This window comes from Melopsittacus undulatus, chromosome 15 (assembly GCF_012275295.1).
Source record: "Melopsittacus undulatus isolate bMelUnd1 chromosome 15, bMelUnd1.mat.Z, whole genome shotgun sequence".
NCBI lineage: Eukaryota > Metazoa > Chordata > Aves > Psittaciformes > Psittaculidae > Melopsittacus > Melopsittacus undulatus.
In genome coordinates, this window is record NC_047541.1 from 2935879 (window position 1) to 3044586 (window position 108708).

Here is a 108708-nt window from a genome sequence, read left to right on the forward strand (position 1 = left end):
AGGACACTTCATGTCTGATTTCCCTCCCCTATCTTCTGCCCTCCCCATTTTTGTTGCTGTTTCAGAGCAAGCAGAACGTTGGGCAAACTCTAAAAGGCTTAGAGGACCTGGATATCCTGGTGGAGGTACTGCAGGAAGACTTGAACAAAAGCCAGTTGAAGGAGGAGTCTCTGCATTCTGTGCCAGATGGCTTTTGGCAGGGCTTCTCCGTGGATCTGCAAGCCTCCCGGTGGGAAACTGGAGGAAGCAAACAGGCAGTTGGTGGCGGGCAGGAAAGACGCCACAGTTTAACCATGCTGCGTTCATACTGCTGTTTTAACTCAGTATTGCGGGGAGAGGTAGAGACTTCTTTTCACCATGATCTGGAAAACATGCAAGAGTCCAATTCACCTGCATTATCCTCAAGGACAAGTGAGAAAGAGAGCAACTGGTGGATACAGGATGCATGCACAAGTACCCAGAAAGATTTCCTGAGGCATTCTTCACAGAACACATCTCCACACTTGAACCCATCAAGAGGCTGTTCAGAGATGCTTCTGGAAGCTCACTCAGGCTCTCCAGACACTGAAGGATACTCAAAGTCAATCCCAGTTTCTTTCACACAGCAGGATCTCTCTGCCATCTCCTTCTTCCAGTTCCAGCTACACAGGGAAGAAAGTTTACTGAGGAATATCCCAGCAGACAAACTGCTTGCACCTGATGAAAATGGCAACAGGTCTCCAATGTTTCTGTTGAAATATATTGATTCCTATTTCCTGGGGCACCTCTTGTCCTGAGGCTTCAACTGGTAGCTTTGGACATACCTGTAGCAAAGGCCTCCTTGCTCAATAGGAAGCTCAAACTTGCCTCAGTACACGCAGTTGTAGGCAGATAGTAAAAATAGAAAGGGTCCATATTCACAGTAGTATTGCCAAACTACAGCTGATATCAGGACAAATTCAAAGTGCTAACAATACTAAATGCTGAGTTCTATATGCAGGCGTGCACAAGAAAATGAAAATCAAGCAAAACAAGTAACTGCTACTGAAAAAAAAGAGCAATATGCACAAGAGATCTTTTCCATGATGCAGACACACTCAGGATAATTACTTGTGTTATTAGTTGGTAATAAAAGTGGGTGGGAGGATTACACCAAAACATACATGTGCTGGTAGTCTAGAGCATAGACTTCCAAAGAACTAGGAGTGGCTGTTTTGCTAGAAATGAAATGAAAGCAAAGGTTTTACTGATTCCATTCTCCCTAGAATGGCTTACAGAGAAAATAGCTGTAAATATATATATATATATATGCGTATATATATATATCTATATATGTGTATACACACTTAAAATTTTTTATTAGGTTCCATGCAGTTCAGCTAGTTTGGGGAAGCTGGTACCAAATCAGATTGACAGAAAACATGATATAAACTGTACTAGTCTTGGTAGGAAAAAGATTAATTCCTGATCCCATAGACAATCCTGTTTTCCCAATTTAATGTATTTACAACCAACCTAGGGAAGCTAAACACCGCATTGTCCTCTTCCATGAAGTATCACATTTAATTCAGAGTAATTATTTTCAGTGCAATAGTAAGATTAGAGACTCACTTTTCAGCAGTAATGTAATGAAGTTACAATAAGCCACTCACTGTCATATTTCCTGCATATTTTTAAGCAATACAGAAAAACAGATTCTCACACATGAACAAATTTAATCACAATTAAGTTCAGACATTACTATTACCATGTTTATGTAATACATAAAATTTCCAGCAGCCCACTTGCCTTTATGAAATATTTAAGCATCAGATTACATGCTCAAAAGAACATACAAAGGGAGGACAACACACCAGATAAGCTAATTTCATTTCTACTGGATGGTGAATGCTATTAGTTATGTGTCAACATCCCCTCTCTTTTAGCCCCTTCACCCCAAAAAAGTAGCAAACAGCAATAAGCTGAGTTATTCAGATTTATCCAAGGATATGCTACAAGACAAGGGAGAAACAAATAAAATCAATGCCTGCATTATGTTTTCTTCCAGGAGGAAAAGAAGACATGCCCAAATTTACAAGGAAGGGGGAAAATTAATCTTTTTCAGGGTTAAATTCAGGAGAAACCCTTGTAATATTTTGACTAGTTCAGCGAGTCTGAATACATAGAAGATGTTGAGCTGCCCTCCTCCTTTCTCTTCATTTTTCAGTATCTTATGCTCTTTTCCCTGTACTGAAGGATGCATTAGAAAAGGAGGAGTAAATAGAGGTTGTTAGCAATAACTAATAATAGAATTTCTCCTGGAGAGGAGAGGAATGGCATAATAGTAAGAAGGGAAGACCAAGAAATCCTGACAGATAAAATCAGCAACTCCATTATTTATATAGAGACTAAACAACTTAAGCACTTAAATATCCCAAGATTTTGGCATTTGTGAACCTTAACATTTCATGCTTTAAAATATATTCTCACTCTTTTTTAAGTATTTTAACCACTGCTTTGTCTCTAATTTGTTTAAACTCTGTTCTATCCCAGGCTGCTGCACAAGGCTGTTGCTCAAGGTAAAAGAGCTCTGACTTACGCACTTGCACAGAGATTTGCAACTCTAAATAAGATCAACGAGAAGGATGCAGAGAAACGGGTAGGATGCTAACTTGCCAAGACAGCGGCATTTTCTATCCCATACAAACATCTTTCAAACCTCAGTCAAGCACCAAGCATCCTTTTGGACAGGGTGTGTCTACTGTCCTTGCAAAGACAGGAAAATAGGAATAAGGAGAAAGAGTTCTGCAAATGTTTGCCTTTAACAGTGATTTTCTCCCATTCTTCTTTTCTTAGACTGCATTACATCTTGCTGCAGAAAAGAACCAACACCTGATGGTGAGTGATCTGATATCCCTAGGAGCTAATGTCAATGAACAGGACAGTTTAGGAAAAACTCCACTCCACCTGTGTGCAGAGAATGGATATTTGAGAGTTTTAGAGGTAAGTTGGTCATTTATGTTGTACAAATACCTGTGAAAAGCCAGAGCAAAGACAGCAAATGCATGTTCTTTGAAAAATAAATGAGGGTTTTCTGTGCCTGAAAATGAGCTTTGGGCTGATGTAGTTAATGTAAGATGGAGTTGGAGGAGGGGGTATTCTGGCATTGTCAAAGATGAGCACTTACAACAATCTTCTTTGTTTCAGGTTTTGAAAAACTGCAAAAACAATGGGGTGTGTGTGGAAGTGAATCTGACTGACCATTACGGTAAGAGGAAAAGCTTAACTGCATAGATGATTACTGTAGACTCCAAAAGTCTCAGACTACAGATTCTATGTAGGCCGAGGAATATTCAATGTCATGTTTAAAACTGAAAGGTCCAGGAGGAGAGTCAATTAATTTGAATAGAGCACTCTCTTACGATTAACCCAGTGTGGAATAGTTTACCCTGGTAAGGTGCTCAAGCACTGGATGTTTTGACTTCTCTGTGGTCTGTTCTGTTCAGGTTTAACACCACTGCACTGTGCTGCTCTCGCCCACACTGTCTTAGTGACCGAATCTCAAAAGACTGATACCGATACTGACATGGGAAGGTTTATCAGACTACGAAAAGATCAAATTCTGGAAGGAATTAACTGCTTATTACAAATGGGAGGAGAGCTTGAGTTACAGGTGAGGACCAGCAGCAGGATGTTTGCTGTGGCCTTAAGTTTTCTTTTTTCTTTAGTAATCATAGAATCACAGAATAGTTAGGGTTGGAAAGGACCTTAAGATCATCCAGTTCCAACCCCCCTGCCATGGGCAGGGACACCTCACACTAAACCATATCACCCAAGGCTTCGTCCAACCTGGCCTTGAACACTGCCAGGGATGGAGCATTCACTACTTCCCTGGGCAACCCATTCCAGTACCTCACCACCCTAACAGTAAAGTATTTCTTCCTTCTATCCAATCTAAACCTCCCCTGGTTAATCATGGGTTTTGCTGTCATTTGCAGGTACTAAATTCATGTCAAATTACCACTTCCTATTTAAAAATTGAGGAGAATACAGAACTTATGTGTTTGCTTCAGAGTCATAAATCTAATGGGCAGAACATTCTTCAAAAGGTAACTACAGCTACTTTTACCCAGGCTCTAGCTTTCATACCAAAGAAACTAAATGCAGTAATGTAAGCTGTACCATCTTGTAAACACATTAGATGATGCTTCCACCTTTGCCTTATCTTGCATAGGGCAGGAAATCCCCTGGGAATTTCTCCTGGGGAAAAAGCACTGTAGGAGCTCTTACTACACTTGGTCCCATCTCAGCTCTAGGGACTGCTATATTTGCTATTATTTAGAGCAATCTACTTGCATGCAAGTGTTGCCAGCATACTGCTCACGCCTGTCCCCAGTCCAAACTCCTCCTAGCAACAATGCCTTCATTTCCAACATCTTACAGCACACCAAGCCAGACAGAGGTCTCTCTGAAGCAACACCAGGGAAATTCTTCTCATGGTAATAAAGGAAAGCTACAGGCCCAAGTATTGCCACTATATTCAGTTACCTTCAGAAGCTTCTTAAAAGAGAAAGAGCTCATTTTCTCTGTCCCTTGGCACACACATTCAACACCAAAACTACCCAAAACCTGCATTACAGGGCCTAAAGTTAACCAGATTATCCAATGAGTATCAGCATTTCTTGCTAAAGTTTTGGTGGGGGAAGCAAAATACCAACACTGAAAAGCAGAAGCTTGAGTGCTTAGCAAAGGACTACATTTCAAGGGTGAAATTTTGCTCTACAGAAACAATGTACTATCTGCCATAGATTCTGGTATTCTTGTCTGTAGGAGATAAAACACAGTATAAGCAAACAATTTCAATCCAGCTCATTACTGACTGGACTGTTAAGCTGCCACACTCTCCAACCTTATTTATGGTAAGGGGAAGAATCTAGGCTTCGCATGTCAAACCCAGTGCAAGCTCTTGACACAAAGCCTACATTAGTGTTAATGCTGGAAGTTTATTATTCTGGTTTCCTTATCTGTATAGAGTTACAGTTTGCTGGATGCTCCAAGAAGAATGCCTAATCCCTCATCAACAGATAACTTTACTGAGCTTTTTTCCACACCATCTTTGGACCTCTGACATCATTCTTACAGGTATTTCACAGTAGGAAACTGATTTATCTAGTTAGCATCTTTGCAACTCAACCATTGTAATACAGTAGTTAGCTCCACAACCTTCACTGAATTGCTATATAACAATCATATGGAACTGATGGGAAAGATGCCCAGTGATTTATAATACACTTCAGATTAACTCCAGTGTTCTGGTCAGAATCTCTTTTGCTTGCAAAACTCCTTACTCATCCAAAACCAAGTAGATAATAGGGCAATAAATATGTGTCATTAAAGAAACAGTATATAGATTGAGATGAATATTTGTTGGTTTATTGCCTTCCAGGGAAAAGCTGCTAAAGTTCATTATCTGCACCTCATGGTCCGTGTGCTCCAACTGTTGCTGAAGTACAGAGAACAGACATCAAAATCCTTCAAATGTATTATAGCTTGAACTGGCTGTTGTCTCTTCAGTGCCGAGAATTAGAGTGAACCAATAAATGGGGAAAACCCTCGAGCCAGGTTTCAACAGTATTAGGCATTCAGTGTTAGATGCTCCAGTAAATGAATAGGTTGTAATTTTCTCACAAGGATGATCACTTGCACTTCTCTTCTGAAGTTCATTTGGGTCACAGGTGTTCTACATTCTGAAGCTCTAACAAATTGTTAATCAGGTGCCTAGCTCAGAAAAAATCCAATCAACTTGGATGGATTGATCCTAGTCTTAAAAGTACCAGTGTAAGATTATTCTTTACAGTCCAGATGTGCTGGAAATCACAGGCACTATGTAATTCTAAACATGAGCTATGGGAACACAGAATCTGATGGGCTAGCTTCAATACTTCTGGCAGACTGGCTCAATTTGTCCAAGGCTGATGTTACACTTTCAGGCAATCCTATTGGGAAAAAAAAATCCCTCTAAAATAAAGCATACCCACACAATGTAACTGAGCATGTTCTCTCCACAAAAATCAAGCTCTTTAGTTATACAATCAGAATTTGCCACCAATAATGGACTGTAGGTGAAGTCTGGGACAGAAAGTATTTTGAATCAATTCCTTTCACTCTGGGTGATCTAACAAATGAATATACTTGTATAAAATTTGAGTATATAACAACAGGTTAAAAGGCCATTGTTTATACCAAGCAATATTGCAAGTTAAAAGGATAACAAGGAGCTAAAACTATTCCGTGCTTCCAGATAAATTTCAGTAAAATTCCTATAAATTAGATAATAATTGTCAAAAAAAAATCTTCCCAGACTTAGTATCATTTTGTTTTAACTTCTGATTGTGAATTAACTGGTTTCTATGAAACTTCCCTGTTTGCTACATATGGAGCAATCTACATTTACATAACCTACGAAGTCACTGATCCAGCAATCAGCTCACATGTGTACCTTCTGTTGAAGCAAATGGGAGATTTTTCATGTGTGGCCAATGCAGGATCCAGTATTGAGTACTCAGCATGTTTGGGGAATATTCTTTTTAATGAACCCTTTGCATTTTCTTCTTGTAAAAAAGGTTCCTTTCCTATTATTGGATATCCTTAAGTGTTAAGCTCCACGAGCTATGTTGCACAGCAGAAATTAACTTTTACTGGTAAATGACAGTGTTTTAGTTAATTCCACTGGGATTTAGGTCATGTCCTATGATTCTTCTGCCCTGAACACCTACATACCACTGTCCTCTCTAGTATGTTCTCTGGTCAGAATGAGACATGATACTTCAAAACTTCTGAAGTATTTCATAAAATAAATATGAACTTGTTATTCACACAATGAATAGAACACTCAACCACCTCCTTCCATAGCTGCCTCCATGGTTTCATTATGGGATTTTTTTCTTTTCTTCACTTTTTGTCCCAGGTTTTACTTGGAAATAAAAACCTTTTCTTCTCCTCTCATGATTTCTTTCTGGTCCCCCCCACTCCCTTCCTCACTCAATCTCCCTTCATTTTAACTCACATCTGTGCTTACAGAACTCCTTATGCTTTTGAAGAGAATTAATGACAATCTTCCAGGTTACTCAGCTTCCATTCACGTGGTTTAAGGATCAGATCAAATACCCACTGAAATTAAAGACTCCTTATTTACAATGAAAGCTGACCAAGGAATTCCGCATCAATTACAGAACCAAGAATGAAGCAGTATGGTGAACAAATAGAGAAGTGTATCAATAAGCATTCTTAGCAAGGAAATGAATTTGCTTACAGGATATCTCAAAGTATAGAAAGCTATCATATAAGAATGAATTATTAATCAATTTCTTTAAGTCACATGGAAACCATTCAGGTAAAAGAATAGGAATCTTCAGCTATTAGTATGTATCATTTATTCAATATACTCAAAGCTGAACTAGCTTGTAAAATATGTTCTACAGCAGTTATACATTTATTGCATTGACATTAGTAGGTACGCTTTACATTGTTTCATTGTTCCTTCCTGTCAATAAATGTATTATTTCATGCAGTATGTAACTTATTGATTTTTATGTACTAGTAATAGCCATGCTACACTCACAACAGAAGTAACTATAATGGAAAAGTGCAAATTAAGCAGGCTTTAAAAGCTGACAAGTAGAAAAGGTATTTTGTTGTTGTCCAGAGGTGCCTGTGTAGAAGCACCAGCTTTACCAAAGAAAACTGGGGAAAAAGATGATTTCTTCAATAAATGATTAAAAACTCTCCATGTTTTCAAGGCCAGTACGGAAATTAGCTCTGATCTTTATGTACAGTACTAGATAGGCCTAGTGATCTTGATGGTTCAGATGAAAGGCTGTTGCTTCACTTACCATCATGACAGGAAAACCTTCTCTGGCAAAGCAGCTCCTTAACCTGGGCCTGTTACTAATTCAGGACTGTCTCAAAGCAATTGATAGCATTTACCAAAGCATCAGCTTTACTTCCTTCAGGCCCACACACACTGTGCAAGTCTGCCCACAGATCTCTACACAGTCCCAGCTCAACACTCCTCAGCTAACAGGATCTTAGCAGAAGATTTTACAATGTTCAGAATTAACTCCATAGCTTCACCCACAACTGACTTTAAACTGAGGCTTTGAATATGTACATGGGAACACCAGCCCATTGTTCTGGTAATACCCTTCTGCTCCCATGAAATCCATTTTCCCATTAATTCATGGAAACTGGCTTCCATGGTCCTGGTGCCAAAAAGATTTCAAGTCACTGAACTCAGGAAAGACTTCTTGACCTCAAGATATGTCCTATGGTCTATTCACACAGGCCACCATATTTATAGCAAAGGGAAAAGAGTTACCACGCTGCACATGCAGCTGGACATGGCAGGAGCATCTCCAGGACTAAATCTGTCCGGCACACAGCAGAGAGCAGATGTCTTCTAAGTTGCATTTACATTATCAACCTGGCTCAAAACTACCCAGCCCTGGGCCCTGCTGTAAATCAGCAACCACAGCAGCATAAGGTAATGGGTGCACATCTAGACAGCGGCATGCCTAGGACCCAAGTGCTGTGCTTCTGACACTTCAGTACCAGTTACGGTGGCCAGGCTGGTAACTGTGGTGTAACTCTTACAGCTAATTCATTCAAAATCAGATCACATGTGCTCCCCACAAGCTATAGTCATGCCTTTGAACTGTGGCACAAGCCATACTTAGAGAAGCTGCTTTCCTTCTTCACCTCGTTTCTCACCCCATATTACAAGGTGAGTGTCATTCACTGGTTTATGTGGTTACTCAGGTTCCCTGCTCCTTTGAAGATACATGAGTATTGGCATACATGATTGTTTTTAAAAGCAGTGTGAAAGCGTTGCCACTGAATTACTAGCAATTCAGCAAAGAAAGATAAAAATAAACAGTTAGATCAGATTCAGCACTTCCAGCCATTCTGAGGGATGCTCGAGGCCCTGACAAGGATAAAGGCTTTATTTTCCTGGCAGGACTCTGATGGACACTGCACATATTTAACATCAGTGACAGTCACAAGGTCACAGACCCTGTACATTAAGTGAATGACCAAGCAGCCATGGACTTCAAATGGATGTACAGAATCCTGTGGTATTCATGCCAGTTTCCTAGGTTTTACTCACTGGGAATTGAGTTAAAAGAAGTACACGAACCAGAGCCCTAAAAGCTGAAATTTACTAGGACTTTGGCTGAATATTAGATCTTTCTCCTGCAAAATCAACATCTTAAGGCTCCAGAAGGAAACACAAGCACAGATGCTTGGATGCTGCTACTACACAGACAACAAGTAGAGCAACCCTGAGAAAAAAGGCCTGCAATGCTAATTCATTGAGCTCTACTGGACATCTTTTCTAGTGCACACAGATTTATTTCCACTAGCTTTCAGAAGGTATCGGTAACACAATTACTTAGTATAGGCTACTATAATATGCTGTGACAAAAAAAGCACAAGCCTTGTGACCAAGCAGCTCATCTGTATCTATGAAATGTACACAGAATAAATTGTAAGGATGGCAAATAGCATTGTAAGGAATGAAAAGTTTAGGGAAGACATGTTATGGATAAGCAAGAACTTGCACAGCAAACGCACAGAAGCTCTTCTAGGTGTTACACAAACTGAAAGAATAGAAATAACAAAGGAATCAAAGCAGAGGGGCTCTGGCCCAGATATTCAGCAGCACACAATTCTGCAAGCAGCGAGAAAACCTGTTACAGACCATTAATTATGGAAGGTGTCTTAAGCAAACAGCTCCTCTGAGAGCTGCTTTCAGTAGCTAATGATGGCAGAAATGCTCCAGCGTTCTTCTTTACTGCTTGTGCCAAATGGAACAACAGGGCCAAAATAACAGCTTTCTGACTCTGTCACCTCAGCTTGGTACCAACCAAGTCTGAGCACAGCAGAAAATTCACCTCCTGGCTTTTTTTATCCCCTAAAATGTGTTCTTGAACTCATGCTTTGTTGCATATCCACAATTATTGCATCAAAGACTGCCTAAGGCTGCTGGATTTTGCTTAAACAAGCCATCATCTCCCAGATCCAAGCAAACTTAGCTGAGAAGTGTATGAACTGTTTGCTCACTTAAACAGAGAACAATGCCATGATTAGAAGTAAAACACAGAGAAGAAAATAAATTACATTAAGAGAAAAAATGGTTATAGCACACAAACAAAAAGAGTTAAATGACTTAGAAAATGAACCAAGAGAGGAATCAGTGGGATGCTGGACACCAGATTCTCTCCACAGCCCATCTGAGGGTATGGATCAACAGCTGCCATTCACCAAAATACGTTGACATTTCCTGCACACCACTCTGCATCCTGTTTCCCATAACTCCACATCTCTCTCCATGGGATGGCAAGCAGGCTGACTTGCAAGTAGAGCTGGAGGAGCCAAGTTTCGGAGCCAAACAAGAGGGAGAGGCTGAGCTCTTGGCTGATTCAGATTCTTTTAGAACCATCTCACCCATCAAGTTTTATTTTTCCTACTTTCTTTGTGGCTAGAGAAACTTGGAAACCAAACGGTTTAATTTAACACAAGACATGTTTCTGCAGCTGTGCTGAACAGGACAGATGGAATTAAATGTAGAGAAAGGAGTCCCACTAACTGAAAAACTGTGTGTCACAAGCACTTTGAAGAAGGATCACAGAGAAGGAGGCAAGGAAAGAGGAAACCATGCTGGCTTCCACTCAGCCTGGAGAGGAGATCTATGACCCCGGTTGTCCCAGCCACATATGAACCAAAGCTAGGACCTGCAGTTCAATGTTGCTGCACACTACATCAGTCTGTTTACTCAGAAGTTTCACTTGTCCTGAGGATAAGCATGCTATGCTCCTGAGGATCTGGAGATCGCAGGATAAGCCCTAAAGAACTCCTTTCTGTCCTGAGACAGTCTAAGTGGGCTGGAGTTTCGAGCACCCCTAATTGCTCTAGTTACTTAAATCCATGAACATGGCCACATGGCACCTGTGCCCAAAGTACCACACCATCATTTTCCTGACTTTCTTTCCTCCATCCCCCATTCCATGTGGTTTCTAAGAGGAGAAAGGATTTTAAACTGAGGTTACCAGGAAGTGCTTTTCCTGAAGAAAGACATTGAGGAGAAGGGGGTTCTTGGGCTTCTTGCAATCCCCAGGAAATGATGCTCATTCCTTCTTCCCTGGGTTTTCATATTACAATTATTTTATTTGGCATCTACTTTGAAGCCACTTTACATTTAATTGAGTCACACAGTTTTGGGGTTTGCTTAGATTAGCAGCAAGAGTTAGGCTCCAGTGGATAAAACCTCACTTTTCAGGTATAAAAACCCAAGAAGGTGTTAACCAGTTGATATCAGGAAGGCTCCAGGCACTGCTCTGCTCCATGCTTAGACATACTTCACTGCTACACCCATGAGAAGCCAGTCTGGGTAGGTCCCAGCTCTTGATTATCTCTATTTGTTATCTCTACCCATCAGCACTAGCCAAATAAGTTTACAGAAGTCTCTTTTCTTGAGATATAACAAGATCTCTGAACACAAATACTGAACTGTGTGTGGTGTGATAAGTACATGTACAAATCATAACACTGAGTAACCAGAGGGTTGCTGTGTAACCCAGAATAAATACTTCAGATGGAAAGGAAAGGATGCAGCAGGAATTAATACAACAGAAATCTAGTGGCTGATTTTAAATACTAAGACTGCCTTGGTTTTGTTTTGTTTTAAATAAACCCCTCTGGATCCCTCTGCTGCTGATGAGTAACTGGTTTTTGAATACTTCACAATTACTTCTAGAAAGGTATTCACAGCTAATTGTTCGCTAGCGGCACAAAACACACAAGAACCTGCCTTCAAAGGTATACACAAAGGCCAAAAAATGTTTCCATCCTCACAAACCCTGACACTTAAAGCACTTTAGAGTCCACAACGTACAGCCCCTTAAAACTTCAGCTTTCATTTTCTTCACTCTTGAGCATCTTGCTGATCCTTTTCTTTAGGAAGCTCAATAAAAGGTATGTTTACACCTCCACTCAAGATGTGATGAAATCACCTCTCAGTTAATCAAGGAATATCTTCCTGCTAGAACAACTCTAGGATATATCAGTGAACTGAAATTAAATCACCAGGATTTTAAGTCCTTGGACATTTTCTGGTTTCATTTTCTAATGCTTCCAGGTGTGTGCTTTGAGTCCTGCTTAGCACGACCTTTCCATTTCACTGGAATTATTACTCACACACAAAGGCAATCCCTTTCCTGATATTAAAAAAAGATAAGGTTCTGCAGAACCCAGCAGATTTTCAAGTTCACAGCCAAGTGGAACGCTTGTGAAGTACGTACGCTATTGAAGTCCATCTTGATGACATTTATGTACATAACAGACATCATTTCAATAGTGGATTTTTATTCCGTATGGTCATTATCTCCAATGAAATACTTGTCTATTTGTTTAGGAAGAAACTTAAAGCTCTATCCAGCTGAAACAAGGGCAATATAAAACAAAACCTCACATCTTGTGTTACAGATTGAAGTTTGTATTTTAATTCCCTGAGGAAGCAGAAGCCATGTGACACTATAGTCCCCACATTACCTCCTCTCCCAGAATCAGAGCTCAGCTGCAGAGATGCTAATTTATGTCTGCCAAGGTTTTAATCTACCTAGCTATAACACATTGCTATTGCCAAAATAGACAGTAAGGCAAAAAAAACCCTAGCAACTTCCAGTCTCTGCATTGTCCCTGCAATGAAAATGTCTGGGCTCCCTTTGGCCTGTCTTTTCATTTGTTTAAGTTATGATTCATCTGGTTTTTCAGGGTTATCTCAGAATAACTTGTCTTCAGTTTGTTTTCCAGCACTGCAGCTGAGTCCCAAGTGCCCCAAGCTTTCTGCTCATTTGACTACCCAAAAAGAATCAACTAGATGAGCACTAAACAGGGAAGAATAAAGAGAAATACACCAAAGAAGGCACGGAAAGAGGAACGAAAATCAAATGAGAGTCTTCCACATGTTGGATCACTTTCACCACTTCAATTTAATGGGTGGTGTTTGTTTTCTGAAGATGACAAATACCCCTAACAAAGCTCCGGGTTGTGCTGTCACATGCTTGTATTTTATGTGGAGAAAGATGCCTTCCTCTTTTGCAGGGATTAAGTACAATGCAAACAAACCAAAACCAGCCCAACAAATCACCTCATCTAACAAGAAACCCCAAAACACACCCAGCAACACACACACAAAATTAAAGACAACCGTAAACCAAAGAAAACCCAAGCACAATAAAATAAATACACGTTGTATGTTACAACTGCAGGTCTGCAGGAACCAGTTGTAAGTCTTCTGACTTTTTCACATTGGGGTCACATAATACCCTCACCCTCCCCTCCCAGTTCAGCTTGCTGTAAAACTGAAAGGGAGCACCATGAATACTTCAAGGTTGTCATTATGTCCTAACCCTGGAGCAAGGTACAAAGGCTCAAGCTGTAGTTCTTAGAGTAATAAGTCCTCTGAGAATTAGTTGTGGGTAATGCCATCAAAAACTGTCAGTACCTTGTGTGCCAACTGTCACAGCCCAGCCTTTCACTGGAATTCTTTAAAGCTAATTCAGCATTTGCGTAAGTTTCTCTTCCAAGAACCCATCAGATTGTAGAGCAACCATTATCTAAGGTAACTGGGCTCCCTTAGCAGAGTCCTAGTCTACTGTAAACATTATCTGGAGAAGAAACTTTATGTGGAAAAGAAATAATCTGTGTAACTCTGGAGTATGTTGGTCAAACATTTGCAGAGGAATGAACACCACCCATGGCTGTGTGACCACAGCCTTCCCTTTGCTTACAGACCTTTATTCAACTGCACAGAGAAATAAGCCCAAAAGTTTTCTTGATTGCCTTACTATGATTCTTACAATCACACTATCACCTACCTATTCTGATAGCATGTCATTAAAATGCCAAATGATTCTCAAACACTGATGCTGCTCAGGAAGAAAAATAGCTAGCAATAACATACAGCTTGAAAGGTGAATCTGGGGTTTCATAGGTCAAAACCACCGATGATTAAGTTCACAGTATGTGCATCAGGGATGGTTTGACAAGTCCCATACCAGAAAAGTACAGTAAGAGACTGCTTTCCTCTCTTCAGAAGGTGTGAATCCTCTGATCTCCATCTTCAATATGATGCTTTTAAAGGCTATTTACCCAGTAGGGCTTATTTTTCCATCTTATCTAAAAACTGAATAGAAAAAAATGGAGTTTCCTTTATTTGGCCTCCCTTTTTCTGTCTTTTTGCTGGACTGAAGAGTTAAGCTAGGTAATGACTGAAGGTCATCATGTCATCCAGGGCTTTGGAAATGACTCAGGCACTAATTCTGAGTCTTTACTGCAGTCATGAAATGTTTTATGGGGCTATTAAACTCCAATCCCCACCAGGAAAATGGCAGCTTGACACACACACAGCAACACTGTGTATCAGTTCTGTGGAAAAAGGAAGTTGTGCATCTGCTCATGACAGAGAGCAGCCACTAACCTAAGATTCAACAGGGACAATGATATGACAACCTATTTCCTTATTCCAGACCCATTACCATGGGATGCTGGTTTTGTAGCATATTGGTCAGATACATGACTATAAAATACTTCCTATGAAGGAAAGCTACTAAACTTCCTCATATTCTTTACCTATGAAACCTAATGCCTAAGGGAATTCCTGTGGTCATTTTCACAATGCTGTGAAAGCTGCATTCCCTGAATCTGAACTCTGTATCAGACCCAGGAATGGGATGCTTGCCCAATCTCATCTTCCTTAGAATTAAAAACCAAAATGGAATATTCCAGACTTCCAGTGGATTCCAGAGCTTTAGAGCAGCTGGCTGAAATACAGATGCACTGCTGGAAAGAAGGAGCTCAACATGAACAACTCACTGCTTTCCCTAGACAACAACATTAGCAGACACAGAGCAACTAGATTAGGCAGTCATTCCTCTATTATCTCCCTTTTGCTTTCCACCCACTGTTCACAGATACTGATTGGCAGCAATGCACTAGTTTATGAGGTAAGAGATGTGGATTGAAACCTCTTTGGGAAAGAAAGGAACTGAAAGTACATTTCTGATTTCTGTGAGTGTTCCAGCTCTGTGGATGCTGGCTGGCAGATGGCTCTGGCTTTATCTGTGATTTAAAGAGAGAGGTAGACAGACTACAAAGAAGAAGAAGAAATGGCTACCCTTAATTTGGCAATTACCAGAATTTACTAGGTGTGCTCCGAGACGAGGCACCAAAGCAAAGCCCTGCAGGGACAAGGGAATAGGCAGAATCACAGCTAGTTCCTGCATTCCAATCTGGTTTAGGCAGACCTATGCACAGGATTTCTCCAATGGAGGCAATTCCAGGCATGCTCAGAGACAGAGATCTCTATGTCTGGGGAATGCAAACTCAAACAAGGAGGGAAGTTTAGGCACTTCCAGCGTTAGGCAGCCACTGAATGGGAATGTTTTGGATTGTAATTTAAAGTGCAGGCAATTCATATCTAAATAAATCCCGCTTTAAGAACCCAGCCATTTTAGCAGATATTGTATTGTACATCCCTTATAAAGCACAACCTTTGGCTGGGGAATCCAGCCATTACTACCCATATAAAACAAAACTGTATACCAAGTAACCCTTCACTGCAAAATCAGGTATTTGCCAAAGGGACAGCAACAATTTCTGGCAACCCTCACACTGGCAATTAAGACACAGTCCTAACTTCTGCAAAACCAGAAACAAACATCTCCTCTCTCTGAATGACCTTCTCTTCACATTTATTGTTTAGGCTGAACAGTGGCTGCCATGCAAAATACACCTGGAAATCACTCATTTATTGTATCCCTAGAAAGCCCAGCCCAAATACAGCTCTTTGAATTAGTAGCTGCGTGAAAGATCTTTAAGGAACGTGTGTGCTTTTGCTGTTGCCACGGAAGGCACAAACAGAGGAGAGCAGTGGGAAGCATCATCCAGACATGCTCTTGAATATTTGATCACACATTTCACAACAGAAGCCTCTGCTAGACAGATGACACAGCCCTCATGACACATGGGGAGCTGCATTTTAAGAGGGCAAAGGTTTCACAAGTGTCTCCAATGCCCGTTAATCCAACATCCGATATTACCTCCCCTCGCCGCTCACCGCACCGCGGCAGGAGGAGCCCGACCGCCCCCTGCTGTGGGACCAGGGAGCCTGCGGCAGGACAGACCCGGCTCTCCCGATAGCGGATTCCCCGCTGCTTGCGGGTTTCCCACTTTTAACCCCCCCCCACGAGAAATGCAAAGAAGAGAAGCGCACTCAAAGCGGGTCCCTCAGCTGCATGCTAAGAGCTGCCACATATCCTGAGAAACAGAGCCATGCATTATCACATATTCTGTTATAAACACCCAAAAGACATCAATTGCATAACGGTTTGTTGGTTTACGCTCATCATAAACCATGCAGCCTATCCCAAGAAGCTGATGGTCCTTTCTGGTAAACACGGATTCACAGACTTTGAAAGATCACAGCTGCTGTAGGGACCCTGAACACTTGATATTACAAAGTACAGTAGCAAATGTTCTATAGCCATAAATAAACCCTTATCTGTGCTGCAACAGTCCTATTCCATATGTAAATTCTTTAGACTGGACAGAGTACAGCTTCTGTTATATGACCTGTAGGGGAGTACAATAAGCTCAAATAACTGCCATGAATATTTTACACCACTACATTAGCATGTTTTAACTTTCACTTACCATTAAATATTCAGTGGCTGAAAGGAAAACTCTCCTTATGCATGTTTGTTACTTACCTGCATTTGGCAAACCAAGCTAGTCGGCGTGATAGAGAAATGGCCTTCTGCCTCTTCATTGTCTCTATTTTTTCAAGCTTGCCTTGTGGCAATGGGAAACTACAACTTCAAAATGATGATGACTGTCAAAGTGGACTTTATTGCAATGGAAGAGAAGAGAATATGCCAATTTGTCCAGCAGGTATTTGTAGATAACTTAGCAGAGATTATTACCTTCTTTAGAATGCTTCTCAGTCATATACTGCTCAGTAAAAATGCAGTCAGAGTTTTATTTTGTTGAATGCTATGGGAGAGCTTAGATAATAATTTGGCTTGCTGAAATTCCTATTATAAAAGGTAAGTAAGCTTAAACAACAAGAACAGAGCATGCAGTGTAATGAGATTTACACATCAGACTTCCTTTCTGTGCTGCATAATAAAACAATAATGAAATGGACAAAAGTCTTTGTCGAAGCAGGATTCATTTAACTGGTTTAAGTGGTTTATGATTACATAAAGAAGCTACAATATTTAAACTAGAAAGATGCAAACTCGTCCATCTATATAATACAGCTGCATTATAGAAGAAAATTTGACAAGCATTTCTGTTGTTGTTCAAAGGCTTTTTCTGCCCCGAAGGAAGCGTCACACCAGTTCCATGTCCACCCGGAACTTTCCGTTCAGAAAGAGCAGCACTGATATCGCACAGCTGCTTGGCATGCCCAGTGAACTTCTTCAATCCCATGCCCGGCCAAAATGCATGTCTTCCATGTGGCTCAGAGGCAATGCAGCCTGCAGAAGGGCAAGAGACATGCATCTGTCTTGGAAAAGGGCAGGTGTTTCAGGTACAGGAGCAGTCCTGCAAAAGCTTTTCAGCCTTCACATATATCAGTATTTCTTTACACTTTGCTCTTCATTTTCTTTAGTTCAGCTGCACTGCTCTCTTCAGTCTCTTTCTCTCTTTAGTACTGACAATCTTTAATCCTACATCTCATTTACAATTACATAGGGAGGGGGAAGGGGACACCAGATCTCCATACATTCTGACTTTATTCAGGGCTACATCAAACCTCCCCGCTTGCTGGAAGATAGAGTGTATGTGTATGAACATCGAAGTTTCATCTGACCCTGGTCAGATAATGTGTAGTGCTTAATGCAGCAAGGTACAGAATAGTATCTGCATGAGACTGCAGGTTCCTAAGCAAATGCCTGTTTTTTCTTCCAGCCCCGTGATGCTCACTGCACATGCCCTCCAGGTTACTGGAGGTCCTTAAATGATGGAAGACACTGTGTCAGACAAGCTTATGATATTTGTCGAGATTCAGCTTCCCGAAATCAGGAAGGACAGTGTTTAACCAAGGAAGGATGGGTTCATTATTGCTCAGAGAAGGTATTTCAGTTTTTACATCAGTTAAATCCAAACACCATTCAGAAGCTATGCTAAAGGCTCAAACTCTTCCTTCAGAAGGCACAGAGAGCAAGTGCTACTGGCATTTTCACAGGAGGCTTTGCCTCTTCTTCAACCTGAAACAGAAAGCCCAGATTCCCTTCCTCACTTAAGCAACACCTGGACATTATTTGCACTGCTATTTTATCCCTTGTTTTCCTTCTGCAGGTTTGCACTGTCCCCAGAGATTATCAAGGATATGACAAGGTTCTTGGCCTCTGCATTTGTCAAACTGATAGTCTGGAGAGTGTGTGTAATTCTCATTGCAGAAGACAACAAAGAGATACTCTGCAGGTCACCTGTACAGACAAAAATGCTCAGCTTCTTGTCACTTACAGAAATGGGAGCAAGGTAAAAGCTGCAGTCATTTTCACAATCTACCTGTTTGCTAGGCTCTCTAGACTTCTAGTAATCCTTTAACCAAAGAGCACCCTCATTCCTTTTTTCTTGGGAAATTATAGAAAGCAAGCAAAAAACCCCCAGACACTATTCTGTGCATAGCATATTGTGATCTTATATTGTAACTGTGTGCAAAATTAATGTAAAAAAAGAAATCTTTGAACTCTTTTTCTATTAGACTGCTGTTTTCTTAGAAGAATTAAGAAGAGTTCTACTAAGACCATATTTCTCTTTAAAAGACATCTGCGCTTCAGAACAAAGCAAACATACCTATTCAACTTTCATCGTGCAAATGAGTGGTAAGGGATAGAATAAGAACAGCTATAGTATTATCTCTATATTAAATGGCTTTATACACACAAGCCTTTCCATGATATTTATTACACAAACAACAAGAAATCTCGATGCATATAACCTGATAGCATGAAGCAATACAAACCAATTACTCCATGCAAAAATCGTCCTTCTCAAGCCCAGAACAGTCCCCTGAAATCTGTATATTTGGAGGAGTACAGGAAAGGACAGGTATTCAGAAACTTCCTCCCATTCCCAAAATCATCATAAACAGATCTGTCTGAACTCCTTTCTCAGGTCCTTTGTCCATAAAGATTTTCCCTTGGGCTTCAGATACCAATGGGTGTTTACCAAGTAGAATTAGAAGTAGCTAAACATATTTTTCTCCCAAACAAAGCCATAATCCAAATGCACTATTTGCACAACCATGTGAAAGTTTAGTAATAACAATAAGATATAATAATTTGCCCAGTTTCATTGACTTCAGCCAAGGTAAACCAGCTGCTATTTAAAGAACAGGTCTTGCAACACCAAACAAAACCTCAAGGCTTGGAGTGAGGCCCAATCAAAGCACTGCTCAAAAATAAGAGGAAAGAACTAAAAAGTATACCATTTTGGTTTAGATATTTAAGTGTTACTTGGGGTCTTTGCTGAGCAGGTGCTCTATAAACTAGCAGGAAAAGCACTGCCCAGCATACTGAAAACAAGAAGTGACCGATGCTTTTCATACCACTTCAGGAAAAGGATTTTTAGGGGTGTATGATCCTGACCCAGAACTATTTCACAACTTCATGCTAAATGAGGCTTCATCACATGACAAGAATAGGCCTTCTTCAACAACAGATTCAGGTAAGCTCTCCCATAAAGCTCCAAAGCACATATTTAATACAGCTTCTCTAAGATTTAATTGTGCTGTGTCCCATCAGCCATCTGCAGCACTGGCTTAACTACAAAATAACATGGTTAAATCAAACAGACCTCATCATCTTCAGGTTCCTGGAGAAACTGTTCACACTGAGCAAAGTCAAACATAAAGCTTTACCTTTCTCTGCACTGCAAGTCAGACCCTCTGCAGTCACAGTCCAAACCCACTGGTCAACAAACTGCTTCTCTTTAGCTCCCTGCCTTTATCCCAAGTGCAATGAGAAACAACTGTGTGGGCAAGAGGTGCCTCCACCTGTGTGTGTTACCACCACCACCACCTGGACAGTTAAGCAGGGAGGGCAGAGCTCAGGAGTAACTAGTACATACAGTTAAGCTTCCCTCATTTCCTCTCACATCTCTCCTTTGGTTTAGTAGTCCTAATCCATCGTTTAACTCTATTCTCCAGTTCTATACATCCTCTTTTTAGCTTTGGGCATGTGAGATCACTTCCTTATTATCACTCCTTCCACTTGTATTCCTCTTGGAAAGCAGGACTCGAGTCCCTCTTTAGCAGTTGCAGATATATAAAGCTTAGTCATATAAAGTAAAAGCAAATGCTATATCCTGCAGTTGTTCTGTAGACATAATATGATCAGTAATGATCCTAACTTTAACAAGGTCTGTTCTTTTACAGTTAAGTCCGGCCATGAAGAACATTCCTGGGTACAAAGCCTGAAACCTTCAAACTCCACATCAAAAAACATATTTACTGGCATCTTAAATCCTATCACATGCATTAATGTTAATGCTACTATCATGTTCATTGTCTCCAAGGAGCATTACCCTGTTTATGATGTGTAAGTACAAATGATGAATGTAGAACATTTCTAACACACTTAAGATACAGAGAGCAAGGCTGAAGTTTTCCTGTTTTTCAACATAGAATTAAGAGACACATGATTAGAAAGAGTGTAAATCTCATCAGTAAAGATACTTTAATGTCTTTTTGACAGAGAAGACATTGTGGCACAGTAGGAAACAGCATGCAAGTTGTTAAGAAAACAACTTTCACTTATTAAAATGAGAGCAATTAAATACATACATACTGTTCCTGTTGTCTTGCTGACCTCTGTTCACACTCTTTACAACTTGACTTTTCACTGACTTATGCTGTATAATCCCTCTAGCTGACCTTAAGTTCTCTTCCCTTTCTTGTAGTTACTGAGTTTTGTGATCTAACTAGAGATATGGTTTAGGTTTTGGTAAATTAACCCAAATGGAAACCAGTAAATCCTACTGCAATGAAAGCTTTCATTGTTCCTTTATGGCTTTTGTTTGGTTGGGTGGTTTTGTGGGTTTCGTCCCCTATAGGTTATTTTGATTTACTTTCTGCCATTCATCCAGTTTCAAAGGATACAAATAGCACTAGGGACATGTAATCAATAACAAAATCTACACCTGGTTTCCTTGTTCTCCATGTTGACATTGCAGTGATTAAACACATATAAGGGGTTGCAATAACTATCTCTTCACTATTAAATAAATATCCATGCTGCTATGGGCTAACTTCTTTTATTGCATGTTTTTGGGGGAGAACCAGTTGGAGCAACCTAAAACAAAGCAGGGGGTGGATAAACAGTAGACCTGTGTGGACAATTGTAGGTACAGTACCCAAACTCACACTGATCCTCAGTTTTCTGATGGTATGGATGAACCTTAAGTGCCAACATACCTTAGTGAATCTCTGCTGTAATTATGAGCCTACCCAAAAAAGGTGGGTAGAGACAAAACTGACTTTTTTCCTTCTGCTCTTAGACACAACCTGTACAACACGAATGCTGAATTTGACTGGGGAGACCTTCGAAGCCTCAGAGAGGAAGTCAGAGAGGCCCAACAATTCCTCTTCTTCCTTTTCCAGTTCCAGCACCCTGGTACCTACGTGCTACAGCTGAGTAGCAATCGGCACAAAAGAATGGTCCGTATCATGGAATCCTGGGTTTGCATTTACAGTGTCCCTCTTAGCAAAGAGGTTTATATATTCCATACAAATGATTGGAAACATTGGAAGTTAATAATAGTGAGCATCTTTTAGTTTTTGTACATCATACAGTACAGGTGAGTTTACATGTGTGCTGCATATATGAATGCGTGCTGCATATATGAGTGCAAAATGGTGCAACTGCTGCTAAGCTTTGATTCAGTGTAACAGGCAAAGTAACATTTAATGTTTAAATCATCATGCATATTTAAATCAGAGGCAGTGACATGTGACCAGCCTTTCTTATGCTTATTTTATTAAGTACATTAGGGTCATGCCACTTGGAGGACAGTGTTATGAAGAGGGGCCATTCTTCCCTACGACACCCAGATATGCTGTACAGGTGGGCATGGCAAAAAACCAAGACCTCCTACTGAAACCTGACTGGACAGCAGTTACTGCAGTGATCACAGGACTTCTCATACTGCTTATTGCCTCTGTGGTATTGATAGTAAGTAGTAGTTACACAGAATTCCAAACATTTGTATGGAATATGAAATTCTTTGCTAAGAGGAACATTGTAAATGCAAAGACAGGATTCCTTGATAAAATTTTGCACAACTAATCTGCAAGCTATCTGTTTCCTTAGGCATAATCTACAGGGCTGAACATTAGGATAGACTGTAATTCAACCACAGGTTTTATATAGGAGGCAAATTTCATCCCTGTGAATCTATACAGCACCACCAAAGCCCCAGTATATTTCCCTGCTACACAGGTCACATAAAGACATTCAAGATATAGGTGAATTTCAGTCCTGTTTTCTGCCTCATTAGATCAAACCATAATAAAATTCCTCATGGAAACTCATAACCCACTCTCTTTGAGAAGGAATGAGATCAATAAGATGATAATTATATTTTCTTTAATGTCTGACCAAGCCTGCCTCAAAATAAAAGGATACAGATAAGTCCTGGAATGCCATTATAAAGAACTGTCAGTCGTGAATAAGTTCTTCCAATCACCATTCATGTGACACTCAGTTTTGCACTTCTTATTCAGAAAAACATCCCATTGATACCAATATACCTGAAATCAGATATTCTGTTTCACAATTAAAAACCAGCTGGTCCTTCAGACTGTTAAGCCCACAGCCAGCCATCCTTTTATGTTCCTAGCATGTTCTGAAATGAACAGGCTTTTTCTGCAACCAGACCACTGAGGTAATGGCAGAAAATGTGATTTATTCATCAAACAACAGATAACTACACTTCCTTCCCCTTGGTTTCAGCCTTATCTGCTGGGATTAGTAATTGTTCTGATTTAGAACAGATGACTTTAATGATGTACTTAGAAAACAAGCTCTCATCAGGATCCTTGCCTTACAGGTGATGATGCATCTTGCTTGTTAAGTGAATAACACGTGAATCACATTAATAGAACGTGTCAAGATAAGAAAAGGAACTTCTTTGTTTTGCAGCTTCTTTGTCAGGGACTTAGCTGGTCACAGAAAGGCACTGCCTGCCCTCTGTATCGCAGGCAGCAGCTGAAGTATAATCTGGACAGCTATTCCTCCAATGTATCAACAGTCCTTGCCATTAAAAAATGTCACCCCTTGCTGCAGAACAAAGATAGCATGGATGATGACTCTCGCAGCACTGATGGAACAGGTCAGATAGCAAAAAGGCTAAACGATAGTGTGTCTACATGGCTATTTGCATATAATGGAGCCAGAATCCCATGTTTAGCAATGTACAATGGCTGTTAAATTGTTTTACATGCCCAAAGAAGCTGTAAATGCTCCATCCTTGGCAGTGTTCAAGGCCAGACTGGACAGAGCCTAGGCAACATGGCAGGGGGGGTGGAACTAGATGATCTTAAGGTCCCTTCCACCGCTAACTCTTCTACAATTCTATGACTCTTTGTTCAAAAAAGCATTAAATGAAAAGAAAAGCTGATTAATGAATATCCATGTTTCAGCCGGCTTCCTGAAGAGGAGCGAGTCTGAAGAACAGATAGACCTCGAGTCATTTAATACTGATGTTTTCTTTGAACTCTTACTGAGACAGTCACTATCTGTCACAACCAAACTGGGTCATTTCAAAGAAGAGGTAAATTGTGTTCTGGAGCTACTTATTTTTATGTAGAAAGAGCCTAAAACTGGCAACTCTGTTACCATTGTTTCATTAAGCTTTGGCTATTAGGAACATGCTTTGTTTCAACTTTCATCTTTTTAGAACACAAAATACAAATATATACCTATATCCTTATGTTGTTTGTACCATGTGACATAGTGCAAAGAGTAGTGACCTTAAGGGAGATCATTTTGGTTTCCTTATGGCTCTGCACTGAACTGATACCATTTGTGGTTCAAAGGACAGTAGAGGGAGCTGGCATTACAGCATGCAGTTAACAGATGAGTACTCTGGCAGAATCATCATACCCTAATCTGAGACAAGCTAACAGTAATGTGTTTTGTACTGAAAATTCAGGCAGCAGCATGTATTCTAATTACACAGAGATATCTATTTTGAAGAGAGGCTTTACCACCTCTAAATCATCTCTTACAGTCCTAATGCTATCTTTCTTTTCCCACCAAAGGTAAAAACAATCTATCGCAAGCTTACAAGTGAAATATCTTCATTGAAAAACCTTTGGCTAAAGACACTGAGTACCCCAGAGGAGATGGAGGTTTATGAGAGCACAATGACAGAAGCTTATTTAAAAGCAAAGCAGCAGGTAGAGCTCAGCTCAGCGACACACATGGTATAACAAATGAAATTCTCAATACTGTCATAATTTTAGGCATGGCCACATGAAACTTCACTTTTGGAATTGTAGACAATTAATGTTTTATAGGCTGCAAAACAATGCAATGTCTGTGAGACACAGGCTCTTCTGGGCCTTTAAAACATGTAAAGGTATTGCTGCTCCTGCTTTGTGCTAACACAGAGATGAGTCTCTGAGAGATTACGTTCTTTCTTTGTTCAATCTGTCTGATACATCTACACATCTCATCTCTTGTCTCTGCTTTGGTAGCAGGGGTTTCAGCTTTGAAAACAGCATAAATTCTTCTGCTTGAGTGTGCATTGCAGCTTCTTTTTCAACATTGGAAGTGAAATTGTTTACACTGTTACAAGATTCCAAGTGTGAAACAAAAATTATGTTAAATTTCTAATCTTTGCCACTTTATGAAAGGGCAAAAAAGTTTTATCCAAATGTAAGCAAGCAAAGAACAGATACCTGTATCTTATATTTCACCTAGGCAGAAGAAGAGATGCAGCAAAGGAAACGGTTGGCTGCTGAATATGAGGAACATGTAAACCAACAAATAAACTTATTACAGCATGATCTGAAATGTCAGGAAGAGCACTGTATCATGTTCAATTCTGCCTTGCGAGAGGTGGTGAGATTGGCAGAGATGCTGACAGATAAGGTGGCTTGTAAAGGAAACCAAACAACACGGTCTCAGCCAGACTATTCAAGGTAATAATCATGATACAAAATTCTACTGCAGCTTTATTTTTGCTAGCTAGAAAGCATTTGTGACAAGCAAGTGGGTTGGCTTGTGGTTGGCAGGACATACATCTGGATTCTTGATCCAAAAGATCACATCATAATTCTCATGTTTGTGTAAAGCAAGCCTGGAAAATCTCAGAGATATAAACTGAAGAGATTCCCATCTTATTCTTGGGACAACAACATTTTGGAAGGCCTTTCTTGTGCTACCAACTAATCTGGCTCTGGGATATCAACCCAGTTCTAGACAATATGCCACCCATGTTCTGACAGGTCCTATCACTGGCAGAATCAGAGTGGTGTAATTAACATGAAAAGAGAGAAAGAGGAAAGTGGTCTTTTCTATTGCATTAGCCAAAGCAAATACTCATCAAGCTCTCTGTCAAAGTGCAGATATTATTTGCACATCCATCAAAATTCATCCTTTACTGCGCCCTTTAAATTGTTTTACCTTATCTTCAAATGCCAAAGTAACCATCTTAATATCTTGAATTTCAGCCTATTAGCTCAGATAGAGGCTGCAAGCAGAAAGATGTCAAGCATAATAACAAAGGAGAGTCACCGCCTCAAAGCATGGGGAGTGCTGGGTGAAGGAATGGGCGCTCATCTTCTTAACAAAGCTAAAACTAGGATCCTTACCAAGCAGGAGCTAGTGGGTAACTACAGCCTCAATAAATGCAATCAGCATTGGAGTAATCCAATGTGTTCATCTGCTTTCTAATAGTATTGCATGTAAAATATTCTGTAAAAGGTGGTAGAAAAATCAGTTTCTTTATTCACATGTCTGCCACTCTGCTCTTCTATTGTAAACTGCTTCTAGGCTCAAATGGTACTGCTGGAGCACCTGATGTTGTCTGCATGGATCCCATCACTGGACTGTTAAATCCCTACCCACACTGCACCATGCTGCTGACCGGTCAGTGCCCTGGGCCAGTACCTAGTGATTGTTTTCTGCATCCTGAGACCGGAAAGGTACTTCATGTAGCTGGTAACATTGGTTATGACCCCATCATATGCAGGCTGGTCTGTGTTGTTGATTCTACTTCAGGTAAGTGCCACAAAGCAATAATAATTGTTCAAACTGCCTGTTTGTGGAGTTTTAGTGGGGCACTGGTTAAAATAAAACAAAAACCACACAGCAAACAGAAAACCACAATGTGCTATACTTGCATATACTTTTCCCATAACAAAACCTAAAGAAAATCTGCAAAAGCTTCCGATTAGCATGGCATTAGAAGTATTGTTCAGCTAGTATAGAAGACTTACTGTGGGTAAGACATATTAGATGGTTTGTATAGAAGGAAATGATAGGTATTCCTTGTTTCTGACACTTTTTAGCCCCTCTGTTCATTAAACTGTACAAACCATTATAAGATGAGAAACTTTCAACTTTAAAGGAGTAGCCAAAGAAGAAATGAAATGAAAAAAACCCATTTAGAAATTCACTGATTTCATTCTGGACCTAAAGACAACAGACCTCTACTCTCCACATCCTCTGAAAGCTCCACAGTCTCCATTCTGAGCTCTAGAGCTCCCTTGTCATTAGCATTACTTTGCATAACCATATTCAATTTCTTCTGGTTCTACACACAGGTAAGCGTCAGAAGCCTGAAGTGCCCATATTCCCGTACATTCCTTACCCAGTTTGTCCCAGCACTGGCCTACCTGTGAAGACAAAACTTCCAGTCCTGTGTTCTGAAAATCTGTTTGCTATGGGAGGACTGATGCTAGATCCAGTGACGGAAATAGAAGTCCCGGTGCTTGGGGTTACGATTCATCCCCACACTGGGCAAAAGCTGGCTGTTGGTGGGACGTACCTTAACCCCCTTACTGGCATGTTGACACCTCTGGAGATTGGGGGTCCTATGGCTGAGCCAAAGGGAGGCAAGATTGTTCCAATACTCGGAGTCGGTTTGGATAGTAACACTGGTAGGTGAATGCCCTTCACAAGTCAGTGAGTGAGGTATGCGCTGTTCATAAGTCCTATTTTAACTTCAATTGAAGTGAATTATCACTGTGCCTATTTCTGAATGGAAAGGACCAGACCGTAATGACGAGTTGCCAGGTGATGCTCTGACTCTCATATCCTGTTCCTTGACTGCAGGAGAAGTTATACCTCTAGGTGGGCTGGTGAGTCCTTCTGGAAGCATAATGCTGCTTGGAGATGCCTTCACCGAACCTCTGAGTGGGAAAATCACCCGGGTACACGGAGCTCACCTCCGGCAAGACGAGGTGCTGCCCCACAGTGGAAGTTACCAAGCAGTGCTGGAAGCTGACTGGCTGGTGTCACAAACCCGTGTGGTCAATGCGGTAAAACAGTTTGAGGCATCAGTTTTGGAAGATACCTGTCTGGTAGCAGACAGATTAGCAGCACTAAAGGCTTCAGTAGAAGATATGAAGAAGTCTTTCACTACTAAGTTGTATCATGCAATACATTGCTTGCGAAGCCTGGAGGAAAAACAGCAAATAGCTTCAAGTCTGAAGAGTAACGGTGGTAAACTGGGTAGGTATAAAACAACCAGCCTGTTCTAATGAGAAGGCTACAGCAATGTACCCATTTACATCACAGGATTTGTCCAAGATGTCAGCATTGTAAACCTTTGAAAACAGTTCTCTTTATCACAAGACTATTTAATGGTTTATGTTTCTCATCTTTTTTAACAAACTAGGTATGATCAAATATCCTTGCACAGAGATGTGGATCCCTGCGGTGTTCGGAATGAAAATCCCAGATCCTGGTGGGTCTGGTTTGATGGTGCCTATTCTGGGAATAGATTGTGACTGGAATACTAGGCAGCCTTTTCCACTTGCAGGAACCATGGAAGATAGAAATGGAAAAGGTAAGAGTATGAAATTGATTTCACACTGTAAGCAATAGAGAGACAAGGACATGCTGTTTTCAGAGTGAGGAAAACACCCTACCAAAATAGATGAATTTCTACTTCAGTACTAAATGGAAAATACCAGTTTTCATGGTGTATATATTCAGAACAAGCAACACCAGAGTAACAGTGAAGGAGAGCTAGAACTGAGACCAAATCACAAGGTGGCTTCCAGACCTTCAAAAATCTATCGTACTCTTTAGGAGAACTATTCTGATGTTATTCTCAGTGATGGAGCCATAAATTGATGCTATCTGAAGATGAAGGTCTGCAGTGCAGTGGTCCAACACCTGGTACACATAGCATTTCCAGCTCAGGAAAATTCAGTTTGTTAGGTGATCTGAAATCATTCTCCGTTCCCTTTGAACTTAAAAGCTGACAGCTAGGGCTGCAGCTAGAATTCATTATCTAAATTCGAAGTATTATACTTAGTCTTTCTTTATTCACAGGCCTTGTCCCTATCACTGTTGGTGCCAGAACTATAAATCCAGTTACAGGTGAAACTGGGCCTGTTATAGGTGCCCAAACCAACCCCTGGACACACAATGTAATTCCTACTGTTCAGTCTCTTGGAGCTTTACCAAGAAGAGCTACAGATACAGATCTGGTAATCATAGCTCTAGCAAACTATCTTTATTTACAGGTTTGAGATCTGTGGGAAATTCCTTGCTGATGCTTTTCCACTACAGAGAGGAAATTTTAGTTCTTTCTATGCCCCATAAGGAGTATTTCCTCATAGTGCAAGATGAACTGAAATACATGTATGCCATTTTACTTACATCACCTCTTTTCATTATCAGCTTTTTCTTGCCCTATCTGTATCTTCTTCTGCTGATCCTTGTACTCTCTGGTTCATATCCTTACCCTACCCCAAAATGACACACAGAGACTTAACACTGCAAAGCATTCATCCTCTGGGGCAACATAGTAGTATATATGCTGCCAAAAGCATTGAATGCAGATTACATCATTAGCTTAAGAAGTTTATAGTCTATCAGCTTCCTGCAAATCTGAACTGTTATGTCTGTCTCTGCTTTACAGATGGACTTTCTAGAAAAGGAAATCAATTCAAGGCATACATACTGGCATTGCAGAAGAAAAAAGGAAGAAGGGCTTCTTAAGAGGCTGAACTCACTGTTCTTTCACCTCCCTGATGCTGCAAAAGAGGGGAAAGCACAGAAGGTATGGTGCATGTATTTTGCAGATGGCTTCAGGAAAGTTCTTTAAGACTTTGTTAAGGCAGTCTTGTTCACACATATCAAATCAAGTATCAGTGATGCTGTGCCCAGGGTGGTGGTGCTCTGAATCCAAGTCACTCTGTCCTCCAGTACGATGCAAACCAAAAAATGTAAGCAGAGGTGTTGCTGCTTCAGTGCAACCATTCCCAGCTGCACAAAGACAACACAATTCATAGTGGTTTATATCAGATACAAGAGGATATGAAGTCAGTTTCTACACAATCAGGATAGGAAAAAGCAATAGCCAAATTCAACAACCCTTTGCTCTCATCTGTCAGCAGAAAGAGTATCACATCAGGTCATTATCACACAAGTTTGCGACATTATCTAAAATTCCCACTCCTCTTCCATTTCTTGCAGGTAAAATACAAGGAAAAAGTGAAAGACATTCAGGAAATGTGCCATTTTCTTGAGGAATCCTCTCTGCAGGAAGCTGAGAGACGAACTTCAAAATACTTTAGTAGCCAGCTGGCTACTGAGCTATCCTTGCTATTCAAAGGTACAAAAGGGTAACTGCAACCAGAGGAGAGGGAGACAGGGTTGTACATAGCTTTCTGTGACGTTTGCTCCTTCTAACAGGTTAGCTTAAGCCTTACAAACTATTTATGCCTTCCTGAAGCAAGACAACAACAGAGGCAGTATCTGAAAATGGTGATTTTCTAACAAAGAATGTGGGTGCATTGAGAAGGCATATTCGGATTTGCTCTGTGAATTTCCAGATTATCAGATGGGTGCTATTGCTAATATTTGCTGTTTGTAGCTGACAGAGACGAAAAAGAACAGGAAATAGAGGTTCTGCTGGAGATCAGAAAGGCACTGGAAAAGCTGATGGAGTTTGCTGAAAAGATGCAACTAGAAGAAGAACGAATATATATGCAGCTGACAGAGAGAGAAAAGCAAAGGAGCCACATCTCAAGTACTGAGGCAGTTACAAATCTGAAACTCAGAAAGGTGAGGTCACTGCTGGGTTGGACTGAAGATCCCCAGTCTCAATCCACAGAACACTCTGCTCAGCCTTTGAGAGGCACTGTTAGGAGCCGAGCAATCACTGACAGAGAATAGATGCAACCAACTGTACAAAATCACAAATAAAATCTTTAAAGGCTCTAGAATTGTTACATATGAAAGAAAATGAAAGCCAGAATTTGCAATTCACTTGAAGCAGGCTTATATTTTGTGTCATTTCTTCCAGGCTATACTTGCTCTAGCCTCTGAATCTCAGCAACATATACTGAAACAACAAGCTAGTGTGGAGACTGCATATGCCAAACTGGAATACTTGAGGGACTTGTCAGATATCCAAATGCAGCAGACAAAGGTACTGATTTCACCTTGAATAAAAACCAATCATGTTAGTTACTTTCTAACAAAAGCATGAGCAGTTGCCATGTTCTGTGAATATCCATCCAAGATGCTGCAGCAAGAAATCAAAGCCTTGTAACATAACAACAAACTTCAATGAGAATTCCAAAATGTGATTTATAAAGTAAATATCACAGAACTTGACACCTGAAAATTCAATAAAATTTCACTTCAAAAGGCAGTTTTTCAACAGCAGAGTTAGAAACAAGAATAGAATAACATAGCACAATTCACTTGGAAGGGACCTACAATGACAATCTAGTCCAACTCCAAGTTGTCAGTTACACTATTTGCTGAGGGATTTTAAACAGCTGGACACCTGAAGTTCTGTACTTCCTAGGGAAGAAGCACAGCTTGAAGGACATGGAAAAATCTGGGAGCTATGGGACCATAACTGTTACAAAAGGCTTTTAACCTGCTGAGGCAAAGTGCTGTAGCATCTTTTTGAGTCACTGCACCACCTGCACAGGCCTGGCTATGAAATGAAAATATAAGGTTTTTATAAGAACAGAAGGAATGCCAAGATGCTTTTTTCAATTGTACTTTTGCCAGGCATGAAATGGGGTTTTTCTGCTTTATGTTGTTTCAGGTGCTTTTCTCTGGGTCACAACAGTGTTTTGAAAACTATCAGACAACCAGGTTTTATGGCATTTGGGGGAGCTCACACAGTACACGTGAGGTCATCCAACAAAACCTCATCCCACTACTCAAGTCTACTGTTCAGATGCTGGAGGAAAACAGCAAGAGCAGTGTATCACCTGAGACATCAGGTAGGCTGCTTTAATCTTTGGATATTAAAAAATGCATTGTTTTTATGCACCTGAACTAACTCTATGTTTTTAGTTCTGCAGCTCCTGCAAAATGGAAAATGTAACCTTAGTTTGACAAGAGAAAATGCAGGACAAACCTAACAATAAACAGCAAAGCTTTTACTTCCTCTGCTGAGAATATTAACATTGGAAATTACATTGTACAAGTCTGCCTGACATATATGAGCAAATAGAAATGAAGAATACAAACTGTTCACCTGCTTTTCCTTCTAGCCCAAGAGCACTACTACTTTAACTACTGAATACTGTACACTTAAGGGGAAAAAAAATCCTAAGTGTGTAATAGGGTTTGACTGTACCCAAATGGTTCAGCAGTAAATATATTTGTTGTGTTTCTTCTACAGGCTGCTCATCAACCACTTTAAAAGCATCTGGTGCTCATTCGGAGGCATTAAGGGCTGAAACAAGTCAGGAAACTGCTTCAGTTCCCATAGCCTCACCTGTTCTGCCCACTTCACTTTCAGAAAGGACCAGCCATGTACAACAAGAAATCCAGACGAGGTAGGAAATCCTTGTTTAATTGCTTCTGCACTTTCAGTTACTATATATATATATATATATATATATACATACATATTCTTTGCAAGTTTGAAAGCTTTTATCCCTAGCAGGCTTATATTTGGATTTCGTGTGTGGCTCCACAGAACATACCTGTTACAGTCTATTCCTTGTTCTCCAGGCAATGTACATAAGAATCTTAGAGGTGCCTCATAGTAATGACTATTTAAAATGAGTGATGTCTCTTCAGTCCTGTCTCATGCATATCTGGTCGTAGGTTTTTCTTTGAGAAGCATGCTTGTGAACTGGCACACGTGGAACTGTCCTTATTGACAGAAGAAATAAACACTATCTTTGCCTTTTATGAATTATCCAAGGCTGAGGAAAAGGAATACCATAAAGGAACATGGGTAAGGTTGGCATTGCATTAGAGTTCTCAGCTGATACACAGGAAAAGAAAGTTTTCCATTACCTTGTGAATTCCTTTCAATTTTCCCACATGACTTTCAAAAAGGAAATTGATGCAAAAGGGGATTTGTTAAAGAAGAAGGAAATCTTCTGTTATGACAAGGCAAAACAAACTAAACTAGGGGTTTTTTCCTCACTGTGAAGGCAAAAGAAACAGTGGCCTTATTTTCAGTAACACTTGGGTACTTAATTCCACAGTAACTCAGGCTACTTACGTTACTTAAACAAACATTGATGTCTCATTTTTGGCTATGATTTTTAGCGCTCAGGTTCAATATGACTCAATTCTCATTCCTTTGCTGCTCCTGATCATGAAGATGTTTCAGGTGGTATGTCTATAATTTCAGGGGATGAAGACCAGTAAAGGAACAGAAGCAACCAGCACCAAGGACTCACTTCTGAAAGAGCTGTCAGAACATCACTACCACACTGAACAAAGCCTCCGTCAGAAACAACTGCAAGAAATCAAGCATTCAGGTCTCAGCCCAAGCTTAATAGTGCCCAAACAGACCCTACATTTCCTGGAAGAAATTCCACATCAGTTCTCATTTTGTCTTCTTGGTTTACAAATCCCAGGTTTTAACTTCACTGAGCAGCAAGTGAGTTTAAAGCATTTGCTTATTTTTCCTTATGCTAGTCCTGTTATTGTCACCTCACTGCTTTGCAAGAATGAATGTAGTCTTCACTGGCTGATACAAACACACATACTAAGTTTAGGCATTACATGAGTGGCTGTACTATCAGAGCAGCTACAGGCATAACTTAAATGCTACAGATCTCCCTGTACTGGACTAAATATATTTCACTGCCTCAGTACAGGTGGCAAAGTACTTTATCAAAGGAAAACAAGTCTAAGTTTTAAACTATTGTTACACTAGAAATTCCACCTTTGAGATAACTTTGTTTATACAGGCAACTTTTGCTAATGCAGAGAGTCATCCTATAGTCTATAAATCTGTTCTGGGAGCAGATGTCTGCTTATCTCTTATTAAGCTAATGCCAAACTTTTTAATCCATTTCCTGATTTCATTTAACTTTGCAGAGGAATAGAGGACTTGGCAACTAAAGCACAAATTTTATGCAAATAAACAGGCAGGTAGAGGAGGCATGCAGACTTTAACAACCCCTATGAGGAAAACCTGCAGTGACTCCATGCCTTTGGAAGTAGGAAAAGCTTCCACTTTAGCCTCTAACAACCTTAAAGACTAGTCCAAACTGACTCACACTTCCCATCACAATTGTGTAGAAAATAGGATTTCACTAATCCTGGTGACCACAGGGCTACTTCGTGTAGAAAATCCCTGCCCTTAATTCTCTTTTGCTTGATAGAAACTACATTCCTGGGAAGTCAAGCATTCACCAGACTCTCTAACTCAAATACTACAAGTTTCAGCAGCAAAGATGGTAAAGCTGGAAGCTCTGAAGCAAGCATGTCTGTACAGAGTCCTGGATGTCTACAGCAGCCTTCAGGTAGAGGCATTTCATGATTTTCATGTTTCACCCCTCCCTGCATGAGCCTCCCAAAGGTAACTCACAAAGCCTGTGAATGCACAGATGTGCATCCTGCCCGACAACCTACAGGATGTTTAGGGCACACAGGCTGGAGCATATGTGCAGGCACATGGCAAAACCCCGCTGTCAAAAGCCCTGCCAATTGCACCCACTACAAACCCAATGCTGGAAACAAGTTCATGTCTATAAAACACAACTTATTTGCTCATATAACTGTGCTTACCTGCTCCAGATTCTGACTTGCCCAGAGAGTGTGACGAGGATCCTGGACAGTTTTAACTACAAAAATAATGGTGAAGAAGTAGCCCGAGAGGTTGCTCAGAATATAGAGAAACAGCAAGTAGCGAGAGCAGTGGCTTTTCTCCAGAAGCATCATCAGGAAGGGGATTTGCTTAGAGGTCTAAACGAAGAGTCAGAAGCTGAACTGAGAAACATGCAGGCACAGTTTAGACTGGAACTTCAAGCACAAACAGAAGAAAAGGTACATCAGCTAAAGCATTGTATTGTCATTTGCCAACAGCTATACAGAGAGATGAGACTTTAGTAAAATCTCTGGCCATGTTATCTTAAGTTCATCAATGTTTTATGCAGTTCACAACTGTTTGACTCATGCCATCAAAGGAAACTTTTTGAAGTCCTATTTTAAATTGATAGACTTCATTGTTCTTCATGGCACTTCATTTTTCCCCCCTCTGGATTCCTCTTTTCACACTTAAGACACAAGCCTGCAAGTAATCTCTAAGACTTTGCAATGTTTTCTTTCCAGATGCAAGCCAAAGAAATGCAAGTGATCCAGAAGACAGAAGGAGAGAAGTTAGGGAACTTCATGGCATATTTCATCCTATCTCAGAGACACCTGCGGCAAACAGTCATTATGCTACAAGATTGCTACAAGCTCAAGCAAATTGCCATGAGGTCCCAAAAGGAGGGCACAGGCCTGGAACAGCTTGTTGTAGAAGTAAAGCTCTCTTGATAGCTTGGTTTAGAATTGGAACTCCTCCAGTATGTTGTCACTACTCTTAGGAGTTTACAAACTTCTCAGGAATTGTGTCTATTTATAGAGAAGGGACAGCTAACTTCAGATTGCACTCTATTATACTCTTTATGCCAAAAAGAGCTGGAAAAGCCTTGGACATGGCTACTAAAGATCAGATACTTCAGATCCACTTCTTAACATAGATTTACTTGGAACTCCTTTGAGAAACTTAAGTTAATTTTTTATAAAGAGTGCACAGGACTGTAAAACCTGGTTACCTGGCTTCCTTTATAGCATCTGCAAAAACTCTGACTCTTAAATCTGCTCTCACTGTACTGCAGGGAAAGTAAGATAACCAAAGAGGGTTCCCAGATTTCATGTTCTGTTTCACATGACCGTTTTATCTTTCAGGAGTTATTGATAAGTGATGACACCAGGGACATTTCACATCTCCTGAAGGACAACACAGAGTATATACTTTTAGTGCTGGAGTTTATACAAACTGCAAGGTTGTTACAACTGAGAGAGACACAATTTAAGGAAATAGTCAGAAATCTAAAAAGCCGCATCCAGGACAAGGTAAAACTAAAGATATATTTATTACCTTGGAATTTTATTCAGAAAATGCCAAATAATTTGCATTGCTGCTGTTATTGCACAAAAGACTTTGTTCTCCAAGTATCACTCTTTCCAAGACCTTATGGTTTGTTTTGTGACTTGTAGATTCTGAATGAAGCTAACATCATAGCCAGTGAACTGAAAGAATTCAGAGAGCAGAAAATGAGAAGGCTGGAAGAACAGCTGAAACTCTTCCTGGAAAGTAAAAGAACAAAGATGACTATTTTAAGTCATTTGGATCCATTGCAGGTTAGAAAATAGCAAATCCCAAATTTTCTCTAATCCAACAGGCTGCATCATATGCACATTAGCTTAATGGCATAATGGTAATGAGACATGATTGCAGCTACGTTGCATGGATTATGTCCTGAATTAATGACACATACATACAGAAAATGGTTAAATGTAGAGATTAGGAATGCAAGACTAAGTAGCTAGAAAGGGATAGGAGAAGCACAGCTTTCAAAAGTAGGCTGTGCCCCAAGTGAAGGTACAAGGGAACAAAGAAGTAGATCTTAAGAGAGTTTTCTTCATTTCAGAACAAAAACGTCACCTTGAAGCCCACACAGTTTGGTTCCACAGCATATGCTGAATAGCACGACAGGGTACAGTGTGACTACCTCCTTTCACGCAGCTTCCCTTTTTCTACTGAAGGATTACAAAGACTGCTACTCCAGCAATGGCATATCTCATACAGAGTGCTAATCATTATAGAGTTTGGAAAAGTTAACTGTAGGAAGCACACTTAGCACTAGTGTCTGCCCTACACAAAGTGTGCACTGCCAGGAAACTTCCACTCCGTAAGGTGACAGTCTGCTGCAGGTCTCTGTATTTGCTGCTTAATATGTTTTCAGGCAACAGAATAATGCAAAGGAGTAGAAGTTTCTAAAATGCAGACCCCAGGTTTATGCAAGGGGAGAAGTAAAGAAAAGCTCTCATAGAACCAAATATGACATTTCAGTTGTGCTTTTTATAGGTACTTACTTTTGTATCTCCTTTCTTTTCACTATAGAACCTGATGAAAGAATGCACTGAAATGAAAGCTTTCTTTGGAAAGGATTTTCACCCACATTTACACAGGTTGAGAATGAGACCAAAAAAAGAAAAAGAGACTCAGCAAAGCAACAGCCCTCTCTCATCCATCACCAACTCTTACTGGGTCCCAGGGATACATCACAAGGCAGATGACCAGCTCCTATTGTTCTTGACTAAGAGTAAGTCAGGTTTGGCATAGGATTTTCAGCTCAGATGATATCAGGGTTTTACCCTTTCAAGTAAAGAATGTTAAGAAAATTCAGATGTAAAACTGGATACTTATATAGGCACTTGCTTTTTCTAGGATGTGAATAAAAGTAAAACCCTTACCTAGATGATGTTTATGCATCTGCAGATCTGAGCTTATTCCAGGCTTAGGGTTAGCAGTTCCATAATGGTTTTCTTGAAACATCAGCAGCAGTAAGCAGGAGAACTTCCTCTTCTTTGAATTGAAAAGGTTCCACAGGGATCAGGTGCACTATCACATGTGATCAACTGCTTAATACTTCAGAGTCTTTTCCAACAACTTTGCTATGAAGTAAACAGGCGGTTATTTACTCATTAGCTTGATGGAGTGGCATAGCGCAGTCCTGGAATTCCATTCCTGATTTTTAAACTGATGCCTTAAGCCCAAATACTACGTAGAAAAGTCGAGGTTAGCTTATGGAACAATGACAGAAATGGATAGAAACCCATCTGGAATTGTTTGCAGTAATTAACTAGTAAATACTGTTCTCACAGATGTCAAGGTGCTGAAGCAGGCAGAACACCTGATGGCATCCAGAATCGTTCTTCTGAATCCACAGTTCACAACACCCTCTCTGTATGGTAAAAAACTTAAGATACTTTATTGGCTACCACATACAGCTGCACAAAATGATCTCACAAGAGGCTTCTTTTCATGCCAACTACCTCCTTTTTAGTTGCTTAACAATATGTGAGCCACATCTGATATCTGCATAAGTAACTAACCTATAACTGAATTAGCAATGATGAACCCCTTATAATAAGCCAAACACCAGGCATAGAGAATTTAGGCAAATGTTGCATTTATTAGCTGGGGGGAAAAGTCCTATCAATTCTGATGAGATACAGAATTTGAGGCTTTGGTAGAAAGTCACTATTTATAGAGTTTAAGGCAGATAGATTTTTTTTCCTCATTTGCATTGATGACAAAGAACATTTTTAGTAACTATTGTGAGGGGATATTCTGTCAGCAGTCCAACAAGTGCTATGGGAACGAGAAGTGGTTGGAGCTAGGGTTTTGTTTGGTGTGGGTTTTTTTACTTTTAATGCAACATATCATTCTTCCTTTTTAAGCAGACAGATTTGAGACAGATGAAAAGAGATAAAACTAGTGCATGGGGTAATGTAAAGAGTTTTGGTTAGAAAGATACAACATCAATATCTTTGCCCAGAGTTCAATGTCACATTCTAAGCAGCAAAACTACCTGTTTTGCCTTACTTGTCTATGTAATTCCAGCGTGTGAAACATTCTTTAATGAAAAAATACACTAAGAGATGGATTGCTTAGTAAAGCAGTATTTCCATTTTTGTTTATACAGGTGCTGATAAAACCAAGTGTATAAAAACCTCTTTTCTTCTTGGTCTTCTGAAAGACGTGAAAGATGAGCTCCAAAGCCATGCAGTGGCAGCTGGGCTATTAGAAAGCCAAAAGCTGGACAAAAGTGAATTTCAACTCTGTTCTTTTATATCAGAAAGTAAGAACTTCAGTGTAATGTGAAGATTTCAGTTTCATCATTCAAGTAGCTGTTGGTTGTGTTCATTATGATACGATTTTGCTGAACAAACATCCTAAAGTTGCTCCCTTTTGAAAAAGGGTTCTACTATTGAATGGGGAAAAGTCAGAATGCAGAATGACCTTGACTTTGCTGCTGATCAGCTCTGAGGCACAGAGCTTAATATCACCATTCTAGGCCTTAATTATGAAAAATTTCACTAGGAAAAGTGAAATTTGGGGATTTATATTCAACAATGATGAGAAATACAACACACTTGTACTGCAGTTACCTCTTGGACAAAGGAAATAAAAATATAAAACCAATTAATGAAATACTACTGTTCTTGTAGAAAAAGCAAGTACTTCTCAAGGTATACAGGATGCCTTAATGACTCAAGAAGAACTAACAGTAGTTGATCCTGCAACCCTTTCTCCAAGAGAGTTTGTCATCTATCAGTATGGCATCTCCATCCTACGGTTTCTCAGATCTCACATTGATGTAAGTTTTTAATATACTCATATATATATATATATATTAAACTATCATGCTTCCACATGACGGTTAGAATAAAAATTCTTCAGCCAAGAGGCTTCAAAGGATCTTATAAGGCAAGAGGAAATAGGAAATCCCTAGTGTGCCAGCATCAGGGATTGACTTCCATTTGTTTTGTCCACAATGTGTAGGACTGTTTTGAAGTCAACCCTTTCTCCCACACAATCCATGATCAGTTCTTATATTTACTGTGCTATCTTTCTTGAGCACATTGATTAATTCTTGCATTACCAAATCCCTGCATACTACATAATATTGGGATAACATGTTTTCCTTTAAAACTTGGAGTAAAGATTCTTTCATTTTCTTCATACAGTTTGCACACTATAGCCTGGGTTAATTCTCCAGGGTTTTTCATAAGAGTATCAAGCAATAGTAAAAAAGTCATGGTGACTACAGCCAAAGCTCCAGTACTCGAGTAGATTTTCATTTACTTAAATGGAAAACTGGCAAGATGAACTACTATGATTTGCTGATTTTTTTTAAACAGTCTCCATTTTTAGGGATAGCTGTTGGCTCTGTGAACCTGCTGCAAATCAAAGCTGGCATTTAAATCAACTTTTATCCCATTAATCCCATCTTACTTTGCAGATTTGATGTGCATACACACTTCTTACAGAAGCATTTTTCCTTCTCTTCACAGGCTCCAGAAATTAACCTGTGTCTTGCCTCCAGCATACCTCTCAGTAATGCCACGGGCAATGCTTTCAGAAACTCTTTCTTTTATCAGGTCAGTCAGCTTTACACCCAGCCATTTCTCTCATCATATCCATTAAGATAGGAGAATAAGAAGTAAAATGCAAAAATGTTTCATACTTTTCAATTTGTAATGTTTGATGCTTTCTAGGAAAAAAATAATTGATCTAAGAAATTCTCACATGTTAATGGTAAACTCCAGATATATCTGAACAGAAACATAACAGAGGACTCCAGGATACTGGGTTTGAATAGATGTTTAGCAGGAAGGTCATACCCAAAGCACATTTATTAAGTCAGGTCTGCTTACCCTGTTCCTCATGTCAAAATTCTACCATTTCCATTGGTACCAAATTCTCTAGAGTCAGATTTATAGAGAGCAGCAATGTATTGGCACTTTACTTGCTATAGTTAACTTACAGAATCTGACTGCCTAGTGTTACTTCTTTCTATTACTCTGGGACGGTGAGAGAGAAGTTCTCTGAAGTTCAGAATATGTAAATATGAAACAGTCTAGTGTCTCAAACCATGACATCTAGAAACAAAATGCAAGAATGCTTTAGATTTGCATCATGAAGTATTAAATGATGCTTTATGACAATGGTGCCTTCTTGGCTATATGGCTATTCCCAGGACTCTAATCTGAATCTTTTAACTTCACTAAAGTTGAGACAAACCATTGTAAGATGTTCATCAGCTGAGCTGATTACTGCTGTGCTCATCTCAGCTCTGGGTATTTGTTATTTCTCAGAATTCAAAGCACAAGCTATTCATTTTAAAGGATTGCCTGAGTTCTGTAGGAAGTTTCCTTCTCCTCCTTGTGCACTGCTTAGCTCATATCACTGCTGCTGACTTCAACCATGACACCAACCCACTCTTTCTGAGGCTGTTTCATGAGGTACGTCAACATGTTCCGAAAGTAATTACATTATAGCAGTGTTTGTAAAAAAAAGCAGCTTTAAAAGGGAGCATTTAACATCTTTGTACAGCTTCTAATAATAAAAATTAAAAGGAGATACAATAAAAATAGCTAAGTGTTAACCTGAACTATTACTGTTACACAATGGCTGTACACCAGAAAGAATCACATTCAATAGCTAAAGAATACCGCTTCAGTTTAGGTGTAGGCAGCAATCCAGTAGAAAAGTCCACCATATAATGTATTAACATCCTGCCTGAGTACAGGTTTGGGGCTTTTGGTTTTTTGGGGTTTTTTGTGTGTGTGTTTTTTATTTCCTAGGCACTAAAGGCTTGTCTTACTGAAACGTTCTCTCTGAGGCTCCAGCTGTCAGCAGTTCACCAGGGTGATCAATGTTATGGAATAAATGAGCTGTTGCTAAAGGAAGAACCACTCTCCAAGGAGGAAGTAAGTCTCATCTCCCAACTCTTTGAGGTGAAAGTGAAAAGCCTCACGGACATGGAAGCCTTTGAGAAGGTAATAGGAAAGACCATGAGACCTGGTCTTGTTGAAAGTCAACCTTGTCTAAGAAAATAGATAAAGGCTTGTAAAAGTGAAACTGATCTGCTTTCTTCTGTGCTTATTGCATATCACAAAGAACAACATCTCACTCCAGACAGAAGTTGAGGAACCACTAAATGACAAGTTGCTTGTGAAGAAAAAAGAGCATTTCCTTCATACCTCAAGCAGCTATGAAAAGGGCAGGTCTGGATGGAGGACACGGTAAGAGTAGTGTTAGTAATGGTTGTAGAAAGACAACTTCTGAACCATCTGGAGGGGTTGATACAAAAAAATTATGACACCTCCTCATCATTACCTCACTTTCTACTATAAAGGAGAACTTAGATTTGATGCCAGCCTGCATCACAGAAAAAGTGATTACTTCCAAGGTTCCATCATTTTCACTGTAATAGAAAGCTTTGCAGTGAAACCTATCTTTCTGGTTGGCTCTTGTGAAGGGTCTAGAGATGCCATTTTAAACAGTGGCATTTCTACTGTATGGTTTTTAGCATTCCCTTTATATATATTTATATACACTTCATTTTTTTAGCTTTGAAGAGGAAACACATTCTTACTTGTCCACATCAGAACTTGAAGATAAAGTGGATGTGTTAACTGAAGAGCTGGTGCGTATCATAGAGGATGAACACCAGTTTTTAAACAGTAAAGGCAATGAAGACTTGCTTCTTTACTACCTTGAAATAACTGGTTTGGAAAAAGACTGTTTGATAAAACAAATAAACGCATTAGAACAGAAAATAGACCTAGGCAGGAAGTTGTAATGGTACACAAGAGAACACTCAGTGGCTTGGTTCTAACTTGGTCCTCTGAATCTGTCCTAAGGCTTTAAGGCAAAATAAAACTTGCATTTTTGTTTTACCTGTATTGTCCTCATTCATACTAAAGGCCCATTAAATCAGAAGTGAAAACAATGCAATCATTCATGTGACAAGCCTGTAACTTAAGTGATATTTTTGTCTATATCCAAGTGGTAAAGAGTCAAATGCTATTGGAAAAGCTCAGACTGAGATTTTACAGAAACTGAAGAAAAATCCACAATTGTTCTCAAGACTTGATGTTAAAAAAAACTATTTTCCTCGACTAATGTATCACTTCACTACATGTTCTGAAGCCTCTGCAGACATCAGCTGACAGTTATACTTTTCTTCTGACTTAATGAGACAGTGAAAGCTGTAATCATAATATGGTTTGGGTTGGAAAGGACCTCAAGATCATCTAGTTCCAATCCCCCTGCCATGGACAGGGATGCCTCACACTTATCAACTCAAGTAATTATATCTACACAGTTACACACCAAGAGCAAGAGATATGGTCACCACAACTTAAAGGAACTTTCTCGCCTGAACAACTTTTACTTGCTCTGAGAACACCATATTTCAGTTGCTATATAGTACCACCTGTACTGGAATTAAGGTCCTACACTGGCAAAGACTAGCCTGGCTCTTAAACTTGGAGAAACAGTCTTTCCTCCTCCCACATTCAATACCCAAACCCTGAAACAAAAGAAGCATTCAGTATTTGCTGATAAATGAAACATCACCTCTTTGCCCACCGCAGCCTCTGGTTTAGGTGAAAAGCAACTGGCAAAAGAGCAGTCACTCAAGATCCTTCCTTCCATACCAAGAATTCATACAGGCACAAGAGAAGATTTAAAGTAATTTTATGACTCACTGAAGACCATCAATGTTTATGCTTTTATCTCATTATACATCAATGTAGTCAACATGGTAAACAGGTTATTATAACTTCACGAGTACTGACTTACTCCACACTCTCAGAATCACTGAATCAATGTTCACACCCTCACTCCATACACGGATACTTATCTTGATTTTGTTTGAAAAGAACCAAAGAAACACTAGTAATTACAGTGAAAGGATTAAGGAATTGGAGTGCAAGTTCTATTACAGTCATCAAGACATCTCTCCTCACATCTTTACTCAGTTTAATGAGCACCCCAGATAGCAATACCCACACACAAAAAAAAACCAACAAAGAACAAAACACAAAAGCTAAGCAGACTTTTAAAAGGGCAGGCTCCATACATCTGCAGTTATGGACCGGGTAGAAGACAGTTTGACTCGAGCTGTCCGAAGCTACGAGAACATCATATGTAGCACAATATTGCAAGCTGGTAGGCTAAATATCCTTAGAGATAACAGCTCCATCGTTCTACAAGGCGATGTGTAGCTTTGGAAAGCTCTAACATGTATTCACCCCTTTCCTGCTCACAAGGCTGTGTTCTTCTGACAAGCTATAGTCTAGAAGCAAAAGCCCACCTGCATATACCAAAGCTTCACTGAAGGGGGAGCAGAGAAGCGATCCTGCTTGTGACATGTAGAGGTTTTACTCACAAGGTAGCTGACTTTGTTACCTTCTCCAGAAGGAAGCAGACTATCATTCAAAGCAACTTGGAGGGTGTATCTATGATCCATAGTTTGCTTTTATTTCCACCAAAAAGCATTTTGACTCCCGTCTGGACACTGATAGCAGATCAGACAGCTTTTATAAAAAACATGAGCAGATTTATTGATATATGCATTTCCTTTTTAACTTACAAATAGAGTCTCACATTAATTTTAAATCTTGTTAACACTATAAAACATTTAAAAGGTACTATAATAAAACAGCAAAGTTTCAAATGCACAAAGTCAGAGATAGGGATTAGACAGCAAGTGCTTTCTGTTTTTATCAAACTCCTTATTGCCAGCCCTCATCCCATACCATAGCCCAATGTTTCAACAGTCTATAATAGGGGCAACCATGAAACTACCGATTGGGGTTGACCCAGTGGTATCTATCAACATATGGTCCCGAGAACGCAGCTGTTGATCTGTAGAACCTGTGACCCCTGTGTTGGATATAATTTGAGCCATCAGTCATATAGGTCTTCCTATGAAGATACTGGGACCAGGGCTGTATGGGTGCCCTGTAGTAGTCACTGAACTAAACAGCAAGAAATGAGATAATGTCAGCATGTGTTTGCAAAAGACAGGGGATTAGTCTGGTCATCAAGTGTTAAGTCTATTGCATTTCTTTATGAGAGAACCTAGAGGGCAAATGCTAGATCTTACTTGAAAACTACATACCATTACTGTATGCTTACCTGGTAAACACTGTTAGGATTACTGACAGTAGGGATAGCTTTCGGCTTCCTGTTGAGACTCTCCTCATCTGAAGAGATGCCAGAATGATAGTCTTGTGCTGCTCTCTCAACAGCACGGCTGATCTGCTGAGGAAGTTCTGGGTTCTCCTCTCCCTCAAAGTGCGCAATTGTGAAGGGCTGATTCTTCTCTCCATATCTGAAAGTGATGTATTGGTATAACACAGCTCTGCACTAGCAGTAAGCACATCTATTACTAGTCAGCTGACATTAGTAAGTATATATACCCTCAGATATAGACTGCACCAATAAACTTGGAGTTGATCATGTTTGTACAGGACATCTGGCATTCATTAGCCACAGCTTTTAACTCACCTGCAACACACCTCAAAAGGATCAACCCATAGTGTCATCTCTTTTGGCAAACCAAGCTTATTGAAGTCCACATTACTCTGCACACAAGCTTGCTCCAGCAGTGGATCTCTTGTCTGGTGCTTGTTTATTCTTATACACCTTGTAAGAACAAAATGCAGGGGGATATAAGACTTAACAACTTTGCAAGTTCTGCACAACACATTCAAGCTGTTGATGCAAGTTCTCACTTATAGCACCAACCAGCAACCCAGTGTAATAAGCTGATTGATACATCCAATGTTTTGCTTGTTTTAAATACTTAATACAGCAACTCACTTCATAGGTAATTTCCAGGAGAAGTAAAAGCAGTTGCAATAATTCCACAAATCAGTTTTAGGTGACATGAATTTCTCATTTGAGAAGTCAAGAAGCCTAAGGACTATGTAAAACATTTTGTGCTTGTTGTCTTAAGATTTCCACCTTGGCTCTCTAGTCATACCTACACAGACACACACTGAAGTGACATTCAGATAAGTGCATCTTAACCAGTTTGATTCATTTCCTCAAGCTTAAGGGATAGCTATATGATTCTCTTTCATTTTCATATCACTGATTCCAATTTAAGAGCTCCAGCCACTGAAAGAGTACTCACTACACCTTAATTATCATGCAAAGGCTCCATTCCCCCTCCCTTTCTACTAAGGGTCCTCTTACCTGAAAGCTTGCCCTCTGGATGGATTGTCCAAGTACCAGTGATTCTTATACTTTTCAAAGAGTACTGCTGTCAGCTTAGCTGCAAACTTCTCCACTTTATGCTTGCTCAACTTATCTTCCTTTTTCACTAGCCTTGTGATGAAGAAGACTGTGACAGCAATTTCATCTTTCATTTTAAATCTAAGCATACAAGGTGCTTCAGCTGTTGGATAGTCATCAGCAGAGATGAGACACTACACTAAAAAGATTTAACAACATTAAAGTGCTATCAGTTTCCAGAGACATACATGGCATAACCTGCATTAAGTCCTGCCAGACAGAGACTAGAAAGCCCAATTGCCAAACTACTGACAGTAGATACTAGAAAGTACCAAAACAATTTAACAGAGTACTACAAAAAGAGTTTGAAAGATGCACTCACATGACAACAACCAGCATTTCTTACAGCTATATAGCTCTTTTGTAAACAATAAAGAACACAAGCCTTACCTCTATCAGACCAGAGCTACTGGAAACCTGAAATATACTTTATAAACACCTTCAAATAGTTATCAATAATACACATCTAACACTACAAAACCCTATAGCACTTATACAGGAGCAAAAACACAAACACTACCCACTCACTTCTCCTCTATTACAGCCTGCTTATGGTTTATATAGAACAGGAAATTATGTGGCTCTGGGGAATGTAACTACCTTCAGGTGTGCACCATTAGGTTAACTAGCATGCTGCTTTCAAACCTATTTCCAGTTTACATGGTTTTATTCAAATAAGAGCTCCTTCTTTCAGGGTATATTTAACTGATTGAGCACTGTCTTCTGTTGTGTCCATCAGTCTACCCCATAAGTATCTGTGAAATATACTCAGATTTGGTATTCTTAAAAATTGCAAGACACTCTATTTATCATAACATTAACCTTTCTTGTTCCACCAGAACAGATTGTAACTCCTCTAGGGATGATGCTTTCTTGCCAAAGCTTAGGAAGTTGTTATTTAGTCTGATTTCTTTGCCTTCATGTAATTTTTTCACAGTATCATATTATAATCTAATAAAAGATATGACTTCTTCCTATAAACCTTGTTTTTCTTTTATTCTTGAAATATCAAGGCTAAAATAACATTTCCACTGCAAATCAGCATGAGGCTTCAAAGGGAGTCCATCTTCTTCTGCCCTGGAGTCCATAACTTGATCATAGTTTCCATGCGGGATCTGACCCTGACATGGTTCAGTCTCAGAAATCATTCAGTTACTGTCTTTTCCTCATTAAATGCCAAGCAGGTTTGGATCTATGGGATCAGTTCAAGGGACTTTGAACTGTCTCCTGCCTTCTTACTTTCTCCAACTTGTCCAGGCCTGCCCTGAGAATTCTCTGACAAAGAGTGAAGTGACTATGTTCCACAAAGGCCAGGCAAGCAGATGTCTGAATCCCTACAACACCTCCTTTTGTTAGGCTAACTTGTTCCCATAGTTAACACATAAAGAGCAAGTCAGCAGTAAACAAACTCTTCACCTGAGAAACCAGATCGCAGCATTGCAATCAGTCAGGTAATAAGGTGCTAGTTCTTGAATGCTGGGAGGCAAAACCCAGGACAAAATGTACACATTTATACCAGCAAACATAGGAAAATGTAAGGAAAGTTCTTAGCAGTTTATTCAGTTGGCTCTAATTACTGGGGTTGTCACTGGTACAGAAGTAAGGTTCTGAGAACTTTATACCTTGACATTTTTACTACCATGCAGGAGTTCAAAAGTGCTTCTGTTAATGGCACTAAAGCCATAAGAGCCGAGAGGATATTTCTGGCTTCCCATTCCAATGACAAGAAAAACTGTCGCTTTTAATTAGGTAGATTCATTGAACTCACGTTTTTCATAATGCTGTCACTGACTTGAAGAAAATGGAGCCCTGGGTACTCTGGTTCGATAATAATCAGCTAAGAATCAAAATGCCAAAAGCAAACTTTGAACAGTCCATCCCAATGTGAGACCTGTTAAAGGACAGTCAACAAATTATGCTCCTACCCCAGCAGGTTTCCAAAATGAAAAGTAAACCCCAAGGCACTAAAAACCACTGCATTTACAGCATCAGGACATTTATGAGACTGATCCAGAGCTCACTGAAATCAATGAACATCTGTCCAAAGACTTCAGTGGGATTCAGATCAGGCCCCTAACTCCACGCAAGCATTCTTAGCCAGATTAAATTATGGGTCTCCTGGGTCACCAGGCAAGCCTAGGCATGAACTACAAAGGGAAAGAATCAGAGACAGTTTCTCTAGTAACTGCAGGCCAAACCAAGAGCAAACACTGTTTCCCTAAACACTACTGGCAAGGTCACTCCTGCAGAGGCTTTTGCAGTTTTCTTGCTTTAAAGGATTGAGTACGTGGAACTAACAAAGTGCAGCTTGCTAGTAGCAATCTTCCTTCTGCAAGCCATAAGATTCTTGTGGATGATGGATAACAGACAATTTCTCCAGGTAAGCAGCTGAAAGTCTTAACTACTGGTATGTTATTTCCCTATGGCAAAGCAACTTAGATGACAATCCTCTTAGAGAAAAGCACTTTGTATTTGCTTTGTCATGTTACCTACTGTCCTGATCGGATTCAAAAGTATCAGTAAGTGCAATATACAAACAATAGTAGTGCTGCATGAACACAGCACCAATTCAGTTTACTATGCCATTAAGATGGAGGGAGAGGAAACCTCGTATCTGTGTATTAAAAACTTGCACCTTTATTTAAGCCATGCAGTCTCTGTGCAAAGAATTATTTTGGACTGAAGCAAGACAGAAACTGATTCCAAGCAAAGCCACAAACTAAAATGTTAACATCTTGATTGCTCACAGTATTTTTCCCTTTCAGCTTTTATAAGTAGACACTTTTTGGGCCTGAGGTGAAGGCTTCAGAGTAGGCATTTCAGAAATGAAGCATGTTCTGACTAAGGTTTTCATCTTTAGTTGATTACTTAGGTACTCAGTGGCTGTCCCATAAAAACCTAAGGAACAGGTACTTACAAATATTTTTCTGGCTAATGATTTTACCATGAGTACTGTATTTTATTAATGCAAAGCACATATGACAGTATGACCATGCTAATGACACTGATCAGGAGGAGCCTCCTGCCCAAGGGAATACACTCACTTGGGTAAAAGTTAAATAAGGTCTGTGAGAACACCCATATTGTGTAGGTAAGGCAGCAAACCACAGTAGTGTGAAAACAGTGTCTTGTAGGGCAGAAGCGATGTAACTGCTAAGGTGGCATATTCCACAACTATAGAAGATGCTCAAGCTCCTACTCCATCTGTAGCAGGATCTGCTTTTATCCTCATTCTGTAAGCTGTCATCTTCCTTTGCAGAAGAGAAAAACTGGGGTTTATGGGGCTATGTAGCAATGTTTGGCACCTAATACTTTCAACTCATATTACAATATGAATACAATATTGAATATGAACAGAAACTGGGAAAAGTTCACATGGGCTTGAAGAGAATCTTAAGTGCTTGAGAACCTCATGTTGCTGGAATTTAAGATCATCAGTCTTCAGCAACTTAAGCAATAAAGTAAACTTAAAAACTGCTGCTGGTCACTGCTGATCTATCATATTCTAAGATTAGGTAGCAAAGGACTGCAAAGCTACCTGAGCTAATTTTATGCAGTCTAAGAGCTGTTGCAGTTGCCTTGTAAATATTTCTGCTAATGTAATCAAGGGTTGATTACTTTTGTCAGTTCGTTCTTCCTCGCTATTTTGCATGGCATGATTTTCAGAAACGACAAGGTATTTGAGCCATCAAAAGACTAGTCTCCTGGTATGAATAAAACCAGGCTAATGCCTGAGTACCCGTATGTCAGTCTGCCCAGCCACGTGTGATACTAAAGCCTGGATCACCTTCAGCACCTGTGGCACAACTGTAGCCGGTTGCCCACAGGAGCAGGGTGGAAACTCTGCCTGTGCTCCCTATTGATTCAGCCCATAGAAACTTCTTTTGCAACAAAGCTTCCTATGGCAAGAGCCATCTGGACGTTTCAAAGCAACGGTCCAGTCTCCATGCACCAGCCCCAGCTGAGCGACCATGACGACAGAGTGTACACAAAGGTTACAGGCATGGGGCTGATCTACAGCCGGGACTGGGGACACTTCAAGCCAGGAGTGCCAGGGGAAGAGATGGGGCACACAGGGGTCACCTAGGGAGCCATGTGTACCAGGGAAAGACTGCTGGGTGATGAGCACATAGGTTGTTGTGCTAGCCATGGAAAAGGGAAGGAAATGAAGAGTGAAGGAGCTCACCATTTACCCCTTTTCATTAAATCTTTAATTTAAACATTTCATTATAAATGCAGTCATTGTCAGGAGTATTCCAAGGTAAGCTTCTTGAGAGTAAGTTCTGGATCTTTTTATGCATTTTAACAATAAGGTATTTACAGGTAAAAGTTAGCAAAACTGTTTAATTTGCAGACAAACTTATCCTCCTAATCTCACAGACTCTGTCACATTTCTAATTAAGGAATAGCCTGATAAATCCATACAAAGTGAGTTTATCACATTATTAAATGCATACACATGTATTAGACACAAGGTGTATTTGATTATAACTACTTATACACAGTTTTGTTCTGCAGAACAAATTTGCTAGTGTCTTTAGCTACCACAGATTACTGTAAAAGGTTTGAGCAGTGTGACATCTGACTACCAGCACTACCTGCGTGCCTGTATTTTTCTGGGAAGTAAGTACAATTGTGCCATTCTTGATACAATTACATGCACTTTCTTCTGAAATGGAAATTGCGCATAACCTGTGCATTAGAACATTAACTCAAATGTCCCAGCTAGAGAACAAGGATGAGTAGGACCACTGTAACATAAGCACTAACAGCTGACATGCTGCAAACCAGGTAGAATGTTATTCGTGCTGAACATTTTCTCCTGGCTGAAATTTGCAGCTGTATTTCTACTTACATCTCTGAATGCAGCTACCACTTAGTCTACATTCATGCAGCAAGGACTGCATGCCAAAGCTTTACTTATTTCCCATTTCCATTGTGGTGTGTTATAATAATTTATATTTTAATCTTTCAGTGCTTTGTCTTTGTACTCCTGACATTACCTTAGTGATGCAGCCACTGCAGTTTTAATTATTAAGAGCAATTAATTTGTGATAAAAAGACTTTGGATTTAGTAGAAAAACACTAAGGATGTTATGACCAATACCCTCCATTATTGTCAGTTGCTTGTTATTATAAGAGCATTTGAGGGGATAGAGTATGTTAATGTAATTACTTGAAGTGCTTTCTTTTTCTCCTAGGTCTGAATGCCACGACCCCATCCTAAGAGTAGTGCTTGGTTTGTAGGCAGTGTAGTTAGCTGATTGTATCCATTACAATCACTAACTTCACTGCCATCAAAACAAGGCACAGGATTCCGCACTTTCCTGAGCCAAGAATGCTGTCTGTTGTGTTTAAATTGTTTAGCCACATGAAGACTTTATTGCTTATGCACCAACATTGGACTAAGAAGTTTTTTGGTTGCACCCTTCAGTATATCTTCTAGGTATTAGGAAAATCATTTTCACTTAGCTCTCATGTCTTTTAACAAGCTACTAAGTGAAGGGGCTTTTGAGCAATGATTTTCAATATTAAACTCACTGCATGCTAGAAATGGTTTTACCCTGACCACTTTGTTTACTGTTCAAGAATTTACTTAACAGTGCAAGAACCTGCTCTAGGAGGCTTTTGGCAAAACCCCAGACTTTATCAAAGTAAGAGTTGAAAAGGAACTGTCTCTTCTATCAGCCTAGTTACTAGGCAGTGTAGTTAGCTGATTGCCAAAAGTAACAATCACTAGCCACACAGCCAGGTAAAAAGGTTTGGAAGATACCTCAGTGGAAACCAGACACATGGGAATGTTGACAACAGAAGGCAGACAGACTGCCCTCTTTGTACAAGCATCTAATAGATACTGCTGATCTTGACTCTTTTGCCATAAATATTTCCATTCACTGTGTGTCATCTGGTGGAATACTGGAACTTTGAAATGAAGTGATGATCAGCAATGTCACCTGAACCTGGTCCCCTGTGTGGTTTGAATGATGAAGCTCACTTTTTGATGGTCAGCTTAAACTTATTCCCAGTCAGGGCACGCTGGCTTGGGGCAGGGCTGAAAGCAGTAGGCTGAGTACTTAATTTCTTCATAGTAAGCACATGTCTGCTCTGATTTAATATCTAAAAGCAGCCAAGTGAGAGTGCCCAAATTCAAAAGTGGATAATTGGGGGGGGAAAAAACCCCACCAGTGCTGCATACATTTCGACACACAAAACCTGGCACAGAGATATTGAATCACATCTCAAAGCCTAAGTTTCTTTATTAGTTGTTTTAGTTATTAATAGATCTTCTCCATTAGCCTGTGCCCAGCAGCAGCTAGTGCCAAGAACTGATTGAGTGAGAGATGCGGGAAATTTGGGAGTGAGTGATTATTAAATCAGCTTCCATAGAAATGCTTCTGCCTTCGCCTGTCCCCAGGAACAGGTTGAGATGTTATTTTTAGAGAGGTATAATTCAAGCACTGCTAGACCCAAGCCATTTCAGATCTTGAAGAAACTACTTAGCTGCAGAATACACTGTAGATTTTAGCAGACAACATCAAAACTGAGTTTATAGATGATGCTGTCATGCCAAAGGAAGGCTTCACTGAGTATTGGAGTGCCTTCTGGACTGCACAGAGCTTTCTGATTTAGTGGAGTTTTACAAAAGCTAACAGCAATCTGACATGCACCTGCCCCCTCAGCACTTTAGTTAACAGTTCCCGTAGTCTGTAATTGATGGATAGGATCAATAAGGTTTAGCATGCTATAAGGCATATATATGCATGTTTATGCAGTGACTCAAGCATTACATTGGTCATGAAAAGAAGTAAAATAAGTGACATGGGAGATTAATGAGGTTCACCTCCTGCAAAATGGCAGGACTGGACCAAGTATATAAAGCTTGGAGTGTTTCCTACTACTTTGCCAAGAAAAAGAATATGCAGACAACAGTTGTGCTTGCTGTTGAGACACTGACATAAACTTCTACTAAAGCCCCTACTGATCTAACTGGTAAATTAGTGGTCCATGTATATATCACAGACAAAATTACTATAAGTAATGGAACCTAAGACAACTAGTATTAAATATAGTAATAGCATTGATTCTATAATTATTTTTTCCTCATTTTAGTAAGAACCACATTTTCACTGGGAAACCTCTGGCCTGTATTTGGAAAGCAGGCCAGACAAAAGCAATTTGCAAGAAGTACAGAAAGGTGCTGAGATCTGCAAGTCTCTCCTGCAAGTCAGCAACCCTCCTTTTCCAATTAATAACTCCAAAATGCATCTCATCCATTACCATCCATTAGCCTTCTTTCTGAGTTCTGACTGAAGCTAGCAACAGTGCCCCAAATCTTCCCTTCCCTTTTCTTAAGTTCAGTAACAATAGATGCAATAGATGCAAGGTTTTGCAGCTTTGGGCATCTGGCAGCCATAAAGATGACTGATTAATTTCAATGAGTAAATTACTTTATACAACTACAGGTCATGCTATAAGCCTCACATTAGTCTAAGAGAATTAAAATTAATGCACTGAATGAAATAAGAATAATGTTCAAATTATTATCAGTCATAGGAGTCATTCGAGAGTCATTCAGGAGTTATAAGAGTTCAAATCCAGCTTTCAGATTTGATTCAGGCATTCTGTTCCTGCAGCATATCCCATAGGAGAGCAAAACCTGGAAGCTCTGTGTGCAGATCTGGGAAGTGAATGTTGTCTCCACAGTGGTGGGATAAGGCTTTTTAGAAAGAAAGCTTATCTGCATTAACACTGTTATTTCACAAACTGACAGGGAATTCATATATTAGAAATGCCTGTTTTAATCAGTTAGCTCATTTTATATGAGATAGTCATGAGGCACATGGCAACAAAGCTGTTGTCTTCTGGATGTTTATTTCACTGGACTATTCTGTGATTCATTGATTCCCACAAGCTTTCCAGTATAGTTTGTCAAGATTATAAATGCTGCAAATCTGAGCTAATTGACATGCAGAAAAGTTTGCTTTATTCAACAAATTCCCTAAGCTAAGAGAATCCTGTGGTCTGTTCTGAGAGTCTCAGGCCAAACATTAGGAAGCAATAAACATAAAAGCTTAAGCAAGGAAGTTTAAGTGAGATAAATACAGCTATTGGACAATATCTAATCTGAAAACCACAAGACTACAAGAATTTGGGATGGAGAAGGAACTCCAGCAGAAGCAGTGACTATATTGCTGTCTGAATGACAGTGAGGACTGTGGCAGCACTTTACTGAAGCCCCTGTGTTTTATAGAGAGATATATAACGAACGGATCTCAGTTACTTGAATTAAGCCTGTTTTAATACAACTGCCTATTTCTCAGTTTAACATGCCAAATGAATCTTCATAGCCTGCCCATTGTTAATTGCTTTGATTATTTTTTTCATTGTTGTGTCTATTTTTCTTCCACTGAAACACTAAAACTCAGTTCGTAACAAAGTTATTAAACTGGATGCTGGTTTCACATCCTCTGCTCCCTAAAAAGCCATCATAAACTAAATCTCATCAATAAAAGGAAGAACTGCATTTAGGGATTTTGATTAGTAGTAGTAGCGAACTTTAGACTTACTGATTTATAATGGTTTTACTTGGGCTGGCCGGATTCAAGAATAAGAGGTCTGTATTATATTAAGGCACTTCTTTCCTTCAGTTGTAATTTACTAGACATAAAGCAGAGATGGATGAGTTTTTACCCCATATAAGGTTAAGCATCTGGCCTTTTGAAGAACTACATGTCCTAATTAATACAATTTCATTACTCAATAGTAGAGACTGGAACAGAAATTTCAAAGCTGATAAGTGCAGTGGTTTGAGAAGCAACTTGGAAAACAAGATTTCAAACAATACTCAGACATAAAAGCCTCCTTTTTTCCCTCCTCTTCTAAGCTTTTAGGTTGGTTCATATGAACTACTTCCTCTTCTCAGAGGTTATTAAAATGCTGAATCAAGTATATCAGCTTTGTCCAAACTCTATACATTAAAGCTAGGCCTGAAAGAAAACATGAGTCTCCTTTTCATTGACACAGCTGTGAGTTTCGTACTCAGGTGCTATATTAGCACATTTAAAAAACCAAACTCTTTACTAATGTTTTTTATAACCTTCTTGTTTTCCTCTTTTCTTGGCTCAAAATCAATCCAAATTCTGTTCTTTACTGACATCTTACACTAACGTCCTGTGAAACAAAGGGGGGGCTTAGTTTAGTGCCTTTTCAGTGTGCAGAAAATGAAAATCCTTGTTTCATTTATGTGTTTTTTAAGTTGTCAGCATAAAAGGAAAGGGCAACAAAGTGCAAGTCAGTTAAGGATTTGGGATGCAAGGAATTCTAGAACAGAAAAGACATGCTTACATACTTCTACAGGAAGACAAACTGTATTTTCTTCAAGTTTGTGCCAGGTATAGTCTATTCATATAATTTGCATCAGGAAAGCACATTTTCTATTCTAGTGCTCTCCTGCACATGCGCACTCCTCTATCTCAACTAAAGTACCAGGTTTTCCTGCCTAACCTCGGCATAAATATTTATCAACCAAGTTGATAAAGTGTTTAAGTACTAAATTTACCAAAATCATAAATGGAGAGCAACAGCTTTGTCAGTGTTGAGAAATGTCCTTGCAGAAGTAGAAACCATGTCAAAGGGAAGAGCCTGTTCCTAGTAATATTAAGATTGCACAATAAAGACGCTAGGTTTTATAGTCAAGTGTTATATGTGGTGTCTGAATGCTTGCAGCTGATCTCTTAAAAACAGATCAACAAAGACTTCTGTCAGCCACTGCCATTTTCATGTTGAAAGGAGCCAGATCTTTGGTCATCACTTTGCTGCTGCCACATGACAGTGCATTCCTCAGTTGTGATTTTGGTATGGGAGAGGCTGCAAAACGCAAGTGGCAGAATGTTTATTTGCATCTTGACAACACTGCTGCTATTGGACATACTGAAATGCTTTCCAGTGGATTTAGGATACAAATTATTTTGTGTACTTTTAATTATTTTGGTTACTTTGGTCTATAAAATGACAGAAAAACTTCCACGAATAAATGTAATTCACAAACAGGATTTCCTTTGTCAAAAGTTCTCCAGAGTGAATGTACTAACGGAGCTTCAGGATAATGAAGATTGGCTTGATAAAGGTTTGACTTCCGTCCTACAACTCAGGCTAGCCAGGTCAGATGCTTGGTTCTTGCATCCTTTCCTGTATTTGAAGCATTTCCAATTATACGACCTAACGGTTTGGAAATAGACACATGTCACTTACATTGACATACCTCATCTCAAATTGTTTTGTTTTCTAAAATACATGAAACATAAAATTGTCTCACCAAAATATTAGTCCTCATTCAAGTTTATGAAACCAGTTTTAATTGCTCATGGCTGTTAAGTTGCTCCAGCATCTTGTTATTTACTATACCCAGACTCTGTTCATCAAGGACTTCGAATATAAAGGTTCAGTTCTAAAATACCACTGATGTCTGCATTTCACAGGTGTGACACATGCTGCAAAGCCATAGCCTTAGTTCAGCTCCAGCTGAATCCTCTCACTACGTGTGTAATAAGCATGTTTAATGCTCAGATTACTTTCTCATTTGAGGCTTTCATCAAATCACCAATCTCCTCTTAAAATACCAACCCTAACTAGTATCTGCCCGAGAAAAGCTTTAGCCGTTAAAGCTCCTGTATTCACTCTGGTGCTCTACCCCTTTCTGCAACCTGCCAAAAGCTCGTAGAGACTGAGCCATTAAAGTCTTAACTGGAGAGCTATCAATCCCAGAAACAGATGCACACCACCTCCCTCATCACCGGGCATGAGGCTCAGCATTTATTTGTGTTTGGAAGTTCCGCTGTTCTGTCTGAAGCAGTTTATTAAAGACAGCTGCCTATCAGCGTGGGGAAGGTCTGCAGGTTTGCTTTCCATGACTCACACGTGGTGGAGAGTGGAGGTGTATCCTGTGCTCACGCCCTATCATTTATGTGATGGGAGAGGGAAATTATAAAGCTGGGGCGGGGGAAAACACGCAGAAGTAATGGGGTGCCTGAAGTGCTGCTAGGAACGGGGCAGCTTAAAGAGGTGATGGTTTAGCATATGCCCTACAGCTGGAGGGGCGGATGCCTTCGGAGGAGAGATGCGCAGCGAAGGAGGCGGCTCCCGTCGCTGGGCTTTGGCCAGGAGCCCGGTGTGGGAGGGATGAGGCGGCGGCTTCTTCCCCGCCCTCCATTCCCTCTCCCGGTGGCCGGGCCGTGGGCCACTCGCATGGGGTCTCGCAGCGCAGCGAGCCGGGTACCCAGCGCTCAGAGCCGGAGCCGGGGACGATGCTGGCGGCCGCAGCCCTGTGCGCCGCCGCGCTAGGCTGGGCTGCGGGAGCGCGGCTGCTCAGCGGTACGTACGGGATGGAGGGGCCTCCGCCTGCCCGGCTCCGCTGAGCCGAGACGGCGCCGAGGGTCCGGGCAAGTGGGTATGGCAGCCCCGTCGAGGCTCGTCCCCTGGCCCGAGGTGGGCAAGGCAGCTCCCGGGGTGAGGGTGTCGGCTGCCTGGGGCAGCCACCGCGACATAGGCAACGCTACTTATAGCAGGGGGTTTTTTCTCTCCTAACTCCCAGCGGCAGCTAGCCCTGCCCAAGAGAGATCTCCACATCCTCTGCTCTGGGTGGGAGCAGCCCTTCGTTCCTGGCTGTAAAACGGGCACGCCGATAGTCCCGTTTCATTTTCCTTTTCCGATAAGAAACCCTTCTCTGCTCTATTTTTGCCTCGGCTCTAGGAATTTCCAATGACGCCCTGGCTAACGGAACTACTTTTGTCAGTGGTAACTACCAGCCTGGCTGAGTTTCCAGACAACACCAGATTGTCTTACTCTTCCTCTACAAAGTGTACTTTGAGCCTCATCTCCTGATTTTGTGCAAAGGAATGTTGATTATTTATATGCCTTTCATGCGAACAGATGACATACAGCAGCTCAAATTTGAACCATCAGTACTTTATGGATGCAGTACCCAAGCTAGGTAGTCAAGTCTGGTTTTAGGGTACAGAACAGACAGTCTGGGGGAAGTTTCTGCCTGACGTGAAAGGCTGGGACATATTCAGCAGAAATCCTGAACACTGTCATCCATGAGATGTTTATATTAATCCAACATAAGGCAAATAGCTTTATTATATCTATAAATCCGGTTTTAATTCTGCGAAGCTCTTGGCTGCAGTAGGACTTTTGTGGGAGTGATTTAGAGCACTCTGCTGCCAGCTGTGGGGTTCAGGATGTATTTCTATTAGTGAAATTTGTACTTCTCAGTATAATTGACTTATCTGTAGTCTTGAATTATCAAGGCTCAACAGGTTTTGAGGCAGATCCCATCTAGGCAATGAGGAGATAGTGGGGAAAGATGAGGAACCCTTCCAGCATTGGTTAGAGCTACACATCCATTTGACCTCTTACATAAATTATTCTTGGGAACCTAACTAGCATTAAGTCTAGACAGTAATCAAGTACAATAAATATTCCCCTAGTGAAAGCAGTGGCAAGTTTATCTGAGAAGACAGATTTTCTGGCAGTTAATGCAGAAAAAATATGTTTGTGTGTCAGAAAAGAAACCAAGTGCAGTTTGTGATGCTATTTCTAGATAGTTACTGCAGTTTTTTACTAACAATGTGATGTCTCTGTAACTTTCTTATGTCTCTCACAATAGCAGTGGACATATCCCTCAGAAGAGGTAAGCTCTTTTGCCTTTCTCAACAAGCTTGTGTGTTACCAACAGGTTATACCTAAAGATGTGTTTTTAAATACTGCTTTTGCAGTACAGCAGTTTTCTGTGTAAGATGGTAGCAGATTCTGTGCTTCTTAGCACTTAACTGCTCAAAAAATCCAGTAAGAAGGTGTTTAAATTCTCACTTTTAGAATGGCCGTAGAAGAGTAAAGAAAAGGCAGCATATGGAGGGTTCATAATGACCTGTCCTCGCATCCCATTTGTTCAGAGTGTGTTGCAAATGTTGCTGAATGTTTCTCTGCTATGAAAACATTTAGGTTAGCAGATTGTGTCTGCCCTGTGCTTGAATAGAAATATTTACTAAGTAAAACAAACTGTTTGTTTGTACAGTCTAAATATTGGGACTCTTCTGCTGGGAAACATAAAAGTGCATAATTTTAGATTATGTATCTTTTCACTTTGATCTTTCCTTTTTTTGTCATCAAAATCAGCCGTGCTGCTTCACACATGAGAAAGTCCTTGGCTTATGACAGTCTGAAAACAGACATTGCTTACTTCCTGGGCAGTCAGTAACTTACAGTGCACAGCAATGCTTAACAACTGTACTGTGTGAACACATCTAATACACTAAGTGTACGCTCCACAAAAGTAGCACATAAACCCCAGAAGATAAATTATCTCTGCTTATGTAAGAGGATCTCTACTTTTAGCCAAGTCCTTAAAAATAATATTAATTTTAAAAAGCCTTCTTGAACCTTTATATAATATATAAACTGTTATACAGTGCAAACCTCAACCAAATGGAAGTATTAGCATTCAGTTTTGCTACCAACAGCCATAGTTTCTGTAACAGGTCTTTCCATTTCTGCAGGACAGACAATTTGTCGTCGTGGAACAGAGCCACCATGCTACAAAGTGGTTTATTTTCATGATGCTTCACGCAGGATCAGCTATGAAGAAGCACAGCTTGCCTGCAGAACTGACGGGGGACATCTAGTCAGTATTGAAACAGAAGCAGAGCAAAGACTGATTGAAAGATTCATTGACAGTCTCTTAGCTTCTGATGGAGACTTTTGGATAGGGCTTCGGAGGAAAAAGGAGGAGGTAGACAATAGTACAGACTGCCAGAACCTCTACTTCTGGTCAGATGGCAGCTCATCCAACTTCCGGTAGGTACCTATGGGCAATCCTGGGAAGCAAACTGGTCAGGGACCATCAACTGCCTCTAGCAGTCAGAAAGGATTCTTTTAAGAGTCAACCAGTGTTGTCCTAGCTGTCCTCTGTGTTCCTTCTGCAGTCAGTGACAAGTGGTAGTATCTCCAAAGAGTAATTCATCCCAGCCAGATGTAAGGAGTAGACAAATTACCCTCTATAGCCCCTGCTCTCTCTCTGCTCTGTATAAAGCACCTAGAGTGTCCAGCTTGGGCTAGATTGGTAGCTTCTGACTGTTAAAAGGAGGTGGATGAACAAGTGATCCAGTCTTAAAAATCTCTGATTAGGCATGAAGAAAATGTCTTTTGACCTGAAGGTTCCTGTGCTTCAGATTCCGTGAAGTTTTGTCCCTGGTGTCCTAAGCAATGGGCCTGTCTCTTTTTCCTTGCTGAGGGAATAGCATTTTTTCCTGTTAGCAGTAAGATTGGAGAGCTTCAGTATTTATTGTAGACCTGAGTCTTAAGGCAAGTGGAACTACAACATTTGCTGTAGTTCAACTATAAATGCAACATTTAAAACCAATACAAGTTTACTGGAGTTGTTTTCACTACTTTCACATTTCCATTCAGCACAAAACCAAAATGTGTTTAGTGTTTAGAAAACGTGTTTAGAACAAAAAGTTCTGCTTAATTTGACATGTGTGGGGTTTATTTCCACACTGAATACCTTGGTATATCTGGAATTACTTCTGTTGTCTTGATCAGCTTTCATGAAGTGCTCAGCACTTTTACACAGTGGCAGTGGGGTTGAGGGTGGGGTGTGCTGAGCTGTCATCCTCTTAGATTCTGCACTTTGTGGAGCCCTGTATGCTATATTTCTATGTGAGCTTCTGTAGTATCATGGAAAGTGATGTCAAGTCTTACTTGACATGTTTGCTGTATTTTCTCAGGAACTGGTATGTAGATGAGCCATCCTGTGGGAGCGAAATCTGTGTTGTGATGTACTACCAGCCATCTGCCCCACCAGGTGTCGGAGGTCCTTATATGTTTCAATGGAACGATGACAGATGCAACATGAAAAATAACTTCATTTGCAAATATTCTCTTGGTAATGAGTCATTCTGTAGCTTTAAAAACCCAACCTGCTCACAGTCCCCAAGAGGAAGTATGAGAAAATTGCTGTAGCTGATAGGGAAACCCTTGCTTAGATTTACTGGAAATATCTGGTGAGAGACAGATGTCTTTAAATTCATGCAAGTCACAGGGAAAACAATCTCTGTAGCTACTTGCTTTGTGACTTAATGAATTCTCAGGGGATTTTTACAAAGTATTTGGTAGCTCAAATGTGGCCTGAGGGGGAGAGAATGCTGAAGAAGGGTGCTCTTGTTATTAGACTGTATTCAGTACTCTTGGTCTCCCTGGTCAAGCTTATGAGGAAACTGCATATATTTTTCTCTTTTAGAGAAGACAACGAGAGCTCCAGTAGAGAATTCCCAGAAAAGTAAGTTACAGATATTTTAGGCTTTTTTTAATGACATGCTAACATTCAGTAAAAAATGCTCTGGGATATTCATTAAGAACAATCACACACTGAAAATTGCTATGCTAGAAGTATCCCTGCCGTTTCCTTGTGCTGTTCTATAACCCATTCTGCAGGAACACAGCATTGCTGTTTGTTGATGCAGTATCTGGGACCACTGGTCATGCTTGCAGAAATTTAAGCAGAACAGTACCAATATACCTTGCACTTCTTTGCAGCTGACAGTCTCTTCAGTCACCTCTCACCCTCACTTCTTGATTCTTAACCTCTTTCAAATAACATCTGAAATACTGCTTCTTTACAGGTGTTGCAACAGAACCCTTAAGCCCACTATTCCCAGAAGAGCATCATAGAAAAGATGCTAATGTAACAGTTGTGGAAGCCAAAGGTATGTTGTGTTTGTTGGCTTTCATAGTCTTGAGGATTTGAGCTTACTTTACTTTAACCTGCTTAAGTAGATGATTGGTCCTAGACTTGTTGCCTTTAAGAAGTGCATACTGCTAGACTATGAGCAAAACTAGAAGCCCATTGAGCTGTGATGATGCTGCCTCTTGCAACTGTTTTCTCTGAAGTTCTCGGCATGTCAAATGCAACTGGAAGTGAATAAAAGCTGGAATCTTATTTTCACCCCTAGAACCTGTTCAGAGTCTTGCCTACATCCTTTTCCCCAGCATTCCTGTACTGCTGCTCCTGATAGTTGTTACAGGCATCTTCTGGTTTTGGCTTGTTGTGAAGAGGTAAGTGACATTTATTGTGTATACAATATCTTGTTCTGGCAATTATTTTACAACTAGCTTCAGAATCCTCTAAGATGCTCTGGAGAAGACTGATTTCAGTCAAATAAATGTTTAAACCATGTCATATTTCAGACAAATAAATGTTTAAAAGGTGTTAGCTCCAGGCTAAGTTACTTGCGAAGTAAAAATTCAAGTAAATCACATTAGGCCATTTACTATTTTCACAGACATATAGTAGTTAGGGAATAGTGTAAAGCAAGATGATGATTTTTGAATTGTTAGCACTGAAGTTTCCTCATTAAAGAAAATACTTAAATTATCAAATCCCCTTAAAGTGAAAAACATAATAGAAATAAAAGGACATACATTTGGAGCAAGTAATATCTCCCAGTTTCCTCACCTTGCTCTCCTTGTGTGTATAGTACCTCTGATGGTGATGCTGGCTGTAGTTCTGGGAGTGTCAGTGTCGAGTTTTGATGCCTCAGCAGCTCAGCTGGCACCAGAATGCAAGGGCTATCTCAGCAGGTCCTGCCATAGGACATACCTGGAAGCAAGCAATAATAAATGTCATCCAGAGTCCAGGCTCTAAGTGTCAGCTTTCCCCAAGGGCCACCATTACATTAGTGAGAGGTGTGGTATTGTTTTGTATTTGCCTCTGTAGAACATCATATGACTTGTCCCCTTTCCGCTGTCCCTAAGGAGACAGGAGCAAACTGATGCAAGCCCAAAGGAGGAAGATGCATGGCTGTCTAACCACAGCAGGAACAGTCCAAATCTGGATATCTACAAAGTTATCAAGAAGCAATCAGAAGCAGATCTGGCTGGAACCAGGCCTGACACTAAGAATTCTTCCTTTCGTAAACAGGAAGAGAAGGTGCTTGACAGTTTCACCAGTGATTATGATGCAGCAATGAATACATCGAGTGGCTTTGTGACATTGACCAGTACTGAAAGTGGCTTTGTGACCAATGATATCTATGAGATGTGTGGACATCATGTGGGAAGGAGCAAGGAATCGACCTGGGTGGAAAATGAGATTTATGGATATTAAGGAAATGGACCAAAACAAATCCTGGGATATGGATGACAAAGTGAATGTTGATACAAGCTAATGTGCCTGCCCCATGCACTTGTTTTAATAATAGTATACGTGATGTTTATTCTGGTTTCGCATTGTCCCTATATTCTTCTCTTTCTGAAAGAATATGGGTTTTTAAAGATCCAGACTGAAAGGATGTGTATCTTCTGCTCTGCATCAAGTCTCCTTTCACCTGGGAATGGCTTGTTATTTCTCTTTATTCCTTTTTTTGTACTCCAAAGATATGCCTTTGAAACTGAAGTGCAATCAAAAATCTGTATTTATTTAACTGACTTTCAAAGGTATTAAAAGTCACTAGTGACTATGGATATATATATATATATATATATATAAAAACCTATGGGTTCTCATAGGTACTGATTGCAGCACTGTGGCCTCTGGAGTCTTTTTTTTCAGTACAGAGCCAGTTTGAGTTTGTGAATGGAGTCCAGCAGTTAATAAAGAAGTCATTAATATAGGGTTGCATTCAGAGCTGTACAGCTTTTTGCTAGGGATCTTGGCATGTTTGTAGCTACATATGTGTAGAAAACACTGCAAAGTCAGGCCATTAAGACTTATTTGTCCTGCCTGATCTGGTATCTCAACTGTTTCATTCATTGATTTATAGATTCTCAAAGCAAATATGTTCAGCTTTGGGTAAACCAGCACTTCTTGCTTTGCCTGTACCTGCTCTGTTTTCAGTTATTCAGCAATGGAGTTGTTTTTTAAATAAGGAGTTTTGTTTGTATCCCATTGAACTAATAAGTGGGAGTGCAACATAAAGAACCAAGTATGTTGAATGTTGGGAAGCTGGACACTTGCACTGAAGAAAAGAAAGCATTTTGGACATCATCATGTATCTTGGGCCATTTGGTTTCAGCTCTGTACTCTGTCTCAGTCTTTTCTTAACTATGAGTGCCTCAGGCCCATGTGAAAAGCAGAAATAACAGCTTACAGGGAAGCCTAAAATCTAGTACTTGACTTTGAAATGATTTTGGGACTACAATAAATGAGGCCTTGTAATTGATAAAATTGGTGTTATTGACCAGCAGATCTATGCAGCAATTTTGAAGCATGTCTAGAAGCTGTATAAAAACTTGATTAAAATATATGGTTTGGTTAAGCAGTTCTGGCACCTAACCCTGTATGTAACAAGTAATGTTTTTTACTTATTCTGTTAGATCACATTTGATCTTTTCACAAGCTAAATAAAAATAGTAGATACTTGTTTATCTCTCTGCCTGCAATTAGCAGCTTAAATTTTGACACTCTTGGTTGGTTAGAGCTAAAACAAAGGCTCAGGATAAAGGCAATCTTGAGACTGTAAAGTGCTTCCTGAAGCCATAACTCCTCAGTATGAATTTTTCAAAGGATGAGTAATTACATCTTTGTTGTCTGGTTTTACACTAGTGATGTGCTAAGCTCCAGGTTTTGGATCCAACTGGGTTTTTGGTTTTGGAGTTGTTTTTTCCTTTGATCAGAGACCAGGTAATGGAGGGAGAATGACCAAACAAATAAAGCATGCCAAACAGGAACACAGATATTACTCACGTATGGCTCTGCAGGTGAGTATTTCCGGCTCCAGGAGAGCAACATTTTGCTGCCAAACAAGTCTATGAAGCCCTCAAAACGCATTCAGCTCTTGACAGGGTTCCCTAAAAGTTTGATCTTCTCCATTGCACAGGAATAAATAAAAAGGCAAATGAAGCAAAACCGATTTGCATAAGCCACTGGGAAACAAAGCTGTGCCAAAGGCTTTGGCAGAAGGTGTTTAATGTGGGACTGAAACAACAACAGGAGTGCATGACATGGCCATGATTTGCTCTGCCAATGCAAATATGCAGGAAATCCTCTCTGGATCTGTGTGCTTTTGCTGTCTATTGTAAACCTGGAAATATTGTGGTTGTTTGCCACAGCTGCGTCTGTCATTTCCCAGTTGTTACAGGTGAAGTTGATGTGCACAATGGCTGTCATGTGTATCTGTGGTGTCACAGAATGTCTGCCAATCTCACACTGTTCCTCTGCAAGACTCCGTGGTACAACATGAGCCCCCGAAAGAAGTAGTCCCCTAATGAGATAAGATTCTTCCGTTTGGAAAATGACACCACGTTTGCAACCATTTCTCCTGCAGAGCAAAATCCTGGTTTGGGAGAACAGTCATTGCTGGATGCTTGCAGTGTCCAGGCTTTCTGATGCAGCAATTAGTGTTTTTATCAAGCAATCGTGTTTCTATCCACTTTGAGTCTTGCACACTTGATCTCTTCCCTTTGGCAGACACTAAGCATCTTTTAGGCATTGAAAAATAGGAAATGAGATGAAAATGCTCGAGCCAGATGTTGGAGATTAGGTATGTAAACATGGAAAGCTATATTTTGGCAACTAAGTGTTGAGCTGCTGGCTTATTGAACTCGGGCAGAGTCAGCTGGATGTGCTCAGCATCTCTGGAACTTATTAGAAGACAAGATAATTTTGTCATTTCTTTGCTGTCTCCATTTAGCACAACATTACAGCTGCAGTATTCTGTACAGGGACATTGACCACAAGAGGGCATGTTTGCTCCACAGTTTGTGTCATTCAATCGAGACTCGAAAAGGGCCTGGAAGAGCTCCTCTGTAGCACTCTGAGAAGCGCTTGAATCGGCTTCCTTGAAGCACAGCAAAAGCCATCAATGGCCGTTAAAGGCTGCTGGACAAAGAATGGTTTTGTGACTGCAGTTCTGCTAGCAGCGTTATTAGGAACTGGTTTTGTAACCTGGAATTTCAGGCCAAAAGTGGCAGTGTGGTGTGCAGCAGAACAAAGTTTCTGCAGGAGTTTTCTATTGCAAACACAAGATCTGACTTAAGAATTGATTTTGCACCAGTCTGGTGAGGTTTTACATGGATGAAAGTGGGCAGAAATGGTTTATTACTTTTTTTTTACTTATAATAAACTGACTTTGAATGAATATAAGGCAACATTTTTGAACAGCATAGAGAAAATGACTTTGAACACACCAAGTTTGCCTCATACAAGAATTATTGACTGGTCAGTGCTTCAGATTTCTGGGGAAAAATGAACTATCCTACAGGGTGAAACAGGGTGAAATCTCCTAAGCAGTAGTTTGGGATGACACCATTTTCTATTCAAGTAGGATTATGGTAATCTTGCTCATGCACCTATCAATCATTTAAAAGGGTGGATGTCTGACTAACTCAAGTCATCAGTTAGTCATTGCTAGAGCTTCTTAAGGGGATAAATAGAACAGTAACAGCACAGTTATTATCCATAGCAGTCTAAGTCAGCAGCGTCATCTCAAAATGTCATTCCTTAGAGGAATCTCATGAGCTGCAAGTGCAGTGAAGGACAAGCATTAACTTTTCACGGATGTCTTCAGTTCCCAGTGCAGAACAGTCATTGCTGTTTTGACACCGAACAAATTTAACCAACTTTCCACATGTATGAGGCAGCTTTATCTGCACGATGTGGATACAAAGGGAAAGCGAGAGGCAGAAGTTTGTTCCTTGCATTCTTCCACTCACTTCATTTGCAGCCATACTGTTTTCTGCTGTGTTTGCATGCACAGCACTCTGTGTTCATAAAAGGCCTGTTGACTGCTGCTGAAAGTGCAGTTGATTCAGACACGTGTGTATCATCAGCTTTTAGACATGCTTCATTTAGTCAGTGGAACTGAGCAAAGCCCTCAGGCATGATTCCTGGTATCCACATGTCAAAATGTACCAGTCTTGCAGTGTGAGATGGGTCAGAGGAGAGGGAATGATGAGAGAGGGACCTGGGGAGGGGAAAGATTGCTGCAGAATTGAAATAAGTATGACATTTTTAAGAAGAAAGCAAGCTAATGTGTAAGTGCTGCAAACATAAAGCAGACTAGGTGGATGTAGTACTGGAATTTAGCATAAAAGGCCTTTTCTCACTCTTACATTGTCAGCTCTGAAAGGTGTCTAACCATTTTATGTCAAAGGGCCTAAAAAACCTTCCAAATCTGTCTTTCCAGGTGTGTAGGAAATGAACAGACTATTTCAATTGGAAGGGACCTACAACAATCATCTGGTCCAACTGCCTGACCATATTAGTGTAAAAGTTAACACATGTTCTTAAGGGTGTTGTCCAAATACCTGTTAAACACTGACAGTCGTGGGGCATTGATCACCTCTCTAAAAAGACTGTTCCAGGGTCTGAGCACCTTCTCTGTTAAGAAATTCTTCCTAACATCCAGCCTCAACCTCCCGTGATGAGGGATTCCCACACATCCTATCACTGGATCCCAGGGAGAAGAGTTCAGCACTTCCCTCCCCATGTTCTCTCCTCAGGAAGCTGTAAGGTCACCCCTCAGCCTCCTTCTCTCCAAGCTAGACAAGTCCAACGTCCTCAGCTGCTCCTCACAGGATGTGCCTTCTAGCCCTTTCACCAGCTCTGTTGCCACCTCTGGATGCATTCCAATACCTTCACATGTTTTTAAACTGTGGGTCCCTAACGGTACACAGTGCTCAAGATGAGTATTGCATAACAATAACCGGGATTTTGGCAGGCTGATGTACTAACAAAAGACATCGTTCTGATGTGGAATAGCCCATTGAAAATGCTGCTCACTGAGAGAGGGTGTTTCCCTCGGGATAACATATACTCAAGGGTCCCTGACCCAGGTGCAGTAGCCCAGGCTTTTACTGTACCCTGGGGCTACGGAGCCCCTGCCTGAGAGCTCCATTGACAATCACCTGGGTCTGGCTCGTTCCCCCTCCTCCTGCTAACGCTGCTCTCCAGGTGCCTCCACCCCTCTATAGGGAGTCCCGCTGGGGGGCAGCGGACAGGAGGAGGAGCGGAGCTGGGGCTCGCCCCGCAGCGGGGTCGGGAGCTCGGCCGGGAAGGGGAGCGCATCCCGGCCCGGTGCGGTCCAGCCCCGCCGCGGTGGCCGCGGTTGCCATGGCGAGGCTCCTCCCGCGGTGACGCGCGCTGTGACGCGCGGCCGGTGGAGGAGGGCTCCGGGGCGCCGCAGACGGACTCGAGCCGCCGCTGCCGCCGCTGCCGGAGCCGCCGCCGCCCCCCGAGCCCAGCATGGTAATGGCCGAGCCCCGGCGGCCCCCCCCGCTCCTGCCCCGCGGGCTCGGGCCCGTCCGCGTCGGCTTCTACGACATCGAGGGCACGTTGGGCAAAGGCAACTTCGCGGTGGTTAAGCTGGCTCGGCACCGCATCACGCGCAGCGAGGTGAGCCCGGAGCGGGGGCCGCGGCCGCCGCCTGCCCCATCCCGGCTCCTCCTGCGCTCCGCCGTGCCCGGTGTGGGGCGGCAGAGCGCGGGGGCCCGAGGAGCTATCGGGGTTTGGAGCGAGGGGCGGCGGCCCTGGGGGAGCCGCGGAGGGGGCTCCGCTCAGCGGGCGCGGAGCGATGCGGTTACGGGGCTGTGGTCGGGATGGGGAGCGGAGGGGGGCGGTTGGCCTCGGGGCTGCTCGGGGGGTGCAGTGTTAGAGGGGAGTGCTCGGCAGCGGCGCCCTTACAGCCTGCTTGCTCCTTTTGTCCCTTTCGGCACTGGGAGCCTCCTTCCATAAGGAGGGAGGATATCTCGTACTTGAGGTGTTCGGCTGCGGGCAGGCTTTGGAGCAGGAGCCCTGGCCGCCCTTTTTGGTTGTGTTCTTGCTTTCATCTCCCTGGCAAGGGCAGTGGTAATGCCGCCTGGTCTGGCTCTAGCGGGATGCCCCAAGTGGCTCAGGCCACAGGCGGTGTGTTGCTGTCACAGTAAGGATGCTCGGGTTGGGAGGGTGCAGGGGTCAGGCGGCTGTTAGCTTAGTTCGTGAGTATAACCATAACTTTCTGTTAATAGGGAAGGTTCAAACCTTGTGTTGTACTCACTTTCGTGTCCTGAATGTTTGACGGTTTCCTGACCTGGCCAGTACTTGCAGATGAGCAGTTTTATGCCTCGGTAATGTGTTTTAGCAAAGGAACGTCTTTGCGTGTGCATCCCCTGATTTCTTCAATTCTCTCTTCATTCTTCAATTCATAATCCTGCCAGTTAACCAAATTCAACCATTTTTAGTCTCTTTGTTTAACCACCACCCCTCTCCCCCCTGTGTTTGTTACCTAGATTACTAGTCTGTGGATTGTTAATATCTTATGCTTTACCTAAAACAAATTACTGTAAATCAGCATAGATAAAATATAGTCATGGTCACTTTTAAAACCGGTATCTGATGAGGGTAATGGCTTTGAAAGATCAGCTTCCTCTTATATTTTCTTTTCAGGTGGTTTTAGTCACAACACCTAGTGTTAAGCTTTTCACAAGGCTGTAATGGTTGCTTTCATTGTTTACTGAGGAAGAGTTTATTGTGCTGCTCTGTACCAGGCAAAACTAAATAAAATACATCTGAAGGGCAAGGTAAAAAACTGAAAGAAAACCTGCAGTTATTCAGTTTCTGTGGTCTTGTGTGGTAAAATCCCTCTTGCAGCAATGAAAAATGCTCTTAGTTTGGGCTTCAGTTATGGAAAAGAACCCTGCAATGCTAACATTGTTCTGGCCATGCAATGATAGGTGAGCCTTGCATCCCAAAGTACTGAGATAGATTTCTCTTATTGTCTTACTTATCAACTTTCAGAATAAACTGTTAATTATTGTTAACTCCTTCCTTGCTATTACTGAATAGCCAAGTGAAGGCCTTGCAATACTAGTGTTCTCTTTCCAAGTTTGATGCCATATACCAAACTAATAAATGCTTCACTTGAAGTCAGTAAGTTGTTGTCTACTTTTTAGTTCTCATTTCTGTGGCAGACTTTGTGATGGGGATGAAAACTTTGTCATTTTAGGAAGTGTATTTCTTTCGTATTGTTCAAAATAACAAAGGCTACAGAAAACAGAGCATAGCAACTCCCAACTCTGGGAAGATTTTTCCATCAGTGTTCTAAGGAATTGTATTAGAATGCACCAGAATTCAGCAGTCTTGAAGTTTTTTAACCAGCTTGCTTATTCTGAGGAACTCTATGCCCAGTTTGACCCTTTTTATCTACTGCATGATTTTTACAGCAAATTTGCCTGTATTGAAGGTTTATGTCAAAGTCCTTTGTTTTTCAGTACAGCTACACTGATCCAAGAACATTTATCTGGAACTTAGTTGCTGAGTTGGTTGCTGAAAGTTCTTAGATGGCCTCTGAGGAAGGGGAAACCTATTATGATTACTTCTAGTAATGGCAGGGGAAATTAATTCTAACCAAATGCTACTTTGAATTAGCACTTCAAGTTTGGACCACTTCATTTCGTGTTAGTTCCGTATACATCTAACACAGAAATCCTGCTTATTAATGTTTGTCTCTCAAGCTTGTTCTAAAGTGTTGCTTAAATCTCTTGAGTTGCTAATTTCTCACATTCATCTGTGCCTTTCCTAAACTTGCAGCCAAAGAATATCGAGCTTACTAGCTTCTGGGAAGGCTGTGCTTGTGTCCCATCATGTCTCTACTGCAGAAAGATCTGTGCTGTGTTGCTGTTGAGACTTGCTCAGAAAGCTCTTTTGAAAAGGACTTTCCTTGTCTGAGTTTCTCGTGAATCTCCATATTTAAACCCTTTAAATTCAGAACCTGTTTGTTGTTTGGCTTTTTTAGCATCAGTACATTTGCTTGTGTAGCTGACTAGCCAGTAACTCTCAAAAAGAGATGGGCTCTGGAAAGGTCAGCACTTAGGGATTATGTGCAGAATCAATTCTTTTTAAGGAAAACCTGCATGTCAGAGTATAGAGTTTTAACCTGAACTGAAAATAGTAAACATAGTTCCATAAAATGTTAGCAAAGTGTAGCTGAAAATGAAAAGAAAGTAGGCATGAAGCAGAAGATGCGCATAAGACAGGGTAGTAGATGGTTATGCAAACTCGGAAGTAATAACTTGAATCCTGTATTAATGCAATACTAAAATTGCATGACTTAATAGTCAAACAAAAAGAAGGAAAATGGGGAGTTGGTTGCCATTTGTAGTAATAGAGGTAGTGCATGTCACTAATGACAGTCCATAAAGAGTGCCCCAGATGGCTGAATGTGGTCTCTACTTTGCTGCTTGTTTGTGTTTGTTGCCATTCAGATTAATGGCACATGCTTTCCTGCCCTGCCTATCTATGCTGTTGTCGAGAAATCCTGTGATCTCAGGGCAACTTTTGTTAATGAGGCAAGCACAAATAAGCAACATTTTTCCTCAGAAGGAGGCTAAAAGAGAGAAGTATTTGCAAGTATAAAGTTCAAGAAGATGGGTACACATGAGCAGTGTACAGGAGCAAAAAGCTCTCGCCATAGATGAAGGTACTACTTGGAAAAAAGAGAAAAGGATGAAGAAAAGCCTTTGTGAATAGGCTGTGAGAGAGTCATGTTCCCCACCCCCAAAACTCTGCAACTAATATCCCCTAAGGATTAGTCATCTACAGAAGAACACTATCCATTGCTCCTCAGATGAAAATGAAACCTTTCTGACTAGTATGGCCTTATGGTTCACAGCTAAGCTTTTAAACCACCTGGTATATTACAGGTGGTTTGCACTTCTCTTTGAAAATTACCAGCTCCTGGTACAAGATGTGACACTAGTTTAGATGTGAATGTGTGCTTAGGGCTGTGTAAAAAGATACAAGCAGAGACAGCTGCTCCCTTTGCTATATAGCATGAAGTTTGGGTTAGTGGAGTAATTCAGTAGGAAAATTACATTACTGCCAAAAAACCACATATATATATACATATATATATATACACACATATATATGTATGTGGTGCTGATTTAACTGTTTCCAGCTCTCTAGATCTCTTGGCAATGGGGAGAGGAGGAACATACATCTGGAGGTAGAGAGTGTTTGCTCACAGGTTGAGCATAATGTGCTTCACCCTAAAGGAGGTTAATGCTTTTATAAATCTGTGATAGCCAACCACTTTGCTGTTGCATTTTGGAATAGCTCCAGATTGCAGGAAGTTGTGTTTATTAATTTTAATGCAGTTTATCTACTATTACGATGCATTGGGTTAACAAGTCAAATACGAATGTCTGTAACCTGCATGAAACCTTAAAGCTTGCACTGACATGTACAAACCTCTCTTTTAAGTTGACTTTTTAGGCCAGTTCCCTAGGCCTTTAGTAAAAGAGGGAAGGAAATGTGTGCTGTTCTTAATATTTTAAAATTAAAAGCAATCATGAAAGTTGCAGTGATAGGTTGGAATACAAATTTAAGGCCCAAAAACTAGTGATAGGGGAAGGAACAGGATCTCCTCTTTTATTTGAAGTATGTGCTTATACTATACATTGATGTTTGGTTGGGATCTTCCAGTTTGTTGTCTTTTATTATCCTTAGGAGAAGTGTTAACTATTAAAAAGGCCGAAACTCAAGTCAGAAAACCTGTATAATTTTCCTCAATTTGGTATGTGCCAAATTAGAGTTAGTTTGCATGTGCTGTGGCAATGCTTGACCATGCTAGGGAAATAAGAATTCATTTGTGTATGCAGTCTGCCTCTCTGCACTGTCTTCGAAGGATCAAAGTGATGTTCCAACATCCATGCAAGATGCTAATAGTTGTTAGCAAGCTCTATTTTCAAGGACAAAACACTTTTCAGACAGGAAACTCTTCCCAATCTTGAAGCAGTTTCTCCACCTCTAAGAATTACTTCCCTTTTTCCTGTCATCATGACACAGCTGAGATCATGGACAAAAGTGAGCTGTTGCTGTTGAATGCACTGTTCCTTCACATCATTATGAAGAAGTTGCTGGATTTTAAGTATTTCCAAGTGGGTTTTCTCTGTATCTTCTGCGGCCCTGGCGAGTTGCATGAATGATGAAGATTCAGAATAAACTGAGATATCTAATCTGCATTTGACTGTAGAAGCAGTGGGAGCCAGCTGCTACTATGCTGTTTCTCCTACAGAAGCCTGCCACCGTATGCATGTATATAATATGCGCATTAAGAGTTGTACAAGGACTGCAAATAGGAAATTCTTTTCCTTCAAGTAGGCACACGCTTTTGCTCTGTTAAAAAACAACTGCTTAATAGTATCAAATAATTCCCCATTGTGAGACAAAATATGGTTTGATGTAATGTGGTGGGGTTTCTTTAATTGAAAACCTATTAAAAATAGAAATATAGCTTGTTCTTCATTAATTTATCTCTTCCTCTTGCATCTCAAATAGGATAATTAGTGGAGAGCTGTGCGTAGAATTATATCAGATATCTGAGAGACTGATGTGGTTACACTGCACACTTTGACTGTATTAGTGATAGCTGTTAACTGAATGGTCCAACTAAAGAAGTCTTTTTTCTTGAACAGAGTACAGATGTAGCAGCCCAAAAGGCATCTCAACATGATGACAGAGGTAGCGAGTAGCCTGCTGAGACAGTGGCTCCTTTTGTAGTGTTCCAAACCAATTTGTTTCCCAATGTTTGCAGTCACATGTAACATAATTTTTCCAGCTCCATAGTTGCCTGCAGGAATTCAGTGTTAATTGACTTAATAAAGAACATTTTATCTCTGTCATTCGTGTCTGGTGATATCTTCATAAAAACATTTGTGTAAGCATCCAAGTCCTTGATACACTACTGTACCTCAATGTCCAGAGTATGAACAGGTCTTGTCAGACTCCAAAACTGTAACTGCATAATACTTCAGTCACTGGTACATGTTAGTGTTACCACTTTGTCAGTGTTTGTATAGACAATAAAGTATATTACTGTGTGCTTCTGTGGAGTGCTAACCATCTGTGGCTTGTTCTACATCTATAATCACTTTTTCCTTGTGGTATGGGGAGGTAGGGAAATGTTCCACAACTTTTCTGGACTTACTCTGCTGCAAGAAACACGTGACCTGAAGAATTGTTTTCTTGCTCCTACATTTTCAGGAGAAGGATTTGGCTTCAGTCTTGCAACAGCCTTTGGGAATTGTTGTGTTTCTAAATACAAGAGAGATAGGATAGGGAACTTCTGGAAAGGGAAGAAAGTAGGGAATGTTGGAACATGAAGCACTGTTCTTGGCCAGGAAGTGGAGTGAAGGTTATAGGAGGATTTGCTTTCCAAATTTATGACCCTTTTATATTATTCTTTTTTTAAATGCTTCTTTTCTGTGTCTATCTCTGGAGGAAGTTGGCAACACAGACACTTGTAGGTAGGCTTGGAAGTGGTAACCGGCTGCACATTGGAACTTTCAGTAAAAGGAATACTCAAAACTTAAGAGCAAACTGGGGAAGTGCCAAACTATACTGGAAAAAACCACCAAGAGTCAGTGTACTTGTAAAGGCAGATTTTTCACTAGGAAAAAGTAGCTGTACAGTTGCAGAACTCTCCCCTTCCCCAGTAGGAGGTGAGGAGTACAGAAGTAGGAAGTACAAATACTAGCACTAATCAATGTGATGATAGTGTGATGGACAGATGAACAGAGGTTCAGAGCAAGCTGCTGTGGTGTGGGGCTTTTTCCCCAAAATTGCCCAAACCTCCCTTATTTAATGCTTTGCTGCAGTTTCACTTGTTTTGTTTTTCCTCTTCTAGTCTTGACTTAACCTCTTTTCCTTGAAATCATGTATAGCTTTGCTTTTACTGCACACATTTCCTGTATGAAAGATTAGTGAACAGGAGAAAGTTACTGTATTTTTTTTGCTTGTATTTGGAGAGCTTCTTTCTATAACACCTTACTATGGGGAAAAAAATGCATGCATCTGTAAGATGAAATTCAATGAACCAGAGCCAGGGAAGGAGGCGGCTTTAAAAGTTGAAAGTGAGGCAGGGTTTAGGTAATGCTGATGTAGAGTGTGGATTATGGGAAGTAAGAAGGAAGAAGCCACTGTAAATACCTCAAGTTACTGAGAAGCTGATGCTGTGACAATTACTGTTTTAATTAGGTTGCCATTAAACTTGAAATACAAAATACAACCTGATTTTTTGCACTACTCTACATAGATGAAGGAGGCATTTAGACTTTCCTAAAGACCTGATCTACCCAAGATTGGAGATACCTTGTTGCTTGACTGCAAGTTATACTGCTGTTTTGTGATAAGAATGCGAGATTGCTACAGATTAATCTTCTAACTGATTTGTAAATAAGAGATAGTGAGCTCCATTCTTAAATCTGGAGGTCACCCTAATAACGGGTGTAAACTGGATTAGATGTGGAGAATGAAGGTGAAACCAGCTTGTGGGTCTGTTGGCTCCAGAGAGACAGTATCAAATAGAGGAAGAGGAGAAATGTGACACATGGGTTGTTTTTAGTAAATGTTTTCCTGCTGTATAAGAAGTTTGGCTTTAGTGGTTTGTTTTGATTACTTTGACGTTTTGTAACTTCCTAGTGAAATGATTTCTTCTTAGGCTACCAAACAGTGCCTGCAAAACCAGCATAAACAGTAACCAGAAGTCATTTCATTAGGTGTGATTTTAAATTAGGCCAGGGAGGATTAAAGGTATGGGTTTTGTGTGGTGGTTTTTCTTAAGCTGCATGAATGATTGTTTGCATCCTCTGCTGCCACATGTCATATAATCAGACCAAATAAGGAAGCAGCTTGCTGTTCTGCCTTTGTAAGTGAGCAAAAGGGGACCTGCTGAGAGAATGAGCAATTGCTGTAGAGAGCAGTCAAAGGGAGTGCAGATCTGGCAAGACCAAGTGGGAAGTCCAGTCCTGTGCATATTATGGTTCTTTTTCCTGCCCTTATTCCTTGCATGTGTGAACCCAGGCCTTTATTATAAAGTTTTATACATATGCCAAGTGTAAGACAGCAAATTAATACTGTAATTGGAAAGAAGGAGAATAGGTTGAGGAGGGGGACAAATAGGAGCAGAAACGTGTTTCATTTGCATGGTTTAGAGTGTCTTCATAGCCAAAAGTCAGAAACTTACAAAGGGAGACCTGTGATCTAGGACCCTGCAATCTTGAGCTTCACTGTTTCTGAATGCTTCTCAGTGCACAGTGTAATGTGAAAGAGGGCAGAGTAGATGCATTATGAAGACAGCTGAAAATAAAAGCAAAAGACAACAGGGGAAAGCATCTTCTGAAAAGATCAGGTATCAGGATCCCCTAAGTTGCTGTATGTTATCTAGGATATGGAATGGTGCAGAAAGCTGGGGAGGAGAGGAGGGCTGTGTGCAGTGGCTGAATGCCATTTTAGGTGCCACTTCTTCAAGTATCCACTGTAACATGTTTTAAGGATTAAGGCTATGGAGTTAACTCGTGATTGATGGTGAAAATGTTATGGGATATGACTCTTTTTTTTCTTGTCTTATTTTTCTGGTGTTTGGGGAAGATGGTGACTTTTGAAGAGGTTATCAAGCAAAAGGGTACTGAAATGAAGTCAATAAATAGTTAATTCTGAATTCAGGTGGGTCCATAATCAGCCTTACTGCAGATAATGGATTCACCTCCTGTGGATTTTTGTCTCCTGCATAGCAGCTGTCTCCCATAGTTCAATAGTTTGTGAAATGCAGTTATAATTGGAAGCATTTGTGTGACTTATATATTGTTTGCTTCTGCTTCAGCTTTAATAATGTGATATTCAGGATGAATAAACACCATTTATATATCGAATACTCCTTAGTGTTGTTATCCTTTGCGTGGTTTTTATGCAGCTATATTTTTCTAAGTGTTGCACATTGAAATTGTTAGTCTCCAAAGCATGTGTAATTACTTGTAATTCATTTTGCAGGTATTGGCTAAAAACAAGGTCAGTAGGATCAAGATGTGTTTTCTAAACTAATTGAGATCTGTTTACAAGGTTGAACTGACAAACATCTGTACATTTTTTTCCCTGAACAGATGAGCTGCAGATGTCCTCTGTAGTAGCATATTAATTAGTTAAAAGGAGCATCTAACAGTTGAAACTACATAGATCTACCATACTTTACTTGTGTTGAGCCAACAGGGTTATTTTAAGTATCATTTAGCATTTTGGGGATTCAAATTCGCTACCTTGATTCCAGAAATAGATACCATTAAGCTTTTTAAGATGATCTTTGTCTTTATAACACTGCTTCATGAAGGGTCCTCGATTGTTCCCACCTGCCACCAATAAGAGCATTCTGCACCCGGGCTCATTGGAGCACTGGCCTTCATCACAGGTCTTGTGTATTCCATTTCATATAAAACCCTCTTTCTGACACGCTGATGTAGGTGATAGTCCTGAAGCCACTTAATGGGACTACTGACGTGTTTAATGTGGTCCTGCTGTAGTTTTAAGTGGGCAGTGTGTATTTTTGAGCTAGAAGAAACCTTCCAGTTATCTGGGGTTGCATTATTCCCTTTACAATGAGGGCAAACTAATGAGGAATACATTGGAGAGTTTTAATCTGACTTCTGCGATTTGTCTGCAGGTGGCAATAAAAATCATTGACAAATCTCAGCTGGATGCTGTGAATCTGGAGAAGATCTACCGAGAAGTGCAGATAATGAAAATGCTTGATCACCCTCACATAATAAAGCTTTACCAGGTATGGTTAGTGGTGTCTCTTTCTTACTACTCCCCTCTCTCATTTGCTGCTGTATGAAAAGCATGCTCTAGACCAATGACTTCTGGCAGATCACCAGACCATGACGAACTCTAGCTTTTCTGGAATTGATTTGCATTGGGTTAGCATTTAAATTCTTTGAAAGTACATCAGGTTTGGTCTTTTTCATTCTATGGTACCAATTAGGCTGGCCATGTTAGATAGTCCAGTGTACCTGCAATCTGCTTAAAGTATACAGAAGGTTGTTAATTTTATGTTAGTGAAAGAGCTGAGTTAGAAATACCTGGTGATGAAACTTTGCTGTCAGTTAGTAGATAAGGTACTATGTAAACTAGAGCGGGATGGGGATATTCACCATAATGTGTCTACATTGAGTACAAGCTGGGAGGATCCGTATGGATATAGTGGTTTTCTGTAGCCATGTCTTGGCTCAGAGTGCAGATTGAGGAGTACTTTCAGCCTTTTTTTTTCTCATCCAAAGATAAGACATGAGGACACGTAAATCCAGATTCTGCAGACGTACTTGTGATGTAAATGTACGCACTAAGCAACAGCTTCCCAAACACTTTATCTTGAAGCGTGTTTACTAGGAGACAGATAACTAGTTCAACCTGGGATTTGTTTTTGTGGAATCTTGCATTTCACTTCTGTTGTGGATATGGACAATTTGGTATTTTATCCTAAAATGAATTATGTATGTGGTAGAGTTGAATGCATCCCTTTATTACATAAAGGATTGGTAATCAGGCTATAACAATGTGTATTTACATAAGGGAGAAACTTTCACTGGTGATAAAGCAGACAATGAAAACTTTTGAATGTTTTGTGACTTCTTTTTAGTGTGCATAGTTTGTATAGTAAAGTCCTAAAGGACTTACTGTTTGGAAGCAGAGGTTTTTTTCACCTTGGGTGTATATCTTGATGATTCTATTTGTACAATGCTTTCCTGACTAGCTGCTTAAGCAATTAGGTAGATCATTAGGAAGAAAGCTGCAAGGTAACTGATTTGGCTGGCTTTCCACAGCTGATATCATGAAGTATGGGAATTTGAATTGTTGGGCAACCTTTCTCTTCAAGGCCATGAACACTAAGTTGGCCAGTTCCTTACAGGAAAGGCTTTAAACTGAGGATATGATGATTTTGTTACTTGCTTGTGGCTAAGAATCCTATCCACCTCCTCTGTATGCTGGCTTTATGCAATATATAAAGCTTATCTTTGTTCTTAGCATGCAAATGCTCCCCTTGAAATTGTTGAGGTAACTTAAACATCAAAGTGAAAGATCATGCTAACTGATCATGATAACAAGGCAAAGACTTTAATGTCCTTTACCAGAAGAAAACAGTGAAAATATGTACCCAACGGGGTGCTTGCTTGCTTTTTGCTCTTCCCACAAATCCTCTCATGTGATTTCTCTGTCAACAGGTGATGGAGACCAAAAGCATGTTGTACCTTGTGACAGAATTTGCCAAAAATGGAGAAATTTTCGGTAAGCAAGAGTATTTTCATGTTCAACCTTTTAATGTTAACTTCTGAAGTTTGTCAGTTACATTTATCTTGCCCAAGGATCCCTCTTACTTTAGTATGTCACTTTACTTGTCAAGAATAAAGTCACTGTGTCTTATTTCAGGACTAATTACTTAAGGAAAAGCTGCTACAATGTACGCTAGTTAATTGTTATCTGATGTTCCTTTAGCAGAAGACAAAGGCTTGTTAAATAGAACAGTGTAGGGTAAACCCTCAGCTGACAGAATTGCCAGGTTTTCAGCACTGAGTTCTATGAAAAACTATTCCTGCAATGCTCAGCCTGGTAATGAACATTAGCCAAACAATATTCACATTAACAGAAGAATCTGTGCAGTTATGTACTAATTTATCAGACATGATGGTTTAATGTTTTCAGGAAGAACGTGCTGGGCAGGAGAGGATGTCAGGTTAACGTGTATAATAAAAGTTTTAGGTTGTCTGTATGGACTTGCATGGTCCAATTCATATGAATTCTTGTTCTTTTTCTCAAACTTATCACTCCAGCAGGACTTCAGTGTTAAATTTGTGTGAAATTTGGCATTTCTTTTTAGTTTTCTTTAGTTTTCTTTATTTTTAGTATTTCTTTTCTTTATGCTTGATACCCACATACTTGAGACTTCTCACATGCATTTGAGTTCCAGTAACAAAATTGGAGCTGCTGAGAAGTTTCTCTGAAACCGTTAGGCCGAATGAACTTAGAGGGCAATGGAGTAGAGTTCAGCATGTAAAGGGCCCTGGTAATTGGAGCAGAGAAGAGGTGGAGTCTGGCTGATCTTTATTTTTTACACTGGGGGGGTGGGGGGAATGGATTTCATTTAAACAGAACTCAAATGTTCAAAGTCCCTTCTTGTCTCAGTATTTGGTTATGGTGAGGTTCTAATCATAGAAAGATGGCAAAAAACCTACCATAGAAACATGTAGCCAGAGGGTATGACATGAGCTTAAGATTTGTCAAAAGATATCTTATGAAAGCACAGGTAACTTTGCTACCTTTAAGCCTTAGCAAGGTACAAGGGTGTCTTTGCAAGGTACAGGGTGCTTTGCTCTAGGTACCTGCAGTAAAAATGAAGGAATTGTGGCTCTTAGCTTCACAGGTATATATATATATGCATATTCAGTGTCCAGATTCCAGCTGTGTGGCAGAATGTCTAGCAAACTTCAGCTGGCTTAGAGTGGATTCTGTCACCCCGAGGCTGCCATGACACCTGTATCCCAGCCTTTCCTATTTGCAAGCTAATTCATGGGCAAACAGTATCCTTGCACATAGCGTCACGTATTTAGATTGTGGTATGCTCTAGTTCTCCATGAGTAAAAGAGGTGTATTTCAGACTAAACGACCTATTCTGTGAAGACTACTAGATTTGGTGCAATACTTAAGGCCAAAGTGGTTTGGAATCTTTAAATAAGTCCTGACAGACTGGATCCATAAAAGCAAATGACGAACTTGGATTCATTAACTTGTTTGCTGCATTGCTAACAAATTACAGATTAACAGCTTAAAGAGCTGGCTTGCATTCATTGTAATTTAGTTTGTGACTTTAATATCTGACTTCACCTTGATATCATATGATTTGTCAGTCACTTTGTTACTGAATGATATTTAGCTCACAAATATTATGATCTCTTACTGCCAGGCTTTTGTTTATTCTTATGCCTTGCCAAGTTAAACCATCTGAAGTGTATTAAGACTTAGGTGGGTTAGAAGCTCTGAGGAGAGTTTTCAGATCTGCAGGATCCAGAGATCAGGTCTAATGTGCTTTGCTTAAAAATGGTTTTTGAGGGATGCTGAAGTGAGTGTACTGCAACAGAGGTCCCTAGTGTGCCAGTTCGTATCATTCAGGAGCAGCCACCTCTGTGCTTGCAAGGCAGTAGCAGCAGTGCATGAAATCCTTTCAATCCTGCCACAAGTAAAAGTTGTTTCCTTGGTAATGGAGTATAGAACTTTTTCCTAAATGAACCCTCCATAAAGTATCTTTGAAATAAGCCTGTTTTACTGAACATCTTAGGAAGATGGTGTGTTAGTGACTGAACATGAAGATGGTGTGTTAGTGACTGCATTTACTTACTTAAACCCCATGAGTGAAAAAATAATTCAGAATTCCCTTTGATAATCAATATTACACTGTCTGGAGCACGTAATGGTAACGTAGTCTACTGACCCAAGAGGCAGCAGAGAGCTCAGGATGTGTAATAATGCAAGGTCAGTAAAGTGGTTGGTTTTATATGATACAACAAAAATACCTTATTTTCCACGTTTTCCTGAATAACTGGAAAAATCCTTGGGGTGTGTTGGTGGATCTGTGCCCCCTCCTCCTGAACAACACATTTCTTTGTCTGGATCTGTAGTAACAATGAAGCAGAAATGCACAATCAGCAAAGTTTTACTGGAAGCATATTTTCAGATTTAGAGTGTGTTTAAAGTACAGTTTACAGCTCAGGCTTATTGTAAAGAAATCAGACAAGCTTAAATGAAATATTGCAAAGCATCTATAAAGCTCGTAAATGACATTTACTAATAGAACCCCTGCACCCTAACAAAGCCAGGATCACTGAGGTTACATAACTAGTATAGAAAATAGGATTAATCATTTTACTTATGAAGTTTTCAAGGATCCTTATAAACAAACAGAAGTAGGCTCAAAACGTCCCACCTTGTGGAAGCAGCTGGTTTAACCTGTTACCTGAACTCGGACAGAAATGCTTGTGTCCGCTGGTCTGTAAATGATGACTCCTGTACATGGGACTTTCTCTTTATTGATAATTAGGAGGGGCTGGAAGCAGCTGTAGCAGTTTAGTTTTTGCTCACTGTTTAACTTCAGTACTAGTTGTGGTGCAGCAAGTGATTGGAGATTGCTACATGTATATATGCTCAGCCCTTACCTATGGTCACTGGGTACAGCATCTATATTGTTGCACCTTGGCCATTAACTGCATTCCTTGCAGGATGTTGAAGGCAATTCTGAAACCATCCTAACAGTTCATTCTTTGATTTCATGCCTTGTAAGAGAAAGAATAGAATTGGCTATAGAAGCTCTTTCTGTCAAGACTCTCACAGCTGCTGCTTTGCTTGTTTTTGTTCCTGAGGATAAATAAGTCTTCAGTTTCAGAGCTAGCACTTGTTTCAGGGCTAACATTAGTTTTTACATCATTAAATATGAAACCAAAATGTTCTTTCTGCTTGTGATGCAGTGAAGACAAGAGAGAGGTCAGGATGGATACCTTAGAGATACTTGATTTATTTCCAGAGAAAAAATACTTTTACCCACCACACAGCCTCTGTTGAGGCTTTAGAGGGAGAAGCATGGTGTGAAGCTTACATGAACTGACAGCGGCTGAAACTTAAAGAACCTCATGATGGTAAAGCCATTTATTCCAAGCATTCCCTGTTCCACAGGAGTAGCATATATAACATATCTTTCATATAACATTAGTTACATGAAAGTATTTATCGGAATCGTTGGGTAACTATAAAAGAAGGAGCTGAGAATAGGGTTTCATTACACAGCAGTGTTTTGTTATCCCTTTTTCTACTCTTTTAGATGGGAGGGTGAGAGAATAATGGCTTGGAAACTGGGATTGGCTGAGGCAGTTTTTGAGGTTCCTGGTGCTAACAACGTCAGGGTTGTTGCTTCCTGTCTTCACCACTTAAACCTGCTTCATTGCCACAGATTACCTCGCCAGCCATGGCCGTCTAAGCGAGTCTGAGGCCAGGCGCAAGTTCTGGCAGATCCTCTCGGCAGTGGAGTATTGCCATGGGCGGAAGATTGTTCACCGGGACCTGAAGGCTGAAAACCTTTTGCTTGACAACAACATGAACATCAAAATAGCAGGTACTTGGAATGCAGATGATGTTTAATAACATCTGACTTTTGTGAAGGCTGTGCCAGTAATATCTGGATAGCCCAAGATATCCTGCTGTGCTTAAGGTACAGAAAATTGGAGTGGTAACACGTATAATATTTTTGCATTATGGGTATCACAGTATATGTAGCTAAAATAATTCCTAGATTAGCTCTATTATACTTTCAGGAAAAAGGAAATCATTTTTAGAGTGATAGTCATTTGTTGTGGGTGTCATAACATGTCTATAATGCTGCCAGATGTTCAGGTTAAAACAGAGTTAATCAAATAACTTCTTTCGACATTAGAAAAACTCAAAATGGAAGCTTATTGATTTTATTCTTTTTGCATGCATGATTTCATTTTAATTATAAATTTAGACACAGCAGATGTTGCTAGCAATGGAAATCATTTTGGTGGTTGTCAACTCATTACAATTCCATGAATCTTTCCATACTTACTTTAGCCTAGCGCCACTTGGAATGCGAAAGCTAGAGAACAGCTCAATTTGGAGGACTGTTGAACTTCAGTCACCAGTAATATGGGAGCAGGAAAGGAAGGCTAACTACTGTTAGAAGCTAGCTTGTATAGGATTAAGCTTGCTAGTTCTGGGAAAGAAGTGTGAATATAAAGCCAGTCAGGGTCAGAAGTCCCAACCCAAATTGTTCTATGATTTCTGAATTGAAGATCACTGCTGGATTATTTTACCCTTGAACTTCCTCTCTGGTATCTCTGAAAAGGATGAACTGAAAATGCATCTCAATCTCTACTGCTTTTTCTGTGAGTTTAAAGTTGCAGAAAAGCATTAAATGTGCCAGCAGCTCTCCAAAAGATTCACTCTTTTTGTCTATGGATTATGTGAACAGTGTCCTTAATGATTTTAAAGGAAAAGTTAACACCTGTTTAACATCTCTGTCACAGAGATTCACCCCTTTCTCCGCAATACTACAGCAAACATTGGGAAGACTAAGCAATTAATTCTGGGGATTAACTTCACCCTCAGGAAAAACCTTATAAATCCTTACAAATCATCTTACCAGAATGTGAAATCTACAAAGTCTTTTACAATAAGCACTCACCTTTCAGATGAAAAGTATTGTGTATGTCAGTTGCTTTTGTATTGACCTTTGGTCTTGTATGTATATTTAACACACTCATCTCCATTCCTTTACCACCACATTTCTACCTCTAGCATCTTTCTCACGTAGTTTAATAGTTTACAGAAAGGTTAAGTAATGCATAAATCAAAACTGAAGAGAAGGAAAATACAGCTTTGTGATTACCAGAACCATGATTTTCATAGTGTTAGGCTACTGTTTGTTATCAAATCTGAATGTAAGGTAGGGATTTTGGGGGGAGAAGGAAGAGCGTGGAAAACAGAGTCTCTAAAGCTAGAGAGGGAAGCCTATTAATCTGCTCTTTGGCACGTTCTCTGTATTTCATGGCTGTTTAGCATCTCAAGAGTGGGAATTTTACAGCAGCTTCATAAAAGCTGTAAAAATTGTTATTTAATGCTTTATATAAATTAATAGAAGAGCCTTTGCAGTAGCCTCTTTTTCATTTCATTTGATATTAAACTGTTTATGGTTAGCTTTTAATTTTCTCTATACTCTGCTGTAGGCTTTTGTATTAATGTTGAACTGTAAAAATACTAAAAGCTATCATAGATGAAAAGAGGTTTGCAACTGCTGTAGTGGGAAGTGGTGGTGATGTCTCAGAATTCTGAGAACTAATAAGGCATTTAGGTACTTTGTTAAGTATTAATATAGCCACTTCATCAGCACTACCATTTATAGTGTATTTTTACTTTTCTCATTTCTGATAAACTTGCATTTATTTATAGCAGCTAGTGACAGTCATAGCACCTGCGATTTATGACTGATGTACAGCAGTATTTACCAGGACAATGGCTTCAGTAAATACCATGTCTAAGGGCTACAAGTCACATGGATACCCTTACTATGAGTAACTGAACTAAAGATAAGGGAACTTCTGTGCTACTTTTCATCTATGTGTTCTTTCCCCCCCTTCTGAGTTGTCACTCTTCACACCAGTTTCACCACCATATTCTATCTGTTCTAATTTCTCTTCCTCCACATCACTGTTCTGCACCATAGCTTGTCACATTCAGCCTAGCTAGATTTCAGAACTCTTCAGGTCTCAACTGCACTGGAGCAGGGCCGTATTCAGAAGTATTCCTTTCATGGATGTCCTTAGCACTGCAGGGATGCAGGTTCCCTGCCTCCCTGAACACGGCAGTGCAAGCATGACACAAGCTCACAGAAACACTACTTCAAAGGCATCTCAGGAGACTCATTAACTAAAGAAAGGTTAGAGACATGGACTGTTCCATTGCAGGGAATTTCAATGCACAGGTTCTTCAGGGACAAAAAGCATTGATAACTGTTAGTTACTAGATTCCATCAGCTACTCTTTCCTTCTCTTAGGTTTTTTTGTGCTCTACCTCTGTATTACAGGAAGTTAATTACAGGTGGTCTGTATGTAAATGATCACATTAACTGGCAGTGATTTATACAGTCTGATTCTTTCATGTATGTTTGTCAAGCTATCTCAGGCTGATACAATTCCTGTGCCCAACTTTGGTGATAAAGTAGCTGGAGGACAGTTGTGACTGCTAGAAACTTCTGTAGTGATTTGTGCTTGGTCGTTTGTTTCATGTTTCATGTAAAGGAGACAGATTATGAATTCCACAGAACAGTTTATCTGTGATTTTGGAGTTACCTGGTGCGCTGTAAGTCCCTGAGAACAGTCTCTTCCAGTGGTTCAAATTCCTCATGGTTCATTTATCAATCTGTGGAAGAACAAAGGGGAGCCAGGATCACAACTCTGAGTGCTAGAATTACACTCTAATTAGAATTAATGAAGCAATTGAAAAACAACACAGTAACTGAATTATTTTGATAAAAAGCTCTGGAGTGTCAATGTTTGCATTGGGCCCCAGCAGTATGCATGGGGCTGTCCCTTGCTGATCACTCCAAGCATCTATAAAGTTCACATAGATACTCCTGGCCATTCCAGGCTCTTGCTAACTTCCCGTGGACCTCTTGATTCATTCTGGTGCTCCTAAGGTTTTTCTTGAAGCTTTTACTGTTTAAAACCATTTTTTAGTCAAATACAGAATAAAATTAAAAAGAAGTCTTCCTAAAGCTGTCAGCTGATGAGACTACCACCTTTTATGCTTAAACAAAAGGAGGCTGGACTGAAATATCATAGTTTTGTGTTAATACTGTTTTATAAGGAATAGATAGAATTTAAAGGATCTTTCTTTTCAGTCTTAGTAAAAGGACAAGAAAGAGAGGATGCATAAAGATCTTGAGGTGAGAGCTTTGATAGACTGTTACTTTCTAGAAGATACTGGGTAGTTTGGAGCAAAAGCCTCAAACTTAAATTTTAACATGTATAATATAAAAGAAGGTATTAATCAAATTAAGTGTCCATTGAGAAGGTTGCAGGTAAGGAATGCCATGCCAGGCAGTCTCCATCAGGTTTGACATCAGATTTGTTTTTAGCACTAGCAAGGTAAACCTTCTTTGTTCTTCTCAAAGTTATTCCCTGTAGGATAACTGGATTGTTCCTATATCCTTTTGGGTTTTCAGAAGGGATCATATGGACTGAATTTCAGTTATCGGTCACTGTTGTTCTATGCTGTCATCAAATAAAACTCACTCATTGTCTGCACAGTGAAACTTGTGTGCACTTGTAACAAATAAATCCAGCTTTGAATTGAGGATGGAATAGTGAGTTTCTCTATGCTCCCAGCTCCACAAAACTGCCAGATTAAAATGACTTTATAGATGTCTGCAGAAATCATGCCATCTTGATGGTAAAGCTACTGTGTTTGAACCAGATCAGGTAGGAGAGACTGTTATTTTGAAGTAGGTTGTAGTGCTGGTTTGTCTTGCTGGTGGACAGTAAAATATGCATTGACGTCAGAACTGGCTGATCAGCATTCAGTTCATGAAGTGGGTCAGGTTTGTTTCTAACAGACTCGTACCTTTCCTTTATCAGTACCTCTCTCCCAATAATGGTCTTCACTCACATTCCTATTATAACAAAAGATCCATAAGGCTCTATGAAGCCAGGCAGATTGAATTCTGCTGGTAATTTTAGAAGAATGGATTAATTACAGCTCTGAAGCTAATGTCCCTTCTAAAGGATTTTTAGAGGTACATATTAGAGACTACCTCATATTGCTAGATGTACAGCAAAAGTTGTAGCTCTGGCAGGGAGCTTCCATTTCTCAGATTGCAAACGGGTTTGAAATCTTAGTCTGTTTCCATTTTTAACGGGAAAGCAGATTCCATTTAAATGATGTATGCTCAAAAAATTATACCTTCTAAAATCAAGATTATTCTAAAGGGGGTAATGAGATTGAGAAAGAAAATACCACAAATGTTGAGAGCTAATATTTGCAGATTGTACAAACACAGAGTTTATTCAACTGAACACAATGCTGCAAATGGTCGTATCTTTTTAATGTGCAGATTCAGGCAAATGTTAAGATGATCACTGCATTATATAATCTCAGTCTTCTGGTAATGAGTCCAATTTCAGGCCTTTCAGAATTCTGTGGCTGGAGGATGGTTTTTTGAGGGCTGGCACATTTATCCCTTAAGCATCAGTAATGGTCTTAAAATCTGTTTCTCTGGAATGAGAAATCTTAACAGTGTTCTTAGGTTGAAAACAATTACCTGTGATCTGGAGTGATTACGGTAGATCACCAATTGCAAAGTAGAAACAAGGTGAAAGGGGGGAGAGAATGGGAGACTGGTGATTGTTTTGTGCTTAATTGAATCCTGGCCATTCTAACACTCCAAGAAGTGGGACAACTAAACTGACAGTGCGATAATTAAAGATTGAGGAAGCCCAATGGAGCAAGCATCCTGTATCCTATCTAAATCCTGAATTTTTCCTTTGAAATGGTTTTCAGGGGTGTTAACGAATTCTTGAATCTTTTTAAGTGATTTTAATGTGCTTTGAAGTTTAAATTGTAGAAAACGTAATAGAAACAATAGAAGGTAAATGTAGTAATTTATATACCCGAACAAATAATGCTGATCTCCCAGCATAAGTAATTTTGTCCAACAATAGAATATAATTTGTTTTCTAAAGATAAGAGCAGATTGTTGAAATGTGCAACACTGGTTTTAAGTCCTATGTTACATGACAAAGTCCAGTATGAATTAGGAGGTATCTGGCTCTTCCTGTGCTTTATATCATTAATGAATGCTATTTTTTCAGCAGAAGGTCATAACTGAAAGATCCTGGTGTTCCTTACCCATATAAAAGGGAAGAAATTAATGTTGCAGAATTGCAGGTTAAAGACAGAATAAAGGAATTGTTTTCCAAGTTTATAAGATACATCCTCCTAGACAAAGCACACAGACTCATGAGGAATTCCGTACTGATCCACCTAGCAGTGACAGGAAGAGTATACCAGGCTGGCCATTTTCTGCTGTCTGTTCCCCTTGTGCTTGTCCCTCCCCCCCAAACCCCAGCAGCTGATACTGTTGTATTAGTGCTTATGCAGAGTGCATCCTTGGCTGCTGCTTCTACTATCAGTGTATAGGCCTTTCATTCATGGATTTGCCTAATAAAACCCGATCATCTTTGGTGTCACAAGACCATCAGATGCAAGCCAATTGCTGTTCCAGTCAACAGTGTAAGTTCTGTTATTCTATTGCTCAGATAGGGAACAGCCTTGCAGGGATGATGCCATTCAGTTCCAAGATGTCCTTGCTCTTGAGCTACTTTGGGTAACCGTAAATAAAACTACTACACGTTGTGAAATTAAGCCTGTAAAGATAATACTAAAAAACAAAAACCCAAATCCTAATTGTGGCATAAACCTGAACTTTCTCTTACATTCATCAGTCATACCTCAAGACTCTTCTGTTTTTGCTGTTCAGATTTGTTCACATTTCTTTTTGAAGTGGTTTCCATGTGTTCATGCTCACCAAAGCACTAACTTTAGTCTGGATTTCATTTTCTTAGGAATTGACATCCTGTGAATTTCCAAGCAGGTCATGCTTTCCATAGCTGTGGTTCCAAATATATGTACATGGACTTGTGAATCTGATATGAAGATTTATGAGGGTGGCACCTGAGTAGGAGCTGCTGTTAGAGATGTTGATATTTATCTGCAGTACTAAGAGGATGCTGAAAATCTGACAAATTTAAGCTAAGTGAAAGAAGAGATGAGATTTAATGACACCTGCACAGATGGCAAAATGCTTCTAAGAGAAGCAATTGCTTCATGTCTCCTGAAGTATTGTCAGGGTTGCCAAGCCAATTATGTGTAAAGAAAAGCCTTCTCAAAGAGAATAAGAAACCCCCTCACAACAAGAGTCTAGCTGTGATAGGGAAAAGGCAGGTGACATATGGTGATTGGTGGGGAGGGGGTTTGGTAGAAGATGTTGTTATTTCCCCCCTCTGTTACTACAGCTGGAGGAGGATGGAAATGAAAGGATGGCATGAATGTGTTTTCTATGTTGACTTCAAATCTGAGCTCACCTTGGTTGTTTGCACCTCCAGAGTATGGTGACATGCCAGGATGCCATTGTGTCACTGTTCATGCAACTGTTGGGTATTCTGTGTGCTTGCAGAGCATGACACTGTTATGGTTGTCATGTTTCTGACCTTCAGATAGTATTTCTGCCTTTAGAGCCTTCTTACGCATGTGCAAATAGGGTTCCTCTTTATGAATGAACTCAGAAGCTCATTGCTCTGAGATGAGGTATCTGATTTTCTGACTTTGAGCTGATACAGAGACCTTGGGATATGTTGGACATTTAACTTTCTGAGGGTGCCACGTGCACCAGGTATCAGTGTCGCACTGTATTAACGTGCCTCTGAGGTATTCAGTGCTTGATAGTACTAAATCAACAGCCTGATCACTGTTTATCAACACTGTTGACTTCCACGTGATTTGAGTCACACCAGCCTGCAGTACTACTCTGCAGGAGCCTGGTTAGCTACAAGGGTAAAACCATGAGTACCTTAAGAAGAAGCAACTCTCTCCTTGACAACTTCTCCTTTATTGCTTTAGTATTACCAGCAGTTGTTGTCACAGGGAATATACAAGGTGGCCTTCACTGCAAGTGGAATAGAGGTCTAAGCAGTACAAGGTGGTAATGCTGGGAGCAACAGAGAGAAATGCTGGTTTCATTGAATTCCACGAGAAAACACCAGACTTCAACAGAGCAATTATTTTGATTCATGGTATGAACAGGTGTATCCAAATACTGCTCCAAAGGCTTTTATTCAAAGCCTGGTGAATAAGAGCCTTGTCTATACATATTGAGGATGCTCATGGAAAGAGTTTTTTCGGAATGGCTATCTGCAGTGGATGCCTGCAGGAAGAGTAAAGAATGCTGAAGAAAATGATGTATGAACCAAGCAAAGGGAGCTAGAATGATGACAGGATGTAGGAGGAACTGGAGGATATGGGCACCAGGGAGTGTAATAGCCACCTGAAACTCTCTGCATGTTGAAAATAGCTGGTTCCAGTTCAGTCATTAAGCCAGCCTCCTCAACAATAATGTTGTTTGCTGTATTGTTCTGTGGGGGGTGGAAAGGGCAACCTGGGAGAGCAGCAACAGGGGAAGTCAAAGAAAAAGACTATCTGACTTTATGTCTCTATGTAATAGTGGCTGTCATTTTGCTTTTCACTATTGGATTATTGCAAATGGTGACTAACATTGAAGTCCTATGGGACCCATGTCTGGTCCCGCATTAAGCCATAAAAAGAAACATTTAGAAGAACTGCTTAGTTGTGGGATGGTAAATTTCAGTTGCATATTGAAAGGGCTGAGACAATTCCAGTAGCAGAGTTTCCTTCCTAGCAAAGGGCTTTGTTTTCTCATACGTGTTGCTTTTGGCAGAGTTCCTTTCTCCCATCTCCAAGGTTGATGCTTTTGTTGTCAGGATTTGTTGTGTGTTCAAGGCTAGAGAGCACCTAACGAAAACTCAGGAAACCTCTGATTCAGTGCTGAATCTCAGATATCTCATATGTATGTGTAATTGTCAGTTTGTTGCATTTTAGTGATGGCCGTTTATAAACTTGGATTTAGCAAACTTGGATTCCTCAAAACTCCTCCAGGTTGTGAAGTTCTGCAGAGTGTTCTATTAATTGTATAGCTGTCATGAAAACAGCAGTATGGGACATTCAGCATCCCAATAAATGTGTTCAGGGGGAGGATGGGTAAAAGGAGTTGCGATAGAGCCTTTCATGAATGCAAGTTGGCTCTAAGGTCTAGTGCATGTCATTATTCCTTGTCATGTAGCAGGAGTGTGGAATGACTTTCCCTTTAATTTCCCAACAGATTTTGGGTTTGGAAATTTCTATAAGAGTGGTGAGCCTCTGACAACATGGTGTGGAAGTCCACCATACGCAGCCCCAGAAGTCTTTGAAGGACAGCAATACGAGGGACCCCAGCTGGATATCTGGGTATCATTATTCTTTTTCTAACTGGATTCACATAAACTTGTAGGAAACTGGAACAAAGTCATCATTCTTTATATTTCTTAAGCTGCAGACAAGCTGTTCTGCTTCAGCTTTATTCCTTGGGTGTCATAAAATGCCTCTTAACATAGAATGGAAATGAAGTTACCTTTCCGGGTGTCTATTAAATGTACACTGTAGGTATATGTTAGGCCACTAGATGAAAAGCTGTAACTCCTCCAAAAGGTCTCCTGACTGAATGCATGAACTTCACTTTTTTCAGTGCGTTTAGAATCTTCTGTGCTAAGTGGGGATTGAATTTGTAAGCTTGTAAGTTCTTCATGAGGTTAAAAGGATTCTGAGCCACTGAAACACAGGAGACAGAAGAACTGCTTTGCTCTTTGAGCTGGAAACAACCATATTTGTGTCACAAACATTTCTACTGTGGTAACTGCATGGTTTTGAATCAGTGTGTCTTCACGCATACTGCTCTAATAGAAGATGGGATAGAAAGCACAACCCACATTCTTATGACATGGAAAGGGACTTAAATGAGCTGAAGAAGTCCTGTGCACCTTTGTGCATTCTCAAAGCCTGACTTTCATTCCTGATCTGGTTTTGTTTGGGACTGTTTTTTTTTGTTCGGTTGGAGCTGGGGGGGAGGTTGTTGGGTTTTAGTATTCTGGTACTTGCAATGATAGATTCATATCCTAAAGCAACCAGAGACAGTTCAATTTGGCAGTCCCTGCTCTGGCATCAGGTTTGCAGTGATAATATTGCACACAGCATCACAACACAGGCGCTGACATTTTGACCAGAGCCTGTTACACAAACGTGGAAAGTCACCTTTCAGCTGCTAATCAGATTTAAATTAATCTAATTGTATTAACAGTATAAATAAGAACTGTGCTTTTAGGTACATACGATTTCTGAACTCTTAGTAAGTGTACAGCAGACCTCAGCTACACTTGCTGTTTCAAGTAGCACAGGCACTGTTTGAATCCGAAGTGAATCTCTGAATTCTGGTAGATGTTCTTTAAGTATAAAAGATTCTGAACTGTTAACTGCATCTGCCCACCCATGGGAAGCATACATGTGTTTAGCTTCTGTGTATTACAGAGTTTTAAGTGACCACTTGCTTTTTTCCCCTTGAGAAATCCAGTGCTGTGGCTATCTTATGCCACCTGATTGGCATGAGGGTCTGGTGTGGTTATTTCATCCAGTGTGGTGCTGTATTTTGCTGGCATATACTTTAAGACTATTTCCACTTGCAGTGCCAATTAACTTGCATACTTTCAAAAGTTAGGCAGTCGGAGGAGAGCTCTTGCCAAGATCAAGAATCCAACATCAGAAACTTAACTTGTAGTCTGAGAAATGAAAGTCACATTCTCTTTCTTACAGAGCATGGGTGTAGTTCTCTATGTTTTGGTCTGTGGAGCGTTACCTTTTGATGGACCAACACTTCCCATACTGAGGCAACGAGTCCTTGAAGGAAGGTTCAGGATCCCTTACTTTATGTCAGAAGGTAACAACGCTCTTGGTGTGGGAAATCTTGAGTAAATTCTAGACTAATCTCTGTTACGGTACAGCAGAAGGTGGTGCATCTGCATGCTGGATTATGGTATGGCAGACTGTTCCTGTTCGAAAGAAACACAAGCCTAGGTGAGCTGTATGCCTTTGCAGTCAGCCTGCTGGTAGGCAAATCTACACATATGTCCCTGCACAAGGTCTGGAGATTGCAGTGTGGCTGTACCCATGGGCAGAGAGAGAGTTTAAATGGAAGCTGGAGGAAACCTCATCCTACTGTGAACAGAAATACAGGGATGTGGGGGAAAGGCAGATTTGTGTGTAGCAATTAGCTTTTGTCCTGCAATGCTATAGACATTTTAATGTGGAAAGACAATATGCTGAGAGCAGTATCGCTGTAAAACCTCAGTTGTGTGTTGGGTGTTTCCTGGTTCTTTGATAGTGTCTACTAAACAAAAGCAAAAAGTGCACAACCAGTTCATATGCCAGGATCTCCCTGTCATGTGTCTGGCACTATATGTGACAGATATCCCTCCCTCACTTAGTTGCCCCATCTGTTGAGTTTCACTTTCCCTCATGCCTGTTCCAATAAGAATAAGTGGGGGCATTTTTCACAGGGCTTGATTGTGTCCTCAGCTTCCCTATATTAAAGGGTCTCTAAACCAAATTACTTCAGAACAATCTCCCTGAATCAGATCCTCTTTTGATATGCTACTTCTGTGCTTTTCTTCAAAGTGAATTAAAAATACGTTTTTCAGCCCTGTTGTTAAGGGGTTTGTAGTATAAAACATTATGGTCTTCCCTATTTTCTTTCTGGTGGCATGTACTCCTGCACACTACCTTGGAAAACAGCCACTGCTGTGTAGCTATAGTGCATTTGGTTGCTTTTAGCAGTGCCATTATGGAATCATGGCAACCCTTCAGCATCCTAGGCACATTTGTGGGCAGTGCTGAACTGTATTGTGTTTCTGTGGCTTCACTGACATGGGTATGCAAGCTAGATCCATGTATCTTTGTGTGAGTTGCAGTCATTGCTCTGACTGCAGTGTAGATCAGCTGTTTCACAGTCTATTTGCTGTTCCCTTTGCTGATCACATGGTGATGCAGGGAGTAGGGAAGGGTGTGAAAACAGAGAGAGAAACGGGAATAAAGAGCCAGAGATCTCTCTAAACTATTTGTTATAACTACCTGAACGGACTGACTTGTAACTACTGTACTGTAGCCATATCATTGTCAGCTAGAAATGCATGGCAGATTGATAAGCTCCCTTAAAGGAGCTTACATTGACCTCCTATCGCATACAGACTACATGTTCATCTGTTGTGCCCTCATCTTCCAAAAACCAACTGAGATATGAAGAAAAATGCATGGTTTTAGTGCTGCCCAGTATGTGGTAGCAGAAAGCAGCAATGCTTTGGTGTGCTTAGAATTATTTTGGCACCTAAAGCTACTGTTTGTACTATTTGGTCCTAAAATGAAATCAGATAAGCCTCCAGATCCACCAGCTCTTATTCACAGCCACAGGAACATTATTTTTACCTTTGCTTTTGTAACCACTAGGGTAGAATTAAATAAATTCAGATACTAACTCTAGTTTTGCCAATCCCTTGTTTTATAAGCCTGGACAAGTGAGGTCAAACTGCTGGAGAAGGATGCTAAGTAGTCCCCACCACACTTCACAGAGATTATTTGAAGCTTTATTGGTTAGCTCTGTACTTAGAACAGCACAAGCAGCTTCAAAGAGGCATAAGATATTACTGTTACCATCATATGGGAGCTCTGTAGGAGGAATGGCACCAGTATCCATATTGGGCATTTAAAGAAGTTGGGGTTTTGTCCTTCTTAATGTGACTTTTAACCTTGTTTTGAGAGACTGTTTAAGGAGATGTGTTTAGCAGAGAAGTCAGGTAAGGCAGTTTCCTCTTGCCGTGCTGTTATGGTAGCATTTTGGTAATCTTCTTTTTTTCCTAACAGAGTGTGAACATCTGATTAGAAGAATGTTGGTCCTAGACCCATCCAAACGGTTAACTATTGCTCAGATTAAGGAGCATAAGTGGATGCTTATAGAAGTTCCTGCACAAAGACCTATTCTTTATCCACCAGGAGAGGAGAATGAGCCTTCCATTGGGGAGTATAATGAACAGGTCTTACGGCTAATGCACAGCCTTGGAATAGACCAACAGAAAACTGTTGAGGTAAAGTAGACTCAAACAGATACTTGTCCCTAGGTGGAAGGTTTCCTGCTTTGCTTTTATCACTAGAATTTATTACCTAAGTTGCTTACAACATTCTTTATTTCAACAGTTGGTGGTAAGAGGGGGAGGAAAACACAAAACACCAAAACTGGAGCTATATTTTACTTGGTCAGACCCTAGTAAGGGCAAACACTTCAAACATGCTGTGCTGCTGCCCTTCCACCCTACTGCTGTCTGTGCCAGCAGGCTGATCGGAGAGAGGAGAGACATCCTCCAGAAAGCTTCCTAAAAAGTAATCCCTAACAGAGAGGAGGTGTCTGTGTTATGCAAACATTGTGCAATGGGCCCACAGACAACTTCACCTGTGTTACCTTATGCTGGCTTGCACTAAATGAAGCTTGATGCTTTTCTTTGTCTGACATGGCACTCTGGTTTGAGTGCCATTGAGAGCATTTGCTCACCCCACTGCCTCTTAAATAGCCTCTCTTCATCACACACACCCTGGCAATTCTGTCTTCTCCCTGGTCTTGTAGAACATAACAGATAATACATATTTGGCTGTACTCACACTTTTGTACTTCTCTTTTTCAGTCTCTTCAGAACAAGAGTTATAACCACTTTGCTGCTATTTATTACTTGTTAGTGGAAAGACTCAAATCCCATCGGAGTAGCTTCCCTGTGGAACAGAGAGTTGATGCTCGTCAGCGTCGGCCAAGCACAATTGCTGAGCAGACAGTAGCCAAGGTAAGGTCTCACTACTAGCAGAGATGGGCTTAAGGCTGTGCAAGACATCCTTCTTTTTCAAAACAGTGTTTCTACATGGATTCACTTGGAATCCGTGGCTGGTTTCTGGTTTCTAGAGCATGCAGACTAGCAAGTATCATTCTGTAAAGACTCTTTTGGATCTGCCTCCTGTCAGAGCTGTTTGATGACAAATCATCACCAGTTGTTTGGCAGGCATCCTACAGCTGCTGCTGTCTCCTCCCCACCCTGGGGTGCGGCAGGGAGCAGAAAGGAGGTCTGAGGGAACTGGTGAGCTTTTAAATGAGAAAGGGAACTTGGCTGCATTTTTAAGTCCAGAATCAGACCATGGGTTTAGCTTTTCTGGTATCCACTTGGTTTAACCTTAATTCCCAGGTTCATTACTTGTGCTTCTAATTGGAACACTTCCATTTCTGAGAATTGTAAGCCTGTTGCTGGGAAGTCATGGGTTAAAATGTTAGAGAAATACCATTTCTGGAGACTGTACAACACTTGGAGTATCTTCAGTGTGATTGACAAACAAGCTGTTGAATTTACAGAGAGCTATGCTAGCATGGGGGCTAAAAGCATGCAGGCTCTACTTCGTGTTATAAACATAGTAGCTCTAAAGGGACCTGTTGAAAATACAGTTACTTTCTCCCCTGCTGTTCTCTAGATACACTGACTCCCATGAAATGAAGGGTGGCAAAGAATAATAAAAGGCATCCAAAAGAAAATATTAAGAACAACCTATCAGGTTAAGGTGCCAATTCATTGTAATATCTTAACTACCTGATAAAAATAGCATTGTCATGAGAGTCTCAGTGGCTCAAGACTCAGATTTAATCCTAAATGATGTCCCTTCCTCTTAAGGGGTGGCACCACTATTTCCTCCTGTGACCCAGCAATAGTCCAGTTTCATGGGAGACTTTGCAGCATGGCTGCAAAACCTCCGTGTGCATAGAGCCAATGCGAGGACTCATTTATTTTAAGACTTAAGGATGTTACATTTATTTTATCAAGAGCAATTCTGGATGCTCCTTCCATCTGGTACCAGCCCTTGTATTGCAGAAGACTGTCTATTTAGTATCCTCTCTGATTACACTGCCTGATTGAGCACAGGCTCCAGAGCTATTCAGTCTACTTTTCCCCTTCCAAAAGAAAGGTCATACACAGTTTATCATGTCTTACTCCAATAATTCTCAGATTATTTTTTTTCACATGTTCTTTTGTTTCATTAAGAAACACAGAAAAATACAGCTTTTGATTTCTATTAATACATAGCTGGAAACATGAAAGACTTGGCCTAAGATGACTCAGATTTATTGTGGTCTCAAGTAAATACTCTTTCAAGTTCACAGCCTCCTAGGTACTCTATTGCTGCTGTATAGAACAAGTGCCCAGATCATTGCCAGGAGAAATCACAACCATGCTGCTCCTTTTCACTTGAGACAGCAAGACACTATTTGGGTTTGGGTTCTGATGAAATGAAAGCCAAATTGCTTCAGCTGTAAAAACACAGGTCCAAGAATAAAATGGCTGACAAAGATAAAAACCAGCTATTTTCTTAGATAGTAGTTCTCATGATAGACAGTATTAAAAAGCAGATTATTAATCATAACGTTTATTAAAAGCAGGTGGAGACAGATGAACAAGGAGGAAGAAAACAACCTCCTAGAAGGTAGTTTCTTATTGCACTAGATTCCTGTATTTTATAGCCCTATTACCACATTTTCCTTAGGTCTGCAAGCAATCTTGCAGTTATCCTAATAAGATAATTTGCTTTCACACATGGTGGCACCACAGGCTCCTGTATAAGGCTACTTGTTTCCTTTTGGACAGGCAAGTTGTATGCATGCTGCACTTCAGGAAATGAAGATTAAAACCAGTGAAAGCCACTGTTTTCCTCACTGTGCAGTGCTTGCCCTCCCTGAGGCACAGCTCTCCCTTCGACCATGCTCCCTCTTTTAAAGTATTTCCTTTCAGATCCAGCTTGCTCCATTCTTTCTCATACTTTTTCCTACAGGCATGTTAGAAAAGTCACTGAAACTGGGTAATATGAATGGATTTTGTACTGAGTATAAGAAGCATTTCTAGTATTTCAGAAGTTGGAGGGCACCAGAGGGTCCCTGACACCATCTTTACTGCTCATAAGTGCTCAGCTTGAATAAGTAGCTAGATTAATGATGTTTGGGGCTTGGTGTGTGTGTGTTTTGCAGGGGGTGATGCCTTTTTTAAAGTCTAAAGACTAAGAAGGTAATTCATCAAGAATATGGAAATAAGTCTTATACTTCTTTGGAAATGGTCTATTTATTGTATATTTTTAATTCGTGACCTTGTTATGTTATTTTCTACCTAAAATCGTTCTGGTTTTGGATTTCCTAAAATCGTTTCCAGGCACAAGCTGTGGTACCCTCTGTTAACTTGCATTCACAAAATGCAAGGTTGCTGCAGTCTCCAGGCCTTCCCTCTGCTTCAGGAGCAGAAGCCTTTTCATTCCCTCCATCCGGCTGCCAGGGAGACACAGCATTTATGGAGGAAGAAAGAGTTGAGACACCAAAGGTACAGCCTCAAATCACCCTCCTGTTTGGTCAGAAATCATTAAGACTAAAAAGTATTGTTGCCCTTTAAATTACTGCCCAGTAAAAGCAAAGGTAAGAGTAGTAGTAGCTGTAGCTCTTCAATAACTAATGGAAAATCAGTTCCTTCTGACAGGGTTCAGAGTTCATCGTCCTAGAACAAAGCACTGCAGAGTCAGGGCCAGAGCATTTGCTAATCCAAGCTAATGGCACTTAATTGACCTTAGTATACCTCAAGTATCTTGATGCTTGTGGGCAGCTAAGCTGGAGAACCCTGCTGCTTCTCTCTGTTTTCAGTAGCCTTTTCCTCAAAGACACAATGTTCTCAATCTGCTCCAAGGCACTTTGAAGCATTGGCTGTCCACAGAACTCTTGCTGGTTACTTCCTGGGTAAACTCTCAGGATAGGCAGCAAGTCAAAAACAAAGACCTTTAGTATCTACATACTTGACTGTATTAAACACATCTCTTGTACTAGCTGGACAGAACACACTGTGCTGGTTTGCCTGAATTAAAATACTCTTAGTTGTCAGAGTTCTAAGTATTCCAGATTCTTTTGCATATAACTTTCAACAGCTGTGACTTTTTCTGATCATCAGTCTGCCTCTTGTACTCTTTGCTTACATCGCAATGTTACCACACTGGCATTTGCAAAAGGAAAATCAACCTAGTGATTGGGTTCTGCTGCTTCTCATGTATTTTTAAGAGTCCTGAAGATTCCTCATATACAGCTTCTGATGGTTCACTGCTGGTTATCGATGCTAAATTATCCAAAAGTTCAGACAGATGAGAACAAGAAGGCATAATGGAACCTTAACTGGAAGCTTCCATTGCTAACTAAAGCAATTAAAATACCATGCACTTAAAATTCCATCTCTCTGCCAATTCCATACTAAGCCAGCCAAAAGTGTACGTTTTTATTAATTCTTATGCTGAATAGTAAATAGCAGGACCTTCTGACTGTCAAAAACTATTAAAACTGCAGAATCTCAAATAGGCCATAGGAGTTCTCAGCTAGGCCATTTCTGTAACTAGAAGTGCCTGTAAAACCTTCACTGGAGACCATGTAAAATAGCAGCTCCATCTAATGGGTTTTGTTTCCTGTAATCAGACTGGAAGACTTTGTGTAGGCTTTTCACACCTCCACAGTTAACAGACTTAACTGAACTCTAATAGGATATGACGGCTCCACAGCCCTACAATGTAGGTTACAGCTTAAGTCTCTGAAGGGAGCTGTAGTCTGATCCATTTTGCTATTCAACTCTGAACACTCTGCAGGGTAGCAAAGACTAAGTGTAATACATGGGAGTTAGTAGTTAGATCTTTTGTGAGATAGGGGAAATAGCTTAAAATAACTATGTTTGTGAAATATATTACTATTCTCATCAAACTTTTGGTGTTCTCTCTCATATGACATGACATTATAACTTTTAATTTCAGCATACTGTGTTTTGCTTGGTGCCAGCTAGGGGCTTGATTTCATGCTTGCCACTTTGAAGCTTTTATTGCTCACTCACTGGTTAGTTACCAACACTAGGAGCATAGCCCTGGTTCTCATCACTGTTTTAAGTAACTCCTTGTGTGGTCTCTTGGAGCTACAAAGCAAAAAGCTGTTCAAAGACATTTGGAAATTAACATTTGAGACTTTATTTTGCATCCCCTTTTACTTCTATAGATGCAGTTTGGTCAGAGCAGATCAACAAATGGTTACTACTGTAAGGTGTCAAAATGACTCGGGAATATTCAGTGTCTTAAGTACTACAGAACAAAGGCTTCCAAGCTCTGCTCCATATGCCATGGTAAACTGCAGAGAGCCCCCCCCCCCCAAAACCTAAAAGCACATCTAACTTCAAAGCTAAATGAGGTTGCTCAGTGTTGGATAAACTTGACTGAATGCAAGGAGGGGGATTCCACAGCCTCTCCAGGCAACTTTTGTTTGCAGAGGAGCACCATGAACCAAATGGACTTGTGCTGGAAAGGGTGCATTTATTGTATTATTCTGGAACAAATCTTTGCAGCTCTGCAAGAATACTGCAGAATTAAATACACTACTATTTTTTCTTGGTGCTTATCTAAGCACGATAAAGGAGCACATTAGGTATAGTGAGGGGAAACGGCAATATTGTGCACTCCATAAATATTACATTTGTGACTAAGCTGGCAAAGGTTTTTAATAATGCTTCAGAAAAGCCCCAAACAAACCAAACCATGCAAACACCACAAAGAAAACATAATACTGTGGAAATGAAAGTACTTAGATCTTAGGGAGTTGAGTACTAAGATGTCAGCAGTGAGCCTACCTGGAGGGAATTGTCTGTCACATTCAATTCTTAACAAGTCTTACTTAGCTCAGTATATTATAGGGAGGTTTACACATTTTAAATACCCAGGCTGCCTTCAGTCTACATGATGGGCAGAGATTTCTAGCACTTAGAGTTAATGTTCTGCGTGTGTCATTGAAAACTGTACATCTTTTCCCTGTACCATTTAGGTAAATGGCTGCCTACTGGATCCTGTACCTCCCGTGACGATTAGGAAAGGATGCCAATCATTGCCTACCAGCATGATGGAAACTTCTATTGATGAAGGAATAGAGACAGAAGGCGAGTCAGAAGATGACCCTACACAGTCATTTGCAGCCCTACAAGCAGCTCGCTGTGGGAAGCGACGTCACACTCTGGCAGAAGTCACCAACCAGCTGGTGATGATGCCAGGCACAGGTACAGAAGTTAGCATGGACATCTAAGACCTCATTTCCTGCTCCCAGCACTCAGTCTAATAAGCCCAGGATGAAAACCAGTAGGTTTTAAGAGTGAACATTATCTGCATAGTGTCTTCCTGCTGCAGTAATGTAAAAACCAGTAGCAAATCCCCATCCTGGTACTGCAAATGTTAAATGACAATTGCTTTATGAACCTTGATTATCTGTTGTGTTTCCTCTAAGACAGTCACTGTTGGCAGGAATAACTAGAGCCTGTAGCACTTCCTCTGCTTTGCTAAACTATTGCTGCACTTTCCTTTTATTCTGGCTTTTGTTTTTTGTCCCAGGGAAAGTCTACTCCTTGGATGAAAACTCATCCCTGGGCAGTATTGAGTCAGAGTATGACATGGGATCTGTTCAGAGAGATACTAAATTCCTGGAAGACACCCCTTCCTTGAAAGAAATGGTACTAACTAACCAACAGGCACCCGGAATGACAAGACCTTTCTTGGGTCTGAGACCTGCCAATCCAGCCATGCAGGCACTTGCCTCTCAAAAGCGAGAGACCCATAACCGCTCTCCTGTCAGTTTCCGAGAGGGACGCAGAGCTTCAGACACATCCCTCACACAAGGTAATTATAACTATTGTCATGACACATTACATCTAGGCATGGTAGTACATGTACTCCATACACAAGAAGCACCAAGCCACCTTGTCACTTGGTTGTTATTCAGCTTATGTCACATATGTTGGGCTAACCAGGTCCGAATTAACTGATTTTCTGACAAGGGTTTTGCTCAACTCTTCTGCAGGAATTGTAGCATTTAGACAACACCTCCAGAATCTGGCACGAACCAAAGGAATCCTGGAACTAAACAAAGTCCAGTTGCTGTATGAACAGATGGGATCAGAAGAAGAATCTTCTCTCACATCAACTGCCACCCAGTTGCAGGACCTCATTAATAGTCCTTCACAGGTACAGAAATCAAGCTCCATCTTTCAAACGCTAATGCTTTGGGAGAGATAAGGAGAGGATAAGGTGTTCTAGAGCTCTGCCAAGAGCTAATATACAGATAAAGTTCTCTCTTTTCCTTTCTGTCTTCTGCAGAATAGAGAATGAGCATTTGCAGGCTAGCCTTTACCATCTTTATGGTGTCACAGTGCAATGGCCTTGTGAGCTTTCTAAATCCAACATTTTATTGTATGGATGCCTACTCCATGCATATCCTCTCAACCGTTATTGAAAACTTTTCACCTTCCATGCTGAAGGTGTGAAATGACAGCTGCACAAAAACTCTTTCAGTTCAGACAGTTTTCTAACCATGTACATTTACTATTTCAGAGGGCAAGTGAAAAAATTCATTATATATATCATTTTAGTTACAGGTGTAACTCTGCCATCTTGCAGCAGAGATAGTTCAGAGCTTTGTAACTTAGGCTCCCTCACCATGCAGTCAAAGTGGGGAGTGACACCGAAGACCAGTCCTTATAGCAACTGTGAAACCTCTGCCAGAGGAAATCCTTACAGGATTGAGGGAGAAAAGCTTTTTCTGGGGATGAAACTTGTTCCTCTTCTCTCTGCAGGAGGAAGGATCTCAACAGCAGCAGGAAACTGCATCTGCTTTCCCTAATGGTGCACAGCCCCCATTATTACCCAGACGACAGAGCTTAGAAACACAGTACTTACAACACAGGCTCCAGGTACCATACCTCCCCTCCACTGAATGAAACCCTCTGCTGTTACTAGACAGCAAACTAGCCTTTTAGATTTTGCTACTCAAGAAAATCCATCAAAGGCTACATTAGAGAACAGCTGAATTTCTAGTGACACTGAATGTCTGCCAGACACTAACCCTCATTATGCAAAAAGTATATTACTGCTGTTTTCTTACTCAGTCTCTTAAATGTATAGTGTTCCTAAAGCAATTTGAAGTTAATTACTAATGAATACCTGTTATCAGTGTTGCACCTGATAAAGATTATGCATCAGCATCTGAGGAGCCAGTTCTGAACCCCTGGGGGCTCTTACTGCCTGTCCCCCCATTCCCCCCTTTTCTTTTTTGACTAATTTTCATATAGCTTTAGTTTTAAAAGAATTTTTTTCCCCAGCTTCTCTTTCATTTGGGATGAAATCCATCATTAGATCTTTATCATACTGTCTATCATGCAAAGATATTCTTTGTCTAAGAGCTAGAAGCCAATAAACAGCAGGGGCTGTGGTTTTAGATAGCAACTCTGCTGACAGCTTCTGAAAAATGGAGCTTGGGCAGTTACACTGTCGTAAGGATTCTTTCACTTGCTTTCTGGACTAATGCATTAAAATCAAATGCAATTTAAAACAGCATTGCTTTTCTTGCAGAAACCTGCTCTGCTACCAAAAGCTCAGAATACTTGCCAGTTATACTGCAAAGAATTGCCCCGGAGCCTGGAACAGCAGTTACAAGAGCACAGGTAAGAGGCTTTCAAGCTATACAGATATGTTCTTTATTCTAACCCTCAAGAGAAATAAAAGAACTGGAACAATCTTTGTCCAATTATAAATCCTTTCAGAAAGGAAAGCTTCACTTTAAGATGTATAGGGACACAGCCCTCCTTTTAAAAGAGGGGCAACAGTCCTGCCACATGTTTACAACTTTCTGTGCTAGAAGCTCTTCATGAGCTAACACTGCTACGATGCAGGTAAACAGCAAATACCTGCCTACTTCAGTTAGTGCTAATGGGTGTATAGAAGCACAGGGAGAAGCTACCCTACTACTAACATGGTCATACTTAATTGCACCCTCATCCTCCAAACCACCCACTGTTTATAACCTACATATTGCAGTATATATCATAAGTTGGAACATGGATCAGGTATTTCTGCCTGCAGTCACTGAGGTATTTCCTGTCTCATACCCATGATGCAATAATTTTACAGTCCAGGAAACCAGCTTTTTCTTGTTGTATAACATCAGCTTACAAAAGACACTCCTCTGAAAACCCTGTATGGATTATAGCCTAGATTTTAATTGCCAGTTCAGTAGGTGATTAAAAAACTTATCAAAAAGAAGTCTAAAAACTCACTCTCTGCTGAAAGGTTCTGGCCTGCTGTAAATTGTCCACTTCTGTACTTCACTCCCTGCTAACCTGCTTGAGTGACTAGCCTGCAGGACTCATGCTAGTGGCTTAACGCTTCAAAAGGCAAAAATAATTGCTGTTTATGTCCTTGATTCAGGCTGCATCAGAAGCGACTCTTTCTCCAGAAGCAGTCCCAGCTGCAGGCCTATTTTAACCAGATGCAAATAGCTGAGAGCTCATACCCAAGGTCAAGTCAACTGCCACTTTCATGCCAGGAGGAGCAGCAGCAGCAGCAATCAACCCAGTTCAGCTTGCAGCAGCCTCTGAGTCCTGTGATGGAGCCTTCCTCGGAACAAATGCAATATGACTCCTTCCTCAGTCAATACCAGAAAGTACAGCTGGATCCAGTGCCATCATCCCCAATCACGAGCTCATCAAGGTTGTCGTCACCAGTTCAGGTGCAGCAGCCACCACAGTCCTTACCCTATTCATATCAGACTTGTGAATTGCCTGTTGTCACCTCTTCTGAGCCAGACTACCCAGACCAGTGCCAGTATTCCATGGACCCAGCACAACAGAGCAGTGTAGCATTGCCTGACAGCCAGAGCAGCTCTGCATCTCATGAGTCCCAGTCAAACTATGATGCATTAGCCCTGTCGGAATTGCCTGGACTCTTTGATTGTGAAATGATGGAGACTGTAGATCCTCAGCACAGTGGCTATGTCCTGGTGAATTAATCCCATAGGGTGACTAACATGAATGGAAGACAGGACAAATGGAGAAGCATGTGAATTTTTTGATTTTTTTTTGTTGGTTTTACCCCAAAATTCATGGTAATTTTCCAACCCTTGAATTAACAGGGGAACTAAAAACCCACCTGACTGGAAAACAAAAGCAGGAGCTGGCAAGAAGTGTTTGGCCACTGGCCCCTCTGGCTGATGGAAGGGGCTAGAGAACAGATAGTGCAGTTTCATCCCACAAAGAAACTAGTTTGCATAAGAGGAGGCAAAAAAAGGTGAATTTTAGAGCCCCTTATGATTCTATGACATTCACTTGGAGAAATGAGAATGAGTGCACATTGTATTGTACTTCTTGGCAATAAAAAGCAATAGTTTTCATTGAAATTCAGGGTAGATTTGGGTCTGCGCTGATGGCAACTGTAATACTCTTGAAACAATAGTGTGAGGTGGAATTAAAGGAGAGTTGCACTTCGGCTTCCAACTGCTGGTTAAGCTACTGATCCGGAACTCCTCAATGGTAAGTCTCCAAGATCACCAGGCATCTCAGGCAGCCTCCACTGCCTCCTGCTAGCAAGGAAACAGTATTTCCCAAGCCTGCCAAGGAACTCTTAATTGCCCACTAAGGGAAGCTTCTGGATCTCTGCTAAGTGACGTGTTGACTTTGTCAAGAGATACCTGGAACTGACACAGGGCACCACAGTGGTTTGTAGAGACCTCTGGGTGGGGATCAGATACTGAAGTGTAAAGGATTAGCTTAACAGGGAGATAGAAGGGAAGAAGTACCCTGACAAAATCAAGAGCTCCAGCCAATGACAGTATAAAACAAACACAAAGATATCCACCTGGGTGGCTTTTGAAATCAACCTGTTTTGCAGGCAGGCCTTGGTGGAAGGCTCTGTCTTGGAGAAGTTCTGATCACTGGAAAGGATCCATCTGTCCTTCGGTTGCATTTTAAAAGCAAGCAAACAAACTGTATTTTGAATTAGCAGTATGTGTTACTGGTGGTTTATTGAGCTTTGTATATTTGGACAATTATTTAGGGGTTTAGAACTTAAGGATAAAAACAATGAGCTTAAAACAACCCAACCCTGTGAAGTGATAGTGCTGTGCCTTTTTCAGTTCTTTATCAGCCTATATGCTTTTTTCTGAAGAAAATAGACAATGCCCCATTTATATCCTTGCTATAGCCAAAGTCCCTTCAGAGCACACGTTCCACCATGTGGAATGTGTTTAACTTTCTTAGTGTTTTGATTGCTCATGTATATATAACACTGAAAGTATTGCAGCAATATTTAGCATCACGAACTGTTGATGTATCAACCATTTCAATACTCAACAAGCAGTTGTGTCTTCAGAACTTTCAGTCATGAAATGCAAGTCACAGGAGGAGCATTGATTAGGAATCTGCAGAAAGTTTAGATCTCCAATCTGAGTTTTGTCTGTAGCCTTTAATTATTGTGGGACATTAGAGGATTGTAGACAAACAAGGCTCACAGCTGGACAGTTCAGCCCTTTTCTAAGCAAACATTAAGCACAATTGCAGATTCATTAAAGCACAAAGAATGGCAGAGAAACTGTGCTGATCCTGTAGGAAACATCACTGTTTGCTGGAGAGTTTGGTGAGCTAAGGTGTTTGATACTACAAATGAGAGCGTAGCAAGGTGGATAATCAGCCAGCATTTACAGCAATAAGACTGCATTTAAAAGTGGAATAGTAGGATTTAGTCACTGCATTGTAGGCTGTGTTAAGGAAGGAAGGGTTTAAGAACTGACAGAAGCACCTTGCTTCATATATGCTACAATTAGAGAGGCAATTCCTGTTGCTATGTAGCCTGTTTTGGTATCGGTCCAGTTGTGCAGCTGGACTCAATCCATAAGTGCTCAGCTTCTACCTCTGATATCACAGTGATTCTCAAGGCATCAGCAAAGGAGAATGTAAAGAACAGGGTTATACACTACTTCTGCAATGCAAGATACAGAGGGCAAGAAAGCTTTACTTTAAATAGCCAAGGTAAAGAAGTTTTTTGTTACGTGGTTTCCCTTCAAAAGGAACCTTCTCTAACACAGCTATCCCACAGAAATCCCTATGACACCTTAAGTGACTAACAAAGGGAAGGGAAACTGCAGCATAACAGACCAGGCATTTCACTACTACAGAAAGAGGCAACAAAGAGTCCTGTCCTTTCATTCCTCCTTCCCTACCCACAGCATCATAAACACTTTCTGGAATTCTAATATCAGACCAGCCACTCAAGGAGCTGTATGGAGAGAACTGCTAAAAGGACACACACCACCTATGAAGTCAGGCCCAGTTCTGCTCCAGGAGCTGGATTACTGCCATAACTATAACCTCTTCCTTCTCCATCCAAGTCCATGACACCCTGAATATTTCAGTACTCAAATATAAAAATAATACTATTATTGAGTTCTGTGATTCATTTATCAGGATGTGCCAATTAGTCTAAGCTCATTGGAGCTTTGCAGTGCTCTAAGGGGCAAACTACGGTATTTCTTTAATACAGTTTAGCCTGACTCTTCCCCTCAACCAAAAGCATACTTAACATTTCATGTAATTTCCTTCAAGCCAATTAGACCAAAAGGCTTCTAATACAGCAGAGCATCCATTGGGCACCACTTTGTACTACTTTGAAGTGACTTTTTTGTTCAAATCTGTTACATCTAACATTAGAGAACTGTGTACACTACTGTTAAAGTAATTATTAGCTTTATTATCTTGTATTACAGACTCCTTTGAAGAGACTTTGGTGTGATGTATATGGGGTAAAAATTTCATATGGAGAAAAGTGCAATATGTGTGTGTGTGGTACGTTCTTTAATGTATTTTTTTAAGGAGTTAGAGGGTTTAGTCTCTGCTTTGGGAAAAATGCACTAGTTTTGTGAGCTCCAGTTTGGCAAGTTCATCTGTAGTATTTACATGCAACTGATATGCTGGACTCTGTAAAGCAGTTACAGTGTATTAATACAAAATAAAGAATACGTGCATTTCATTTTTAAATATCTAGTGAGCTAAAGCAGCCCCTGCCCCTCTTCTGTTCTTAGCAGCCTCTAGGTAGTATATTGAGGTTATTTTCTCTCTGGGGCACCAAGCTACAAATGGCAAAAAAGGAAAATGTCTGCTACAAACACTGGATGTTCTAGACTGAAGTTTGCTTCCTATCACTTCGACATACTTGGGGTAGTTGATACCACTCATTTCCGAAGGTGCATGTGAATGGACAAAGCATTCTAATAGCTTCAACAACACTAACAAAAATCATTACTGCCTGCTATGCCAGGGAATGACAAAACACTCCAGGAGCACATCCCCAACACAGGCAAGGTCATCTGTCAGTCTTTAAGGCAGACCAAAGAATCATGGGTCACTGCAGTCTTTTGTAGAGAATGGAAAAGCTTGTGCCACAAGATTTTTTAAAGCATTTCCACCTTCATTAATAGCTGATTCCTTCAAAATTACTTGAGATAAAAAAATAATCTGGCAAAACTGGGGATTTTTTTTTCTGTGAAATCAGAAATCATTAGCCTTGGTTTCTGTTCTCCTCTTTCTCTGCTCAGATAGCTAGTCTGAACTGGTCAATAAAAGACTGCCTGAGGTGCAAAGCCCCACTCCCAAGAATAGACTAAGATACAGATATTGATGAATCGCATCCTGATAACTGCTTAAAACCTTTTACCCTGATATGGGATGTAATAGGCTTATTTTGCCTTTGCTGTTAGAAAAGAGGCTTCTTTCCACTAGGACTGTAAGCAACACAGCAGTGAAAAAACTCATCTTGCTCTGTTGCTTGAAGCACTACAGCACTCCTGTCCTATTGAGGGTGAATGTCAGACTTGTTTAGGTTGGAAAAGACCTTTAAGATCATCAAGTCTACCTGATAGCCTAGCACTGCAAAGTCCACCACTAAACCATGTCCCTAAAGTGGACCATGTCTGCTCTCTGGTAATTCAGGTAGAAAGCTTATATTCACAAAGAGAATAGGCAATTCCAGAAGAGGCTCTATGGAGAAGCAAAATATCACGCTCTTCACACCGGGAGCATCCTCAGAGACCAGAAGGCTGCTAACACATGGAAACAGTTACAGTTCTTTCATAGGACTGCAGCAATAGTTACACGACACAAAAGCTCATGATGTATGTGCATCTGTGATAAACCTCTCCATAGCTCTTTCCTCACTATCACCAGCACCATGCTGAGCAAAAATGAGCACAGTACCCAGCAGATTCAGCTATACTGAAACTGCAGTGGCATTTGTGTAGCGAGCTCAGCCACAACTTGGCTGTGAACAGCAGTTTG

At 40.5% G+C, this 108708-nt stretch overlaps 4 protein-coding genes across 4 annotated transcripts in view; 3 read left to right on the forward strand and 1 right to left on the reverse strand.

Moving 5' to 3' along the window:
• Positions 1–7531, forward strand: part of LOC115945562 (uncharacterized) — an 11514-nt gene extending 3983 nt beyond the window's left edge. The window contains exons 5-12 of the mRNA XM_031044104.2: positions 66–715; positions 2512–2617; positions 2815–2961; positions 3166–3226; positions 3465–3631; positions 3957–4067; positions 4991–5100; positions 5405–7531. Coding sequence (XP_030899964.2) covers positions 66–715; positions 2512–2617; positions 2815–2961; positions 3166–3226; positions 3465–3631; positions 3957–4067; positions 4991–5086 — 1338 coding nt within the window. The 3' untranslated portion in view covers positions 5087–5100; positions 5405–7531. The remainder of the gene's footprint in view (positions 1–65; positions 716–2511; positions 2618–2814; positions 2962–3165; positions 3227–3464; positions 3632–3956; positions 4068–4990; positions 5101–5404) is intronic.
• Positions 7532–43747: 36216 nt separating this feature from the next.
• On the reverse strand, positions 43748–68476 carry BTG4 (BTG anti-proliferation factor 4). Its single transcript, XM_005143507.3, has 6 exons — positions 68457–68476; positions 61940–62083; positions 45328–45565; positions 44635–44772; positions 44263–44458; positions 43748–44102 (listed from the first exon to the last, which is right to left on the reverse strand). Exons 3-6 carry the CDS (start codon positions 45513–45515, stop codon positions 43926–43928), a joined length of 699 nt encoding a protein of 232 aa, XP_005143564.2. The 5' UTR covers positions 45516–45565; positions 61940–62083; positions 68457–68476; the 3' UTR covers positions 43748–43925.
• Positions 56664–62999, forward strand: LAYN (layilin). Its single transcript, XM_034069603.1, has 7 exons — positions 56664–56796; positions 58983–59280; positions 60213–60370; positions 60725–60763; positions 61107–61190; positions 61437–61539; positions 62239–62999. Exons 1-7 carry the CDS (start codon positions 56730–56732, stop codon positions 62588–62590), a joined length of 1101 nt encoding a protein of 366 aa, XP_033925494.1. The 5' UTR covers positions 56664–56729; the 3' UTR covers positions 62591–62999.
• Positions 67634–107412, forward strand: SIK2 (salt inducible kinase 2). Its single transcript, XM_034069602.1, has 15 exons — positions 67634–67816; positions 76893–77009; positions 78451–78514; positions 82221–82382; positions 90738–90862; positions 92258–92381; positions 94358–94578; positions 95170–95322; positions 97717–97881; positions 100389–100617; positions 100946–101230; positions 101412–101575; positions 102184–102300; positions 102959–103050; positions 103814–107412. Exons 1-15 carry the CDS (start codon positions 67667–67669, stop codon positions 104391–104393), a joined length of 2748 nt encoding a protein of 915 aa, XP_033925493.1. The 5' UTR covers positions 67634–67666; the 3' UTR covers positions 104394–107412.
• Positions 107413–108708: the final 1296 nt, after the last annotated feature.

What these genes read in the sequence shown, in the direction of transcription:
- BTG4 (XM_005143507.3), bottom strand. Translation starts at nt 45,515, where the DNA reads ATGCTTAGATTTAAAATGAAAGATGAAATTGCTGTCACAGTCTTCTTC. An exon ending in CCTTTTGAGGTGTGTTGCAG is followed by an intron (nt 44,459 to 44,634) that starts GTGAGTTAAAAG and finishes CATCACTTTCAG; the next exon opens with ATATGGAGAGAAGAATCAGC. An exon ending in ATCCTAACAGTGTTTACCAG is followed by an intron (nt 44,103 to 44,262) that starts GTAAGCATACAG and finishes CTTGCTGTTTAG; the next exon opens with TTCAGTGACTACTACAGGGC.
- LAYN (XM_034069603.1), top strand. Translation starts at nt 56,730, where the DNA reads ATGCTGGCGGCCGCAGCCCTGTGCGCCGCCGCGCTAGGCTGGGCTGCG. An exon ending in AGTAGAGAATTCCCAGAAAA is followed by an intron (nt 60,764 to 61,106) that starts GTAAGTTACAGA and finishes GCTTCTTTACAG; the next exon opens with GTGTTGCAACAGAACCCTTA. An exon ending in AACAGTTGTGGAAGCCAAAG is followed by an intron (nt 61,191 to 61,436) that starts GTATGTTGTGTT and finishes TTTCACCCCTAG; the next exon opens with AACCTGTTCAGAGTCTTGCC.
- SIK2 (XM_034069602.1), top strand. Translation starts at nt 67,667, where the DNA reads ATGGTAATGGCCGAGCCCCGGCGGCCCCCCCCGCTCCTGCCCCGCGGG. An exon ending in CATGAACATCAAAATAGCAG is followed by an intron (nt 82,383 to 90,737) that starts GTACTTGGAATG and finishes ATTTCCCAACAG; the next exon opens with ATTTTGGGTTTGGAAATTTC. An exon ending in ACCAACAGAAAACTGTTGAG is followed by an intron (nt 94,579 to 95,169) that starts GTAAAGTAGACT and finishes TCTCTTTTTCAG; the next exon opens with TCTCTTCAGAACAAGAGTTA.